General features: G+C 55.3%; 6 protein-coding genes across 6 annotated transcripts; 2 read left to right on the forward strand and 4 right to left on the reverse strand.

Moving 5' to 3' along the window:
* Positions 1-7,591: 7,591 nt before the first annotated feature.
* NKAIN1 (sodium/potassium transporting ATPase interacting 1) lies at positions 7,592-34,826 on the reverse strand. Its single transcript, XM_082777760.1, has 7 exons — positions 34,687-34,826; positions 14,337-14,474; positions 14,152-14,232; positions 12,637-12,834; positions 11,917-11,977; positions 9,588-9,669; positions 7,592-7,807 (listed from the first exon to the last, which is right to left on the reverse strand). The coding sequence occupies exons 1-7, from the start codon at positions 34,738-34,740 to the stop codon at positions 7,798-7,800; spliced, it is 624 nt and encodes a 207-aa protein (XP_082633886.1). The 5' UTR covers positions 34,741-34,826; the 3' UTR covers positions 7,592-7,797.
* A 9,148-nt stretch (positions 34,827-43,974) lies between these two features.
* SNRNP40 (small nuclear ribonucleoprotein U5 subunit 40) lies at positions 43,975-56,859 on the reverse strand. The gene is made up of 10 exons (XM_082777650.1): positions 56,629-56,859; positions 55,811-55,940; positions 54,662-54,755; positions 52,846-53,011; positions 52,228-52,350; positions 51,048-51,168; positions 50,217-50,299; positions 49,726-49,787; positions 46,340-46,443; positions 43,975-44,557 (listed from the first exon to the last, which is right to left on the reverse strand). The coding sequence occupies exons 1-10, from the start codon at positions 56,827-56,829 to the stop codon at positions 44,508-44,510; spliced, it is 1,134 nt and encodes a 377-aa protein (XP_082633776.1). The 5' UTR covers positions 56,830-56,859; the 3' UTR covers positions 43,975-44,507.
* Positions 56,860-57,120: 261 nt separating this feature from the next.
* ZCCHC17 (zinc finger CCHC-type containing 17) lies at positions 57,121-72,598 on the forward strand. The gene is made up of 8 exons (XM_082777491.1): positions 57,121-57,151; positions 57,256-57,341; positions 58,024-58,081; positions 59,126-59,226; positions 60,900-60,991; positions 61,404-61,504; positions 62,647-62,795; positions 71,699-72,598. Exons 2-8 carry the CDS (start codon positions 57,300-57,302, stop codon positions 71,873-71,875), a joined length of 720 nt encoding a protein of 239 aa, XP_082633617.1. The 5' UTR covers positions 57,121-57,151; positions 57,256-57,299; the 3' UTR covers positions 71,876-72,598.
* Positions 72,599-73,773: 1,175 nt separating this feature from the next.
* Positions 73,774-77,134, reverse strand: FABP3 (fatty acid binding protein 3). Its single transcript, XM_082777787.1, has 4 exons — positions 76,974-77,134; positions 76,089-76,261; positions 74,171-74,272; positions 73,774-74,069 (listed from the first exon to the last, which is right to left on the reverse strand). Exons 1-4 carry the CDS (start codon positions 77,044-77,046, stop codon positions 74,016-74,018), a joined length of 402 nt encoding a protein of 133 aa, XP_082633913.1. The 5' UTR covers positions 77,047-77,134; the 3' UTR covers positions 73,774-74,015.
* A 1,369-nt stretch (positions 77,135-78,503) lies between these two features.
* LOC309886419 (cAMP-dependent protein kinase inhibitor beta-like) lies at positions 78,504-88,063 on the reverse strand. The gene is made up of 5 exons (XM_082777276.1): positions 88,004-88,063; positions 81,119-81,209; positions 80,255-80,382; positions 79,857-80,008; positions 78,504-79,778 (listed from the first exon to the last, which is right to left on the reverse strand). Exons 4-5 carry the CDS (start codon positions 79,999-80,001, stop codon positions 79,696-79,698), a joined length of 228 nt encoding a protein of 75 aa, XP_082633402.1. The 5' UTR covers positions 80,002-80,008; positions 80,255-80,382; positions 81,119-81,209; positions 88,004-88,063; the 3' UTR covers positions 78,504-79,695.
* Positions 88,064-96,789: 8,726 nt separating this feature from the next.
* Positions 96,790-105,015, forward strand: SERINC2 (serine incorporator 2). The gene is made up of 10 exons (XM_082777512.1): positions 96,790-96,893; positions 101,089-101,250; positions 101,698-101,885; positions 102,345-102,424; positions 102,594-102,731; positions 102,854-103,023; positions 103,113-103,203; positions 103,296-103,431; positions 103,738-103,953; positions 104,369-105,015. Exons 1-10 carry the CDS (start codon positions 96,855-96,857, stop codon positions 104,505-104,507), a joined length of 1,359 nt encoding a protein of 452 aa, XP_082633638.1. The 5' UTR covers positions 96,790-96,854; the 3' UTR covers positions 104,508-105,015.
* Positions 105,016-138,268: the final 33,253 nt, after the last annotated feature.

Raw genomic sequence — 138,268 nt, forward strand, 5'->3', positions numbered from 1 at the left:
AAGGGCAATGGGGATTTGGGGCCCCCATCCCCACCACGGCACGGCTCTGCCTGCACCCAGCAGCGATGCGCTGCCAGGAGGGGGTGCCCCTGTGTCCCTGGGCACCCCGCGAGGTGCCACCCAGCTCATGCCTGGCAGAGTCCTTTGGACAACCACCCATCCCCCAAAGGGGGGAAAACAGCCCTGGGCTGTGTTTTTCCATCAATCTCCCCCCAGAACCAGGCAGGGAGGACGCTTCCCTCTGGGCACTGTTCCCATTGAGCCTCCTGGTCCTGGCTCCTTGCGTCTCCTTCTCCTTTTATCCCGGCACCCCTCGGGAAGCAGCCCCAGCACACCAGCCCCACGTGTGGGTCAGGGCTCGGCGCAGCCCTCATTCGGGGCGGATTTCCCCTCTGCACAGAGCCGAGGTTACGTGTGTGCGGCCGAGGAAGTGCGCGAAGGCTCCGCGGATGGGCTCGGGGCCCTGAAAAGAGGCTCTATGCCTTTGTTCGGCCCCGTGAAAGCAGCTTTTTTACTCCTTCACATCTGTGCCTCGCAGCGGCCCTGCGGCCGCGGGAGGGGAGCGGCGCCCCTGCGCGGGGTCAATCAGCCCTTTGTTGCTCCCCTCCGGTCCCTCGCCGGGGCTGGAAATGGAGAAAAACTGGAGAAAGCCCCCTCGCTTTTCTTCCTGCCCTTCCTGTTTACGGCGGCGCGCCGCTGCTGCACGTGATGGCTGCGGGAGATGCTCGGACTCCGTAATGACATCCGAGCACCGAGGGGATGGGGAATAAATTCCCTGCTCCCCCCGTGGCTGTGGGGAGTGGCACAGCACCCGCAGCCTCAGGCTTTTGGGGTGGTTTGGGGTGCTGAGAGCATTGGTGCTGGGGGTGCTGCAGCCGTGTCCCAGTGAGACACACGTGGGAGGAGGGGGGACACATCACTGGGGGAGCAAGAGGTACAGTGTGTGATGGCAGAAAGCTGAAATCGCCTTTTTTCTGGGCAAAAGCACTCATGGGGAGGGCCTGGCCGAGGGGACCAGCACCAGCACTCATATTGCCAACAAAGTGCTAATTTCAAAGATTTTTTCCCCACTGTTTCAGAATCAAATTACCTCCACAAACCTGCAGGAAGCTGACGGGGGTGCTAAACCCCCTGCTCCCCGATGTAGGGGAAACGCAACAGGTCCTGAGCTCAGGGGGAACGCGCTGGGAGAAGTCTCCTCTGCACCGCTGACCCACGGAGCCTGGACCAAGGGCTCTTCCTCTGTGTGCCACTGCTTTAAGGCAAACACGGGGCTGTTTGTTTGTTTGTTTGTTTTGTTTTGCTTTCTTGGGAAAGGCAGAAATAGGCTCGGTGTTTGACCATAAGTTTCACAAGGACAGTTGTTTGCAAACGCAGCACCCCCAGCAATGGGGTGGGTGCGCTGGTGGTGGCACCCGGGCGATCCCCAGCCTGGGGTGAGTCACAGGGGAATTGCTGGGATGGGGATTGCAGGAGGGGTTTTCGGGCCAGCATCTCCTCCCACACTGCCCAAGGACCACCGGTGCCAGGCCGGGGCTTGGGGGCCTGGCACCAGGTCTGGGTGCTGCAGGGCTGGGAACAGCAGGAATGATCCCGTTTGCTCAGCGTGGCTCTTTACTTGCAAAAAAATAATAAAATAATAAATGAAATGAAATGAAATGAAATGAAATGAAATAAAATAAAATAAAATAAAATAAAATAAAATAAAATAAAATAAAATAAAATAAAATAAAATAAAATAAAATAAAAAGGATTGGTTGGGAAATGCACCCCACTGCACTGAAATGCATGCAGAAAAGCAGTGATTCCCACCCATTTTGCACGGGATGCCCAGGGCTGGATTTGGCAGAGCAGGGATGAGGGTGGGGGACGGGAGCACAGGCTCTGCTTCCACACCTGACCACGGCCTCCCAGGTGCCTTTCAGCTCTGAGACGTTCAGGATCCCTCTCATTTCCCCACATTCCCCTTTCTCTTGAACCCTTCCCAGAGAGCCGATAGCTGCTCAGGGGCTGCGGCTCCCAGCGATGGATGCCAAACCCACTTGTTCCAGCTCCGAGCAGCCGCAATGCTCACCTGCACCCCGAGACAAAGCCTGAGCATCCCCAGGGACCCACACCAGGATCCCCGTCAGGGTTTCCCACCCTCCAAGGTCCATATCAACGGGATGTACCAGAAAATATCCAGATGCCTGCAGCAATGCTTGGATATCACACTCGGCTTGGAGCAACGCCCTCTTCAGTGCCAATTTTCCTGCACTTCAGCCTCTTTTATTTCCCCTGGAAATGCAATGGAGATGTGATTGAAAACCTTTCTGTGTTGGCTGAGCATTCCCAGCGAGCTGGGAGCTGTGCCAGCACCCCAGCTCAGCAGCTTGCTTGGCCCAGCACACAGCAGGGTGATGCGCACCTCAAACAGCGCTGGGGGAAAAGCACCTGCAAGGGGAACAGAAGGGCGTGAGCTGGCCAGGAATGGGTCCAGGGTGGAAATCAGGAAGGTTTTGGCACTGACAGGTGGCCAAGATCAGATCTGGCAGGGTGATAACATCCTCACCCTCTGAGGCTGGGGATGGGGACGGTACTGAACATCCCAGAGGGACCCCATGGAGCTGCTGTCACTGGCTGTGCCTCTGGGATGTGCTGCAGAGGGGCTGCAAGAAGAGAAACCAAATTTTTATTTTGTTTGTTTGTTTGTTTCAAAATTAGGGGAAAGGTGCCACGGGGGTCACCCCAATGCTGCTGCGCCAGCCTGGCTGCTGTTGTGCTGGGGGGAGCGGTGTGGATCCCTGTGTTGGCACCCAAGGTGCCCATCCCTGGACCCAAAATGCCCCTGCAGGTCCCAGCCCTTGCCCCATTGTGGGGGGATCAGTCGGTGCTGGTGGGGTTTGTGGTTTGTGGGGGATTCGTGTGGGATCACCCCGGCTTCCTGGGGACCCGTCACAGTGTCCGATGGGCCCTCGTGCTATGGGGAATTGGAGCCCTCGAATGCTGCAGCCCAGATGTCAAAGCACGGCTGAAGGTTTCCTATTGCTTTCCCTTTACATGAATTTTTGCAGATCAATATTAAGCTAAATCTTGTTTTCATGTCTCCATATCTCTTTGCCTCGGAGGCAGGCGGACAGACTTTCCTCCAAATTTCCAGCTGTGAACAAATGCAATTTATTACCTGTAAAGCAAATTTCACTCCTTGCTTCCCCCTGAAATGTCCTGCTGGCCAAAAGCAAGAAGCAAATGGCCCAAAGCTGCTTGCAAAACTCATTTTCCTGAGCACCCAGGTTGTGAAAATGTTTTAGAAGAGACCTTTCCTAGCTGGGAGTTTTATTTAAAAAGGCTTCTTTGTTAGCAGACATAAAATCTGACTTGTTATAACTCCTGAAAACCCCTTTGTCTACAGCCGCAGTTTTTCACTTTCCTCTTTATTACCTTATTTATTATTTTCCTCGCGGTGTCAATAATAACCCCCTAAGACAAAGCAGAGCCCAGGCTGGTGGAACCCTCCCTGTGGCCGTGGCACTGCCAAGAGCCCCCGGAGCTGCCAAAAAGCCGGCGCCTCGGTGCCACCACCATCGCCTCCTGCTCGCTGCCGAGCCAGCAAAACCATCATCATCCTCGCTTGGCAATGGGAGAATTTACCGAGGGGCAGTGCTCAGCCATCCCTGCCTCCGTATTTATTGCATGCTGGGGAGCGCCAGGCCCCAGAGATACAGCTCTGCCCCCAGCCAGCCTGGTCTGGGTGATTTTAAAGCAGCCTTCCAGGAATTTTATTTTTTCTTTTCTGCACCGCAGGGAGGGCTCAGAGCTGCCTGCAGGTGCCAGGAGGCATCTTCCCTGCTGGCCGTGGTGGCCTCCGGGGCTGGCGGCTGCTGTCAATAATCCCCTGCATGGCCCTGGGTCGTGTTAGGCTGCAATGAAATAACCCCCATCAAGGCTCCCCATGTTTCCCAGTCCCACCAGGGCCATTTGTTCTCCCCAGCTCCCAGCATGAGGTCCCAGCATGAGGCACCCATGTGGATAAAAGCACACGTGGCTGAGGGTGCCCAAACAAGTTCCTGCAGGAAAATGCACCTAAAGCTGTTCAATTGCAAAGAAATGGCTTGGCTGGGGGGGGACGGGGCTGGGGACGCTACTCCAGCCCAGGCCACCCCCAGGCTGCTGCTGCCAGCCAAGGGAAGGAGTCCCAGTTTTTAAAGGGCAAAGGGGACACTGAGGCTCTCAGAGTGGGTTTCGGAACCAATTCCCTCCCTTCTGCCCTGCACGGATGCTCAGGGACCCGAGGTTGTGGGACCAGGGAGTGCAGGGATGCTGACCCACAGCCACCAGGGCTGATGTCTGCTGTCAAATAGGCAGGTCTCATCTTTCTACCCCCTCCACCCCCCCCAAATACCTCCCTTCCCACCTTGCTATCTGCAAGCCTTGGCACAGCTCGTGTTTAATCAGGCTGCACCAAAACACGCATCGTTACCCTAATTATCCCCACCCCAGCCACCTGGTGCTGCATCATGCAGGTGCATTCCTCCACCCTCCTGGGTGACCCCAGAAACCACCTTTTGGGGACCATCATCCTCATCCCCATCCCTCCTTGCAGCCCTGCGTAGCACAGTCTGCTGCACTTCCCCATCCACCCCACCAGCAGCTTCCCCAAAACCCATCCATTCACAGCAGGGAGGACGAGGTGTCCCCTGGGCCCCCCAGGTCCCCCAAGGAACCCCATCTTTTTATCCCCTCCCAGGTTCAGGCTCAGTGTGTGCGTTCCCACTTCTCCACCGCTCAAACCATCCCACCGTGTCGGTCATCCTTGCTGGGAGAGCTGGTGCCTGAGTGTTCAGGTAGCACGGGCAGGAGATGCTCTTGGAGAAGCGTTGCCAAAAAGGAGTTATTTTTTCACAGGTTCAGCTTTGGATGCCCTAGCCAAAGCCCTCTGATAGCAGGACAAGTGGGTGACCCGGTGACACACCTGGAACAGGGACACCCAGGGCCATCGGGGACCAAACCACGGTGGTCCAGCCTGTCCCCACATCAGGGACAGGGCAGGACAAAGGGTCAGTGCCCAGCATTAATCAAATTGCTTTGCTCCCTTCCTTCTCCCATTTTATGGGAAGAGGTGGCAAAGGGGAGAAAATTCAAATGAAGTCTGAACAGAAAATGATAACGATGTCTTTGATTTAAAATTAAAAAAAAAAAAAAAAAGGCTTGGGATATTTTGCATGAAAACATGCTATGAAGGGAGCTGGCGGGAGAGCCGCCCGCTGCTTCTGGGTTTTGTCATTTGCTTCAAGCCTGGTATTTAATCAAGTTCAAATTGGTACTTCAGTGATGGAGAAGGGATATTCAAGCAAAGAGGAACTCTTCTCTTCTCCCAGGCTGTGATGGGGATGGGAGCTTGTTAAAGTTTCTTATTAACAGGAAGAGTAAATTCTTATTAAGTTCTAAGTATATAGAAAGGAGGAGAAGGAGAAGGAGAAGGAGAAGGAGAAGGAGAAGGAGAAGGAGAAGGAGAAGGAGAAGGAGAAGGAGAAGGAGAAGGAGAAGGAGAAGGAGAAGGAGAAGGAGAAGGAGAAGGAGAAGGAGAAGAAGGAAGAGACAACCCCTGGCCTCCCCACGCACAGGACCAGGTGGTGGTGCGCCACTGACACGTCCCATCGCTTGACAAGCAGCAGTGTCAGCACCAAGTGCTGTTTTGCTGCTGTTTTTCCACACTCAGGTGTTGGGCACCTAAAAGCTGGGGAAGAGAGCCCATGCTTAGCTCAGAAGCAAGCTGGCAGCATTTTCTAAAGGGGAGAAAAAAAATATGTGAAAACCCCACCGATTTTAATCAATTCAACTGCACAAAATGGAAACACAAAACCAGAGCAGCCTTCGGGTGAAACTCCTTCAACTTTTATAATTACAGAATAGAAAAGAAATCCTCAGTTCACGTTACAAAGACAGTCTTATAAAAAAACAAGCCAACGGAAAGAAGACCGTGGAGCACCGGTGGTGCTGGGTGGGGACCGTCCCCGCCGGGGCTGCTGCTGTCCCCTGGGGTCACCAGCGCTGGGACGTGGCTCTGGGGACAGGTGGCTGGGGCCAGAGGTGGGCTCCAATGCCTGGAAAGTGGTTTTTTTTGTCTTGGAGGTGGGGGAAAGGGCTCGGAGTTATTGCCTGTGGAGCTCCCACCCTGGCTGGGGCGAGGTGACGGGGATGGCCGGGATGCGCCCACCCTGAGGATTCGGGCTCAGGCAGCATTTCCCTTCTGCACTTCGTCCTTTGGCACTTTGTGGCTGTTTATATACTTTTTTTTTTGGAAAGGAAAAACTGCTCTGGGGCACAGAAAGAGCTCAGGCCTGTAGGAGAAGCCCTGGGGAGGAAGAAATGGCACAGTCCCATGGCCCCTGCTTGTACCCAAAGGTGCCCGGGCAGTTTGGGGAAAAACCCAGGGGATCTGGGACTGACCTTAACTCACCTCCATGTCACAGGGTAGGAAAAGGAGAGAGAAACCGGAGTGCATTGGTGACCCACAGCATCTTCTTCAACTGAATGTTGTTTGCAGGGTATGCCAGGATTTTTTATTCCCAGCTCTTCTTAATCCTCAATGGAGATGCAACTGCCCCCCTGGAGCCCACACCTTGCCTCCCCCCCAGATCATTCTCCCCCCTCCCAAATCATCTCTCCCCATTTTTTTGCTGCTAAAACAAAAGGTCCCTTTTGGGACAATGCCAGAAAGGACAGATTTGCCCCCAAAAGCCCAACCTGCCAGGGCGGGGGGCAAAGGAGCAGCCGAGGATCCGAGGGGGGCAGTGGGTGCTGCCAGCCTTCGCTGAAGGCACAACGTGGCCTCGGGCTGCGAGGAGGAGGAGGAGGAAGGCGTGAGTATGCTGGGACACGGGTGGTGCTCAACAAAAGTGTACTCAGGCACTTCAAATTAAAAAAAGAAAAAAAAAACATTCATTATATTCATTAAAACAGCCTGAAAGGGCCGTGTCGAGAGCAGCGTCGGTATTGCCAAATTCAAGCGTTCGAGTAGCGGGGGCAGGAACCCCAACACGTGGCAGTGTCCGGACGGGCAGGAGGTGGTGGCTGGTGGCAGGACACGATGTCCCCCCAGGTCCCAGGGGTGGTGGCACCGCGGGCAGCCCGGCCCCAGCCCCTTGGTGCAGCTACAGGTGCCTTTTGGGAACGAGACCCCAGGTCTGTGCCATCCCAACTCCAAATCCAGTGTTTTAGGAAGTTCTCCATGGGACAAGTGACGGAGCAGCCCCACTCGTGCCACGCTGCCACCACGCTGCAGTTATCCCCCGCAGGTCCGAGCTGCCCCAAACAGACTGGGTTTTGCCCCAAATCCCCTGTGCTTCGTTCCTGCCCAGCACGCAGGAAGAGGACGCGTTGCTCAAATTAAAAACCAGGTCTGAGAAACAGAAGAAAACGGTGTCCGCTGACCGAGCCCACATCCCCGCTGTGTCCCCATGTCCCCGCCACGTCCCCACCATGCTGGGCCCATCCAGGGGGCTCGGGCACAGCACGAGCCGGGTGCTGCAGCACCGGGGGCTTCCTCGGGTCTTTTGTGGGCGACCTGGAGATGTCGTGGCCTTGCAGACGTCTGCTTGGGGAGCCGACCCGGCGGTGGAGCCCTTGGACATGCTCAAGCCCCCGCTCGGCTCCAGTTTTGGGGTGCGGGGCCCCCCTGGCAGCAGGAGGAGGGCTGGGGGAAGCGGCTCAGTGTGGTCCCCGTCCTCCGGGGCGGTGGTGGTGGCATCGGGCTGGGGACAGGTGGCTCCCAGGGGTCCTGTCCCACGCCGGCCGGGGTGGATTCAGGGCATGGGGTTACCCAGATCTGGGGAGCAAAGGGGAGAGGCGGCGTGAGGGCTGGTGCTTGTGTGTCCCCACGCATCCCCGTATGGTACTGAGCGAGGGGACACGGAGTCACGGCCACCAGCACCCACCCGTTGCCCATTCCTGAGAACAGAGACCCGCTGGGGTGGCCGATGGCGGTCCTCACCCTTATTTCACCAGGACCCCCGGCTCCAGCGGTGCAGGGCAAGCACACGATGGGGACATGGTGCCACCGCTGCAGCTCCACAAGACCCGGGATGTGGTGTGGGACATGCACATGCACATCCTCCTTCTTCCTCTGGGTGGAAACCCTCCTACACGGCCGGCTTTAATCCAATTACAGCTAATTGGGAGCTGCCTGAGAGGCTTTAATTTCACAGGCTGTAGGCAGAATGGATTCATCCTGCCTCGAGTGCCCATGGGGACACAAGGGACAGCAGCCTGCAGGTATGGCTCCAGGCACGGGCTGACCCAGAAACAGCATGTTTGTCCCCAAAAAGAAGCACTGTGGGGTCAGATGGTGGAAACCCCCAAAATATCCAGCTCCTGTAGCAAACTTCCAGGCCCTGTGAGTGCTGGTGTCTCACTGGCATGAGCTGTAAGCAGCAGCCAAACATCCAAGCTGCCACCACAGCACTGGGGGCCCAGCTGTGCCCCCCCAGCCTCCCCTGCTCATCCCATTTAAAGCAAAGCCAGGAGGGTTTTGCAACCTTCATGCGAGCCCCTGTCCACGCCTGCAATGGATTTGGGATTCTCAGCCTCAACCCATGCTCATGTCCAGCAGGTCCAGGAGGAATTTGCTCCTTCCAGCTCACTTGTACATCCCTGGGAGGACTGACAGAGTGTGTGGCTGGTGCTGGGCAGGTGGGCACTGGGACCAAACCTTCCCAAACACCTTTCCAGAGCCCTGCCAGCTGCAGCACACTGGGATCATTGCCAGCACCTTCCCTTTTCCAGGGCCCTTCCCTGGTCCCAGCCCTTTCTTCTCCCCGAGTCCAGGTCACCCCAGCCCCGGTGTCAGTCTGCAGTGCTGAGGCCATCTTCTCTCCCCAGTTTCCCCCCAAACAAACCAGTCTGCAATGGAAACCCTATCAAGGTGCTATTTGCCCCACAAAGGCAGATCCAAAAGGTTCCTCCCATGGCAGTGACTGTCCAGGGGACACTGTGTCCCCAGGGGATGGGCTGACCAGGCCAGGGCACCCGAGGACACCCCGGGGTGGTGGGTGCTGGCACAGCTCCCGGTGAGAGCCCAGCGATATCCCAAATGCATTTGTTTCGCCGCAGTCCCCTCTTTGCATATATAATTGCCTGGCATGCCCTTGAATTTGCATATGAGACTTAAAATATAATTAATTGTTGGCAACCAGCAAAGCCCGAACGAGGCTAATCCCTGTAGATTTTGCAGCCTTATCTCATTTGAGCATTTATCTAGTTAAGCTTAATGGGCAGGGGAGAGGAAAGAAGTCGCTGAGTGCTTTGCCCCGGGGGGCCCAGCCTGGCAGAGCCTGCACCCGCTGTGCCCCCACCCCAGAGCTCCCATCTGCCACCCAGAGAGGGGCACAAATCCCCCCAAACCATCCAGCCCCCAGCTGTGGCCTGGGCTGATGGAGCTCCCTGTCCAACCCACGACGAAGCAAAGCGGGGCGTGAGCCTTCCAAAATCCACTTTCCATTGCCATGGAGCACACCGGTGGCCCCAAACCCTTTTTGGGTCACACAGGTGGCCCGAGGGGGCTCTCAGGTCCCCGAGCAGCCCCAAACCTGCCCCCGGTGCGCACTCACGTGTACAGCGGCTGTAGCTGTAGGTGCGACGTCTTCTGGGGCGCCTGGTAGCCGTAGGAGTCAAACCCGCCGATGAAGTCGACTGGGGAGAAGGGGGAGAGCAGCGGGGTGAGCCGGGCAGGGGGCGAGGGGCTCCCCACACCCCCTGGGGCCTCGCTGCACCCCGGGGATGCGCTGCGCCCCGGCCACGGTGCACAGAGACGAGACGGACCAACCCCAGCACAGCAGCCTCGTGCCAAGGGCTGGACAAAGCGGGTGAAATTACCCTGTCATTGTCTGCAGAGTGGGCATTTAAGGGGAATTATGGAGGAATTACGTCTCGTTTAAAGCATGTAATTTAGGAGGATCGCAGACACCAAGACAGCAGCTCTCGTGCCCGCTGTGGTTGCGTTGCCAGCCCGCTGATTTAATCCTCCTCCAGCGCTGCGAGTGCGGAGGGCAGAGCCCAGGGCCTCACCGGAGGAGATGTGGCACCAAACGCCAGCCCTGGCTGCACGCAGAGCACCTGGGGCCTTCCCCATCCTCACCCCCACTGCTACCCTGGAGATGTAAGGTCCTTGCTTCTACTGGATCCCACAGGATCATCGGGATCACCCCACAAGGCCGGGCACCGCGGGAGCTGTAGCACGGCCGCTCGCCCAGGAGCCACCCCACAAATGCCCCCGGAGCAGAAATTCGCGTGTGGGTTCGCCCTCGAGGGAGGCCGCTTGCCCCTTATTTGTCTTTCTGACTTAATATTCAGCCAGCTCTCAATTTTAACGGCACCCATCCATTTCCAAATCTAATAAGATATTCCATTAAAAAGATACATTTGAATCTCGGCTACAGCGGCATTAATATTAAAAGTGTATCGAACGCCTGAGTTTGTTTGAGTGTCGCGCAGCCGCCTGGAATGCAAACAGGCTTCAAAGACAGCGGCGGCAGATAAGCCCTGTGCCAGATCCCCGGATCCATAAGCGAGTTATTACAACAGGCAGAGTCCAATTTCACCCGGAGATTTTTTGCCTTTCTGCTACAGCGGTTACAGAGGCGGTGGCAGGGAGAGAGCACCCCGGGGATGCTGAGCCTCATCCTGGGGATGCTGAGCCTGGTCCCAGGCTTCCCACAGCTTCCCCAGGGTTTTTCCCAGTGCTATGATGGGACCCAGCACCAGCAAAGGACCTCGCACCTCCATGGCACCCACATGGACGCATTCTTGCTAGGACACAGGGGACGCCAGGTGCTTCTCGGTGGCTTTGCCGTGCTGGCAGCCGCAGCACACCGCTGCCTCCACCCGGCTGCTGGGGCTGCCAGCTGGCACAAATTAATTAATGGCAGATGAGCATTTAATGGGGCTGGATGGCCACGGCCGTAACTGCCTGTTTAATTGTTGTCGGGGTACTCAGCACTTCCGTACGGGTGGCTGCGGTGATTATTGTCGGAGCGAAATGCACAATGTAGATTATGGAAGAATTAGCCCACTTCTTGGCTTAAATTTCACTTTCTGCCCCACTCAGAAGCACAACATATCCCACGGGCATGGTGGGGATGATTTGCTCCTGTCTGGCAGCTCTGGCCGTGAGTCTGTCCATGGGGACGCTCACCAGGAGGACACAATGTGCCACATTTCCTGGTCCCTGTGTCCCACGGGGCTGTTGGAAGGAGGAGGCAGGGAGAGGCTGCAGCTGGGAGGTGTGAGGATGGCCTCGAACCCACTGCATCTGATGCTGATCTCCTGCACCCTGTGGTTTGGGCTGTGGCACGGTGACACCTTGGGGCGCCAGCGGCAGGATGCTGTGGGACCCCCTGGTGCCAAGTGCAAAGCAGCACCTCCCAAATGGGGCAGAAAACAGCAAAACGGGGATGCTGAAGACCTCTCATGGGGCTGGGCTCACTCTGAGGGGGGAGTTTTGCTGTGGATTTATCAGGGCTCAGAGGCTGCTGCGTGCAGCAGGGGCAACGGCTTGGTGATGCTCCCTGCTGCCATGCAGGTCTGGGGACCCTCGGGGGGATGCTCTGTCCCAGGGGGGTGGAACCCCACTCTGGGTGGCACTGGTCCCGTTCTGCACCCCAAGATGTGACCGCTGCCATCCCACAGCACCCACAGGAGATGCGGCAGCTCGGGGCTGTGACACAGAACTGGAAGGACTGCTGGCGTGAGGTGGTGGCATGGGTGGCACATCACACCCCAACACAGCACAGCTGACTCCTCAGAGGGGGAAAAAGGGGCAAAATCCCCTAAAACAATCCCTTCACCTGCCCTGAGCCAGAGCTGCCTGCCCCCCACACTATCGGGGATGTTTTTGCAGCACTGCAGCTCGCCCCTGTGACTAATAGCAAAGGCACTCACAGCTGTCTTCTTCCTCCAGAAACACTTTGCTGACGTAGCAGGCGTAGACGAAGCCAAAGAGCTGCAAAACAAGAGCGGGCAGGGAGAAGCCGGTTATCGGGGCGAGCGGCACCGCGACGAGGGGGATGGTGGGGGGATGGATGGAGCTGCTCCTGGCACTGTGATGATGCTGGGGAGCACCCAGCTGGATGCTGGTTCGGGGCATAGAGGTGGGATGGCTCCGGACCCCAATTTCCTTGCAACCCCCGGAGCTCCCCAGGAGCTTTGCACCCACATAGGACCCCCTCCCCTCTGCCCTTTTGTCCCCGAGGTGAGAGTGTCACCATTTCAGAAAGGGGGACCCTGTATTTCCAGCACACAGCACATCCCCATGGGCTCAGACTCCCAGCAACATTTTGTCACCGCTGTTCTCCAGCTCACAGCACCCGTGGGAGGCCAGGCGGGGAGAGGAGCAGCACCCTTGGTGCCCGCAGTGCCACCAACACATCCCCTGCCTGCTGGTGATGGTCCTGCAGCACCCAGCCCACACCGTGCCGTGTTTTGGGGAATGCAGGCATGGACAGGGACCTCGCATGGGCCCTGTTTGCTCCTCTCTTCCCAAATGCAGCTGAGCCAAAGCCACCCATGAACTATAACTGGGACCGAGGTGTGGCAAGGTGCTGGGACATCTCGCCAGAGCCCAGCAGCTCAGAGCAGAGGAAGGTGCCGGGGGGCCCTTACCGCCAGGAAGATCTGCGCGGCGCTGCTGACCACCTCGATGTACTGGTAGTCCAGCAGGCAGCCGCTGACCGTGATGACGTGGTGGTCCTCGGGGGCCAGCTTGGAGTTCAGCACCGGCGTCACCAGGCAGCCCGGCCCGTTCTCCATCCACCACGAGCGGTGCAGTGAGGTATTGAAGGTCATGATGAAGTCCCGGTCCTGCGGGAGGGGAGCAGAGGCACCACCTTGGACCCAGGGATCCCACCTGGGCTCACAGAGGGGTGGACAGAAAAAGGGCTTTTCCAACCCGAGGATGCTCCATGAGCAAAATCCCCGCTGTGAAGCTGCACGAAGCTCCTGCTGCTCGGAGCCCCCACCGAGGGCAGGTCAGCAGCAGCAGATCTTTTAATGAAGTGCACCCAATTAACCTACTCCTCTCCCCATCCCAAGGCTGTCACTCCCAAGGTTTGCTGCCCCTGCTCCGGGTGTGCATGGCACTGAGCTGAAATTCAGTACCAGCAGGGGCTTGGGCTTGCTCCCGGGCTTCAGCTTCTAAAGCCGTGTGCTGCGCGTTCCTTCCATGCAGCCACCTCCACTGCGATGTGTGACACCTCATCACGACATTAAGTTTTGCTCTTTTGATGTGAGAATTATACTTTAACATCCCAGACTCAGGCTCAGAGCATGCTGGTGGCTGCTGCCCTGCAGTATTTGCAGCAGCCCTGCAGTATTTTCCACCCTGTCCATCCATGTGCATCCCTGGAGGTCAGGCTCTCCCTCTGCCCTTGTTGCTGGAGCCATGTGCAGACCCCAGAAACCTTCCCAGAGCCCCAGGAAACCCTGGAAAAGTGGCACCATGCGGCGCAGTGTGCACAGCAGGATGGAGACCCTTCTCTGCTCTACCTCCTCAGCACCACGTTTGGAAGTGGCATCACCCAATATACACCGCCCACAAAGCCAGGCACTGCTCAGAGCGGGCAGGTGATTAATGAGCACTCTGAAGTTCCCAGCTCATCAGCCTCATTAACTCGATGCCCCCGAGGCCCCTCCTGCACCACGCCACCACGTTGCTCTCCCACTGCCCCATTGGTGTCCCCAGCTCGGCCAATCCATCCATCTGTCCGTCCGTCTGTCCCACCAAACCCCCACGGTCAGCGCTGCACCTGGCAGCACCCATCCCCGCGAGGCTCCCCCAGCACTGGGGGTGCTGTGCCAGGGGCAGGGGGCACCCCAGGGGCTGGTTCCAGCCGCCCCAAAAAGCAGAGCCAGAGGCATGGGGAGGGGGAGGTGGAAGGGGTGGGATGGGATGGGTTGGGGAGGGATGGGAAAATTGGGACAGAAGGGATGGGAAGGGAAGATTGGGATGGAAAGGATGGGACAGAAGGGATGGGATGGGAATGTAAGAGAAGGGACGGGATGGAAGGGATGGGAAGATTGGGACGGAAGGGATGGATTGGGACAGAAGGGAGGAGGAAGGTGAGAAGAGGAAGGCCGGGAGGCAGCAGCACCCGATACCACAGACGCCTTGGGGCTTACCTGCGACAAGTGCCCGACCTCCAGGTAGAAGCAGATGATGAAGGCGTTCCAGCCGACCCACAGCACCAGCCACACCGCGTACTGCCGGCACAGAGCGAGGCGGTCAGGGCACGATGCTGCGTGGCACCGCGAGCAGCCCCCGTGCCCTCCCGCTGCCCGGCTCCCCCCCGTTGAACGGCACCCACCATGATGAGGTATTTGGATCTGTACTGGATGGTCCCGAAGATGCCCAGGATGACAGCCATGATGTGTAAGAAATTGGCCAGGATGGGCGCCCACTGGTAGCCCAGGAAATCAAAGATCTGCCGCTCCAGCGCCGCTATCTGGGGAAGAACAAAGGAGGGGACAGCGCGGGGAATCAGTCACCGGCAGCAGCTCCGCGGACATTAAAGGCAAAGAGCATCGTGTAATTAATGAGAAATCCCATGGACAATTAGTTACAATAGACTGAAACGTCTGCATGATTCATTGGCCGGCGGCAGGCAAATACATCACGGCGGGCGAGGAGTTATTGGGAACGTTCCCCAGCGGGTGCTGGGGAAGGGGCAGGGGGGAGCCGTGAGCCTTCACCCCCCCTCCATAACACCCTGCGTGCCTCAGTTTCCCCACTGCTCAGCCTGTGCAGGGAGTAATTCCCATCCCATTTAGGGCACGGCCTCCCCTGATATTTTACAGGACATTTTTCTCCCTGTCCTCGCCGCGTGCCTGCCCCACGTGCGCCGCCCTCCCCACTCAACGCCGCTCCATTTTTATCCCTGTTATCTTCTGTAAGCCACGACCACGGAGCCAGAGCAGCTGTAAATACCACGCGGCTGGCAAAATTAAGGACAGGCACTGCTGTACCCGCCTGTGAGCCCCTTGTTTATTTATGGCTGCGTTTGCCACCAGCTCAGGGTCTGTTACTCCTAATTACAGAATTAGCTTCTGGAGAGGTGGTAACAGAGGTATGCTGGGAGCCCTGGGGCGTTTGCTGACTGTTTTAAGTTAAAAAGCAGAAATCTGAGCGGCGTGTTGCAGTGGGTTTTTAGGGGGCTTTGGGGTGCATACATCAGACACCCCCATCCTCCAGGAGACAGGGCCACAGCAACACATCTGCAGCAAGATGCATCTCCAGCAGCATTGCCAAAAAAAAACAAACACAAAACCTCTTTACATTTATCTTTCTGACAGCCTGGCCCCGGTTCTCTCAGAGATGCCCCAGATTTACCCAGCAAAGCCAGCGAGCTGCAGACCTGAGTCCTCCCTGCAGCAGCCGCCCTCCGCACCGCTCCGTGCCTCAGTTTCTCCACCGTGAACCTGATGGGTGTGGGGGGAAGACACCACGGAGGAAGATTATTGCTAAAAAGGAGCAATTTGGACAAAAATCAACACTTTGGCTTTGCTTGCAGCAGGGCTCTGGATGTTTGCTGGAGGCGCTGGGCTTTCCTGAAGTACCCCCAGGGGATTTACAGCTGGGGCTGCCCCAGGGCCACAGCACTCGCACCCCAAGAGACCCTGCCAGACCCTTCAGCCCCACTTAATAAGTCCTAATTACAGCAGAAATAGATGAGGTGGTGAAAATCCTTCCTGAAGTGCTTTGCCAGCATGAACCGCAGCGAACGCATCTCGTCCTGCCTGGCCGCCAAGGTGCCCTCAGCTGTGCCTCAGTTTCCCATCCACGAAGCATCCCTTGTGTTAGTGCTCATTGAGCTGGGTTAGTGAGAGCTCTAATTAAGGGACATCTCAGCCAGCAGAGGAAAGCCGTCCTGGCTCTGTCACACCCAACACAAAGCTACCACGGAGCCCCGCAGCCCCTGGGGCCGGGCTGTTTGCATTGAGGCTTAATTCACTCCTGCACTATTTAAACTCTCCGAGGAAACAGCCTTTGGAAATACTCACAACTGGGCTGTAAATCTTTTAAATCGAGGGATGTAAATAATAAATGATACAAGGAGCGCGGTGCTCGGTTTTATAGCCGTCCATCGATCTGGTGGCTGTTGATGGAGCTGCTTAGCGGGAGCGAGACCCAAAGCTGCAAGGTTTTGGGTACCAACAAGCCTCCTACCCAAGGGATGGGGCTGGGAAGAGCCCCCAGGAGCATCCTATGGAGCCAGGGGATGTCTCTGGTGCCAACGCAGCTCCCTAATCCCAGCCCATCAAGCTGGAACAGGCTGGAGGAGTGAGGATGAGCAGAGAAGAGCCTGATCGAGACACCCAGCCCAATCCTTCTTCATTACACGGAGAGGCAAAATTAGCAGCAGACACCGTGGTCTCCCCGTGGCTGAGCGAGGGCTGCTAATTGCACTGACAAACGATGCCAGAGCTGCCCCAGCAGGTAAACGCTGCTCTGCGTGCGCACTTGTTTGAGCTTATTCCCTCAGCACTAAGAGCAAATCCTGCATCTTTCAGCCCTGGTGAGTCCTGCTTAAAGCAGAGGAAAATAAGGAGACAAAGAGGAAACGTGGAGACGTTGCAGTGAGCACTCAACGGGCTGCTCCAGCACCCAGAGCATCCTCTCCCCATCCTTCAGGAGCAAACTCCAAGACACCCAGTGCCATATCTCCAGGCAAAGAGGAAGATGTGGTTACACAATTTTGGGCAATAATTCAAGAAAGGTGCCCCCAAGCAAGACGAGGGCAATCAGGAAGCCCATCTGCAGGGCTCTGCATTGCCTTAAAGGCAGGGAGCAGCTCTGCCAGCCCTTGGTGTGCCCTGCGAGAAGCCTCTAAGGAACCTGAGCAGCCTCCAACCCCCAAAACTCAGCACAGCTTCCCCATACTGTCCTCCTTGGGTCCCAGGTACCAATTTCCACGCTAATAACACCACATTAACCACCCACCCTCATTAGCACCCTGCTCCCCTCTTTATTTCTGCTCCCACATTGCAGGTGATGCTCTTGGGGCTGTGGGGCTGGGCAGCCCCGCACTGGCCCACTGCTAATTAAGATAATCCTGCAGCTGATCAATGCAACGAGTTTTAGGGCTCCCTCTTAATTAAACACTCTCTAGTTCATCGATCGGCCCAAAAGTTCCCTTTGCAGCAAATCATACCAATTAGCTGGGCACAGGCACACGCCAGAGTCCTGCTAATTGAAACGTGGTCCCCACAAAGATTTAATTGTAATCAAGGAGCCAAAGTGGCTGGGCTCGGTTAGAGCTTGGGGAGGTGCCCTGGGGACATTAGGGACAAGGCTTGGCCAGACACAGAGCCCAAGGAGGCAGGGCTGGAGCAAAATGTGATTTTTTAGTGGGCTGACACCAAATTCAAGAGGGAAGGAGCTTCCCATTGCTGCTGTCCCCACATTACCCCTTGGCTGTGGCACCATCACTCCGCGGTGCCCCGTGACGATACCTGGATGAGTTTTCCCAGCCCTTTGCTCGCAGCCTGCACTAAGTAAACCATGAGGCAAGGGCTCAGAGATGAGCTCTGCTCTGGCAGCATGGGCAGGGCTGCGCGGACCCAACTCACCAAACAATTTGTGTGCACCCGTGCCAGATTTCACAGCCTGGAGGTTTCACAGCTGCAAATCCCCAAATCCCTCCTGCATCCGAGACCTCCCAAACCAGAAACCTTCCTGCCCTGCAGCTGCAATTTTTGTTCTCTTATTGCTTCCACCCCTGTGGGTTTAAGATAAAATAATAATGGCCCTGGTGACAGTGGCCGGGGGGCTGCAGGACTTTGGTGGCTTTTGCAGGGCTGTGGCAGGAGACGTGGGGCTCTTTTCTGCCCGGTGGCACAAGGACCAGGGGCAAATGGAGACGAGCATCGCCCACACGTGGTCCTCTTTGAAACACCATGTCTACAGGGTGACAACAGAGCTGGGGGCTGCCCCTTGTCCTGGTGTCACCAGGAGCCACCACGGCCCCAACCCCCCTGCGCAGACCCTGCCTGGGGTTTACGGGGTGGAGGCAGCAGGACGCGGCAGCCGACCCTCCCATCACAACTGTCACAGCTAATGGCTCTCAGAGCCCTGTCCAAAACCACTTAATTACCACCGAGAGAGGCAGTGGCCAGGGGACTTGGCCGTGGGTGGACACAACGACCCCAGGACCCGCGAGTTGCGAGGACCCCGCAGCGCCTGCCTTATTTCCCCTCGTCCTCCCCCAGGGACGCTGCGTGGCTGCAGACCCCCCCGCGCTCCATCCTCTCGCCTCAGCTGCGATGGGGCTGACACGTTTGCTGACACAGATGCATAAATATATTATCGCAGCCCCCAAAGCCTCAATAATTAACCAGTGGAGAGAGATGGGAGCAAGCTCCCGTGATGGAAAAAAACACGCTGAGGCTGGGGGAGGCTCCCCTCCACCTCCCCATAGCCACAGGGGAGCTGGGGGGGGAACAGTCCCTCCAGTCCCTCCCTCCTGCTCGCTCCTGAGCATCCCCATGGGTCAGTGATAAGGATGAGGCCAGACACCCCAAAAATCACCGCAGTCGCTGCGTCTCCCTTGTCCCCCCACAAAGCTGTGGAGCTGTGTGTGGATGCTGGGCACACTGCGGGTGATGATTTCCCAGCCCCTTTTCCTGTGGTGGCTCCTCTGGGTCTGCACAGTGGGGACAGCCCTGACCAGGCCACCACACATCCTTCCCTGCCCTGGGCTCATCCTGCTCGCTCTTTCTTACGTGGGCAGTTTTGCTACAGAACAACAGTTTTAGGTGTTTTTCATAAGCAGAATGCTTTCGGGGGGGCGGGGGGGGGGGGGCGGGGGAAACGTCACCTTCTTGAACGAAAACTCTTTGTGTCTTTTCTTGCCCCCCTCTGGGAAATATCAGGAGGAAAACACTCCCTTCACCTGCCAGCATGGCTTTGTTGAAACCCTCTGAAGTGCGACGGGCAGGTTTCCTCCCGGCTCCAAATGTCAGCAGCAGAGCCCAGCAACTTCCCCAGGGAAGCAGCAGCAGGAAAATGGTGATTTTAGTGGTTGGGCAGGGGGAAATCCCCTTTTTTTCCCCGTTTTTCCCAGTCTCTACCTCCGGCTGCCTGAATTCCACCCTGGCCCCTTGCAGCAGAGCTGCCTAGTTCTTCTGGAGGCTCCAAATCCCCAAATCTGGAGCAGGACAATGTACACTCGTGCACAGTGCTTGGAGTGGGAGCAACACCTCCCCTGCTCCCTGGTCCCCAAATGTCCCCCGCGCCTCGGTGTCCGCGGTTCCCTTGTTGTGCCACAAATTTCTCATCAAAAGCTGAGCAAGCAGCAGGGGGAAAAGCAGCTGAGAAAGGCGGCCAGCACGGTCCTTCAGTGTGGGACAGGATGAGCTGCTGTGGCCTCTGCCTTCAGCCACCTGCTTTTGGGCTGAGCACAGACTGGGAAGCAGCTGGACATCCCAGCATGGCATCCCAGTATGGCACCCAGTACAGCATCCTGGTATGGCATCCCAGTGCAGCGTCCTACTATGGAACCCATTACAGCATCCCAGCTCAGCATCCCAGTATGGCATCCTGTGCCAGCCAGGCACAGTGGGAGACTGGGGAGGGACATCACTGGTGCCTGCTGCTGGCATTTGTCCCCTACAGCACGGCAGCAGTGTCACCAGCCAGGTGATGGGGGCTCCAGCCCCAGTGCTGGGACTGCCAAGGGATGCTGAGCCCCTCCCAGGTGCTGGGCTCCGTGCACTGGCGTTGGACCCCTGGGGACAGCCCATGGGGACCCTCCAGGAGGGCTCAGGTCTGGGTGCTGCCCACGTCCCAGCTCGCCATCCCCAGGGGTCCTGGAGACCCACACAGCCCAGAGCCCATGGGGAGAGATAGGGCAGACAGAGGATGAAACCCCAAACACGAGATGCTGCAGGGGGGATTTTTAACCCCAACTCAGCACCAAGGATCAACGATCCCAACACGATTCTTGGCAAGGCGACAACGTGCAGCTCAGCTGCCGGGGCTGCAGCGAGGTCAGGGCTGGCAGGGGAGCAGGATGCGGCCCCCGGGCCTCCTGCCGTGCTCAGCGGCACCGAGCTCGATGTCAGCAGCAGCATCTGGGCGCCGGGGCACAAATCCCTGCCGAAAGCCCCGCGCACAATGCAGCGAGCTTAAATCCACCCGTCCCGTCCCTGCGGCGTGGCAGGAGCCGAGCGCGGATTCATTGCCCCCCGACGGGCCATTATCCTTCAGCCGGGCTATTTCCTTCTGAACACCATATGCCGGGGGCTCACCAGGGATTTACTTTCATTTAGCTGCATTTGAATAGATTTTTTCCATCGCAGATTCCCTTCTGCCGCGGCCAAAGATGCGGCGAGCGCAGCTCCCTGCTGAGCCCGCGCCGGCCGCGGCTGCTCGCTGCCAGAAATGCCCCGTTTCTGGGAGGTTTTGCAAGAAATCCTGGGGCCCGGTGGGAACCCCTTTGGTCAGAGATGTGGGGCAGGATCCGACCTGGCAGTGGGGTGTCCTGCGGGAAGGGAGATTTGCTGGAGCCCCCGGGAAGGTGGTGGCACTGGGTGTCCCCAGGCGGGTGCTGAGCGGTGCTGGGGTGACCGGAGTGCGTGGGACCGACCCACGGATGGAGCCTGGGCCGGATCCTGCCCAGCACCCTGCGCTGGGCACCCCCAGCACCGCACCCACCCCCAGGAGCCGCACATCTCCACTTAGGGAAATTGGCTGCGATTTAAATTAATGGCAAGCGAGCGAATTGACTATTAACGAGGTGCAAACACCGCTGCGAACCCAGGGACTTCATTTAATGACTTGGAAACAAGTTCTTGACCTACTTCCAACTTGCAAAATCCTTCGTGAAATCGCAGGCGGCGGCGCAGATGAAAATAAATTAAAGGAGCCAGCGCCGGGCCCCCACGCAGCGGGCGGCGATGGGCTGGATGCGGCCCCAGGGCCGAGCTGCAGCCCCACCGCATCACGGGCACAAAGTGGGCACAAAGGGGGCGAAAAAGGTACAAATCGGGTCTTTTGCTGGTGGTTGTGCAGCGAGGTTGAAGAAAGTGGGGTTGTTTTTTTTTTTTTTTTTTTTTTTTCCAGACTCTGCAGGTGTTGTTACCCCAGCAAAGCCCCTGCTGGGACCTCTCTGCCCCTAAATCCCAGCACTGCTGGATTCGCATCCCCGATCAATGGGATGAGATAGTGGGGGGACAGGCAGAGCTTTGGGGTCCCCCCCGGGGCTCCCCATCACCTGCCGAGCCCCGGGCGGCCCTGGCTGTCTCTTGCCATTTTTTCCTCCCCGTTATTTCTTTAATTTTTCCGGCCGCCGCATCCGGCCGCGTTGCCATGGGAACGCAGCAGCAGCCCCGGCTGTCTAGACGCCGCGCCCCAGGAGCCCGGCACGTGGGCAGGATGCGACCCCGGCACCCATGGGTGCCCCCACCGCGAGCATCAGCCCCGTCCCAGGGCACCCCCTGGCCCAGGGCACCCCCGGCCCCTTCCCAAATCTGTCCCCAGCTCTAGCAGCCCGGGGGATGCAGCCCGGTGGCAGCTGGTGGTGCCAGCCCACGGGTGTCCCCCCAAAGTAGTCCAAAAGTCACCAAGTGCTGCACAAGGCAGCTTACAGCCAGCACCCTCCCATTTTTGAGGTTTGGCTCCAGTTTAGGGAAAGGAAACTGAGGCAGAGCATGGAGATGCCTGATGGGGGGACGAGCATCTCAAGCAGCTCACACCAGGGTCCCCAAATCCCTGCCCGGGCTGTGACACCACAGGCAATGGGCTTGGTTCCTCGGGGTAAGCCGAGGTGGGACCCACGGGGCAGGAGACACCCCCAAGTCCCCAGACCTCCGAGCCAGCAGCACCCCAACAGCCCTGTGCGCCCCCAGACCCACCAGGCTCCTGCTGCCTTCACGCTCGACGTGCGTCACCCCGCGTCCCCGCAGCGGTCCCTGCCGTCACCCTGCCCTGCGCTGCGAGGAGCCCCAGGCGCTCCAGCAAGGGACAAGCCAGCTGAGCATCCTCTCTGCAACCCAAAATCAGGGTGATGGGGTCCCATCGTGTACCAGGGCTCTTCCCAAGCAGCCCCATCCCACCCACGAGGAGCTGTTTGAGCTCTTCTGGAAACCTCCGCGCATCCGATGGTGGCAGCCAGCTCATACGGAGGCTCAGAGCACATTCAAATACTACTTATACTGCGCACAGGCTGGAGATACAATATTGCATCTATTATTTTTACTGTTATATAAATGCTGAACCGGAGCGATAAGGCTGAGATGAGACTTTGGTGTGTTTTTTTTTTTTTTTTTTTTTACTGCCGCTGACAGAAAGACAAGGAAGTCAAAGTGATTCATTCCCACACTTCCCCACCAGAAGTTGCCTCCCAGCTGACACCCTCCTGCAGACAGGCTCCATCTGACAAAGCATTTCATGGGCTGCTTTAATTGTCCCCACAAATGACTTCAGAATGGTCCCCAGGGTCCCTCCACTGAGGACGACAGGGGGGGTGGCCCCATGCCTTGGGTTGGCATCAGGGTCCTGGGGAAGGATGGGCACAGGGGATGGAGCAGGGACACAGGCAATGGGCCAGACCTGCCCCGGAGCTGCTGTGCCTCAGTTTACCCACCTGGGAAATGGGTTGAGTCCTGCTCTGCTCAGCATCACACTGAGAAGCGTTTGCAGAGGGTGGCTGGGCTTTGCCAAGGAGCACAGTGACAAATGACAATGCCACCATCTCCTTGGGGCAGGATGGATGTCCTCACAACCCCATGCCCTGGCCATGCCACTTTGCTCCGGTTGCTGTCCCTTTCTTGAGCTGTGGCAATTGAAGAGCTCCTTTCGTTAACATCCAGCTGATGGGAACACTGAGCGATTTTTGGTGACGGAGCCTTTGGTGGAGCTGAGCAGCCAGGGCCACCAGCACCGCCAGGAGGGGCTGATTCGTCTCATCCTCACTGCCAGGCTAATGGGGAAACTGAGGCATGGGATGGCAGATGACCAGAAGCCTGGAGAAAGGCAGATACCAGGCTGAGAGCAGCTCCTGGCTGCAAACCCACAGAAGCACCGGTGGGGATGGCTGGGTGGCCTGGGAAGGGACTTGGGCTGAACCTTTCTGAATTACTACTTGTAGCCTAAGTTAGACCAAGAGGAGAAATCAAGGGAAGAGAAGACCTGGGCAATGGCCATGGCCATGGCCATCCCACCCTACCCTACCCCGTCCCATCCCATCCCACAAACAAACCCCCCAGCCCCAGTCCAACACAGTTCCCCAGTCCCCAGCTCAGCCTTGGAGGTACCCACAGCTCCCCCAGCCCTGTAGAAGCCCCCAGGGAGATGTCCCCATGTCGCTGTCCCTGCCAGCAGGACACGTGGCAGTGACACCAGACCAAGGCACCGGCACCCAGCTGAGGGCGGCTGCTGGGCCAGGGCACGAAAACGTTGGCAAATGCCTTCCTGCCAATGCCAGCTCCAAACAAACACGCTTTCAGACAAATAAAACTGTGATTAATCAAGCACCTCAATTAGATACAATGAGCCACGGCTGATGATTAAACTGAAGACTCACAGCAGAAAGCACATTAGCAGCATGGACACTTGGAGGCTGAAAATTAATTAAAACGTAGCAACACCCCCTAAAAAAAATCCCTAGTAAATGGGGGAGTGCGTGGAGGAGGGGGCTTTCCCCGCGGGTCTGGGGATGCCGAGTGGAGCCGTGTCCCTGTCCCAGCCCAGCTCCTCCATGTCCCCAGCGGTGACACCAGGGACGTGGGCACCTCCGCCAGAGCACGGCTGTCCCAGGGCAGCCCGAGGGATGCACCCTGCACCTGAAGGGCACGGGGGAGCCTGGCAGACTGTTTGTAGAATCAAAATGCTAAATTATATTACAGAATATAGAAAGTTGTGTTCTTGCATTAATGCAATATAGGGGACACCCACGAGGAGGTGACAGCAAGGTGGCTCTGGCCAGAGGTGCTGGTGGCCTCGGGGAGCTCCCGCAGCTTAAATCTGGGGGATGCATGGGGACAGCAAGTGAGGTGGGAAGATAGGAGAGAGACAGGGAACCCAAATCCCTAAATATTAAATTCTGGGGTGAGACCAACCTCCAAAAACTTGCAACCCCCCCGCTCCTGCCCCGGCAGGGATGGGAGGGCTCAGGGTGACACAGCTTGAGAGCCAAGCCCGGGGCGAAGGCGAGATTTGCTGCTGGCTCCTGGCTCCCAATAAAAGGCACCGTTTGGACAAGGATTAAGCCGCAGGCAATTTCGATGCTAATTCTTCTGGTTAAGTTCTTTAGTCCAACATCTGCAAGAAGCAAGAGGTAATTTCCCCCGGATCTCGAACAGCGACTCAAAGACGCTGCTAATATAATCTGATAGAGGAGAGAGGGGCGAAAAGAGAAAGGGAAAAAAAATCCAATTTACTGACTTATTTAGTGACACCTTTCGTAATCAATTCTCCCAGGAAAGAAATACTGATTAAAGCCAACCGTATTGCTATGGAAACCGGCAGTCCCTCCTCCCACGACCTGCAGGCTGCAAAGAAAATCGGGCGAGGAATCTGCCTGGTAACAACCGCGCTAATGAACCGGGGAGCAAAAATAATCCCCCGGAGCATCGCCGCCGCCAAAGGAGCAGCCGGAGGCGGCCGCTGGGGAGGCGAAGCCGCGCGTGGCTCCCAAATATTGGTTTTAATGGCAGGGCAGAGCCGCCTGCCGGGGGGGATGCTCCCGGAGCCCTTTCCCACATCGGGGATGAGGGGCTGGAGGGGTGCGCGGAGATGGCACCCATGGGTGCGCTGGGTGGAGGGCCCACCCTGACCTAGAAACACTCCCCAAAACCCCATCCATCCTCACTGTCACATCACGGACGGCACACAGGCGTCCCCCCAGCCCTTCCATCCATCAGCCCCATCCTTCAGCACCCACCCCAGCACCTTTAGGAGCTGCCCTCCCTCTCCTCCCACCTGCTGGGTGCCCAGCCACCGCCTCGGCCGCTTGCCCTCGTTTTTCAAGCCTCTAATTCGAGCCACTTAGGACGGGGAGTGACAGCGGTTACGGGTTTCATATGCACATATTAAAGGCGAGTTATTGTCAGCCGGGGAGACGGATGGGCCCGGCAGGGAGACGCGGCGCTGGTGGCTCCATAAATCTTCCCAGGGGCGGAATGAGAAAGCAGCACGCGGTGGGAAGTGGCTGCGGACACGGCAGCACGAGGACCAGAGCCAGAGCTCGGCTGCTGGGGGCTCCCCCAAGCAGCCACAAGGCTCTTTTGGGGTGCTTTAAGGAGCAACGGGCTGTGCAGGACATCATTAGCGCTGCCGTTACTATTTAGGAATTTAATAGCAATCCCATTTATTGAAAACCCAACAGCCCAAAACCCATCTTCCCACGCCGGCAGGAATATCAGTGCTGGAGAGGCACAAAAGCTGGAAACAAATGGGCACGCATGTATGGATGTGCAGCCCTAATAGAACTGAAGCCCTTCATATTTCCAACAATTGCTGCACGTTAGCAAAATAACAATTGCAGTTAAGCATGCTGCCACCTTTCCCATTCATCACGGCGAGGATTTAATAAGGCGCCTTAGCAGAGCGCGCCGTGACCACCAGCACATTATTAAACACAGCGATTAGCAGCTGCAGTGGATGGGAGCTCATTAGAGACTTCTTAAACATCCATAAAAATTGCTTTTATTAATCGGTTATTCCTCTTTTCATGCCCACCGCATTAGGCTGGCACCGAGGTGCTGTGGGTGTTGGGGCTGAACCCGCCCCGAGCACCCCAAACAGCAAGACCTCAGCCACCCACGTCTGATGGGGATACGGGGCTGTCCTCCATGCCAGGCTGAATGCCACTTCAAGAGGCCACAGGGATGGCTTTTTTTTTTTCTCCAAAAAAAGAGTTTCTTCCCCCCGAAGCCACCTGGGATGGAGTTGCCAGCTGGGACGTGCATGCTGCCCCAACTTCTGCACCCAAAGCGTGCCTCTGCCCTAAGCCATCGCCCTTTTGGTGCTTCCCCATGAGGATTTCCACGTACAAATTCAGGGGAAAACCCATCAGGACAGCACAGATGGCCTGACAACAAGACTGGGGTCCCCACAAATGGGAAACGGGGCTGTCCCCGCTCAGCACCCAGCAGCACCCAGCTCCACCTCTTACTCCTTGGGGTCCCCAGCCCCATTAACGACAGCGCTAATTGCAGGGAGGATGCGGCCCATGGATAATTCATGGCGGGGAGGGGATGCGGGCGATGCCCATCGTTAGGGCTTGCTTTGCTTTGTCTGGCGAGTGCCGCCTCCCCAGGGTGCCCCAAGCTCGCCGCCTCTGCGCAGCCTTTTGTTCGGGTGCTCGAATTAAAAATAATTGGGGCCGGGAGCCAGCCAGGGCGGGTGCAAGAGACACAGCCCGAGGAGAGCCGACGGCCCTAGGGATGACGATGAGGGGACAAGGAGGGGATGGGGACGCGCTCCCCCAGGGCTGGAGGGGACCTCACCAGTGGTGAGCTTCAGGGGGAAAAAAAAGAAAAAAAAAAAAAAAGAAAAAAAAAAGCCTTTAATAATCAATTGGTATTTATTGAGCGGGCCGTAACAATAACAGCCTCCTGCTGCCAAATTAAATCCGTGTTTGGAGTCACCGAGTCAGGGACGTGCTGCGAATTCCCGGGCGGGTAAAAAGCCCCGGCGCTGATCCCAAACCAACCCCGCTGCTCCCAGGGTGCCCTCGGTCCCTGCCCCGGTGTGGGGGCTCGGTGCCATCCCCATCCCTGCAGATGCCCTGGGGATGTGCCGCCCGCAGCACTCCCACTGCCCCCCGCTGCTCTGGGGGGGGGAAATTGAGCCAGAAACTGCAAAAATGGGTCAGGATGGACAAAAATGGGCTGGTATGGATAAAAATGGGCCAGGATGGACAAAAATGGGATGGGAGGGATGGCATCACTGGGGGAGTCAGGTGGGCTGCTGGGGGGTTGGTAACTGCCCAGCAAGGGGCTGGGTGCAGTGGTTTTGGGGGGACAGGGGGGGACAGGAGGGGACAGGAGCAGAAGGGGGTATGGAGGCACAGATTGGATGCTGGTGAGCCCCCTCGGGCTGTGGGGAAGGGGTTGGGGCCAGGTTTTGGGCCTAAATGGGGAGAAAGGGAAGAAGGAAAAAGAAAAGGAAAAAAAAAAAAAAGGAAAAGGGAAGGACCTTGGTGTCCCCGTGGGACCACAGGAGCGTGCCCAGGGGACGAGGTATCAGGCAGTGCCCCAGCCCCAGGGTGACATGTCCACAGCTCCCTGCAGCCCCCAGCCACAAAAGGGGACGGGGAGACCATGCCCCAGCCCCATCACTTCCCAAATCCCTTCCCCCAAAGCTTTTTGTGTTTCCTTCCCCAGCAGGAGACCAAACCACGGCACCGGCTCCTTTCAGTGTCCCCAGGCTGTGCTCCTGGCTCTGCCCTGCGCACGTGCAGCGGGGAAGGGATGCACTATTGATCGAAGAGACCAGACTGGCCCAGAGCACTAATTAGCCCTAATCAAGGCAATTAGCCTTGAGAGCCAAACAGGAGGTCAGCACTCCGACCTTGGTCCTTGCCCTGCCTCGGGTTGTGTCCCTTGTGCATGACAGTGACCTGGGCCAGGCACAGCGGCTGTGTGCTCTGCTTGGATGAGACATGGGGTGGGCAGTGAGGATGAGGAGGGTGCTGGGACACCGCCCAGTGACAGGAGAAATGGTGACAGAAACTGCCTGGAACATCTCTGCACAGGGATGACCTTGTGTGGGGTCTCAACCTGACACCCCTCAAATACCCCTCTGGTTCCTCGGGGCATCAGAGCACCTCTGGCATTCACCCCTCAAAATCCACCCTCCTTCAGCCCTCTCCTGAAGCTCCTGTTTGCTAAAACCCCCTCGGCACCACCGGGATGTGCTGCCCCTGTGCTGGGCACCCCGACACAGCCCCGCATCCCTTGGGGCTCCCAGCATTGGGTCCCTGGTGGAGCACAGGGAAACCTCACCCCAGCAAGATTTGCTGTGCCTGCAGCACCATGCGCCCGCTGGGAAAATATAATAATCCTGAATAATAAGGCAAATCGTGTGGTGTGGGATCCCAAGGGCACCCACAATCACCTAAAGCCAGGGGGCTTTGGGTATCTCCACAGGGAGTGCTGCGTCCTGCACCGCAGCCTCTGCCCAGGTGCAGGCTGATGGGCAATTGGCCTTTTCTCCCCCAAATCTCCTTCTGCCACAGAGTGAAAAGTGAAAAATGTGTGAAATTTCCCAGCCAACCACATCCAAGTGGTTATTAATCTTATTAATAAAACACTTGGGGTTTAATGTCCTGTTTAAATATGATTGGGCTGCTCTGTGCCAACTTTTCCTTTCCATTTTTTCCAGGCTGTTACATACAGATTTTGAAAATTGAAATGAATAGTCACCTGCAGGACAGGGAGAGAAGATGCCAGCGGTCCCATCCCACACTGTCCTACCTCCAAGCATCCTGCCGGGTTGGGAGGTTTTGTCCCCACACAACTCAGCCTCTTCCCAGGAGACGCTAAACCCCCGACACATCCCCTCCAGCCAAAACCCACCCCCAGCTCCGTGCTGTGATGGGGACAAGGATGTCCCCGGCCACCCCAGGGGACAGGGGATGGGGATGCAGCCCATGTCACCAGGATGAGGCCATCCCCGGTGCCTGCAGCGCTGCCTGGCCGGGCGCCGCAGCGATCAATACGCAATAACCTGCATCTGCCGGCCGGCGCTGGAGGAGCTATCAGACGTGCGGCCGGCACTGATGGGAACGTCACGCTTTTGTGCCTCTTTCCTCTCTGCTGCCTGTTTCTGGTGTTTTTCTCCCCTTTCCATAAAGATGTACCCAGCGATGGCTGCAGCACCCATGTGTGCCCAGCCCTGCTCGCTGGAGGGAGGCGATGCTGGCAGGATCCTGCTCCCAGGGGTGGCACGCGGTGCCTGTGGGGTCACAGAGCCCTTTTCCAGCCCTATTTCCCACCATGGACCATTGGCACAAGGCTGGGAGGATGCTGGGTGCTGTTGCCCAAGCCCAGCATCCTCCCAGCGACCACAGCTCGCTGCTGTGCCAGCACTTGGTGAGGCGGGATGGCAGTGCCATGGGCTCAGCACTGGCTCTGGGTCCTAAATAGGGACCTGAGCCATGGAATGGCCCATGGATAGGATGTGAGTTCACTGGTGGCTGTCCCCTAATTTCCCACTAAGACCCCACAGGCTGTTTTTTACCAGTAGCTTTCCCATCCCATGGTTATGGAGTGCTGGAATTTCATGGCAATGAGTTTTGAAGCGTCTGATCCCCAAATCCTTCTCAATTATTGAGCCCCCACAGTTCCTCCTGTGCAGCAATCCTCTGCTCATCTGAGAAACCCATGCAGAGGAGCCCCTGCCTCCCTCCCAGGGGAAAACATTGGGGTGCAGCAGTGCCAGAGGGGCACAGGCTGGGGGAGGGAGTCCCCCCCTTCCCCACGGGGACATCGTCACCCCTGCCCCCTCACCACCCCGACACCAGCCCACCCCACCACCAGGAAGCTTCACTCTCCTGAAACACCTCACCTGGGCAGGGCGAGGCCCCTCTCTGGCACACCAGTGTCTGCTGGAAAATAGGATTTCTAGCCCAAATTACACCAAGTAGGCCCGGACTGAGGTATTACTTCCCCACACGGTGATTATCTCCCGGCCCGGAGCTCAGCCAGAGGCAGAGTTCAGAGCTTGCAAATAAACAAAGCAGCCAGGAGCCCGGCCAAGATGTTTATTGATCCGGGAGCCTCGGGCTCCCGCTTCGCTCCGTAGCCAGTGAAAGCCCCGGGCATGTGTCACCGCTTCCGCTTGTCACCGCGGGGACATCCCGGCCAAAGCCACCAGGACGGGTGCACGGAGCCAAGTCCAGAGCAGCCCAATGGAGAGGGGCAGAGTCGCTGCCTCCTCCAGCAGTGCTTTTGTGCCTTCTCCCATGGCACCGAAACGGGTGCTGAAGGGTCCCCAGCTCAGCACGCAGCCCCTCCAAGTCAAGCCCCAGCGCACGCTGATGCTTCCCCAGCTTCCATTCCCTGATCCCGGCTGCATTGATTTTTTATAGTGCTAATTTTTTTCTAACAGAAAGCCACGCGGGGCTAAATCAAATCGCTTATCGGCATCTAAGTACTATTATGTCAACGCCGTTACTTTTATCAGCCAAACTCATGAGCTCATTGAGAAACAAGAGCAAGTTTTGTTGGACAAGGCTCATTTTCCGAGACATCAATTACGCCACCGTCTTTTCGGCTTTGCTGATCACATCATGCATCAGCCTCTCCTTCCTGTGCTTTCGCAGGTCTTCACGTCAAGCCAGGCTGCCCACGGCTTTCTGGCTCACCCCAGTCATTTTTTCTCCACCCCAGCCCTCCAAGACATTTTTTTCCAGCCCTCTGAACGGTTCCCATTGCTCCCAGCTTTGTTGCGGATCAGCATTAATGATTTAGAGAGATCTTCCAGCGGTCCCTTTAATACTCTTGGGTGCACATTAGCTAGCCCTGCAAATTTAGACATACTGCGCTTTAATAGCGGTTTTAATTGAGAGCTGTAACACCATTCCTTCCCAAACGCATGCCAATAAACCTTTATAGCAGACTGTCAAGCACAGCACTTTGTATGAATAATGCAGGCACACGTGTGCACAACAGAGGATGTTCATGCACGCGGACATCTCGCCATGCTGGGAAGCTTCTCCGTGGCCACCCGCACCCATGCTCCCTACCTCGGCTCCCGGGGTGGCCGCACAGGTTGGTGACAAGTTGGGTTGGGGTTTCTGCACCTGCCCGGACACACGCGGACCTCTGACACACGCACATGTCATCGCCGGATCCCCTCGGTGCTGCCCACCCTGGAACATCCCCATCCCTCCCCTTCAGGTCCTGCTGCCCTGCAGCACCCCCGGCCCTCGCAGCATCCCCTGGGCACGCACCCACCATGCCCGGCCCGTGGTGAAGGGGCGCGGGGAGCCGTGGGGTCCTCTATCCGTGATGCCTCTGTCAGCCCCGAACCCAATTTCCATGGCAACCATGCAAATGTGAAAGCTTTCCATAATCATTAGGGAGCAGAGCTGAGCAGTATAAACAGTGACTGCAGTAGATTACATGCCTATTATGAACAGTCGCGGCTTCTGAGCACTGGTAATTATACCTAATTGTGCATTTAATTGTGTAATTGAAAACCCACATCCAGAGTTCAGCCCGGGCTCCGTTCCCCCCACCCCTGGTGGTGGGGGCAGCTCCAGTCCCGCTTCTCTCGCGCTGGCCCCAAGCACGGGCTCGGGCACGACGGCAACCACGCAAGGACAAAAGATGCCCATGGCCATCGGAGGCTCTCAGCGGCGATGGAGCTGGTGCCAGCAGTGGGTGTGTGCCTGTGGGGTGCGCGGTGCAGTGGGGACAAGTGGGGACGACCCCACTGAGGGTTGGCTGCGGTGTCCCAAAGGGATGGCACAAGGCAGAGCGGGGGACTGCAGCGGCTGGGACCATGAGCTGCCCTCACCCATCCTTCGTTAGGCCGACGCCCTGGGGTCACTCATTAGCTTCTCTCCCAGCTCCTCGTGCAGGCTCGGTTACTGTGGGTTGCATCCTGGAGGTTTGCACATAGGAAAACCCCTCAGTGGGATGGACAGGTGGGATGGGACAGACACGTCCCTGCTCTGCCTGCACCTCTGGCCCCAGGAGGCTGCAGGAGGAAGGAGGCCAGTGCTGGCATGGCACAGCACAGCACGGCATGGCACTGCATGGCACGGCACAGTATGGCACTGCTTGGCATGGCACGGCACGGCACACCATGGCACGGCGCGGCACAGCACCGTCTGGGCAAGCTCCGGCAGGCTCAGCCCGGCGGGAGGCATCAACCGAGCTTTGCTTTCCCAGCCAATTAAAGGAAAAGGAGAGGAACAAAGAACAGAACAAAACACTTCGGAGCGATGCTGAGGGGTGGTGGGAGTGGGGCAAACAACGAGGCATCCCCCTGCCTCCACACCCGCACCCAAGCAGCCCCGGGAGGAGGGCGACACAGCGGGGCTGCCACCTCCAGCCTCCACCGTTAGGCTTCGGAATGAACCAGAGGAGCAGCTCACAGCTCCCATGTGCTGGCGGTGGCGAAGGGCACGGCAGGTTTGTTTTTCATCTGGCCAGCTCAGCAGCTTTACTGCTCGCATAAAGAAAACATAAATTCCCCCGACAACATCGGGCGTCCCAGGGAACGGCTGGTTTCAGCAGCAGCCGAACCCCCAGCCCCCAGCCCAGCAGAGCCACTTCTGTGTGGCGAGCCGACCTGATGCTAGCAGCATTAAGTGGCCTCTTGTTCCTGGATAGTTGGCGTAAAAAGAGAGTTTTGATTTCATTTCATCTCATAATCATAAATATCTCCAGCCAGCCCCTCTTGAGGCTGTCGTTGCGTGTCTGGTAAATGACTCACTGGTTTCTTAGCCTTTTCCTTGGAAAATCGCAAATAGAGGCAAACTATGGCTGGCATTTCTTCTCTCCCAGGAGCGGAAACACCCGGCACTTGCAGCCCTGGCTCACCGCGTGCTTCGAGGCGGCGGTGAAGGAGCGTTTGCGCTATCTGGGTGATCACAGGGGCTGGGATGCACTGCCTGGGGTGCTGCAGCTCATGGCCACGGGGCTGGGCAGAAGCCTGTGGGCAGCAAACCAGCCCCCAGCCTGGTTCGGGTGCCACCACATGGGGCAGCCCACCCGGAGGAGCATCCTCTGCCGTGCGTGGCCTCCAGGCTCCTCTCCTCCCCAGGAGACCAGGACTTGTGCCACCGCTGCAAGCCCCAACCCCACATAAACGTGGCCCCACCTTGCTGCCACCCCTCAGCACTGGGTGCTCGGGGGCACCTCCCCATGCCCAGCAGGGCTCAAGCTGCTGCCTTCTGGTAGCCCAGAGCAAGCGACGAGGCTGGCTGGGTGCTGTGGTGGCCACCACCATCTCGGGGAGCTTCAGCTGGAGCATGCACGTGGTCCGCAGCCTGCCCAGAGCCCTGAGCAGCAGCACGCATCCTGCACTGGTGCTGGGATGAGGCAGGGTGGCCTAGTCCCACAGCAGGATGGCGTTTCTGCCCAGGCTCCCTCCTGGAGAGCATCGTGCAACCTGGGAGAGTTGGGGGTACCCAGGGGTGGAAGGGCCACCAAAAAGAGACAATTTTGGAGCCTGTCCTAGCCGCAGCAGCACTAGGACACACAGGGTGAGGATGGGGTGGAAAGCCCAGCCTCAGGCTGCATCACAAAGTTTCCCCGGTTGCGTGCGGGAGCTGCTCTCCCAGCCTAGGAGCTCGCACTGATTTGTTTCATTTCCGAAAATAAACGCATCAAAATCTCCTCTCTTTACAGAGCTGGAGTATTTCCCTGCAGAATAAATGCCAACAAGACTCTTGTTGAGTTGAGCAGTGAAGGAAAAAGTGACCGAAAGCCAGGAAACTCCCGCACACAAGGAAACACCCATCATTTTTATCCTGAATAAGCGGGAACAGAAGCGAGGCGCAAAGCAAGACTTCACCGACCAAACCGCAGCAGCGGGGAAGTTTCAGGGCACAGAAGGCAATTCCTGCAGCATGATGCTCTGCTCCCCCAGCACTAATTTGCTTTGAAGCATCCCTTAGCCCCAGGAAAAGCCGCTCCCCACCTTTTGCAAGGTCAGAACAACTCCACGGCCATGGCCTTCTGAAAGATAAAAAATGAATGGGAGCGACGCTGGGAAGAAACTGCCTGTCAGCAGGATGCCACCATCATCTCCAAAGCTCTCCGCAAGAGCAGACACCGAGCCCGTTTCCATCACACACATCACCGCCTCTATCCACAGCGCTCTGCCGCCTGGTCACCCCCCAGTCCATGGGGACATCGTGGGCTGGCCAGGCAACATTTCAGCAATTCCCTCCCTGTTTCCCTTGCAATGCTGAGCCCCCCAACAGTCGCTGAATGGTGACAATGTAATTCCACGGGTGCCACTTGACTACCAGGTTCAACAAACCACCTGCCTGGAAAAGCGCCTGGATAATTAATTGCAACCTCCGTGGTTGCTGGTTTTATCAGAAACCCCCCGAACGCCCCACATGCTCCCTTCGGCTGGCCCTCTGTCACCAGCCTGATGAAGATGGATTTGCGGGCGGTGGAAAGCACGACACACAATTATTGCAAATATCCCCGATCCCTTTCAAATGAACCCTGTCTGTCCTCTCTTCCCCCAACGTGCGAGTGTCCCCAGCCCGCGAGCAGACCGGTCCCACTCAAAAGCAGGAGTTTGCAAAGTGCCGGCTGTGGCTCCAAGTTTCACTATTGCCAAATCTCAGGCAAGGGACCCACACCCCAAGAACCATCCCTGGAGCTGCTGAGCACAGGATGGGAAGCCACCCGCAGCAGCTAACTCGGAGAGAAGAGATTGCAGCTGGAAACAAAGCTCACACCTGCTCAAGACACATCCCCAGGCACTGACAGCACTGGGAACTGTTTCAAATCCGTCTCCTCTTCTGCAACTCCAGCAAGCACTGGATTGAAGCAGGGGAGGAGGGTCACATTTCTTTTCTCTTTGCCTTTTTTTTTTTTTTTTGGGTCGCATTGAAGCATCCCCAAGCTGGTCCCACAGCAAGGTCACCGCCGAGACGGAGCGGGTAGCGGTGACAGCGAGCATTTCGCACAAAGCACAACCCGGCATGCTGATGAGCGCACGGCCCCTCGGCTTACCAGCTGCAGGCAGCAGAATCCAACCAGCGTACATCTCCCATTGCATCTCCCCATGGTTTCCCAGCCGGAGCCTCGGATTTCCCCCACCGTGGCTGCGCGTCGCCTTCCTCCAGCTTCTCACCAGCCTCCCCTTCGCCAGCAGAACCGCCACCCGGCGACCATCAGGGGGGCACCAGCAACATGTCCCGCTCTCCAGCCTCCGGCCAGCCCCGGCACTTTCTTCACAGCAGCCCTGCCGCCTCCCGCACCCTGCCAGGTTAGCACAGAGGCGGGCTGGGCTCAGCAAGGGGCATCGCCCCCCTTCCCCGCCTTCCTCCCCGGAGCCCCGCTCCCCGTTTCCCCGCTACAACCCCATCCCCCGGCGCAGGGGCCCGGGGGTCGCGCACACCTCGCCATCCATCCCCGGGGCGCGCAGTTTTGCGCGGAGCCCGCCCGGCCCCTCTATTGTCTCTCCCGCACAGCCGCGCTCCGCGCCCCGGGGGCGGGCGGGGAGGAGGCGGCGGCGGCGGCGGCGGGTGGGGTCGTGGGGGGGCGGGGGGGGGCGCGGCGGGCAGGGCTGGACGCGGCCACCGGAGCGAGGCCCCCCGCGCTCCCAGCGGGGCCCGGCGGGCGGCGCGGCCGGGCGGGGGGCGGTGCGGCCGGGCACGCCGCCCCCGCGCCGAGCCCTTCGCGGCTTCCGTGCGGCCGGGGGCGGTGGGAGCGCGGCCGCCTCCCCGCAGCCGGCGGCGGGCGCGGCTCCTGTTGGAGCCAGGCTGTCGTCAGCGGGCAGGAGTTTGGGGTTTTAATTGCGGGGTTTTGTTGTATTGGTTCCTCCGGGCGGAAGGTTGAGGTGTGTGTGTGGGGGGAGACCTGCAGGGTAAGATCCCGGTTTGGAAATGGAAAGGGATGGAGGATTGGTGATCCGCATCCCCCGGCTCTGCCTCAGCCTGTGTCCCTTGTGGTCTGCAGGGGGGTGGTGCCTGGACACGGAGCACAGGGACCCCACAGCCACCTCCTCTGGGGGCACGCTGGGGTGGCTGTGCCGGGGCAGCGCCTGGGCTTGCAGGGTTGACAGATGCGCAGCCCTGGGAGCAAAGCCCCCGTGAAACCCCCAGCAGAGCCTTGGTCACACATGGCTTCCCAGGGCTGGGAGCGACCTCTGCCTGGACAGACAGCAGCCATCTGGCTTTGTGCCTCTGCTCCCACAGGGCTCAAATCTGGAAGATTTGGGCAAGAAGGTGGGTGCAGGGAGAGCTTGCAGGGTATGGCCCCTAACAGCCATCCACCCTGCTCGTCTTTGTTCTTTCTCCACAGCACACCTTCTGGGGGAGCGGAGACTGCAAATCTGCTGAGAAAAAACTGGGATGGTGCTTTTCCAGCGTGTGAGAAACCTCCCCCAGACATGCCACCCAGCAGAAGGACTTAGGAACACTTCACTGCTTTTCAGTTCCATGCTTTTGTAAACCTCAGCCCCGATTTTTATAGCAAAGCATCTACTAAACCAGCCCTGAGCACGCTTAGACACCAGAGCAGCTCTGTGCTGGATCCGATGGGCCACAGCCTTGCAGGAGCATTTGTGTGTGTGTGTGTGTGTGTGTAGGTCTGGCCATGGTCTAACCCAACCCATCCAAAGTTTGGAAGGGCCCAGCCAGAGCACACATCCCCATGCACTGCTGCGACCAGCCTGCTTCTACTCCTGGAGCTTTTTTGTCATCCTCTGTGGTGTGAATTTCTCTCTGCCCTGGTGCAGTGTGCTGGCACGTGCTTTCAGGAGCATTCTGGGAGGCTCATTTATGGCCAAAGGATGGGGTTTGTAGAAAACACTTGGCTTCTGTGAATGTAAAATACATACTACAAAAATTCGGTGGGCTCACAAAGCAATGCCCTTAAGCAGGGGGCCCAGGAGGGATGTCTGAAAGCAATCTGAGCGGGTGGGTGTTTGAAACACAGGAACTGCTCCTGGATTTAAGCAAAGGAGGAACCTGGGCAGAGGGACCTGTTTCACCCTGTGGATCAAAAATGATGAGGCCCCAACCACCTCGTAGCATCTCGCTGGCAATTGCCAGTCCAGTGTGCTCAGCTCAACCCTCCCCGTCACTGCGAGGGTGCGAAGGCTCAAGTAAATAAGAGAGAAAGGCAAAACGCACTGATGTAAAATAATGAAAGCGATAAAACCAACACAATGGTGCTGAGATCCTGCCTGGCTCTCGACCAGGTGGAGTTTTGCGAAGAATCAATTTTAGATTAAAAAGGTCAATATACCATGTCAACCTGCTTCCTTAGAAGGCAAGCAGATAACTTAATTTGTGAGCGGGTGGGGAAGGGCTGAACATTTTGTCACTTGCTCTGCTCACAACCCGCCACCCTGCCTCTGGACCTGCAGCCCTTTGCTTTTTTTTTTTTTTTTTTTTTTTTTTTTTTTTTTTTTTTCATGGAAAGAAAGAAAACAGATGACACGCAAATTATGGAGGAAATATTAGGAGGAAATTAAATCAGGGTCACATTATTCATTCATGGAGATGGGAGGAAGCTGTGAAGATAAGTGCTTTGATGTACACAAGACACATTGTTCGTGGAAAGCCATTCTTTTTCAATATCGCTGGCTTTTTCAAATGGAAATGCGGCACTCGGGAGACGACAGCCTGCGCTCAGCTGCCCGCTCATTAGGGGCGCAGCAGCCCCACGCTAACGCAGCCCGGGTCTGCAGGCTCTTGGCTCTGCTGCAGGGGGTGCCCGGCCAGACCTGCACCGGCCGCTGGGTTTGCAGAAGGGCCTGGGAATGCACCCTTTGGGTTGCAAGGAGGGAATAAAGAGGTATTAGGAGGCTCTTGGGTAAACTTGGGCAGGACTGGGTGCTGGATTTGGGTTCCTGTTTACACCTGGAGGACACCAGGGTGCTTTAGCATCCCTGTGCCTGCTGGAGCCAGGCTTGCACTGATGCTGCCCGTGGCTCAGCCTGCAGCTCGTGCTGCTGCTTTTCTCCCTGTCCTTGCCCTCAAAGCTGGCTGCGGGGGTCCCAGCCCCACGTCACAGCCCTTTGGGATACCCAGTGCAGTGGTGGGGATCCAGCACGGGGGCTCCCTGCAGACTTCATGGGGTGCTCAGCTGCGGGATGCAATTGGGAACATGACTGAGAGGTGTGGAAATGGAAACCAGCAGCAGCAGCAGAACCACTACCCCAGGTGCTGTTTGTCTTTTCTTTATATTCTCCATTTATTATACAACCCCAACCTGCCTAAAGGACAGCTTATAACGCCAGTGCAGGGAAGAAAACATGAGCAGCTCTGCCCTGCCAGCACAGTCATTTCGAGGGTGACCAGGACCCCAAGACACCCGCAGGGTCGTTGTCTCCTTCGGTGCATCCCTGTTGCTGCAGGAGCTGGCTGCGGGGCAGAATCCAGCCTGGCCAAGTTCTCCCTCCCCAGGCTATGAGGAGCCAGGTGGGATGAAATCCCACATGAAATCATGAAATCTTCGCCGTCAACCAAAGTGGGATGTTTTCAGTAAAAACCACCTGTATCCTCCGCAGCCCTTCTGCTAGAGAGAGATATATCTGCTAGGGATCTAAGCAGAGCACACAGAAATGTTAGATATTTAACTGGTATTTTTACTAAAAATTTCTATTTTTAGTTCAAGAAAACCAACAGAGGACGTGTTGGTTTTCTTTCTCCCCAAAAAAATCTGGAACAGAGAGAAACCACAACACTGGCAGCTTTTGCTTTCCTATCCCAGCTGGGATGCCGGTGCTGCATCCAGGGCTGCTCGGTGGCTGCAGGAAATGCTGCGGGGAGCCTCAGGACCAGGATTTGAGGCAATCATGTCCAGCATGAGAGTTGTTCAATATTTCCAAGCTCAGCCAAAAAATAGCCCCTGGGAACAGAGGCAGCAGCACTTGTGGTCGAGCAGACCAGCAAATATTTAGGGGAAAAAAACATCAAATCCATGCCCAGGGCTTGGGATCGTCCCCAGGAGAGGGGCTGTGGCAGCCCCGAGGACCTGGCAGCTGAGCCAAAGGCGAGCGGTGCCCATGAGCATCTTTTAGCAACTTGGGCAGGAATTTACGGCGCCGAGCAGTCTCTGGGAACAAGCCGAAATGATCGTTTTGGTGTGTTTATTGGCAAACAAATCTTCCAAGAGGACCCATCTATCTGGGTTACGGTGACGGGGAGAGGATATTTATTTCCATCCATTATGCAAATCAGTGCAGGGTGAGCACGTGCAAATCTCCGTGCCGCTGCTGTGCAGGCAGAGGTCACACACAATTAAACAGGGTGGGTGATTGGGGCTCCCGTGGGCACCCCCCTGCCTGGCTGCTCCCGGCAGAGCTGGACTGCGGGTCGGGGTTGGAGCCAGCGTGGGCAGTGATGGAACACCCCAAAACCACAATCTGGTGCCTTTAACAGGGGCTGCGTTTGCCCTTGCCACTTCGCTCAGGCTAAATCCCTCCCATGGCTGGTGGGCAGCTCAAATTTGGTGGAGCAGCCATGATACATACACTCAAGGGCTGAAGGTCTCCTGGATCCATGCTAATCAGCCCCTAATTAACCAGAGGATGGAGAGGCAGAACAGCCCTGCAGGTGTGACACAGGTGGTGGCTTTGTGTGAAACTGGGTCCCAGATGGGTGCTGGGACAGAGCCAGGGATCGTGGATATTCCAGCCAAGGGGTCAGGGATGTTCCAGCCATGGGATTGGAGATGTTCCAGCCCCAGGATCAGGGATGTCCCAGTCGTGGGATGGATCAGGGATGCTCCAGCACCAGGGGCCGGGATGCTGCCTGTGATGGAGAGCCCAAATCTGGGCATCGAGCTCAGGATGCTGCACCTCCAGCACAGATACCAGCACAGCAGCTGGCGTAGACCCTGAACCACTCCCTCCTCGTTTCACCCTGCCCCAAATCCCGATGTGGCCCCCCAGGGGACACCGGGCATTGATGAAGAAGCACATCCCCCACCCTGCCTGGGGCAAAGGGAAGGGACACGATGGGGCAAACCTAAGGGAAGCTCAGCACACGGGGCAATGCAGCTTCCCCAGCCTCCTCCAGGAGTAAACGCACATCTATTTAACCACTGTTTCCCCAGTTTTAACATAATTACCCGTCAGCCTGCCAGTCAACATCAGCTCCTGCAGATCACCATTAACGGATCATTGTTCAGCCGGCTGTTATTGAATCGATATAGAAATTAAAATGCATTCTTCCCATTCTTTCTCAGTTGTCATCTTATCTCAGTGTCTAGCTAAAAGCACGGCAGATTACAGAATCCATCATCATTTAGCCTTTGTAGCTTGCAATATTCATAATTAACAAAAAAATTCTATTCAGTTTCTCATGTAATTTAATTAGTTTTCCATTAAATAGAGACTAAATATCATCTAATCCCCCAACAGAGCAAATAATTGTTTTCCATTCTTTTAGAAATTATCACTTGCGTATTGTAACTATCAAAATTCATTATGAGCCTCTGAGCAGCAATGGGAAAAGGTGTGAAAAGCACTGGTGGAAAGACAGGGCAGCAATTAGTGAGGCAGGTGGGGATGGAGAGGGGGCGGCAGGCTCGGGGCTGCCCGCGGCTCCATGCCACTGCTGCTCCAGGACCTGCTGGGGGTGCCCAGGTCGTGCCCAATGCAGGGCTCAGCAGCACCCGGTGCAGGATCCGGCCCCGTGTCCCAATCTGGGACATGTTGTGGTGCTCCAGATGCCCCATCTGTCTCTGTCCAGGAGTGCCTGTGCAGGAGGACACGGGATGGGGACAGGGTTGGGGAGAGCCGTGCCGTGCAAAGGCAGGCAGCAGGGCTCGCAGCCGTTTATCTGGATCATGGGACAGATTTAATTTATAGAGGAAATCTCTCAAGCAAATACGTCCCTTGGAGGAATAAACCTGTTTAAGAAAACAATTTTCTCCGTGCCCGGATTACGCCTTTAATGGCTTTCTGCTGTAGTGCCCCGCAGCTCATGATGCTCTGATGTGGAGAAACCATCTGCGAGTGCCCGTATGTGTGTGCACGGGTGTGCATGGCTGGGTGTGCACGCACATGTGTGCCTGCATGAGTGTGCATGCCTGCACACGCAGGGCTCAGCCAGCTGCAAGCCCTTTGCACGGGAGGGATTTGCCATGGTTGTGTCCCAGCCAGCCCCACGTGAAGTTCCAGCCCCATGGGTCCCCAGGGGCCAGCACCAAGGCTTGGGGCTGCACCTCCATGGAGGTGGTGCGGGGCTGTGGCCGTGCTCGCTGGTGCAGGGATTTGGCTCTGCAGAGTGTGAAAGCTGCTCGGCTCCAAGTGCCCCTCTGGGGGCTGTTAGCAGCGAGAACCCCCATTAACTCGCCACCCTTCCAACCCCCTCAGCAAATTAGATTAAATCCACAAATTGTTAGGACGGGGCCATAGTCATGGCTCGCTGAGCGCGTGTCCCATTACCAGCAGGTGGGTGCCGCTCCTAAATCAACTCTCGGCTCTCTCCGGGGGCCAGGGTATGGGCAAACGCTCCGATTCATCTCCCACCTCCCTGACGCAGGGAACTGGGCCCTAATTGCAGATGGTAATTGGCAGCAGTAATTCAGATCTGCGGCCGCCTGTGTCTCCCTCTTCACCCTCTGTTGGCGTCGGCTGTTTAGTTGACCAGCAAAGCCCCCAGCACTGCACAGATTTATCTTGCAGCACTCGGATGGGCACAGGGACCCCCCAGGGGTTGCAGGAGAGGGGCACTCACTTATGCAGTGAATTTGCTCGTGCTCAGGTGGCACCACTGGGCTCTCCCGGTCTGCTTTTAGGAAAACAGATGCCCTAAGAGCAAACCGGCCCCACTGCAGAGCTTGCTCTGCCCTGGCTGCCCCCTTGGGGCAGGGGGATTAGTGTTAATCCAGATCATTTCCCTGATCTGGGTCACGGCTGCAGAGTGGATCCGTCCACCATCAGCTGCTTTCCTCTTCCCTTTCCTCTCCTCAGGCAGAGCTGGAGCCAGCAGCGAGCCTTGGCAGCGTCGCTCATCCTGGAGGCCGAGGTGGGTGGAAGCAGCCGGCCGCATCCAGGCACGAGGTGGGCACGAGGCGGGGATGCGGGAGGAGGCGGCAGGGCTCCCCCTCCCAGCACAGCGTCACTGGGAGGCCCCACCAACACAACAAAACCAGGGACTTGGGGCAGGGGGAAAGAGATGCCCCCTCCTTGGCTTCACTGCAGGTTCCTGGGTTGCTAATTAGGAAAAAAAAAAAAAAACAAAAAAAACCCACAGCACTCCACTCTTCCTTTATTTTTTTTAAACAAACACGAGCCAGGAAAAAAGCAGTTATTATCTTGTCACCACCAGCTAAGCCCCAAGAGTCTCTCTTCCCTCTGACACTTGGGCATACATTCAAATAAAGCAAGAAACCCTCTGAGGATTGTAATAAGGTCTATTAAGCACTAACTGCCAGTGCCTGCACGTCCTGCCTGGGCAGCCCCAGCCAGGGGACGGAGGCGCGGTGTCGCTGCGGTGTCGCTGCCCGGGTGGCTCCGGGAAGGGCTGGCCTGAGCCCCCGCGCTCCCAGCTCGATCCCCAGCTCTCATTTACATGCGTTTCAGGGCATGTTATTTAATACTCCGCAGAGTTAAAAATAAATCTTCCCCTGCCTCCAGCTCTCTCCGCCTGGCTCTTCAGCTGGAGGGTGATTTGTTCGTGTTCACACGCAGTCACTCACCACCACCGGCGACAGGTCCTCCCCTGGCTGCACCGTCCCCTCCCCAGCCCTGGCCTCTGTCGGGTCCCCCCGCGGGGACAGACCGCGGTCGGGGCAGCAGCAGCTTTGCAAGGACACCCACAGGGTCCTGGGGTGCAGCAGAGCCGGGTCCAGACCCGGGTCCTGTGGCCAGCAAGGTTTGGCCGGGCTGTCGTCCCTGCTGGGAGTCAGGGGAGCGTTGGGAGGTGGAGGCTGAAAACAGAGCAGGATCAGACCAATTCGGTCTTGGGAGGTGATGGGAAGTGAACCTGGAGCTCTGCTGAGTCCGGACCTGATGCTTGAATCCTTCAACCCATCTGCAGAGAGGGCCACTGAAGGGGACACAGTCACAGATGGTTTCCTGTGTTCCCGAGGGCTGTGGGCAGCCGGCAGCAGCCAGCTGAAGGACACAACACCAGGACAGGAACTGCTCCAGGTGGTGGGGCTAGGGGAGCATCACACACCCAAACACCCCACAGCACGGGACAGGCTCACCTTGCCTTCTGGGAGCTGCAGCCACGTTTCCAATCCTCCTTAAAAGTTGCTCCGTCCGTTCTGGCCCCAAGCATGCCAACCTCCAGCCTTTCTCCTCTCCCCACAGTGGGGAGAGCAGGGGCAAGAAATGCTCAGAACGTGTTTGCGGTTCTTCCCTTTTTGCTGTGCAAAACACACCAATTTTCCTCCTCCGAAATATCTGGTGGCTGCAAAAAAGGCCTCCTCCTGATCACACTGAGACTGCAGGGGCCAGTCCTACAGCTGGCATGGAAGCAGCATGTGTTCGCTCTTCCTCATCCCACCCGAACTGCAGCCCTCCCCTGGGACAAGGCAGAAAGCCAGTGAGATGTGAGCAACATCTGAGCCACGGCAGCACAAGGAGGAAAAATGAAGGGGGAAAAGGATGAGAAGTCTAACAGCTGGAAGCTGAGATGGACACGTGCAGAACAGGACGGCAGCGTGTACTCAAGGCCAGTTAATTAACATCAGAAAACCCCCTGCAGCACGGGGAACCTCTCCCTGCTGGGAGTGCTCACAGAGACCCTGCGGCTGTGTTCAGTGGCACGCAGGGCAAGATGCGGCAGAGGCAGCCCCAAAAGCTCCTCCTGAGCTGATGCAAGCTGTGCTCAGCCCACATTGTCCCAGCAATCAGCCACGGGTATCAAGGCTGGAGATGTTTGTGCCTGTTATTGTGTGCCTGATATTGTGCAGGCCCTGCAGGTCCCTTCCAGGGAGGCTGAGCCTTTGGAAACGTGCAGACTACATGGGACACCCAGCTGACCACTGAAGGATGGGGACAAACCAGTGGGGAATGGACTTAAATTTCTGGAAGGGAAATTGTCTTCTCCCATAGCAAGTCCTGATGTCCACCATGGTAAATACGTAACATACATCAAACCTGCCTGAGGGCCTGCTACCGTCCCTGCTGCTCAGCCAGGGCAAAGAGAAAGGCGACCAGGCTGGTTCCTCCACTGCTGAGCCCTGAATACACGGTGCGTGCCATAGAACTCCCTCCTTTTACGTTTATTTATAGCAGAAGGCTGGTTCTGCTCAAAACAAGAAAATAGGATTCAGCAGTAGCCTGATAATTATTTCCAGTGTGGTCATTTTTATTGCCATGAATAAAAAATAAAGCTGCTCTTCTGAAGTTAAAGTATATGGCTTCCCTGGGTTATATATGAGTGTGGGCCTTGATTTAGCACTGTACAATAGAAAAGTAAAACAGAACAATAAATACCATCCACACAGTTCTTGTAAAATCTGTCTATTTCAGTTTTGACCATATAAAAACAACCAAGAGAAACTGGACAGGGAATATACAAGCCACAGATGGAATTTAAACAAATCGTACAAATTTCAGGTGATCTGAGTAAGGTTTAGTAGTCTGTTGTACAGCCAAAATCAAAATCTCTTCAATTCTAAATTTTCCTGCTTCCCAAAGAAGGGAAAAAAAAAAAAAAAAAAAAAAAACAACAAGCTGTACAGCAGGACCACGCAGACATCGCAGCCTGCAGAGAGGGCTGCTTGGCTCATCAAGCTGCTTCAACATTTTCCCATTACCGCAAGTGTGAGAGGGGGCTGGCACCGGTGAGAAGCAAGTCAATCCTACTTCTGTAAACCAAAGACTTCAAGGGCACGAATCACACCATTTCTCAGCTTCACTGGATCTCCCCCATATACAGCCGTTTGTCACTGGATGCAGAGAGTACTGCGAGAGAGAGGAGGAAGGGAAGAGACGAATACAAAAATTAAACAGAACAGCCTGAGAACTGCACTAATGGCACACCATTTGGATTTAACTACTCATTTCTCTCACTGTGAGCTATCTGTAAAGCCAAATTTCATTTGCTCCCCAAAAATGCTTCATTGGATTACTACTCTGACACCTAACCACACGCTGCACGTTCTGGCTGCCGTTCCCCTCTCCCAAGACAGACATAAAGGCATGCCGCCTGTAATGTCTACGCATTAAAACAGTAAAGAGAGGCACATCAACACACTGTTAATGCTCTCAAATATCTTGCAGTGTTATTTTCTCTGCAAGGAGCGTTCAGATTGCGACTCAGGCACGGCCAGCAGGACCACACGCCACTAGAGGGCACAGGCTGGCTGGGAAAGCTCGGTCGGGTTGCTATTATTTATCAGAAGGGCGGCAAACTGCAGTTGGCTCTCTGCTGTAACGAGACACTGAGCAGCCCTAATTCAGAAAAGGCTGTTCAGCAGATTCAACACCCAAGCGTCGAGGTAATGACAACGCCATCAGAGAAGTGCTGTTCTCGACACTGACAACTGTTTCATTCAAGTCCATGCAAGACCTGGGGGGGTTTGCGTGAAGCTCGCAGACTGGTGTCTGTAATCGTGCTCTCTGGGCGTCCTTCCATGCAGTTGAGTGTTGTGGGGTGGGTGGAGCGACTTCCAGGATTAATGGCCCCAGATGTTAACAGGAATCAGCCGCTGAACTCGCGTGCAATGAGTGGATGGGTTTTTAATTTTTTACTTTAAGATGAGTGATTGATTCACAAAAAGGAGCTCAGTGGAATACAATTACAAACAATCCGCTCCAAACTGAAGAGCAGAGATTGCTCTGCTCTTCCAGCACCGTCTCTGATCTGAAGACAGAGCAATGAATAACCAAGGAACAAGCCCATAATTCACTGCCCTGAATCCCCACCCCCAGGCTGCTGCAGAGACTGTCATCCTCGGCACCACTGAGCTCTTGGCTTCGCTTCAGGGCTGACTTGTGTCAATTTTTGGCCGAAGCAGTGTGGTGACCTGGCGGATGGTGCAAGTGTTTCTATAGAAACAAACAGTGCCCCACGGTCCTGCCCAGGCCACAAACTGTGCTGAGGAACTGGTACCAAGGCTGGTCTCAGCTAATGCTTCGTGATTGAAAGAGCTCCGAAAATGCCACTGAGAGCATCTCCCCATCCACCCGTGGTACGTAGTGCCACACCTTCACCCTGGAGCAGGATGTTTATGGAATGGCGATAAAAAGGGCTGCACAAAGAGCCTTGTTTGCTTCTTACACCTTCTGTGAAAGTTAGAGACCCTGGGCTGAACACATACTTCCAGGTTTCTATAACTGTCATGATGAGATCAGTAGATTTATGGTTATAACAAACCCTAGTACCAAAAGTATTTTTCCATGGCCTCTGTGAAGTCCTGGACTGTGGCAGTAGCTGATGTCACCCTCAGCTCATGAACAGGCCATACCACCACAGGCCAGAGCTGCACTGCTGCTCACCCAGGTCTCCATGTGGGCAGGACACACGGGTAGAGCCTCCTCACCCAGCCGAGGTCCCCAGGGCCCAGCTCCAATGGATGCCTGCAATGGATTCCCTTTGTAGCCCTAAGCTACAGATAACACCTTCCCCCAGGTCTGTCTCTGATACTCAGGGCTCTCGGCCAGTTTTTGAGCTGTTTTCTGGAGGACCAGTTCAGCCAGCCCTGGAACTATTTCCCCAGGTGACTTGATTTGGGAACGACTTACTGATAGGCTCCTCTGGATGGAAAGCCAGTTCGTTCACCGACCCAGCGTGGCCTGGCAGCTTGTACAAAATCCTCCTGGATGTGGTGTCCCACACGTAGACGAACCTACAAGAGAGTCATTATGAGAGCAGGCATTCGTAAAGGGAGAGCAGCCGCCTCCCACACCAACGGCTGCTTCCTGTAACGGTTCACCACCCAGGCTGTAATAACCACAGCTGTTAGCGTGGATAAACAAGGAGCCTGTCAGGAGCAAAACGCTGCACTGCTGAATTCAGAAGAGCAAAGGTCTGAGCAGGTAGGAGCTAACATGCCAGCTCTGTGCTAAAAGCCTCTGCTGTCACAGCACTGCGGCACCATCTCATCCATTGCGGCACGGAGATGGATGAGGCCACAGAGACCCTCGGCACCGCAGCCATAGAGCGGGCTAAGGGACAAAAAGAAGCATCAGGAGAGGGGAGGACACCTCTTACTCTTGCAAATACCTGCCTGCAAGCCCAGGGGTGCTCCCAGTTCAGGCAGACAAGTGCTTAGGAGGAGCCTGGGTGCTCCCCCCCAGTCCCCACTACAATGCGACCCCTCCCAGCCAACAACCTGTATATATGGATTTCTTCCTGCTGGGCCATTAAAGTCATAATTCACTTCCCAGCATTTATTAGGGGGCTGATCAGATTGCATCGAGCCCTTTGATTGATCTCCTCCGGGTCCCTGTGCCGCACCGCAGCCGGGTGCTGCCCGTGTGCCTCACCTTGGCTGAAGGACAGCGCCGAGACACCGGCGCTCCTCACGCAGCGGGTCAGAAATAAACTGCTGGCACCAGGCACCACGCAGCTCTCAGACTGTTCTTATCAGTGGTCTCCGAGGGGGGAAAACAGCACCTTTCTGCTAGCCACAGAACACAGCCTGTCCCCCGTGGGTGTCCGTCACTGCCTGCATGGTGCGGCGGCCACCTGGCAGCCAGCACTCGTTCCACCAGGGAACAAAGCGATGCTCTGACCCATTATGGAGAGCTTCCGTAGGAGTGAGAGGCTTTTTTTATAAATCAGAATGGAAAGAGCTCTGAGAAATGCACTACAGCCAGGCGAGGTGACGCTGTATTCCACCCGCACAGCCTCCTTTCCAAACTTAACAGCTTCACCACACGAAATGTCATTTGTTACAAGGTTCACAGCTCTTCAGAAAAATCAGCGGCTTGGGAAAGCTGCCAGTGCGGGATTACACTCATACTGCCTTCTCGCTTTGCTCTTTAGGTAGGTGACTGGCATCTAAAACAAAACCTGTCAGGGGGCAGAAGAAGAGAGGGGCAGAGCAGTAATTGGCCGGCTCAGTGCGGTGAGCAGCTCTGCTGCCCTCATGCTCCAGAGGCATCGCTGTCCTCGCTTACAGGGGACGCTGCAGAGGGTGAGGGCACAAGGGACAACCAGGCGAGAGTAAAACGTGTAAAAGCAATCTGTAACGTTACATTTCCTCCAAAGGCAGGTTGCTGCAAACGCCACTGTGCATCACCACGCCTCTGCCGCTTGGATTCAAACGTGCTTGGGATCAGCGGCCCTCTACCGGCCCCGCACGTAACCCAAGCTCTGAGTGCCAAGCTGGGACCAGTGCCACCAGCAGGGAGTGCCTCCACTTCACCTCTCCCGCTCCTTCGCTTTGACAGGGCGTTGCAGATCTTACGAAGGACAAGATTTGTTTTTACAATTAGGCCTCTCTTCTGGTTGGAACAAAAGTCTGCTTCATCGCTGCCCAAAAAAAGCACTGAATCCCTCACAGCACTTGCTGGTAAGGCAGAGAGGACACCGACAGCAACACAGAGCAGAGCCGCTTTGTTAGAGGCTTTCATTTTCAGGCCGGTGCTATTCTTTGGATTTTCTTGAAACATGTGAAAAGGAAAAATGAAACCATCCCACTTATGTCATGAACATCATTTAAAGCAGCATTTCTGCAAGCACAACTATTTAATCTAGCAGGTAAGAGCTGTACTTGATGCCTTCTCAAAGCATTCTGCTCTAAGGTATTTTCTATGGTATGGCAGAGCAGGAAAGCACTTGAAGTAGCTGATTTTACAATAAACCTTCTGAATGGCTCAGAGAAAAAAAAAAATCAGATAATTGTCCCTCCAACACAAACACACGCACTCTGCAGAGAAACAGAGTAACTATTGGGGAATTACTTTTTACCCGGACACATGAAATGTTTAATCTTGCTTTGCCTTTCCAGCAGATGCTCCTCCAAGAAAAACTAAAAACTCAGAGATAGCAGAAAGATTTGGAGTGGCCTCATCTAACCTGCCCTGGGACCTGCCTGTGTGCTCTTCACAATGAAATTTCACAACAAAGTTGCTGTCAGACCACAGAGCTACAGCAGCATCTGCAGGACTAACCTAATGGCCCAATATTTCATGCCGCACTTCAGCGTGTCAGGTTGCCCGCCCTGGGACCTGCCACAGCACCGGCGCATTAACAAGCAGGTATTCATCACCACGTGCACTGCTGCTGCAGCCCAGCAGGACTGGAAAGAAGGGTCACGTCTCAGCCACCCGCTGTGACAGCCGGCCCCACTATATCTGGACAGTAAGAACTCAAGTTCTTCCTATCCTCCATCAGAAACTCATTAATTTGCTGATTACTGCTGCTCCATGCCTTGGACTCTGGCCTGCAGGAATTCCTGTCTCGATGTCACGGAGAGTGCATCTGGATTTGCTCCAGTGGGGGTTGTATCCTTCACTGCGACCTTCAGTGTCTGGCACAGCCCCTGTTGGCTTCCTCCCTCTACCCAGTTTAATCCTTGGTAACCTCAGTTTACAGAATCTCTGATTTAAAAGTCCAATACGTGCTAATTTAGTCAGATCTATTTCCTCGCGCTTGTTAATTAAAGTAAGGATTACAAATGATCCTCGGAACACCACCGGTGCTCCCTGCTAGCTGCCACACAGCACTCAGACTGGTATTTGCGGTCAGCACAACCCCAACACCACACACCACGTCTCTACACTCCTGCTTCTAGAAGAGTCTCACACGAGTCGGGTGGTACGACTGCAAGAGACCCCGTCTCCTGCCAGCTCTGCTCCTGTCAGCTGCTTGTCCATCTGTTGGACGCAGAGACTGAACATAAGCAGTACTGGAGCTCTCTAGAAGGCTTCTGACAATAATAAGAAGGATTTTACAACCATATAGCGCTCCTCCACTGACGCAAAGGCAGTACAAACACATCAGTACTACAATCGCTGCAGATAATGCTCGCATAAGACTGCAGGGAGTTGTTTGGGTCTTCACACCTCTCTGCGCAGTTCTGGCTCTTCATAGTAATTTTAGAGATGATCCAGCTCATTTCAGGTGTGATTGCAGAACAGTTTGGGACTGATGGTAACAGAGAAACACAGCGATAACTCACCTGTCAGCAGATCCCCCTGCTATTTTACTTCCATCTGGGGACCACGAGCACCTCAGAAGATTCTAAAATAAAAAAAATGTGCACAGATCCATTTCCAAAAGAAGGTTTAGCTTTTCCCTTCTGCTTGAAATAAAATCACCAAGAGACTTTAAATATCACGAGCACCTCTATAATGATCTCCCTTTGGAAGATAAGAAGGTAATTACAGATTTTATTTTATTGCTGGAAACATCCAGTGTCTTGTTATTTTACACAATGTAGATAGTAAAATGTAGAAAATACTTAATTTACAGCTAATTATAGCTGAACTGAGCTAAGAAATTGTGTTACTACGGCTTTAATTAGAATCCAACTTTGTGCATTAATCTTTCTTTGAATCCCTATTAAGGTCTTTCTGGTTTAAACTTGAATTTAAAAACAATTTACAGAAAACTTAATAGGCAGGGGCAGCATTTTATAAACAATACTCTCTCAATCCATAGTACACTCACCTTTTCAAAATTATGCACGTTCCCCTGGAAAATCTTCACACATCTCTCTTTAGGGGCAAATGGTCGCACATCCCAGATGCGAACTGCAACAGAGAGCTCACAGTAATTAGCTGGATGGCAGAGGGATGGGGGCAAGGTCAGCTTCTAATGATCAAAGACCCGGTCACATTCCTTGCTCTCTTCATAAATAGGTTTCCCCAGAAGCAAAAGGAAGGTAGCAGCTTTCCTCTTGCAGGAAGCTTTGATATGAGAGGTAAAATGCAGAAGTTTATAATGATATCAAGACCATTGCCAACGAGAAGGGAAAAATCCCCAACAACTATTACACAAATGAACCATCGTCTCCTTACACGAGCATTTGCTTTATGATAATATGCTTTGTGATCACAGTTCTAAGAGATCTGCTTCGCTGAGCAGCCATACACAGGAGACAGTTTGGAAACAGCACCGCCATTCCCTGCTGCGAGGAAGCAGCCGAACCAACCTGACAAAAGCAAGACCAAAATTACATTCAACTGCCTGTGCAAATAATTTGTGCCACAGCTCAAATCCTTCTTGCCCGTTGGAAGACATGACAAACCTCTGATACAGCTGCTCCCTCTCTGCAAAGGATGTAACTGTCATCACTGCAACAACAGGAATTCAAACTTCATCTGCGGAGCTCATCTCCCCTGAGCCATCCCCATGTCTGACTCTTTTATTCTTCTACACTGAACAATTCAAGCTGTTCCTTCCAGAATGCCATAAATCCGGCTATCCAAAGGCTAGCAGGAGAGGGCAGGGGCTGTCAGCTGTCTGCACAGCTGTGCTGTCACAGTCAGTAGGATGTACCTGTGTTGTCCATTGCGTTAGAGAGCAGGTAAGAGCCTTCTGAACTCAGACTGAGGCCTGTCACCGAGTCTGCGTGTCCTCTCATCGTGTACGTGAGCTTGTTCTGGCGAAGGTCCCACACCTTTCAGACAGCAGACACAAAATGTCAGCTCAAAAGGATAGCCAAGACCATCAGAAATACCGTTTCCAAACCATTTCATACGGTTTCCAAACCATTTCATACAAGTACTGATCAGTCATCTGATGAAATCACCTCTCAATTTCAGTTGGGTGGGGTCTCACTGGCTAAAATATACGGCTATAATTTTATGTGTTGTAGGAAAAAAAAGGATTTGCCCTTTAGAAGGCTTTTTACTTAACATGTCCAACTGCGTTAGCAGCAAGGAGCTAAATTACAGCTGCCCCATGCACGCAGGAATCCCTTTCAATCTGGCTACAGCTCTCCCAGCTCCCAAATTTCACTGACCATGGCACAGCGCAGCAGTTGTCAAACCCCCAAAATTTCACGCTGTTCTTTCCCCAAGAGTTACTGCCGTTCATGGGGCAGTCAGAACAGATGTCCTTTCAGTGCTACACTTAGCGATGGCCCTCTGACAAGAACATGCTCCCCATGCCTAGGTAAGACTGGAGCCTGAGGCTAAGAAGACAGCAAGACTGACTGAGCTGTGCAGCTATCAGGAGAATCTCAGCTACCAAATGAATGAAACACTGAGCGTGCTCTTAAATAAGAACTTTCCACAGTAGCAGGTGACAAAGTAAATTACAACAGCATACTGGAGCAGAGGGCAGGGAGTTGGATGTGTCACCAGATTTTCTTTAGCCTACCTCATATATGGCTCTAGAGCTTCTGGGAGAGGCACCGACTGCCAGAAGAGCTCACATACCACGTCAGCTCCAGTGTGACAGCAGTGCTAAGATGTGTGGCCAGGAATGCCAGGGCTGCCCAGCCAGTCACGTGGCAAACAGCCCTGGAACAACTCCCTTAGAGTTTCTTGGCCTTAGATCAAGAGAGGTTGGACACAGGAGGCTGGCACAGTTCTTGCGACTGTAAAATCAACCAACGGCCTTCCACATTTGTCCTTGACCACCACGACATTTTGCACGCTGCTGCAAGCGATTTCTGATGGGATGGAAAAGGTGAGCACGGCTGGAAAGGCACAGGAGGACGCAAACATCATACCTTAATGTCGTTGTCAATGCCCCCTGATATGATCTGATCGCTGGTGTCATTGAAGGTTACAGCCAAGACCTGGTACGTGTTCTGAAACGTCTGGACGGCTGCTTTTTTCCTGATATCCCACAGCTAAAGAGACACGGTGGTTGTAAAAATTATGTACAGATATTTAACAATAAAATTACAGAAAGTTGCACATATATGTATTTCGCAGAGACTCAAACCACTCTGCTAAAATTCACTTTTAGATCTCAAAAGATCTCTATAAAAAAACACAGTAGAAGGCTGGTGTGATTAAAGCACATGACTTTCTTGATTTGAAGCAAGAATAGGAGGAAAGAAGGCGGTTGAATAAAAGATTTCAGTAACTGCTTGCCTTTCTCATGCTTTGTTAACATGATTTAGTAGAAAAAGTACCATTGAGTAGATCAATCTTACTAATCCCCATCCAAAAAAATTACAGAAGGAACAAGCAAATTTCATTTTTAAATCAAAGTTTTTCAATCACAAAACTGTAAGAGCAACCAACGTGTGAATTTAGCCAACTTAAATGGGAAGAAGATGAACAACTCTTTCAGAGATCCCACCTAATTTTCACTCTATCTCCACGTACAACACACTGACCTTCACTGTCCCATCGTCACTGCCCGTACAGACAAGCTGGGGTCCTCGCCTTGCTGGGTAGCAGGAGTTAACGAACGAGGTATGGCCCTTCAGCCTCTTCACTCTCTCTCCAGTCTCGCTGTCCCACACAGCCACCGTCTTGTCTGTGGATGCTGAGAAGAGCATGCTGTGGAGAAGAATCCCCGTGAGCTTCAGTTTCAGAAGTATTTCTCCCATCCCAACTTTGTTACTCTCTAGTCCTGAGATCAAAGCTTGAGATACCAAGTGGGAATGCGTCGTTGAATTATAGAAACACTTAGGTTGGAAAAGATTTAAGATCAGCAAGTCCAACCATCACCTGACCAAGTCCATCACCAAACCACGTCCCTTAGTGCACACCCACACGTCTCAAATACCTCCAAGGATGGGGACTCTGCCACCTCCCTGGGCAGCCTGTCCCAGTGCCTAACCACTCTTTCTGTGTAGAAATTCTTTCTGATATCCAAGCTAAAACTCTCCTGGAGCAACTTTAGACTGTTTCCTCATGTCCTAATACTTTCCACCTGAGAAAAGAGACCAACACCCTCCTTACAGCGACCTCCTTGATAGTTGTAGAGTGATGAAGTCTCCACTCCACTTCCTTCTCTCCAGCCTAACCCCCCCCAATTCTCTCAGCTGCTCCTTGCACGTCTTTTCTAGTCCCTTCACCAGCTTCACTGCTCATCTCTGCAGTGAGGGACCACAACTGAACACGTTGCTTGAGGTGTGCTCCTACCAGCACCAAGGACAGAGGGACAATCACTTCCCTGGTCCTGCTGGCCCCGGGACTATTTCTGATGTGGGTCAGGGTGGTGTTGGCCTTTTTGGCCGCCTGGGCATGATGCTGGCACCCCCAGGTCCTTTTTGGATGGAAAACTTCCCAGCCACTCTTCTCTAAGCTTATACTGCTGCTGCGTGGGGTTCTGGTGACCCAAGTGCAGCACCTGGCACTTGGCCTTGTTGGACATGAGATCAGACTCCACCCATCAGCCCAGCCCATCCAGCTCACTCTGCAGAGCCTTCCCACCCCAAAACAGACCAACACTGCCACCCAACTGCTGTCTGCAAACTCACTGAGGGTGCACCTTATCCCCTCACCAAGACTGGTGACACAAACATTAAACGAAACTGGTCCCAAGACTACTGAAAAGTTCTAAGGAAGTAAAAGGAAAAGTTCTCAAAGTAAAAGGAAAGCTTGGCCATCTCTTTCTTCAGACGCAGTAGCAGAAGAGCCTTCCAAAGGACAAAACTGCCTTAAGCTGAGGCAGGGGAGGTTTAGGCTGGGCATCAGGAAGAGGTTCTTCACCGAGAGGGTGGTTGCACACTGGAACAAGCTCCCCAGGGACGTAGTCACTGCACTGAGCCTGTCTGAATTTAAGAAGCGTTTGGACTGTGCACTTAGTCACATGGTCTAAACTTTTGGGCAGACCTGTGCGGTGCCAGGAGTTGGACTTGATGATCCTTCTGGGTCCCTTCCAGCTCGGGATAATCGATGATTCTGAATTACTCAGATGTTTTCCTTCCCTCCCCAAAGCACCGCTGTTTCCCACACAGCCAACACAAATATTCAAGTTTCTATGGACTGAGATCAATGGCACTCGTGTGTTGAAGGTGGTTCCAGGGCCTCTGCTCAGCCTCGAGCAGACACCACTCCTAACCCCGCAAAGCCACAGCACGAGCGTTTGCTGTGAGGGCAGTGGCTGAGCAGAGGGGCTGTGAAGGGCTGCGGCCAGCAGAGAAAAACCTTCCCTCAGAAACAGTGGGGGCTGAGGCAGGAACGTGCCGGTGAGCCACCCACCTGCCGTCCGTGTTGTAGTGCAGCTCCATGACCGCCCCGCTGTGCCCCTTCAGGGTGGCGTAGTTATCGCAGTCCCCGTAGACGTTCCACAGCACTACGAGAAAAAGGAGAGGGCTCAGGGGGTTGGAACCGGATGGTCTTTAAGGCCTTTTCCAACCAAACCATTCTATGAAAGTGCATGACACGTGTAGACATGCACAGAGGGATTCTCCAGAGCTCCCACATGACCACAGCTGCCACCACTTCAGAACCAGGGTGATGCACAGCAGTAAAGAAGCACCACTTGAGCCCCAGAAGAAGAGACTCCGCTTTGAGCTGACTTACAACTTTAGATCAACTTGACTTTACTAATAAGTCACCGGATCTTCACCTCAGCAAGTCAAAGCATCAATAACTGCGCCTGCAGGGTGCTGCTGTCCAGCACAGACCCACGGCGACCTCTGCGAGGGCCTTGGGAGGACTGCGGTGAGCTGGGCAGGTGAGGGATGCGATGAGTTCAGCAGGGTCTGCAGCACTGCCCCTGCACCCTTCATGCTCAGGACCCCAGCTGCTGCCTGAAAGGAAGCCACCCGCAGGGCTGGAGAGGCCAGCCCCCCCACAAGCTGAAAGCCCCCGGGGCCTGGTCCAGTATCACAATCCCAGCACGGCCGAGGTTGGCAGGGACCTCTGGAGATCAGCCAGTCCAGCCCCTCTGCTGAGCAGGATCACCCCGAGCACCTTGCACAGGATGGCATCCAGGTGGGCTTCGGGTATCTCCTGAGAAGGAGACTCCACAACCTCTCTGGGCAGCCTGTCCCAGGGCTCTGTCACCTCCCAGTAAAGAAATGTCCCCTCGCATTGAGCCAGAACCTCCTGGGCTTCAGTTCGTGCCTCTTATCCTGTCGTTAGGCACAACTGAAAGGAGTTCAGTTCATTCAGTTCGGCTCCATCCCTTCCACACCTCCCCTCAGACATTTACACACACTGATGAGCTCTCCCCTCCGCCTTCTCTTTCCCAGGCCAACCAGGCCCAGCTCCCAGCCACAACAGGAGCCCCAGTCCTCCCATCATCTCCGCAGCTCTCCTCTGGCCTGGCTCCAGCAGCCCCACATCCCTCTTGTCCCTGGGAGCCCCGGGCTGAGCACCGCACCCCGGACCTGCCGTACTCACGGATGAGCCTGTCGAAGCCGGCGGAGGCCAGGGTGTTGCCACCGGGGTGGAACTTGCAGCAGTACACCTCCCCCTCGTGCCCCGACAGCAGCATGATGGGCGCCTGCAGCGAGGAGCAGCGCGGCGGGCCCTGCGGGGGGACAACAGCAATGCCTGAGGGGACAGCTCTGAGGAACAAGAGGCCCAGCACCCCCTGACCCCCCAATGCCCCCTGAGCTCCCCCGACCCCTCTAAGCCCCCCCAGCCCCCTTCTCTGACCCTGCTGAGCATCCCAGCCCTCCTTCCCCCTGTCCCCCCCGACCCCCTGGGCACCTCCAGCTGCTCCGATCCCTTCCCCAGTCCCCACCACCACCCCGAGCCCCCCAGACCGCCCCGGCTGCGTTTCCTCCAGCCCTCCCAAGCCCCCTCAGCCCCTTTGATCCCCTCCCACTCCCCCTTCCCCTTCCCCCCGATCCCCCCAGCTCCCCTGATCCCTCCCATCCCCCTGTGCCCCCCTTCCCCTTGCTCCCCCCATTCCCCCTGACCTCCTGAGCACCCCCAGCTCCCCCCAACCCCTTCCCCAGCCCCCCCACCACCCCGATTCCCCCCAGCCCCCCTTCCCCTGTACCCCCAGATCCCTCCAGCTCCCCTGATCCCCCCCAGCCCCCCAACCCTCCCAACCCCTCCAGCTACCCCTGAACCCCCCCCATCCCCTTGAAACCCCTTCCCCCAGCCCCCCCAGCCCCCGATCTCCCTTCCTCCCCCCCCCCAGCCCCCCTCAGACTCCCCTCAGACCCCCCCAGGCCCCCCTCATCCCCTCCCCCCCCCCCAGCCCGTACCGCCTGCAGCAGCGCCCCAGGGGCCGCCTGCCCGCCCCCCCCAGCGCCCCCCCCGGCGGCGGGCGCCTCATGGCGGGGCCGCTTGGCGGGGGCGGGGCCGGGCACGAGCGGGAGGTCGGGGCCGGGGCCGGGCCCGGGGCCGGGAGCGGGGCCCGGAGCGGGGCCTGGCACGGGGCCCTTCCGCTTCTGCTGCTCCAGCATCGCCGCCCGCCGCGCGCGCCCGCCCGGCCCCCCATTGGCCAGCCCCGCCGCCTCCCGCGGCGCCCATTGGCCGAGAGCCGCGGGAAGGCCCGCCCTCCTCCTCCTGACGTCTCCTCCGGCGCGCGGCGGTGACGCCAAAGCGGCGCCAGGCCGCCCGGCGCTGTTTCTTTTTCGCGGATTGGTGGCGCTGCGGAAGACGGGTGGATCCCGTTGGGCAGCGCTCGGCGCCTGCTAGTATGGAGCTCAGCGATTGGCTGGGCGGAAGGGAGGGCCTGCGGGTGAGGGCGGAGCGGGGGCAGCGAAATGGCGGCGGGCGGGGGCGGTGAGCGGGGGGGGGGGGGGGGGGGCGATCTCGCTCCTTAATTAATTAACGAGCCAGCTAATGAACTAACGAGCTCGTTAACTCATCACCTGCTTCTCTTCAAGGTGCTGCTGGCGTGCGGTGAGGCGAGGCTGCAGCGGGCGGAGGGATGGAGGCGCTGCCCGAGCTGTACGCTGTGCTGCAGGGAGAGGTGAGGGGCCCTGAGGGGGCTCTGAGGGTGCCTTGGGGGGGGCCCGGGGTTAGGGGGAGCCTCGGGGGGCGGTTTGCATAACGCTTTATATCATTCTATTATAACCATTACAACGACCTTAAAGCTTAAAGGCAGGAAGGTAACAGAGCTTTTGTAAGTCAGTTTATTGTTGATGGAGGTTAAGTTATGCGTTACTGGGTTCAGGGCCGCTTTGCGGTTCCCGCTGTCTCGTATTTTGGCTTTATCAGCCTGAGCTGATGGTTGGGCAGTCACAGGGAGGTGTGGAGCTGGTGCCCAGCTCTTTGTTCGCTCCAGGAGGCTGCGTTACCTTGCCTGTAAAATTGTGAATTGTGCAAAAAATTGTGTAAATTGGGTCGCAGAGAAAATGTAAGTAGTGCTAAATTTTCTCTGAAATATTTCCTGCTTCTGTAGCTCACCTAACATCACTAAGGTTAAAGAAAAGCAACCCTCTTGTTTTAAAATGTATGTTCCTGTGTGTTTACACACACATAAAACACCTGCTGTGCTTTCCTGCCCTGGAGCTCCCAAGCGCTGCTCTCTAACCTCTGATGATTCAACCGAAGGAAGACTGGGAACCACTTGGGGTTTTTGTGCATGTGCTCTGAAAGGAGGTGTTTTGGGAAGGGCTTTCCTTTAAATGGGGTGTTGCTTTTCTCCACAGGTGGCGTCTGTGACAGAATATGGGGCATTCATAAAAATTCCAGGCTGCAGGAGGCAAGGTTTGTTTCTTTTATTCACACTTGGTTTCACATTGATGTGTAGAAGCCAGTCAGCTTCAGAATTAAGACTTCTCACTTTCTAAAAAGCTCAGAAAAAGCGTATTTAAATAAGGAAGAAATGGAGGTTCTCAGAACTTGAGAATTTAGGTGGTATCCTTGCATGAAGAAGGAAACAACTCAGTGCTCTTTAAATGTGTTTTTTTTGGTAACTTTGGTATACTTCAGAGAATCATTTCAAGGTCTTGGGATAGGCACTAGAGAATTTCTACAGCTTCATGGTTCGTACCACTTGTTTCCTTAATTGCCAATTTGAATGAGTTTAATGAAAACTAAAACAAAGCTCAAATGAGGCAGCTGTTCTGATTTATGTTTTAAAGCTCTGCTCATGCTTGTGGGAAACTTGCAGAGTAAAAGAAATTCCTTTTACAGAAGGAGCAGCTTAAGCTTGGTGTTCTGTTATTTGCTGGAGGCCCACAAGTAGCCCCTTCCCTGCTGTCATCCTGACATGCCCAGTTACTTTTAGTGCCAGTTCTAATAAAAGGTTTTAGACAGAAGTGTGGCTGCTGGGGGAAGTTGCTTTGAGGTGCAGACAGGCCTTGAATTATGAGCCAAAGCAGCAAGGTGCTTCCATATTTATCAATTTTTTGGTAACCCTGTGGCCCACGTGGGTTATTTGTGCAGATCAGAAATGAAGTGTTCTGGCTGCGTGACCTCGCAAGCACGACAGAAGATCAGGGCAGCCATGGTTTTTAATGCTTCTGACACTGCCAGCAGCGTTGTGTCGCTGGGGCGTGAAATGTCCTCTTTGTTCTGTTGATCATGCACATCTAGCCATAAAAAAAAAATTCTTGAGCGTGCACCCTCAACATACGTATGTTGACTTATAAATGATGTGTGTTGTATTACTCCTGTACATCATAAAATGTGAACAAAAGTAGAAATTCAGAGAGGATGAGCTGAAGATGAAATAAACACTGTTACATTTTTATTTGTTAATGGTGCAAAAATTCATTCTCTTTTTTTTCCCTCCCAAATTCTGCCCAGGCCTAGTTCATAAGACTCACATGTCTTCCTGCCGGGTGGATAAGCCCTCGGAGATGGTGGATGTCGGAGACAAAGTGTGGGTAAAGGTTATTGGAAAAGAGGTAACATTAATTCCTGCTTCTTTGGTGCTGTGTAGATAAAATGCATTGTGATAAAGTTTACTGCAAGAACAATAAACTATGAATGTCTGCGTGCAGTGGCCATGTGTTCTCGTCACTTTGTCGGGGTACAACGTACTGATTTTTACCAGGGGCTGAGTTCTGCCTTCGTGTGTGGCTTTGGGAACTGGGTTTCTGTGACTCACAATAATGGAGTTCAGGAAGAGGGACTTCATAAAAGCTTTTGACTTGCAAGCAACAAAATTCTTCCCTTTCTGTCTCCATTCACCCATTCTCAGCCATCGCTGTGTGATTTGGTAGCTAAATGAGCAATTAGGGAGAATCCCAAGATAAAAGCTGGTAAACAGGGTTCAATAACTTCTGAGAGACAGGCCTGTTCTTAGAAGCTGCGACTCTTTTGTTGTTGTTCTTTTCAGGAGGGCATCACTGGCAATGGATTAGGCCCGAGAGGAGGGGATTTTATCTTTTTTGAGAGACATTATTAAATATCTGTATGTGAATTTATTTCCTACAACCTTCACTGCATTTTATTACATAGATGTGACAATAGGCACGTCCTTTCTATTTAGAGCTTTCTATTTAGAGATTACTTGGAACAAAGACTAAAGTCTCTTGCTTTGGTGAGCTGTGAAAGCAAAGGAAGATGACTATTTAGGAGCATGGTGGAAGCATTCAGTTCAGAGCCACACAGCTCTTTGTGTCTTTGGAGTTTGTGTTTTTTTTTTTTTTTGAAAGATGATGATGGGGTTGATGTACAAAACCAGTACCTAATTTTGTGTGAGGTAAGGGAAGAGCATTGAGAACATTTTAGTCTCCTTTACAGTAAAGAAGGGATGCATGAAAGGCTTTACAGATCCTTTGTAGCCATCTGCAGTGTACATTTCTTTTTAATGCTGTTTGTATAAATTTCTATCAAACAGCTGTTTTCTGTCTGAAACAGTTGTTGGGTTCCTGGCCTCTTTGTTGTAGAGGAAGAAGCATGTTGGAGAGGTGAACAACAGAAGAGTTTGTTGTTTGATTGCCTGCAAATAACTGCATAGAACTCACACATGAACAAAACAAAAACCTTTAATTGCAGTGTTGGTAAAAATGCAGGAAGTTGTGAGAGAAGCTTAAAATGTACACTTTGCACTTGCTTCTAAAGCAGTGCTGTAGTGATCAAGGGCATATTAAGATTCAGAAGATGCTAGCTTCTAAAACAGGTACTTAGAATGTTTCCCATCTCATAGATATGGGAAAAGGGATGGATATATGTGTACACATATATAGCTTCACATATATAGCTTCATTTTTCAGGATGTGAGTCAGCCAGACTGCCAGATCCCTTGCAGCTGATTTATTTGAGAATTGTAGCAAAGCTTCCAAACTTGCACAGGTTTGGTTGTATGGAAAGCAGAATGTTAATCTGAAGGGATTTATAATTTGATTTTATCCCATTTATGAGGCTGTTAATGAGACTACTCTGATGTTAATGTATCTATAGCATGAAAGAACAAAATCACTTTCATATAGTATCCTTTTTATATCCTAAAGAAATGTTATATATCTAGATGTCTTTCTATATCTGACAACTTCATTCCTTCTCTATAGGCCTCCAGATGGATTGTATTAATGAACATCATTGTCACTAACTCTTCTTGTTCCGTATCTTCCAGATGAAGGATGACAAACTGAAGCTTTCCCTCTCCATGAAGGTTGTTAACCAAGGCACAGGAAAAGACCTTGATCCGAACAATGTTGCCCTTGAGTAGGTAAATCTACTGAGTACGGGGTGGTGGGTCAGGCAGGTTGCTGCTACCTGCTTTCCCTGGCCTTCATTCCCGGCCCTCCTGCCATACTGAACTGCGTCCTCCCTTCCTGGGAGGGTGAGGGGGGTTGCTCCTGAGCCCCTGGGGGATGCCCTGGCTGGGAGGAGGGCTGTGTAAAGGAACCCCCTTGGTTGTGCTGCTTAGAGGCTGGCAGAGCTGCAGCAGATGACACTAACGTGCTCTTAATGATGTGGTTTATTCTAATGTATAGTTGGTTGGCTTCATGCTTTGATTTAGCTCAGAGGTGCTCTTACAGCAACATTGGGAGGGGGAAAAAGTCTTTAGAGTGTCTACATAAACACAGGACCAGGTGAGGATGGATTGCAATTGGAACTTTCCTTCTCTCTCCAGTCAGGATGAGAGGAAAAAACGCATGTTTAGAGACTACACTAGCCAGAAGATCACACTTGAAGCTGTCTTGAACACTGTGTGTAAGAAATGCGGCTGCAAAGGTATGTTTTTGTAGGGTTTTGTTCTTTTGTCTTGCCACATAAGGACTGAATTTTGCTTTGCAGTGCCTTTCTTAGAGAGCTACATTTTCCATCACTTGTTATGCAAAGGAAAGAGCTAAAACTCCTTAAAGACTAATGTTTCTTGAAGTTGTGTCCCTGGCATTTCTATAAGGAACAGTTCTGAGTACAGGCTGTTCTTCCTGTGTTAAAGCCTCTCGTCGCTGAGGCTCCATTCCAGTTGTGCATGTTAAGAAATACACGTATGCCTTCACCAGGCCATTTAACGATGGTAAAAAAAGGTCAGTGGAAACAACTTTACATCGCGTTCCCAACTAACCAGCAAGCTTGTGAGCAGCTGTCTTAGGGCTCAAATTAAGCATTTTTACCAGATAAGTTCTGTATTTTGCCTCGTACAGGAATGAGAAGTTGACTTATGTGGTACTTCTACAAGTTGCTGAGGTGTAAGGCAGTCTTTTATACGTGGAGTTCTTGCTGCACCATACTTCTTATCATAAAGTGGTGGAGCTGGAGCTGATGCTATTTTGGTGGAGGTTTATAAGGGTGGTTGTTAAACACCAGTGTGGGTCTGTGCAGTGGTAGATAACTGTCTTTGAAGTACCATTTTAAAGAAACCCCAACACTTTAAGCTAGATTCTGCATATTTCTAGTTTGCTTTTTAATGATGTCTGCTCCGAACAGGCAGGCAGATACTGGCTATCTACATTTTCTGCCACCACTATTTCAGCTTTGAAGTCTTGAGTAAAAAGTCCAGAACTAGAATGAGCTGACTTCTTTGGTGTTTGTGGCTTTCATCTCACCTGCTGGATGTCTGTCCCAGCAGCTGACTCCATTCCCCGTGTGCTTTAGTGCTCTGCTTAAGCCCTCACCCAGATTTCCCTGTTAAGACAAGTGCCTTAGCTTTGCCTGGTGAATCTCTCCAGAATTGTGTGTTGTACTTGCTCTCTTGTCTTGTTTAATTAGGGCATGTTAAAGTAGTAGAAACACTTGGACAAAAGCTGTACAGTGTGGATTTCTTTAAGGTGACCAGTAATAAGGTGGTTGTTGGCACTTCAGGTGTCTGAAATGCAGCTGCACAAAAAAAGCATGTGGGAGGGGTTGCAGCTTCAAACGCTGTTTTGCAGGTCACTTTGCCAAGGAGTGTTTCATGCAGCCTGGAGGAACCAAATATAGCCTGATTCCAGAAGAGGAGGAAGAGGAGGTGACAGCTGCAGCAGGTGAAAGACACAAAAAGAGCAGCTTGACTGATGATTCTTCAAAGAAAAGGAAAAAGGTACGAGGTGCCCTGCTGCTGACCTGCAACAGTGAGCTGGATTGTTCTGTTGAGATTCGCTGTGGTAAATCACACATGTCATGGTTAGGAGCAGGCAGTTCTGGGCCGAGAAAGTGGCTCAGGTCTGTGCATGTGCAGTAGCAAAACAGGAACCTCTTCTACAGGCTCTAGTAGTAATTCTTACACATCCTCCTTTTATTCTTGTTAAACCGTCCCTAAGATGGCTTTGTGCTATTATACATGTGTAATAATGCACAGCTTTCAAGAGTTTCTTTATAATGAGGGGATTTTTTTTTCCTTGTGTTTGTGAGGCTCAGTAGAACTTCTGTGAGTTTCCTGAATTTCTGTGATTCTTGTCAATAGCCCTCTCCTGTCTCTTTGCTCTTGTCCTGTCAACTTCCTTGAGTCTGAACCAAGCACCCACTGCTGCCTTGCTGCAGCACGTTCTGACCCAGGCCGTGTGCCATGAACTGGGCATGTGTGCGTGTGCTGGGCTAAAATCAGGGTTTGTGTTTGCCCAGGGAGCGTGCTCCATTTCCAGGCCATAAAGCTATAAAGTTCCAGGGTAAGAGAACTTTTCTGTTTTGCTTCTCTGAGGGTGTTTGAATTCTGGCTTCAGAGTGTGTTGGTTTTAATGTTTAAAAAAAGAAAGTAGGGGAGCCCTGACTCCCAAACAGGAGTGCCTGGTCTCTGTCTCATTATACAGAGGCGAGCATTCCAATTACAGACTCTGAGCCCCTTTCACAGCTGGAGTCCCGCTCTCAATTACACTTCCAGAGCTTTTCGATTTTCTTTCCTTCCTCAGCTCTGTGGCCTGTCCCCTTCTCTGGAGAGGGGCAGCAGCCAGGAAAGGTGGTGGGATTTCCAACATTTAGAAACAGGTTAGGCTGAAGAAGGGGAAAATGGCAGAGGTAATGAAGTGTGGAGCTGAGCTTGCATGTGTTCTACCAACAGAAGCAGTAGCTCCCTTTTCACAAGAGAGGCACAAGGACTGTGCCAGCAATTCCCTGGCAAGAATGAACTTCTGAGGGCTTATTTCTTACAGGCTTACTGTACTGGTGGGGGAGACTGCAAATGCTGCCTACAGGGAAAGGAGTTGTCAGTGTATTTTGATGGCAGCACTCAGATCGTGACTTCCAGTCATGTTTTTCACTGACCATTTGGTTTCTGGCACTTTAGTACACCCTTGAGAGAGGAGTAACTGGTACTGCTTGTGGGACTGTAAGTTGTGACCGCACCAGAACAGGAGCTGGGTGTGTGGTGGCTTTCCTTGCCTTAGCCTCTGGCCTTTGGCACACCTGCTTGTCCTAGAGTCAGTGCAAAACGAAGTTGGTGTTAATCTGGTGCTTACTCTGCAGCTCTTGTTTGCCCAGTAGTGCTCTGAAGAGCTGATCTGGTCATGAGTGGGGTCTCACTTGGTCGTGGCACCTGGTTCAATCCTGAGATGTTCTTTGTGTCCCCGGTGCGTAGGCTTTTATTCAGGAATGTCTCGGGCTTGTCTGTGGAGTGTTGTTGCTCTGCAATATAGAGTACGCGTTTTCCTTTCTGTTCTGATCTCAGAAGCAGGCAATTGAACTGAGCTGGCTCTCAGACCCCAACCTAACCGTGACCTTTCGGGACTCCGGGGGTTGGTTCTGTCCTGCCATGGTGTGGTGTAAGAGCAGGGTGCTGGTAACACCTCTGCAGGGCTGGCTTCTTCTGCCTCGGGTTCTCCTCCATCTAGGAATAATGATGGTTTATCTGGTATTGGCTCACTTTGCCTTGCAGTGTAACTGCTACTTAAATGGTACAGGGAAAAGCTGTACTGGGAGGTGCACAAATAGTGCTTGATTGTATCAGTGTCTGTCCACCGGGGCCGGGATTCCCTGTGGATTCTTGCCCTACTGACACTACAGGATATGTGGGTCACTGTCCTAAACTTGTTACTAGTTTTTTTTGTCTGTGGATTAACAGCCTTCCCTTAAATGTTGCTTCTTCCTTTGATCTTCTCCCTTCTCAAGGAGGAGATCAAACATCTTCAGATGTTTTCCAGCACTGGAAAACAAAACTTGTGAGCTTTCTGGAGGCAGGATGTGGGATCCTTGAAATGAATAGCTCCCTTGTTGTCTCGGCTGCCTGCTGTGATCTTGTCTGGGAGCCACCGTGTGCTTCCCTGCTTGTCTGGAGCACCGGGAGGGTTTGCACAGGACAGGAGTAGCTGAATCTACCTAGTGACAGCTGCCTTGCTGACCCCATCCCATCTGAGGTTGGTAACACAGATGTAGAAATTATATCTTTAAATGAGGAAACCACTATCTCCTATCTAACAAGGATCTGTTTAGTGTCATAATAACAGTACCAACACTTCTGGTAGTTCATTATCAGCATTTTCTGTGTCCTTGCGGTTCCTGGGTGCCCTCCCCTCTCCCCAGAGATCCCTCTCCTCATGGAGATGCTCTGTGGTCCTGGCTCTCCCTGTTCTGTCTGCTTGCCATCCCCGTGGTCACCATCATTGGTAGCTTAAGCCTGGTCACTGTGTGGCTGCCCAGTGCTGGCATTGGACCAGTCCTGTTTGGAGACATCTGGCTTGCTGCTATGAACAGAGTTTGTAAGACTCCCAGGGAAATAATCTTTAAGACCCAAAGAGTTTTCGTACCAGTGGAATCTCTTCCACGCCACGATGGAGATGCAAAGTTCTTCAGTTCCCTGCTTTTCTCCTCTCTGGGCCTCTAAGGGACAGCTGGAACAGGCGCCTGGCACGACAGTGGGTGCAAATCTTTCTCCTTACAGGTGACCACGTTAGTGCTGGGCACGTGGGAGCGCTGTCCTGCCTCCAGTAGTCAGTGAGAAGGCAGGGGCTGGCAGCAGAAGCCGAGCTGCCGCTGTGACAGCGCTGTGCGGAAGTACAGAGAGCATCTGAGGAGCCTTTGACAGCTGTGCAGGCACGTTGCTGCGTCCCTTCCGCTTTTACTCCGTGGGTCACTGGGTGAAGGAGCTCCTATGGGAACGCGGCGGTGTGCCTGTGCTGGGCTTGCGTAGGAGGGAGGCGTGCTGAGAGAAAATAAATCCTTCGGATCCTGCTCTCCTGTCTTCTGAGAACAGGGCTGCTGCTTCAGCACCAGGAGTAGCGCCTTTTACTTGCCCCTTGCAGAAAGTGCCCTGTCTGCTCAGTGATTAAGCTGGCCCCGCTGTAGCTCTGGGATGGTCGTTGGAGTTGTGTAGTAAATGTGACCTGTGACAGCTTGTCTGCAGCCTCTGCTGCTCTTTCTCCCATGTGAAAGATTTCCATGAAATCTTGCACGTGTTTTTTTCCCCACTTAAAGCCACACCTTGTGGAGTGTTTGTTCAGTGACCTGTGGCTCATCCAGTCTTAATCCATCCTCCCCTGCAGCTAGTACTCGTTTTACTAGTTCTTCAGTGGCACTGGCTTAGGGCACGGCAGAGTCATGCTCACGCTCTTCACACAATATGCTGTTCCCTTTAATGTCCTTATCTGTCTCTGACCTTTGCTGCATTTATTTAATGGCCATAGCCTGGATTCTTCTCATCAGATTAATTCAAACTCAAATGGAATAATACAGTTGGGTTTACATAATTAATCTTTTTTGTTATTAAGCTGAGAGGTGGATTTTTTTGTTGCTGCTTTTGTTGCTTGTTTTTTGAATGAACCTAGAAGGAACGCTGGCATCTCTGTGGAGATGCAGGTGGACATATATCTGGAAATTTATTCTCTTTTTTTTTTTTTTTTTTTTACAAGGACAGACGTAAAGCCTCTAAATAAAACCATAACCCTGCGAAGTGCTAGTGGAAAATACTTCTTGGAGAGTTCTGGACACTCCCCTCTTATCTCAAAATCAAACACTTCTAGCAGGAATGAGCTGTTGTAACATTCTTAGAATGCAGCCCTGAGCAACTTTCCTTACAAAGGGCAGGAAACAGCCTGCTGGGCTGATGTGGGCCCTCTTGGTAGGGGCTGCTTCAAAATACCTACAGCAGTAGGCAAGCGTTATCGGGCTGTAGCTCAGCTCTCAGCACAGCTCTGGTATCTGAGGGATCTCGGAACAGCTGGTACTCTGTTTTGGTAGAATTGTAGTTGTTAACCACACTGAGCAGGACCTGCAAAGAACTGTGATTGTCTTCGTGCTCGGTTTGTCCCCCTCTGAGTGTCACTTTTTTTTTTTTTCTTTCCACTTGGAGTCTGCCTGGGCAGAACTCTCTCAGGATGTTCACACAGATGCAGTGTTTGCAGTGCTGGGGGAGTGGCTGGGTGTGCCTGAGAACTGAGCTGAGCCTGGCTCCGTCCCTCAGCACCAATCCCTCCTGGAGACCTGGCCCCAGCTCTGGGTGTGGGGAGGCTTTGCTGGTGCTGAAGGCAGAATTTGGGCTTGAACTTTGGCACTGAGGTAGAACCCAGAGAAGGGCTCCCACCTCCACGCCAGTGTTTCCTGGAGAGCTGTGGCCGCCCAGCAGGTGCAGGAAGGCAGCTGATGCCTGCCCGGCGGTGCTGGGATGCCAGCACTTAGAGAAGCCTGTAGCCTAAGGTCTTTTCCTGTGTTGGTGGGAGTGTTTTGGCTGAAAAGCATCCCCAAAACATCCACGTGTGCACTGCTCCCTGTAGTCCTGAAGGGCCTGATGTGACATCCTGTCTTATCTTCAGCCTTCACATGCTGAGAAAGTTTCCCAAGCTCTGGAATGATGCTCTCTTAGCCTGAGGTCTGCTCAGACTTTCTCACCATGTGCACAGACTGCAAAAGCTTGAGAAAATTCTCCTTGCTGCATCCTTTTCCCTGGAAGGTTTAACTCTTCACAGTCTTTAGGAGATGATAGCAGTGCTTTGCTTCTAACCTTGCTGCATGGGCAGGGAACTTTGCAGTGAGCTTGCTTTTGTCCCACAGAAAAACTTCGTTGTTGTAACACTGTTGTGGGGCTGCAGAAACTGACACCTGCCCGAAGGCTGCCAGGTGTGTAGGCAGCTCAGCCTCTGCTCTCTTCCCTGGGCCCCAGAGGCTCAGTGCCCAGCTCCACGCCGTGCCTTGTCTTTGCTAGTCTGTCTCCCTGAAAGAGTCATTCTGCTCGATATTAAATAAGCCACCAGCTCTCCTCCTTCTTTGTCCTCGACTGGCAGCGTGTAGCTGGTGCTGCGCCACGCAGCCCATGTGAAATTGATGTCTTCAGCTGGGCTGCTTGTGTCCCGCTGTAATAGGAGAGCGTGTGGGTTTTAAATGAAACACATACAGACTTCTGTCTTCCTGTAAGCCAGTAAATTAATCTTCATATGGAAACTGCTCTTGCCTGGAAGTGGCTGAAGCTAATGGAAGAAATGTCTCATGGGGAGGAGGGGGAGAACCCTGCTTTCTCTGCGCTCTCTGCGTTGGGGCACTTTTTTCCCCAAGCAGCCATAAGATGACTTGTGTGTTGTGGTGTGGCACTGGAGGGCTACCAGCAACCGAGAGAAATACCCCATAAAAGCACCCCTAAATGCAGCATGGGCTTGGCTCTGACCTCACCTGCCTCGGTGAGCTGCCCGAGCACCTTCAAGCCAGCAGCAGCTGCAGCAGGGTTGGGATGCAGAAATCACAGGGGATTTGCTCCCCATCTTTGCCTCACTTTTTGTGCTGTGCTCAGCAGCTGCTCCTGGCAGCTGTTTCTGACGGGTGAGTGCTGGTTTGAGCTCGCAGCATGTGGGTGAGTGAGCACTCAGCGCATTTCCCAGGCTTCCTCCTGTGAAGCAAGTTGTCTTTAGGTGAATGGTTTCCAGTTTTCAGCTGAGGTGGGTGTTTTCCCCTGGGTGGGGTGGGTATGTAGCAAGCCTTGGGCAGTGCTGCAGGCACCCGAGGGAGGTGCAGTGACTCAGGACGAGCACAGGACCGGTGTCAGTGCTGGGTTCAGCCCTTCAGTGCCCAGCTGGGTGCCTGGTTCTGTTGGAGCAGGTGGAAATGCCCGCCCATGTGAGTCGCTCTGGCTTTGTACAAGTACCTGGGGCTGATTGCTGCTGTTCCCTTCACCTCACCGTGAATTCCTGCTCTCTCCCTTGGCTTTCTGCTGGGTTGGCTGGGGCTGTACAGCGCTGCTGGCTGAGGGGGAGGCCTCCCAGAGGACTCATTCTGCCTGTTGTCCTGGGGCTTGCACAACTGTGCCTTTGGGCTTGCTGCTGCTTTTGGTTTCCTCATGGAATGGCACAATCGGCCCTGCCAAGGCGGGGTGACTTACAGCAAGCCTCTTCCAGTAAAACTCTGCAAGCCCGAGGATGACCTTGAAGTCACTGGGAACACTTGGCAAAGAACAGCAGCAGAGCTGGTGGCTTGGGGGCTCCAGGCTTCTCCTGTTACCCTCCTTTCCCCAGCGGAATGTAAAACATGTTCTATGTGACAAAGGCTGAGTGTGTTGTGTTTGGGGCTGTCTGACAGCTGTCCATCTCCCCAAAGCCTGGGCAGTGCTGTGCTCCCAGAACGGCATCGTGCAGTCTCTTTAAATTAGAGGTGGTGAGGGGGGAACGCAGCTTATTGTCTGGCTCACCAAGGCTCCTTTTTCTGGTCCAGAAGCGAGGTGAGTGCCCTGGGCTTTTCCCACCTGCTGGCAGAGGCTCAGCACACTCGCTGCTGACAGCTCAGCCTTCCGGAGGCAGTGCCCAGCTCTGGCAGTGGCTCCTTGCTCACGCTCCGTGGTGAGGCTGTTTCCATGAGCTCACTTTCACTCCAGCTGTGTTTATACAAACCCACGCTGCAGCTCGGTACTTCCAGGGGAGGCCGTTCCTCAGGGGCCCAAGCATGGAGAATACAGGACTTGTTAAATGAGGCAGTGACAGGAGTCTAAATAGCGTTCAGGGAGTAAAGGTAAAGTGTGAGTATAGAGACAGGAGCCAGAAAACATCCCGTACAGCTACGTGTGTCACTTGGACCTGGCTGCACAGCTATTGTAGCAGAGAACAGGGTGCTGGTTTGCAGCATGTTTGGGAAAACAGGGCCCAGACCTATGTGTGCAGGTCCAGAGCAGTTAGTGCACACATGTAGCTCACTGCAAGCAAAGCACCAGTGCACGGCGCAGAGCAGGAGCTTTGCTTGCTGGGCTGTGTTCCTTGCTGGTGTTGTCTAAGCCCATCGCAGCCTCTTGTAGTGCTGTGGGTTGCTGCACTGGCCCTTCCCAGCTCCATGAAACCCTAGGTTGCTTTCTTCGTGTCCTTTTTACGTCCTCAAACTATAATAATAATTCATTGTACCCATCTGCTGGGGAAGGCTTCTATTCATTGCTGATGTGGCTGTGGAAGAAATGAGTGGGTCCTTGTTGGAGGCCAGTATTGCTGGAACCTTTATGGCTCTTGGCAGACTCGCTGCACTTCCCAAAATGTTACATCATGGGCACGCTCCTCTGCGTGCTGCTTTAGTTTATTTCTCAGAATCAAGGGATGTTAGAGAAAACACCTTTATTTTTCAAGATGATCATGTATTTTTCAAACCATCTTCCTAAAATATGCCTGAAGACAACTTGCATCTTGCTCCAGGAGCTGGTTTACGTGCCAGTGTTGTGGCTATTCAGGGAAACAGAACGGTGAGTTGACCTGTGCTCAGCTCTGGATATTTGCTGGTCGATGCCTGAAGGCAGACTGTGCCAGCTGCTGCCTTCTGAGCAATTTGTTTCCCCATTTAATGCAACCTCCTGGAAATGGGTGTCCCTCCCTGTGCCAGGATGGGAGAGCTGATGTCTCCTGCTCAGGCCTGGTGTCACGCAGCACTCACAGCGGTGCCCCTGTGCTTCTCTGCTCCCCGCTGGTGCCGGGACCGTTTGGTTTCTGCTGGTGCCTGGGCTGTGTGTGTGCTCTGTGCAGCTGGATCAGGTCCCTCCCCTCAGTACTGCTGTCTAATTACACGGATATAAATTGCCATCCTGTGCTGTTAAAGTCTGTCTGCCTTGGTGAGATTTCAGGAGATGGCTGCAATACTGATTTCAGAGCAATCTGTGCCTGGTGGCATTGCAAGGTGCCTCAAAATTGAGAGTTGGGATCTGGATCCCTTTCAAAGCTCCGTACAAGGTTTATTCCAGCGCCACGTGTTCTTTTTGCACACACGAGTAGGTCTCTCCAGCTCTGTGCAGCTTTTGCTTCAGGGTTTCACAGAAACACAGCCTGGGCGTTTGGTGATGCCCCGACCCCTGCCCGCACGTGGATGCGTGCAACTTGTTTTGAGATTGTGCAAAGGGGCTGCTTGCTAAAGGGCACTTTCCTCATCCCAGCCTTCCTCTAGGGAGGGCTGAGGGAAACTGGGTGTTGGAAAAAGCAGTTTCATGCCCTGGGGGCGGGAGGGCTGGTGTCCATGGCTGCTCTCAGGCTGAGGGGCCCTGTGGAGCTGTCCCTGCCCTCTCTCAGAGGATCCCAGGTGTGACTGGTGTGGTTTAAGGTTTCCAGACCATTCCTCTTGGGTTTTCTGCTGTGCTTGGTCTTTGCAGTGAGAAGGCCGTGCTGTTAGTGCTCCAGAGCATTAGCACTGCACTTCCTGGCAGTCTGTGGGCCGCTGCCGCTGTGGGGAAGCGGGGACAGCGCTCGCTTCCAGCTGGCTGGGTTAGAAACCTGGCAAAGGGCCTCACCCTGCCAGCCTCTATAAAAAGGAGCAGCCTTAAATAATGGAGGACGCCCTGACTCTGGAGGTAGAGTCAGACTGAAGGGCGCTCTCCTTGTGACTTGACCCTGCTGTGCTCAGGTTGGGGTTTGCATTTTGGGACCCCCACCCCTGCCGTGCGGTGCCTGCTGCAGCTGGGGGCTCCCACAGGAGCTTATGTCCAGGCCAGCCGGGGCAGAGGCTGCGGGCGTTGTCCTGTGTCAGAACAGGCTCAGCTCTGCCACAGCTTTTCAGGCTCTCATGACGGCACGTGGCTCGGCGAGCACAAGTGATGGTTTTCCCACGTGTAAGGCTTTGTTCTGCTTCGTTCCGTAGGAGAAGAAGAAGAAAAAGAAGCACAAGAGCAAGCAGTCCTCCGAGTCTGACTCGGACAGCTCTGACTCGGACAGCGATGGGGCTCAGCCAGCCAGCAAGAGGGCCAAGCACTCGGGGAAGACCAGCAAGGCTCAGAAGAAGAAGAAAAAGAAGCATAAGAAGAAGGCCAAGGAGTGACCGGGCAGACGGTCACTGGTATTATGAATCCCTGGAACACGCTGTTGGGAGCAAGCGGGACTGAATCGGTGTGCTCCTCACACCAAGTCAAGGAGATTCCTTCTTCCCAAAGTCACTCAGCCTGTGCTGCTGAAGTTGTTGATGTTGCTGTAAGTTTTTCTGTTACCTTAGACGTGGGCTGCCACTTCGCCCATCAAGGCCAGCGGCCATGCCTGCCCCAGGAGGCTGATTGCACCCCTCCATCAGCAGCTCTCCTGTCCTGTAGCCTCCTGTCCAGCTGGGTGAGCTCCTCACACAGCGTCAGGTGGCTGCCCCGAGCCCGTGTGCCATCAGCCCTGATCCTGCTGCCTGTACGAGGTGGAGCTGCGCTGCCTGGCTGTGCTCCCAGCCCTGCTGCACACGCGCTGCTGGCTCAGAGCAGTGCAGGGACCGATGGCAGCCCTGACCAACACCGTCCCTGCAGAGCAGCTCTGAGAAAGGGCCCTGCTATCTCTGCACTTGCCCCTTTCCCAGCTCGAGGTGTTGTTAACCCTGCTTGGAGGGGGTTGATTCATGATTTGGTTTTGGTACACAAACCCTCCCCCCGCCGCGTTCATTTTGTCTGTAAATATTGAGAGTGGGAGAGTAAGGAGCAAATTGGTGAGTGGAGATATTTTAAGTAAACATTAACTGTGGGGTATTTGCTGCCTTTGTAAAAGATGGAAAATAAATCTCTCAAATCTCCAGTTGTACTTTGTACTGTTTTTTTTTTCTCTTTTGTACACCCCACACTTCATCTTGAGCAGTAGATGAAAGGGCAGGCTCCAAGCTGAATGCTGCCTGCATCAGAGGGGACATGACTTGTGTTAAGAGGAGGTTAAGAGCCTGCAGAGGTTCCCTGGGGGTGCTGTGAGGATGTGATTTCCCCCCCCAGGAAGCCTCATAGAGAGGTGCTGGGGCTCATGGTGCCTTTTGGCTATGACCTGGAGGCGTGACCACGGTGTCAGCCTCGTAACTGGAGCTGCGGGTCAGGGGAAGGCAGCCCGGAGGGCTGGGCAGCCCTGCTGTGCTCTGCAGCCCCTCACTCCAGCCTGGTGACCTCAGAGGGAGCCCGGAGGGTGCAATTCATCCCTTCCTGGGGCGGGTGCTTGAAATTGAGAAGGGGGGTGGCTGAATCACTGGCCTCTGGCTCTGAGGGAAGTGAGAGTGGCACTGGGAGTGTGCCCTCGCACTCCTTAGCAGCAGCTAACGCAGTGCTAAGACAGCAGGAGGGCTCAGCCACACCACGTCCCTGTGCTCTGCTAAAACCAGGCCACTTCCAGTGCTGCTCGCCCAAATCCCCACGTGTCAGGACTGGGCTGGGTGTGGTGGTTTGGCCCCTGAACCCCCCCAGCCCAGCCTGCCTTGGGGCTGCTCCCGTCCCACACCAGGACCCGGTGTGCTCTTGACCTTGACTCCCTGGCTGCCCTGCGGTCGGGCACGGCACGTCAGCTGATGCTTTGGCAGACAGCACCCGGCCGGGTGAGTGCTGGAAAGATCACTCCTGTTGGCATGGCGTGTGCTCGTATCCTGAATGATTTATAGCAGAGCTGCCACGGGAGTTACCTAATGTTCCCCCAAAAAAGCCAGGCTGTGTGTCCATCTGGCACTGCTGCCGTGGTGGCAGAGACCCCAGGTGTGTAGCACAGCGGGGGCTGCAGTTCTCATCCCAAAGTGGGCTCGTGTGGGTCCTGTCTGTTGGGCAGTGGCTGACGCTGGGCTTTTCCCCCACGATGGTTGAGCTGTGGGTGAGGTGTTTGCAAGACCGATGGATGCCCTGGGAGAAGGCAGCACATGCTGCACAGGGGTAAAGGGGACAGCGATACGGGTTTGTGTGCCAAAAAGCCTTTTTTTTTTTTTCCCCACATACACAGTCACAGTGCTGTAACAACGTTGTTTTTATTTTTCCACGTGTATTCTTCCATTAAAAAAAAAAAAAAAAATCCAAGAAACACAACACCCCAACCCCAACCAGCCCCGAGACCGCAGCATCGGGGCGACGCGGCCCCGAGGGGTTCGGAGGGCTCCGGCCCCGCGGCGAGCCGTGCGCCGCGTGGGGGGACAGAGGCAATTCGGTGATGGATCCGGCACCGGGTGACGGGCAGGGAGCTGGGCTCGGCGCCTATGTCGCCTTCTCGTAGGTGCGGGTGGAGACGACGCTGCCCATGGTGAGAGTCTGGGGGCAAAGACGGAGCGGGGAGATGAGCACCGGGGGCTGCACCACGTGCAGGGGGGGCTTGTGCAGCCCCGGGTCTAAAATCCTTTCTATTTCCTTACCAGAATCAACTTCCCGTCCTTCAGCTCCCGCACTAGCGATGTCTCCTTCCCCTCCCACTTCTGCACGTGGACCAGTTTGCCTCCATCCAGCGTGACCACAGACTGCGGAGAGAGAGCAAAACCGCCGTGACCCTCGTGTCCGTGGCTCTGCCGCTCCCAGCTGCCCCATCCCTGCAGCCGGAGGAGTGCTGGGGTGCCTCTGGGCGCTGGCTGATAGCTCGGGGTCCTGATAGCCCTGGGTCCTGCCCTGGTGCTGGCACCCACCTGGTTTTGACAGCGCGGGCCGCATCCTGCCCTGGCCTCCAGCTGGGTCGTGGCCCCGGCTGCCCCCGGCGCAGCGGAGGGCACCAAGAGCCCCAGCACGGGCACCGAGCGGTGACCCTGCCCTCCCTGCCCTCCCTGCCCTCCCTGCCCTCCCTGCCCAGGGCCACATCCTGCTCTGGATCTGGGGCACCAGGACCTGTTCCCAGCCACTCCCGCGCTGGTTCCGCTGCCGGAGGCGATCAAAGGGGCGGCGCAGGGACCCGCGCGGCTGTGGGTGCTTTGAACCGGAGCCCTGCCTCCCCCCCAGGCTGGCGAGGGCTTTTGGGGGGGGCCGAGCTGGCGAACAAGCCCCTGCTCATCCGGGCTGCTGTTTGCACAGCCGCTGCTGTTGACTCAGCCCCAAGAGCCCGGCCGGTGCCAAGGTTAGCGTGACAGCGGGCTCGGCTGTGCCACGGGGCAGCTCGGCACGCGCGGTGGCAGCGGCTGCCTGGCCCCGTCCCACCCTGTCCCCCTTCCCCGCGGTGCTGCCCCGGTGCTCGGTGGCACTGCGGGGCTTCTGGTGGCATTTCCCAGCTCCAGCCCAGGGGACTGCACGTCCCCAGCTGCCCCAGCCCCTGCAGCCTCTCGTTCCCTTGCGAACGCTATTGGGCGCCCAGGGACTGAGCTTGGCTTGTCCCATGGCTCGTGTCCCCATGCTGCAAGGGGCCCCCTACACCTCGCTGTCCCCCATGGCTCGGGTCCCTGCAGCCCATGGCGTGGATTCTTCCGTGGGTTGGGGCCCCAAGTACCTTGGGTATCCCCATGGTTCATCTCCCCGTGGTTTGGGTGCCCCCACTGCATAGATGTTCCAGTAGCTCGGGTGCCCCACAGCCCAGGTGTGCCCCACAGCCCCGCAGCCCACACCTCTTGGGACCCCCCCAGCTTGGTTGCTCCTGGCCTCAGGGCACCCCACGGCACATCAGCTCCCTGCTCAGCTGCCCGGGGGCTGCCAGCCCCAGCCCCCCCCGCTATTGTTTGCCCTCTGGCCGCCGGCCGAGGGGCATCTGAAGGGCACGTCCCTGGCTGCTACACCCGTCCCTGCCACACAGCAGCAGCCAAAGTGCTTTTAGCATAGTTTCCACCAGCCCAAGCACAGCGGCCGTACGCTCGCTGCGGAGCCGTCACGAGACGGAGCAGGTAGGGCGGTTGTAAACAGTCGAAGCCGTGCGTGGAAACAGCTCCCAGGGGCCAGACCTGCACTCTGCTGCTGCCCTGGTCCCCCCCCAGGAGGGGCAGCCCTGGGGGGGCTGAGCGGAGCAGCAAGGCGGAGGGCAGGGGCGTGCAGCCGGCTGTCTGCCCGGCACTACCGCCTTGCTCGCACTCGCCCCATTTCACCCCGTCCTCCCCCTGCACCCAGCCCTCGCGCCTTCCTCCCCGCGGCCCCCGGCTCAGGAAGGCGTTCTGCATCCAACGAGCCCCACGGGGGCCCCTGAATCTCTTTCGCAACACCGCCACCCGTCTTGGCAGCTTTGGGTGCCGGTTGCGGCATCGCCTTCCGCAAAAACCCTGCTGCACGTGGGGGCGAGGGCAGGGCCCTGGGGGCCACGGCTCCAACGGGGAAAAAAAAGAGGGAGGGAAGGAGACCCCCGGGCTGGAGGCAGCGCGCAGCCCTCACCTTGACGTGCCTGTCGTCGGCTGTGGTCTCGTCGAACTCCTCGCCCAGCTTGAAGCTGATCTCCGTGTTCTTGAAGGTGCTCTGGGTCTTCACCGTCACCTTGTCGCCCGCCACCTCGATGATGGTGGTGGGTTTGGTCAGCCCGGCCATCTGCCTGGTGGCGAAGCCCACGCCTGGGGGGGGACAACGATGCAAAAGGGGGGGGTGAGGCGTTGGGGCAGGGTGCGGCCGTGCGAGCCCCAGAGCCTCTCTGGGCTGCTCGCTCCTGGGAGGGGGCACGGGGCTGCTGCCCACCGCACCCCCAGGGGGACCTGCTGGAGGGGAGGACAGGAGGGGGGGTTCTGGGGGTGCTGGCATCGCTCGGGGCCTCATCCTGCACCAGGAGCTGGCAATGCTGGTGCTGAGCAGGGCGGGGGGCAGCTGCTGTGTCCCCCCCCCCGGACCGCTCCGGGGCTGCGGGCTCACCCTGCCCGGGGCTGGGGGCACCCCCTGCGCCCCCCGGGGACACCCCCTGCACCCCCGCCGGAGGATGGGGGCTGCCCGGGGGGGTCCTCACCCGCTCCCATCCCCCCTGCCCCGCACGGCACCGGGCTGGGCTCTCCCATTTATGTTTTGATTTATTTTGATTTTATTTTTTTATTTCCCCCCATTACAGCCCCGCAGAAGGCAGCGAGCCCCTCGGCCACACCCCGGTGGGGAGGCTGGTGCAAGCGAGCAAAAAAATCGATAATAAAAAAAAATAAAATAAAATAAAAAAGTGGGGAAAAAAAAAAATGAAAAAAAAGGGGGAAAAAAAAAGGAAAAAAAAAAAGGAAAAAAGGGGGGGAAAAAAAAAAAAAAAAAGAGCGATTTCCGGGCTGCCGAGCCGCGCAGCCCCCCACTCACCCAGCGCCTTCATGTACTCATCGAAATTGGCCGTGTCCACCAGCTTCCAGGTGCCCACGAAAGCCTCCACCATGGCGAGGTCGCGCGTGTCCCCGTGTCCCCGTGTCCCTGGCCCTGGCCCCGGCCCCGTCCGCGCCGCCGCGCCCGCAGCTGCCGCCCAGCGCCGCCGGCTCCTTAAATACCGTCCCCATCACATGATGGGGAAGAGGCCACGGGCTCCAGAAATACCCCGGCGGGGAAGGGCACCGCTGCCAGCCGCCACCCCTCGCACCCCCCCGGCACCCCCCGGCCCCCCCCGGGCACGGCGCCCCCCTGCACGCTGCGGTCGCGAACGCGCGTGGGGCTGCGGGGGGCGCCGGGGTGCTGAGGGTGCTGGGAGCCCCCAGTGGGGAAACTGAGGCACGGGGACTGGGGCCGGGTGTCCGTGGGGGCACCGTGCCCCCGGCCCTGCTCTGTGCCCGCATGGGGAGCTTGCGGGTGATCGCAGCGGGGCTCTGTGGGGGGACACTGGGGATGAGAAGAGCCACATCGCTTCCCCCCCACCTCCTATTTAACGCCTTTTGGACCCCCAAATCTGCCCCAGCCCCGATGGGGTCATGCCTATATTTCTACAGCCCCGTGGGTGCTGCCCCCCAGGACAGGGTCCCCACTCGTGCCTCGCTGTTCCCACGGGGCCGGTGACATCCGTGGCACGCCCCACCGCACCCCCCTGCCTCAGGCTCCAGTTGCAGCGTGCCAGGGATCGCTGTGGCAGTGGGATTTTGTGTCCCCTGCCCCACTGGGCGCCCGGCCGGGCTCAGCTGTCACAGCTCACGGGGGGACGAGCCTCCTGTGCCACCCTGTCCCTGCCAGCGGTGCCCTGAGGTGACAGCCCCGGGGGTCCTGGGGTCAAAGTGTCCCCAGCCCAGAGCCAAACCCCTGCTGGATCTCCCCACGTGGGGGTGGCTGACACCTCGGGGACACATCCAGGGTGAAGGCAGAGCCTGGGGGGGTCAGGCACCTCCTGCCCAATTTCTGCCCACGGGGTTTGGGGTCTGGGTGGGAGATGCTGGGTGTCCCCAAGCCCCTGCACTGCGCAGCGATGGGCATCAGGGGCAAAGCGACCAGGTCTGGGTGAGACCCAGGGACACTTGGTCCCTTTCCCCGGCCCCAAGGTGTCACTGCAGACACCCAAAAATAGCCGGGGGCTCAAGTTCAGCCTCCTCCCAAGGGCCCCGGGGAGGGCTGTGAACGGGAGCCCCTGCCCTCGGGAGCCCCTGTCCCCTGGGGAGGACAGACAGCAGCCCCCGTGGGGAGGGAGAACACACAGCACGTGGCTACAAGGGATAATGCGCACAGTTTATTACCCAAACCAGTCCTCGGGGAGTCGACCAGCCGCCCCCCATGGGGCTCAGCGCTCTCTGAACACCCCGCTCCTGGTGCCACAGGATGGGGACAGGCCTGGAGGGGACAAACAGAGCAGGGGGCCGTCCCTGCTCCACCCCTCCCAGTGCTGTCCCTGGGCACCAGTGTGCCAAATCCGCACTGCCCTGGGCTCCTCATGTGCACCCAGCCTTCCCTCGAGGCAGTGGGATCGTGAGACGTGGATGTGCACACACGGGCAGCCACCCAGAGAGGCCCCCATGCCTTATTGCACACTGACACCCACGCCCATGCCCACACCCACACATGGGTGCACAAAGGTGCCCGCACACACTGGTGCCCGTGCCCCCAGGCACCCACCCATGCCCACAGACACCCAAGGTGGCTCTGGGTGCCACCCACCCCGCACAGCCCTCGCCCACCCTGGCTCTGGGCAGATCTGGGCTTTGGGTTTTATTTGCTGGTCCCACAGCAACAGCTTTGGGTGCCTGTCCCGGCCGTGCCACCAGCCCTGGGGCCAGGCTGCATGGCCCCTGTGCTGCGGGTGGCCCTGGTAGGAGGGACAGGGCGATGAGCGGGGCCGGGGATGCCCAAAACAGCATCACTGTGCTCACACCCTCCAAAATCACCCACAGCCCATGGCAGGGGTGTCACCTTCCCAGAGCATGGCTTTGCGAGGAGCTCCCAGTGCCCAGGACTTGCAGAAGCAGCTGAGGAACCGAGGTCCCATCTCCCCCTGGGCAAGGAGCACCCTGGGGTGCCCAGCTCCATGGGGGACCCCTTGGCGAGGTGCTGGCTGCTGGGGGGCTGTGTTCTCCAGCCCATTGATGCCCCCCCTCTGTATCCTCAATTAAAAAAAGTAAAAAAACAAAAACAAAACAAAACAAACAAACAAACAAAAAAAAAACAAACAAAAAAACAGATCTTGGATCACTGGAAAAAGGACAGGACATGGACGTGGTACCCAAAACATCACAGTGAACAACACACTCAGACAAACCCCCCCGGGCTGCTTGTCACGCTCCTGGCGTAGCCCCCCTGGCACGGCTGCTGCCGAGAGGAGGAGAAAATCCCCCCCAGCGCAACCCCTCCGCGTGCTTCAGCATGTGCCATGGCAGAAAACTGTCCTCCCGCAGGGCAAACGTCCCCGTCCTCGCCCGGCATGGGTGTGAAGCTTCCCTTGGTCCCCACAGGTCCCCACGCGGCTCCTCTCCCGCGGGGCTCGGGCGATGCAGTGGCCGCATGGTGCCCAGGGAGGGCCACCAGGCTCCGGCCGTGCCAGGAAAGCTGGGCTGGTGCTCCAGGTGGTGCTCCACGGCCTCCCTTCTCCTGGCGGTCAGAAACGCGGCCCCGTACGGGGTTAGGACGTGTCCTTCAGCTCAGGGCTTTGGGGCTGCGGCGGGGGCACCTCCGTGGAAGGTGACTGCATCTCCTGGGAGCTGCCTGCGGTGGGTGGAAGGAGGGCGGTGAGCGGCTCCGCTGCATCCCCCCCACATCACCCCCGGCCCTGCCGGCACCCACCTGCGCTCAGGGACATCTCGGCCAGCTTGAGGGGCAGGTCGGAGGGGCTGACGCCTGCCGGCGAGCCCAGGATGTCGGGCAGGGCATTGCGCCGCCCGGTCCTCCCGGAGGATGCGAAGTCCAGCACTGGCTCCACCTCGGTCATGCTAGCCCTGGAGAGACACCGTCCCCTCCGCTCAGCATCCCCGTGGGGTGGTGGGGACCCAGCGAGCCCTTCCCCATGGGGCTGCCCCATCCCCAGCGCCCAGCTGGCAGATTTGGGCACGGGAAGCCCCCCTGGTTGCAGCATCACGGGGGAAGGGGATGCTCAGGGGTCCGGGACCCTCCACCCCACCACGTCCCCATCCAGCATCCTCACCGGGCGCCCTCCCCACCACGTCCCCATCCAGCATCCTCACCGGGCGCCCTCCAGCCTGGCCCGGCTGCGTCTCTGCGGTGCCCTGGGTGCTGCTCCAAGCCCCGGCCTGCGGCTCCCAGGGGCTGCACAGGGATGGGGGCTGCGGGCTGGGTCCCCCCCTGCTCCAACCTGTGGGAGGCAGAGGAAAGGGTGAGCGAGAGCCCCTGGCTCGGGGGGGGGAGGCTGTGTGGCACCCAGCACCCTCCTCCTGCATGTCTCACAGGGACCAAAGCAAGATGGGGAGTAAAGGGCAGGGAGACCTCGGTGGCAGGCAGAAGGGGGTGGCAGAGAGGGAGGGAGGGAGGGAGGGAGGGAGGGAGGGATGGGGAACAGAGCTGGGGACAGGGAGGTGGCACCTGGCTGGGAGGTGCAACCACAATGGAGGCAGAGAGGGCACCGAGGGACCAGCTGCTCAGCCAGGAGTGAAGGGCGCGCTGTCCCCAGCCTGGTCACGCACAAAGCGAACCCCCCAGTGTTCCCCGGGGAGCAGCTCTTGCTGCAGACAGCCCCTCTGAACCCCCCCGAGGTGGCTAGCTGGGGGACATCAGCTCTGGCCGGCCTGGCACACATCGCTGCCAGGCCCTCTGGGGAGGTTTGCTCAGCACTGAGGAGTATTTGGGGCTTTTGCACAAGGGTTTCTGCAGGCTGGGGCTGCAGACGAGCACTGGGGACAGGAGGTGACCTTGTGGGCATGGTCCCCCTCCCTGCAGCTCCTCCACCAGTCCATGTTCCCCTTGGGTGTTGCATCATGGGGTGAGTTCAGGATTTCCCTCCCCCTGGAATCGGTGTTGTGCCAGGGGGGAGCAGGCGATGCCCAGGAGCCCTGCTGCTGTCCCCCAGCCCTGCTGCCCCGAGGAAAACTCACCGCTGTGCCCCTCGGAGCGGCTCTGGGGCGGGCGGCGAGTCACAGTCCCCTCGTCCGTGGGAGCAAGCGGGATGAGTGACCCCAGCTCGGGCTGCGGGTGAGGAGAAGGTGAATGATTAACCCGGGCTGTGAGTCACGGGGCAGGATCCAGCCCTGCACTGCCTCAGGGCCAGACGAGAAACCCCGGGCCCTTTCAAATGGGGAAACCGAGGCACGGGAGCAAGGTGCACGTGTGATAAAGGCAGGGGCTGGGGCTGCAAATGGGCACGACCGATGGCACCTTGTGGCTGCGTGTGTGTGAGTGTGTGTGTGTGTGTGTGTGTGTGTGTGTGTGTGTGTGTGCTCAGGCTGTGCTGCTGGATGTGAGTGCATGTATGTGTGCATACACACGGATGTACACGTCCATATGGATCTGAGCTGGATCTCTGTACACATGGAACCCTCTGGCACATAAATGTGCATGCACGGAGCACTGTGCCACATGTATGTGCATGCTTGGCACACGTGTGTGCACGAGTGGTGCCCCATGGACCACGTATGTACATGCATGGTGCACCCTGGCACCCCTGTGCACCCCTCCATCAGCACCAAGGCTGCTGCCAGAAGCTGTTAGCACCAGAGAAGTGTCACCTCTGGCTCACAGCACTTCTCATCCCACCACACGTGGCCAAATTCCCCTCTTTCACCCCACACCAAGCATCCCACAGCTCCGTGCCCTGCCTGGCAGGAGCCGCCAGCCCAGCAGCGCCCTGCTCCAGCCCCGGCACACGGCTGCAGCATCCGAGCTGGTGCAGGAGCATCCCTGGCAGTGCGGGAGCACCCGCTGTGTCGCCCTGGCAACCATTTGGGAACAGGGCCTGGCTGCTCACGTCCCGGCCAGCGGGGCGGTGTGAGCGTGAGGGTGTGCACAAGCATGCACACGCACGCACAAACGCATGCACACAAACGCAGTGCACACACGGAGATGTATGCACACCTGCACACCCATGCAGAGATGCATGCAGGCATGCACACCATGCAGAAATGCATGCACACACACGAGTGCACGTGCCCTCACGCTGCTCACACACACACACACACACACACACACATGCACACGCAGCAGCTCTCTCTGCCCAGCCAGGCACATCCCATCAGACAGGAGCCCTGCAGGGCTGGATCAAAGCTGCTTCCCGGCAGCCCCCGCGGCTCTCGCTGGCTCCAGCGCTGCAGAAACGTGCCGTGACATCCCTCAGGACCCGGCTGGATCCTGCCCGGCCCTGTGCTGTGTCTCCTGCAGGAGCAAGGTCCAAGGTGCCAACGGCTGCCCCGTGCCCAAAGCTTCCCCCAGCCCCACAGGAAGGGAATTAACCCCACTGCAGGGCAAATAACGTTGCATAAACCCCAGCCACCGCCCTGCAGTGGGATTTCCCCTCTGAGCAGGGATGTTTCTGTGAGGCTTAGTGTGGCCTCTATTTTAAAAGGCTTCGGGAGTCACATGGGAGGTCCTGGGGCTGCTGGTTCACGCTGTAATGCCCCTAATGGGATAGAGGAGGGTGGTGCAGAAATAGGTTTTAATCCCCCTGAGAGATGGGCTGCAACTGAGGATGCTTGGGTGGGGTGGAGGGAGGACATGGCACGGGGACACAGCACCTTGAGCATCCCTGGCAGTGCTGGAGTTTTATGAGAAGCACCAAGGATCATAAAACTCACAGGGAAACAGAAAGGATGGGCAAATCCTATCCAGGCTGTGTCGCTGCCAAACACAACTCCCCCCCTCAGGGCACATAAAATAAATGATCCGGGGTGTCCAGGGCATCACAGCCTCGGCTGTGGAGTTTTGCCCTTAAGAGGGATTCATTTAATCACAGGCATAAGGATTTTCCTTTTTAAGTTCTAAGTGGTTAACGGATCATTTACTAAGCTGGAAGTGTGGGTTTGGGCCATGTAAGGTTTTTGGGTTGCCTTTTGAGGAGTTTTTTTCACACTCTTTAGCTCCAAAGGAAAGGGTCAGCGTTGTGTCCTCTGGTGGACGGAAGGCTGGAAAAGCTGCAGCCCACCAGGAGCCTCCAAAAATCCACCACAACCCCACGATGTTGAGATTATTAGGAGATGATGAGCACAATTAAAAATGGGAAGGGTTCATTAACCATAACATTGAACACCAGTGAGGGCTGCAAGATGGGAAGCACAGAGCTGCCCCGTATCAGAAGAGAACGGGAGCATCGGCCAGGAAAATCAGTGGGAGGCAAAACCCAACGGGGCTGATCTGAGCCCACCCAGCAGCCCCTGGAGCCTGGAACAGCAGCTGGCCATAATTAAACACTGGAGGCAATTTGGAGAGCTGGAGATCTCCCACAGCAAGTTGGTCCCGGGGTTCTGGGGAGGTGATCTGGTGCCTTTGCCCCAGTGTGGTCCCAAAGCATCAAGCCACGGCCCCGTGAGCTTACCCCAACTGCTGCCCAGCCTGAGAATTAGAAAAATGAGAGAAATAGCTGCCCGGCTATTTTACACCCATTCTTGCAGCGTGACCCGTTCTCCTTTATCTCCAGGGCTCCTGCTTGTGCTTGAATTTGGGGGATTTGCCTCCCCCACCAGTTCTGGGCACGCCAAAGTGTCTCTGCTTCACCTGGAGGAACCCTCTCCTTCCTTCCCCCTCCCTTCCCGCAGGCAGGCAGGACCACATCTAGGGGATCTTCCTCTCCAGACCCCTTGCATGCTCCCTCCCATCCCTGCTAATTCAGCAGTCCTGAATTACTCCACCCCAACCACACTCTGGTTACGTGGGCATCTTCCACCTTCCTCCGCGTGCACCTGCCGGCTGGAGGCTGCTGGAGTATTGGCACCTGGAACCGGTACGGGGCCATCAGGGAGAATGAGGGGCCCCGAGATGGGAGGCTGATTATCCTGATCCTCTGCCACCCCTGGGTGCCACCCCGGAGGTGAGCACAGGCGGTGATGTGCTGCCGAAATCCACCGGGTCCCGCGGAGCAGCGAGTGCTGTGGTGCTGCTCTGTGGCTCCGTCCCAGGATCTGTGCTCGGGGCTGACAGCGAAGCTCGGCTCTATTTAATGCCCTCATTAAAGCCAGGAAAAATCCAACCTGAGTCTCTCCAGACAGGATTCCAGGCTGTTTGCATAAACTGTCACTTTTGCTTATAATGCTGAAAACACAAATCAGAGCAAGTCCTGCTCGAGGGGAACAGTGAGACCAGCTCGTGCGCTCGCCGACATCCCAACTCAAAGCTTCCCTGAGCATCTGAAGGGCAAACCCAGATGCTGCCAACATGAATCTGGATGCTTTCATGAGACAGAGGCATCCCCCAGCCCTGCAGACCCCGATACGTTCATGTCTGTGCCCTACACTATGGGGCAGTACCACCCCCAAAGGCTGCAGAAATTCCCTGCAGACCCGGGCTGGACCAGGCTGGGGCAGGAAAAGTGCCTGGGGGGAACTCAGCAGCTTAATCCCAACAGAGCCCTGCTGAGCACCTGTGAGACAGGATTTCCTAGAAGTTCATAAATTGATAAAATTGAGTCATCTCCTGCGGGAGCAGCAGCTCCTGCGAGATGAAGGGTGCCTGCGCTGGCCTGGAAACACCGGGGATCCCGAATGAGAGATGCTCCCTGGTTCCTCCTCAGAAGTGCTCTTCTTAATAATTTCTAACTATTGATAGGACAGGGCACGGCTCTGTCTGGGTGTGTCCCAGTCGGGCACCCAGGGATGCAGTCACAGAGGACGCACACACACACCCCAGCACGTGAGCCCCCGGCCCCGTGGCACAAAGCAGAGCCCAGGACTCTGAGTGCCGTCCCCCACCAAGCCCCATCTCTCGGGAGCTGGGGATGGGGACCTCAAAAGGTTTTTGGCTCAGTGGGCTCATGCTGGCTGAAATCATTGCCCCCAGACTCCAGGCATGATGCTGACCCCATCCCTTATCAGGACTGGCACCACATCCCTGCATCGATGAATTCTGATGGTGCCAAGTGGCCTCCTTGCCCCTGGGCATCGTGTTTATTCATCAGACTGCAGCACCCCTGGTTCCCCCTGTCCTCTGTGGGTTCCCCCCCACCTGCACAAAAGCAGCAGGGCCAGGAGCGGCCATTCCCAAAGCTCCCGGGCTCTGAAAGCATCTGGGGATGTCCTCACCCCAGGGAAGGATGGATGCTGCTCCCGGGACACCCTGGGCTTTGCCAGCCCCTGACGTCTTTCAGGGCTTGAGACCAGCCCTGCCTACACCCCCACCAGCTAATGACCTCTAATTGCTGGCACAGCCGTGTGTCTGGAGGAGGACAGAGCGTGAGGACAGGAATTTCTTCCTGTAGCTTCCCTTCCACCACGTCTCAGTTGCAAAGAAGGTGATCTAATGGGAGGTAATTACATTGATTGAGCCCTCAGTAATACAGCTCCCACTGTAACCTTTAGTTAGCTGCTCTGACGACGGTACAAACTGTAATTTTACATAATAAACGTGTCACCCACATCTAAATTGGTTTCATTCTTTAGCAGTTTCAGGCTCCCTCCTTGGCAAATGGCTCTTCAGCAGCTGCTCCTGCCAGAGCCAATGGACCCGATCCAAGGGGATGGGGACACACGGAGCCTCTCCCAGTGCAAACCCCCTTTCTCCATCCCCACTCCTGCAGCCCGATGCTGCTTTCACTCACAGCCTCTCCTCCTGGTTCCCATGCTCATTGTAACCCAGATGTTGGGTGCTTTGCAGCCTGGTTTTGTTCCCTGCCAGCACCCACTGGGCTGGCAGCTGCTGGGTCCTCCCCAGGGAGCTGTGCTGGACACCTCTGGCCACGGGCTGTGGTCACCAGGAGGGGACTGTGCTCCCAGTCCCGGAGCTGGGGACCATTCCCTGCTCCCTGCAGCCAGGTTGGGGTGAGCACACCCAGCAGTGATGCACCGTGCCTCCATCCCCAAGCACCACGCTGACACTTGCACCACATCCAGGGAGCAGGTGGGGCTCCCCGCCTTGCTGCCTCCATCCCAGCCCCACACAGGTCTCCCCGCCCCGCAGGATCCCCTTCCTTCAGATCCCCAGATCTGCTGAATCCAGAGACACTTTTGGGGACCCTGCTTCCAAAAACACTCCAGCTCCTGGCCCAACCGGGCTGATCACCCCATGGGGAGCCCCGCTCAGCCCACGGGTGCTGCTGCTCAGCTGGGTGCTTTGGGAACTGGGAGCGGGCTCTTTGGCTGTGACAAAGCAGCAGAGCACGTGCAGGAGCCTGGATTTGGGGCACTTTGGGAAGCACAGCCAGCTGACGGCTTGTGGGGCCGCGGGCTGCAGCTGGGACCTGTGGCTTCCTGGGGACCCCATTGTGCGTGCCAGCCCTGTGGCTGTGCGCCCACCCGCTCTCTGGTAGCTGGCAGGATTTCTCCTTCCCAACACAACTCACCCAAGAAGGAAGGTAGAAACCATCCCAGGGGTCCTATGTGTCACGTTCCTGGGCAGCATCCCCTCGGGGGGACGGATTTGGCTTCTTTTGGGTGGGAACGGAGAGGGAGACATCACACGGAGGTGGGCTGAGCCTGCGGATGCTTCCCCCTACGTGGGTGCAGGGAGCATCTCTGGGATTCCCCGCTGCATGAGCCATCCCCAGTGCTGCCTGCCCGGCCCCGGGAGCTGGCAGGGAAGGGATTGAAAGCCAGGGAGGGGAGAGATCTGGGATCAAAGGCATGGTTTGAAATCCTCAGCCCCGTGCTGTCAGCGGTGATGGAGCGGAGCCGGAGCAGCTGTGACTTGGCTGAGCCCGAGCCACCTGCCTGAGGGACACGGGCTCCAGGAGCCAAGGTCAGAGCGGGTGGTGGACCCCGTCCCCATCCCGGTGACACCATGGGGCGTCCTTCACCGTGTGTGTGGAGGCAGGGCAGCACCGAGGGCAGCACCCCACAGCCCAAAGCGCCCTATCCTGCAGTGGTGGCTGTGACCATGGGCACCAGGACGTTGTGCTCCTTCAGCAGGGGATGTGCTGCCACCTCCCACCGCTCCCCTGAGCATCCCCATGTCCCCGCCACCTCCCGAGGACCCCAAATTGGGGCAGGGAGGGCACCCCTGTGACAGCAAGGGCTGAGGTGTCGCTCAGCGGACAGCCCCAAGGTCACAGGCTGTGAGTCCTTGGGGGGGCAGGGGACAGCCGAAGCAGCCATCCTGCCCCTGCCTCCCCCTCGGTGGCACTGCCACCAGCCAAGGGACAGGAGCCAGCTCCAGGGGCCAAAGGGACCCGATCCAAGCAGTCACGGGAGCAACCTGCCAAAGTGCTGCCCTGAAGGCAGCAAGGAGGGGTTGTCCCTGGGGAAACCCCTCGGTCCCGAGGGGATGCCTTGATGCCCAGGGGAAGGTGTGGGATGAGCAGGGGAGCGGTGCTCAGCCCGTGCCTGCTGTCCCAGCACTCCCGCTGCCTGCGCTCCCCCAGCTCCCCGTCCCCGAGGGGGGAACCTGCTCTCAGCCTGGGTGCAGGGGTGCTTGGAAGGGGCTTGGAGGTACCAGAGGTGAGGATGGAGCGGGGTGGAGGGGATGGCAGTGAGCCCGGGACCTGCCAAGGAGGAGGGAGCTGGGGGTGATGGGGCCAGGATGGGCCCGAGGTGCTGCCCCGGGATGGATGAACCGTGCTCAGCACCTGACCGTGGCTCACCCAGAGCCACCCCGGAGCCACCAGCCTCCGGGCAGGATGGGGGACACCACCGGACCCCTGAGTGACACCACCAAGCCCTGTTCAGCACCACAGCCTGCTGCCCACTTTCACCCCCCATTCCCCAGAGCACCACCATGCCCTGAGCACCCCCCTCTCCTTCCTCTCAGGGCCCTGCTCTGCTGCCACGGAGGGGCCAGCACCCAGCCTGGGCTCGGGGCCTCCTTGCACCCACAGCACCCGCACCCAGCACCCAGCTGCTGCTCACCTGGGCCGTGCAGGATCCGGCGGCGGTGTCGGTACTGGCGTTGGGGTTGATACTGGTGGTGATGGTGATGCTGGTGCAGGTGGTGATACTGATGCAGGTGGTGATACTGGTGCTGATGGTGATACGGGTGCTGATGCTGGTGCTGCCGGTGCTGCCGGTGTTAATACTGATGCAGATGGTGATGCCGGTGCTGATCTAGGTGCTGACGCCGGTGTCGATGCTGATGCTGATACCGGTGTGGCTACTGGTGCCGGTGCTGATGCTGCTGTCAGGACTGGTTCCGATGGCGGTGCCGGTACCGGTGTGGGTCCTGCTGCTTGGAGCTGCTCCCGGTGCTGCTCCCGGTGCTGGACACCGCTGCCGGTGCTGCTGCCGGTGCCGGTGCCGGTGCCGAGGGGCCGCCCCAGCCCCCCCGGGGCGCAGGGCGCGGAGCCGCCCGCACAATGCCGCGGGTCCCCGCCGCCGCCGCCGCCTCCCGCACGGCCCACGCGCGGCACGGGGGGGCCGCCACGCACCGGGCCCCCCCCGCCGCCCCGCCCTCCCCCCGCCGCCCCCCTCCCGCCTCCTCCCCGCGGCTGCCGCGGCCCCGCCGGGACCCCCCCGGCCTCGGGCAGGCTCGGAGGAGGGGTTGGAGGGGACGGGCCCCCCCCCCCCGAGCCGGGGCCCCCCCGAAGCCCACCCCCGGCTGGCCCCGCGCTTGGTCGCTGCCCTCCCGGGGATGCCGGCGCCGGGGCTGGGCGCATCCTGCTCTGCCCCCCCGGTAAGGGAAGGGGTCGGGTGCCAGCCCCCCCTTGTCCCCCCCGGGCACCCCGCTGGGAAAAAAGGGGTGAAAGCCCCATTATGCCTGAAGCGGGTGCTTGGCGGCAGCCCTGGGGACAAAAGAGGTCGCCTCGACCCCGGGTCAAGGCGGGGGGGGGGGGGGCAAGGAAGGCGCTGATGCCCCCATCCTCTGCCTCTCGGTGCTTTCCTTTCAGCCCAGACCCGTTTCCAGGAGCAGAACCTTTGTGAGGACGGGCAGTGAGGTGGCTGCACCTCCCTGGGGTGTGGGGCCAGGGACAGTGGGTGAGGGGACAGTGGGTCCAGCCGCTGAACCCTCCTGGGGCACCCGCGTGGAGCTGGGGAGCAGCAGGGCTGCGGGGGGGGGCGGCGATGTGAGCTCCCCACCCGGCCCCCCCATCTGGGCCAGAGGGGTGAGGGAGGAGAGAGGGTTCAAAGAAATCCACATTTGCAGGCAGGAGCAGCAAAACGCCTCCCCGGGCCCCAAATGTCCCCTCCTGGCTTTTGGGGAGCCCCCAGGGCTGGGGAGCTCAGTCCTGAGCGGGGCTCGCAAGCCCTGGGGCTCAGCAGGGCCCAGGGCACAGGGTGCTCACCAGCGATGCTTTCCCAGGCTCTGCAGCCACCAGCAAGGCAAATTTGCTGTGCCCCGTGGTGCTGGGGTCGCCCAGGGACATCCTGCCCTGCCACTCGGGCACGGTGACGGGCGACGCACGGCTCCCGCGCTGCCAGCAGGGAGGGAGCCTTCGCCAGCCGCTGTTTTTAGCTATTTTTAGCTGCTCACGCTCTGCTTTCTCCTTGACTGTCTCCCCTCGCTGGAACAGTCTCGGGCCAGGCATCGGCGGGAGGCGATGTTTATCCTGGCACCTGATGGCTGTGACAGCGGCTGTCGCAGGGAGAGGGGGGCGGCTGCCACCCCCCTGCCCTGGGAAACCAGTCGGAGGGGGGAGGGGGCACTGGGGGGACTGGGAGGGGACACTGGGGGAAGCCTCCTATCTGGGGAGGGCTGGAAGGGAGCCGTGCTGGGGCGTGAGCAGGGGGATGTGGTCCTGTCCCCACTCCAGCTCTCTGCATGCTCAGGAACTCCTGTTTTGGAGAGGTTCGCAGGCCCCACTGGAGCACCCAAGGGTGGCTTTCCCTTCTGGGTGCCCCCAAGGGATGCTCTGCCCTGGAGCTGGGGGAGAGCTACAGCGCTGCCCCCATTTCCACCCCCCTGCCACTGCAGGCCCCTGAGGATGGCCAGGCCAAGGGATCTGGGTAAACTGAAGCAGTGCAGAGGTGAAGGGACAGCAGGGACAGAAACACCCAGACCAGTTGGGTCCTGTGGTGAGCAGCAAGACCTCCAGCTCAGAGCCCTGTGGGCAGGGTGAGCATCACTGGTGGGGGTACCCGAAACAGAATACTGATGCCCCTGAGAGACCCTTCTTTATCCATCAGGGGAGCGAAGCCAGTGAGGACGGGGTCAGGCAGCTCCCCATCTGCCACCCACTTTAAATTATATTTGCTCCTAAGGAGAAAGGCCCAGAAGAGGGTGGAAATGGGCTCAGGAGTGTTTGATCTGAGCCACCACCCCTCTGCTGGTCCCCCCTGGGGAGGGATGGAGGTAACAAGGCAGAGGCAGGCAGGGAAGCAGCGGGTTTGTTTTCCTGCAGGTCTGATCTGGGCCAAAAGTCACCTCGGAGGGAGAGCAGCACTTTGCTATTCCTCTGTCAGACCTCTCCTCGTATTTTCCAGCCCTGTTTAGGCCCTGATTTCTTGCAGGGTACATGGGCGATGTGGAGGAAAGGTTATTCCTGAGCTGAGCTCACCCCTGGGCTGAGTCAGTCGCTCCGCTGAGGCTGCCCAGGTTTCGCTCTAGGAGGGCAGCCCAGGGCAGCAAGGAGAGTCTGGGGAAAAAAAAAAAAAAAAAAAAAGGTGTGCATGAGTTAACAGAGCATAAATGAAGCATCTGAAAAGATGTCTTAATGGGCAAAAAGAGCTAAAGTCTGTTGTTCGTGCTCTAGTAACTTCCAGTTACTGGAACTGCCAGGTCAGCAAACCGGCCGAAATCACCGGAATTGCCGAGCATGGGGACAGCGAGTGGCCATCGCGGAGTGCCACCTGTGTGGGGCATGGTGCTTCCTCCTCCTCTTCTTCCTCTTCCTCTCCTCCTCCTCCTCCTCTTCCCGCTGCGGCAGGGATTTGTGCAAAGCTCCCAGAGCCCGGCTTGGGCTTTTTTTATCCCTGGCTGCTCTTCCATTGACATTCCTAGCTGTGCCACCGGCTTCAGCGCTGCTCGCTAACCCCTTTTACAGGGAGCTAAATATAGCCCAGGCAGCAAGGAAAATCTGCTCGGCTGGGCACGTGGGGCTCGGCAGCGCTTCTGCAGCCTCAGCTGGTGCCGGGAGTGTGCGGGGTCTGGGTGGTGGCAGTGCTCACCTTGTCTTCTTGTCCCCTGTCCCCATAAATGGTGAGCATCATGGCACTGCTTGCTTTGATGGACGTTGTGGGGTCTCACAGCTCTCCTTGTCCCAGCATCACCATTTCTGTCCTGCTCGGTGTCTCCTGGGGTACACCCATCAACACTGGGGCATTTTAGGATGGGGAGTGGCTGGAGTTTGTCATCAGCCCTGCTCCTGCCAGCAGAACCACAGCACAAAGCCCCAGCTCGCTGCTGTGCTTAGAAAAAAAACCCATGTGGCTCTGGGCATGCATGTGGGTGCTGTGCAAAACGCACGGTGCAGGCAGTGAAGCCAAGCTCTGTGGCACCCATGGGTTCGCTGCTGTCCTGTGCCATGGAAAGATGTGGGGATGTTGTGGGGCCTGCAGAGGGGTGGATGTGGGGTGGAGCAGCCCCTCAGCACCCTTGTGCGTGGGTGCAGCCTGGTTTCTGCCTCTGCTGCCAGCCAGCTGCTTCCACTGGAGCCACGGACTCGTTAAGAAGACACTGATCTAATTGTCTCCACGTTGGTGCTGCTGCTTTTTTTTTTTTTTCTTTTTTCTTTTTCCTTTTTCTTCCTTTAAACAGAAAGGAATGAGGCAAAATGCTGACTAGAGAAATCTAATTGGATCCCCATGGCTCATTAGACATTTCTCCAAAAGGAATAATCATTAAATCTGAAAATGAGCAGGGTAGGAAATAGCTCATGGCGTGCACAGCTTTCCACAGGCTTCTGCACACCCCCTGCATGCCCTGTCTGGGCCACGTTTGCTGGGACTCCTGGTGGCACTGGGGACACCCCATTGCCTGTGGGACCAGCCTGTCGTGGTGCACACAGCCCCATGTGCTGGGGTGGGAAATGCACATGGAGAGCTGGGGGGATCTGTTCCAGATTTTGGGAAGACATCCTGGGAAAGCAATGCTCGGACCTGGATGTGGGGTGAGCTGGGGCTGGCAGGAGCTGAAAATGTCTCAAAAATGGAGTTATAGCTGCAAAAAAAGAACCACGTCCTCCTGCCAGGTGGAGCACGGGCACCTCCAGGTTGTGCCCTCACCCCACTGCCTGCTCCCCCACCTCCCTGCCCCTCTACCTCTATCGATTTGGATCCTGGGGCCTTGGAGATGCAATTTAGCTGATTGTGGAGCATAACTTCCCAAAATTTTCCACCCCATGGGAGAGCCAGCAGTCGCTGTGACGGTGCAGAAGCTCCTACACGATGCTCCCATCCATCACCGGCCCCGCATCTGGCCACCGCAGTGAGGACAAACGGCCTCCGTCCCGACTTGGCAGGGAAATGCGAAGGCAGCTGGGAGCCCTGCCTGCGAGCACGAGCTGAATCAAGCCTCAAGGGCAGAGGGTGGCCAGAAACTCTTGGTTCTTTGCTTTCCTGGCTGGGAGAAGCTTTGGGGAGAGGATCGCAGCCCGTTGGATGATGAGCACTAGGCTTGGTGGTGGTCTGGGGCTTTTCTTATGGAAAGCAGCAGCCGTGGCAGCCCTGCTGGCCCTTACGGCATCCCAAATTGGCAGAAGGGCCTCAAGGAGGGTCCAGGCTGCTGAAGGTGTGCTTGGCTGCAGGTTTCTGTTGAGGGCTGTGGGCTGCAGGATGGGAGAGTCATGGTCAACACAAGAGAGAAAGCAGGAGCTCAGGTGCAGAAGGCTTTGCAGCTTGGCGGTGGCCACCCCAAAATCATTCCTGATGAGAGCCATCTCCCAGCAAACAGCCCCGCTGCCCAACCCTTCCTTTTTTATCCACTGGGTTTGAATCCCTGCTCCCGTGACGCTGAGCACGCTGCCTCTGCCCGTAATTAAGGGCCCTGCAATCACCCATCCCCAGTCCCGTGTCTGTTCATTACAGAAGAGCTTAGCACAAAACTAATTCCCTGACTCAACGGTGTCCTTAGGCAAGGGGGGAGATGCTTCAATCTCAGGACTTTGGCATTTATCCTTTCCCATCCCAGGCTGGCTCTGTGCTTGTCCCCTCCTGGAAGCCACCAAGAGGGGCAGCAGGAACGAGACACCTCACTGGGGGGGCAGGGGGCAGTCTTGTTCTTCTCCTCCTTGCCTGGCCCCAGGAAGGGCAGGGGGGATCCGGGGACCCCTTCACCTCCCCTTGTGGATGAGCAGCACCCTGAGGTCTCGAGCACTCCCCTGAAACACCCAAACTATGAGGCTGTGATGTGCTTGGTGGTGACCTGGGGCAGACCTGAGGGGTCTGGGGAAGGGTTCTGGGTGCCCCAAAACCTCATCAAGGAGTGGGGCCAGCTCCCAGGGAGCCCCAGGGACATGGGCATCAGCCCCCATCTCCCCAAAATGACCCTGCTTGTGTAACACCTCTGCTAGACAATGCTCTGGAGGGAAGGTGTTTGATGGGTTGAGCTTTTTGTTCCAAATACGGACTCGATTATTAATTATTATTAATTACTGTAATGTAGGTTTATCCGTGAATAGCATCGCTCAGGCTCAGCAGGAACCCTTCTGGCTGCGCCCAGGGCTAAGCTGGTATTGTCCCAGTTACTGTCACATGAGGACATTTGTTTTCCACCCCCCCCCCCCCCCGGAGGATATCCCTGGAGCAGAGCCCGGTCCCTCCACGGCCGCTCTGGTGCCACCCCCACCCCCTAAATCCCCCCGTGCAGGTGGAAAATCACCCCCTGAGCCTGGTGGCTCTGGTGCTGGGGAGGAAGGAGGGGAATTTGTTTGGGGCCAGGCTGCTCCCAGCCCTGCTGAGCGCCGGGGGTGGTCTGGGGGTTTCTGGCACAGGGGGGCTGGCAGCACCCCAAGCATCCCTGGCAGCATCCCTGTCCCGTGGGACAAGAAGCAAGGGGGCCCTTTGGGGATGGGGACAGCAAGAGGCAGGTGGCACCGGGCTGGTGGCGGTGCCATGGGGAGCCCCCTCGGTGCTGTGACACGCGTGGGGAGCGCTGCCTGTCCACGCAGCCGGGGGCTGGGACCTCCTGGTGCTGGGGGTGGTGGCAGGGACATGGGGACACTGGGGACATCCCCTCGGGGCCGGCGGGGCCGGGAGCTGAGCGCACCCAGCTCATCTCGGCACTGCCATCTGGCGGCACCGGCCGAGGGGACGGAGGGGACGGAGGGGACACTGGGGACAGTGGGGACAGTGAGGACAGGGACAGGGCACGGGTGGGATTTCTGCTGCACGCCGGCATCGCGCTGGCAGCTCCTGGGGACCCCGGGGGGCTCGGGCAAGCTCCGGCTGCGGGCAGAGGCCGAGCCCGAGCCCCGCAGCGCTGCCCGCAGGCTCCCGACGCCCTCCTCTTCCTCAAGGACACCGAGGGCACGGCGGGTGCCTGGCCCTGATCCTGCTGCAGGGAGGATCCTACCTCCGGCACTGCCTGAATTTGGGGCCTGGAAGTGGGCTGGTGCAGCCAGCTTGGTCCCAGCCTCTGAATTACGGATGCCAGGAGCAGCTCCCAAAGGGCATTGGCATCGCCCCGGCTGCTGCTCCTGGTGTCCCGGCTCTGCCAAGCCCCTCACACCTCACCCCCAGCCCTTTGAGAAGCTCCTGCTCAGGTCACAGCCCTTTTTACAATGAATTTCGCCTTGAAAATTGAATTTCACCCCCCAGCCCTGTTGGCACGTCCACGTTTCCCAGCTCCCCGCACCTGGGCGCTGTTTCTGTCCCACTGAAGCTGGGAGGCAGGGGGAGAAGAGGGAGATGGGGAGTGGACGGCTCCGGCAGGATGGATTAGCGAGCCTGCAGACTGATCCTCCTCTGAGCAGGGAGAGCAGGGAAAAGTGTGCTGGAGCTGGGGGCTGTGCTGGGGCTGGGACGTGTGATGGAGCAGCAGTTGCCGACCCCATGTCTTCCATTGGCAGCTCGTGGCAGGGGCACATCTCACTGCACAGGAGACACCCCACAGTTAAAAATCACGGGGTGTCATTAATTTCCCTCCTGAAGCCATACATCAGGAAACCCCAGGCGCTCCCCAGCAGCACCAGCTGTTCCAGAGACAAGACGTGGGTGGGACCTGACTTGGAGCTTCCAGTGTGCCCCAATTCACAGCAAATAAACTCAAAATACCTCCTGGTTAGGGTATGCGTGGAGGAAAAGCTCCTGGTTCAGAGCTGTGTCTGAGGACCTGAGCCCTTCCCCATGAGCTGCATTACCCTGGGCCCTGGGGTGAGCACCATGATGTAAAAAGGATTTTAAGTTACCTGACTGTGTTCAGAGGAGGGCAACAGTAGGTCTGGTTTGGAGAGCTGGAGGTTGAGGGGTGCCCTCACTGCTCCCTACAGAGGGGAAGCAGCGAGGGGAGGCGCTCACCTTCCCCGGGGGATGCTCGGACCAGGCGGCAGTGTGGTGGTTTTACTGTGGTAGGCAGCTGAACGCCACCACTACTGCACTCACTGCCCCTCCTCAGGAGAGGAGGGGAAGAAGAAAAGGAAAGAAACAACTCACGGGTTGAGATAAGGACAATTTAATTAAAGTAAAAATAATTATCAAGGGAAAAATATTATTAATTAAATAATTTAACGAAAGGGAAAAGGAAAGTGGAAAAAGGGGAAAAAAAGAAAGAAAAACAAAGGCCATGTGGAAACACAGAGGAAAGAAATTTCTCTGTTTCCCACCAACGACTGATGCTTGACCACATCCTCGAAGCAGGGCCCCAAGGCACGTAGCCGTTGTTCGGGAGGACAGATGTTTTCACAAGAGCCCTCCCCTCCCCTCTGCTTCCTTTTCCACCTCTTACTGCTGAGTGTGACCCCACATGGTATGGAACATCCCTTTGGTGGGTTTAGGGCAGCTGTCCTGCTGATGTTCCTTCCTCCCCTCTTGCCCACCCCCAGCCTGCTGCCTCTGGGGGGTCGCAGGGCGTCCTGCTGCAGTGCCAGCACTGCTCAGCAGCTGGCACAACACTGCTGTGAAACCAGCGCTGCTCCAGCACAGCACAGCGCTGGGGGGGCTGCTGCAGGGAAAGGTGACTGCATCCCAGCCAGACCCAGCACAGCTGGGGAAAACTTTCCTGGCTGTCAGACACGGGAACAGGCCTCCTAGAGAGGGGGCTGTGCTTCAGCTTCGGCAGTAGGCTGGCAGTGGGACTTGATCCCTTCCAACCAGAACTATTCTATTCTATTCTATTCTATTCTATTCTATTCTATTCTATTCTATTCTATTCTATTCTATTCTATTCTATTCTATTCTATTCTCCTATCCTATCCTATCCTATCCTATCCTATCCTATCCTATCCTATCCTATCCTATCCTCTATTCTAATTCTACCCTACCCCACCCCATCCCACCCCACCCATCCCACCCCACCCCACCCAACCCACCCCATCCCACCCCACCCATCCCATCCCACCCATCCCATCCCATCCCATCCCATCCCATCCCATCCCATCCCATCCCATCCCCACACTCCCCCCTCCACACCCCCATTCCCATCCCACCCCCGGGGCCGGGACCTCCTCCAGCAGCCCCATCTCCCCCACCCCTTACTCTCCAGCTCCCCCCCCGCACCTCCCACCCTACCGACCCGGGTTCCTCGTCCCTCGCCGTGCCGGGGGGACCCTCCCGTTCCCCCCCCCGTACCCTTGCCCCCCCCCCGGGCCCGCCCCGCCGCTGCCCCCGCCCCGCAGCCTCGGGCCCGCCCCGGGGAGGTGCCGCGCCGGGCCCGGGGAGCCGGGGGCGCACGATGGGGGCCTGCCTGGGGGTCTGCTCCCTGCTGAGCTGCGTGAGTGCCGGGGCAGCGGGTGGGCACCGCGGGGGGAACCGGAGCCGAACCGGTTCCGAGCCGCAGCAGCACCGGGTTCGGCTCCGGGACGGGACCGGAGGGGGCTCTGGGCGCACCCAGGGTGGGTCTGGGGGCACCCGGGGGAATCGCCCCGGTGCGGTTCTGGGGGGGACAGGGGCGAGCCGGGCCCGCTGCAGCCGGGGGGGGCGCAGGAGGCACCGGACGGGGGAGGGGAAGCGGGGGGGTGCGGCCCGGTGAAGCCGGGGGGGCGCAGGGGACCCCCGGGGGAATGCGCGGGACCCCCCCAGAGGGTGCCCCCCTCTGTACCCGGGGGGTCATAGGGGACCCCCGCGGGCTTGTAGGAGACACCCGCCTGGTGCGCCCCTCTGTACCCCGGGGGAGTCAGGGGACACCCATGGCAGGGGGGCTCACTGCACCCGGGGGTGTCCAAGGGAGCCCCATGGGGTTCGCCCAAGGGAGATGTGGAGCTCATGAATGTCGTGCTCAGGGGGATCCCATAGCATCAGGGCACCCCCCGGGGGTGTGTCCCATGCACCTGGGGGGGCTGTGGGGAGCTGGGGCACTCTTCCTACAGCACTGAGGGAAAGCAGGGTCCTGCCTCCACCCAGCTCTGGGGAGGGCTTGGGGTATCCTGGGCTCCCAGGGCATCCCAGGAGGGGGGCTCACCCCCTGCCCCGATACACCGGGGGTGGAAGCAGGGGCTGACACCCCCCTGTGCCATCCCAGCATCCTGGCTGTGAACGAGGGGCTGGGAGGGGGGCTCTGTGCGGGTGCCATGCCCGGTGCTGTGCCCGGTGACACAGATGGGTGCTGCCGGTGCCGTGCCCCATGACACGCACCCAGCGCTGCCTTCCTGGGCATGGGCTGGGGCAGGTCCCCGAAACCTCCCCACCTGGCTGGGAACGGGGACGGGAACAGGGATGGGGACGGGGCTGCTTTCGCAACTCAGCCTCAAAGTTCTGAGAGTTTCACTTGGACCCGTTGGCAGTATCGGAAATGCCAGGAGTTACTCCAGTGCGGGGCTGTGGAGGGTGTTGACACAATTCTGGATGGTTTCCCCCCCAGAAAACATTTTGGCCCATGATAGAGTCACTCACTTGTAGGTTCTGTGTAGGGTCAGGCCCCTGCATTTCACCTGGCTGTGGGGCGATGCTGGGACCTGGTGCCCAGGGGTTCCCACCTCCCCAGCCTGCGCTGACCTCGTTGCCTTTGGTACTGATTAATTTGCCAGCTCATTAGATGATGACTGGCTGCTTGGCATTGCTTTTGGTTGACTCAGTCTCTGCATCCTCGGGGGTGTGGGGGCGAGGGCAGCCAGGAGGGGGTGGTGCTGGGTTTGGGCTGTGTAAACGGTGCCCGTCCTGCACCGACTGCTCCCCCAGCTGCAGTTCTGGCAGTGAGCTGTGTTTTGTGAGGATGTTGATAGTGAAACTGGCGGGATTAATCTTTAATCTGCGGCAGCTGAAACCTGACGCTTCCTCGTCAGTCCACCACGTTTGTGGGTCACTTCCCTTCGTTTGTTTTTTCTGTCCTGCTGGATCCACCTTTGTACTCGTGGGCATTCTTGAAAGCCCGCTGGGGAGGTGCAATGGGGCACTTCCAGTGCTGTATTCCTACAGAAGGCTTCTTTAGCCTTTTTTCCACTCACTTGTTCAAGAGAAACAAAGGAAAAAGCTGAAATCAAGAGCTGCCTCTTCCCTTGCAAAGGTGTTTGAGAAGGGCAGTTTGTAGGCAGGTTCCCAGTGACAAAAGGCCTGCTGGTGACGTGGGACTCTCAGGTTACCGCCCTACCCCGTTATGCTGGGTGGTGCCTCCCTGTGCTTGCAGGAGGCCATAAAAACTGAAATGAGGCCACAGAGCTTGTCCTCTAAGAGCCTACCCTAAAGTCCAGCTCTGGTTGGACCTGATGATCTTAGAGGTCTTTTCCAAGTTCAATGGTTCTACAATTATGGAAAGCTCCAGGGGGACGTGGGCTCCCCAAAACCTTGTACCTGCAGCATGGTGATGTACCTATCCCAGGGAAAATGGGGTGCCCGGGGTTGTGTCTCCTGCAGGGTTTTGCAGATGCTCAAGCGTGGGGTGCCGTGCAGGAGCATTCCCAAGTATAAGCACATCTCCTGGCCATGCTCAGCCCGTGCCTCTCTCCCTTTTGTCTGACTCTAACCAAGCCCTTGTTGCTTCATTTCTCTTTTAAACAGAAAGCTGTGGGTGCTGGGGACGAGGTTCTGCTCAGGCTGTGGGTTGTGCTGTGATGCCTTTGCACATCTTGCCGTGCGTGTCGTGGTCACCCTGCAACCACAAAGCCTGAGCAGCCTCAACGGTGGGATGTGACAGCAGCAGAGGGCTGAACCCCCAAATTCAGCCACAAATGACAAACCTCACGATTTTTCAGGCTGTTTTCAGTGCCTCTTTTCTTTTCTTTTCTTTTCTTTTCTTTTCTTTTCTTTTCTTTTCTTTTCTTTTCTTTTCTTTTCTTTTCTTTTCTTTTCTTTTCTCTTCTTTTCTCTTCTTTTCTCTTCTTTTCTCTTCTTTTCTCTTCTTTTCTCTTCTTTTCTCTTCTTTTCTCTTCTTTTCTCTTCTTTTCTCTTTTCTTTTCTTTTCTTTTCTTTTCTTTTCTTTTCTTTTCTTTTCTTTTCTTTTCTTTTCTTTTCTTTTCTTTTCTTTTCTTTTCTTTTCTTTTCTTTTCTTTTCTTTTCTCTTTTCTTTTCTTTTCTTTTCTTTTCTTTTCTTTTGAAGGTTACATATGGTAACACCAACACATTTTAAATGCATTCTTGTGCAAACAGTGCACTTAATGAGGAAGTAATCTTGAACTGAAGGCTGCTTTTTCATGTTCTCAAGTCAAAAGCATGAAGTGATGTCTCTTGAGTAGCTCCTTCATGGTCCCTGAGGAAAGGTGTGCTCCTCTTGCCTGCTCAGCACAGCTTCTGGCTGGGCTGGATGCTGTATACATCAGGGAGGAGCTGATTTTGCTTGAGCAGTGATGTGCTGAGGTTTCCAAAATAACTTCAAAGCTTCCTCTAGTGATTTTGGGGAGTCACAGTGAGTGCTGTGAACCTCCACACTCCTGCATCTGAGGAGGAAGCTGCACGTTTGATGTCCCTTCACAGCCACCTGAAAAGCTGCATTTCTTTTCTGCCATCTCCATTTCCCCCCCACTAATTTTAGGATAGAGGAATGTGCATTTTAGTTGATATGGACAGATATTTAATTACCATCGATTGCTGGGCATAATTAAGGAAGTGTGTAGCCTTTTCTGGGTAATAATGAACACACAACGTGCACATCCCCATTATGGGAGAGAGCTGAGCCCTTCCAGTGTCTGTGGGCCTGTGGCTGGCTGAGGCCCCTCAAGTGCAGGGCAGAAAAAGCTGCTTGAGGGGAAGAAGAAAAGCGTCAGAAGCAAAATAAATTGATGAAGTTACCTGCAGATAGAGGGAGAGCAGTTTGGTGAGGACCAGCGAGTGGGACACATATTTAACACGGGACCTTTTGCTCATATGACCTACGAGTGAGTTAAAAGTTCAGAAATGTTTCTTGAACCGTTTCTAACGTTGTTTATTCTCTAACTCTATGCCCTTCTGGGAAATGGGGGTTTTGGATGTGGCCCCGTAGATGTGTGGGTCCATGGAGGTGATGAAGAGGCTGTAAATTGTCCCTGTCCTGCTCAGTCACATCCAGATCAGGACGTGGTGGCCAGGGCTGGCTGCTGGCTGTATGCTGCCCTCCTGCCCCCTAGCCAGCATTAAACCCAATTTCATGCAAAACCCCTCGGTTGTGCTTCCTTGAAGGGCAATGATTGTTGCTCAGGGTAATCCAAAACCTTGTAGGCGTTAAATAAGCAGGTGAATATCCAGTGGGAACAACATTTCAAGGAGCAGCAAAGTCAAACTTGTTGAAGGCCAACTGCAGGGATGTGAACAGCATCTCCCAAATGTTTCTGTCACCACGGTTTGTTGGAGCTGGGGATTTGGACCACCAGAAACCACCGTGGACTTCTGAGGATGCTGCGCCTCGGTTTTCCCACCTATAAAATGGGTTTAGCAGCACGGCCTGCAGGGAGAGCTGGCAGAACTAGCTGGCTTCCCCATGGTGCTGGTATGGGTTTTTTCCCCATCCCCTATTAGGTCGAAAAGGTGATCCCCTTCCCACGCTCCCCCTGCTCTCATTGCAGGTGTCCTGCCTGTGCGGCCCCGCATCATGCCTGCTCTGCGGCTGCTGCCCCTCAGCCAGGAACTCCACCGTGTCCCGCCTCCTCTTCACCTTCTTCCTCTTCCTCTGCACCCTCGTCTCCATCATCATGATCATCCCCGGTGTGGAGAAGGAGCTGTACAAGGTGACTCCTGCTGCCCTCGCGGAGGTTGCCGGACTCGATCACGCTGGGGAAGGGGTTTAGCTTGGGATGGGTACATGAGGCTGTATTAAAAACATGATTTTTTGGGGGTGTGATGTTGCTTCTGGTGCTTTTTTTCAAGCATCTCGCCAGGAGAGGGTGTCATTGACCCTGGCTTTCCATGGAGACGACAATGCAGTGGGATACATTCCTGCAATATCAGATACCAGTTTTTCCCAGCTGTCTATCCAAAAGGTTTCCTACATCCCATTTTGGGACCTTTTGGGAAATGCTGGTTTCACCCCAGCTACCCGGTGCCCCGCAGGGTGGCTTTGGCTGTGTCAACCCACCAGTGTCCCCAGTTGTGCCACCCTCTTGCTGGCCGGCTGAGAGTGCGGGGTGCTCGGGGAGCAGCCGGGGCACTCACTCCCCATCTTCTCACCCCTGCAGCTCCCTGGCTTCTGCAAGGGCAGCGGCTCGGTGCTGGGGGTCCAAGTCCATGCTGACTGCAGCGGCTTCCTGGGCCACAAAGCCGTGTACCGCATGGGCTTCGCCGCGGCCTCCTTCTTCTTCCTCTTCGCCGTGATCATGGTGTGCGTGCGCAGCAGCAAGGACCCGCGAGCGGCTGTGCAGAACGGGTGAGCAAGACCCCACGCTTAGCTTGAAGCATGTTTGGGGGGAGCCCGTTTCCTTTTTTTTTTTTTTTTTTTTTTTTTCTTCCCTTTTTGTCCCCATTCTGTTCACGGGGAACTGGAGGATAAAGCAGAAGAGCAGTTTGAGCCCACTCTCAAGTTTTGGGTCGAATGCAACACTTCTGGGGATGTCCAGCTTGTTTTACCCCCCAGTGCTGCACGTACTGGCTGGTGCAACATGCTGGGAAATCTGGGATTCCCCCAGCACCACTCCTGTCTGGGGAATGCCTGGACCCTGGCTCCTGAACAAGGAGCCGAGTAGCCCCTGAGCATGTTTCCCTGGGGACACTGGTTTGGGAGGGGGACAGCAGAGCCCCTGCCCCAGTGTTTTGGGATCCTTCGGGGGTTCACTCCAAGCAGCGATGGTTCACGTTTACTGACCCTGCCTCCTCTTCCCTCCTGCAGCTTCTGGTTCTTGAAGTTCTTGGTGCTGGTGGGGCTCACGGTGGGGGCCTTCTACATCCCTGACGGCTCCTTCACCTCAGGTGAGGGGCTGCAGGCGGGCAGTGGGGTGGCCACAGGGTTTGCAGCACACCAGGGGCACCATCCTGCCCTCCGTGTCCATGTGTCCTGGCGCTGGGTGCTGCCCCGATGCACCCAGCACTGTCACATTCCCATGGCTAACGGCTTCTTCTCTTCCTCCCACCACCCAAGTCTGGTTCTACTTCGGCGTGGTCGGCTCCTTCCTCTTCATCCTCATCCAGCTCATCCTCCTCATCGACTTTGCCCACTCCTGGAGCCAGCTGTGGCTGCGCAACGCGGGCGAGGGCAGTGCCAAGGGCTGGTACGCAGGTTGGTGTGGCTGTGCCTTGCGCCCTGCTGCCCCAGGAACCTCGTCCTGGGGCCGGGCACTGCCCTGCAGTGGTGCCCGGGGCTCTGCTCCAGCCCCCTTCCTTTTTTCCTTCCTCTCCCAGCCCTTTGCGCTGTCACCTTCATCTTCTACGCTGCCTCCATTGTGGCCATCGTGCTGCTCTATGTTTACTACACCAAGCCCCAGGGCTGCACGGAGGGCAAGGTCCTCATCAGCATCAACCTCATCCTCTGCGTCATCGTCTCGACCATGTCCATCCTGCCCAAAATCCAGGTGAGGTGGCGGGGGGACCGGGAGGCTGATGGCCCTGCCACCTCCCCCTGTGCCGGGATGAGCCCTGAGTGTCCCCGTTGTGTTTGCAGGATGCCCAGCCGCACTCGGGGCTGCTGCAGGCCTCCCTCATCACCCTCTACACTGTCTTCATCACCTGGTCCGCCCTGGCCAACGTCCCCAGTAAGCACAGCACATCCTCAGGCTTGCTGCCTGCTGCTCGGGGGGGGCGTGAGGCTGGGGACAGATGCTGACCCCACTATGTGCCCCCCCAGACCAGGACTGTAACCCCACGCTGCTGCTCAGGAACAGCACGGGCTCAGCAGAGGCTGCCCAGCCGCTGACAACGTGGTGGGATGCCCCGAGCATCGTGGGGCTGGTGATCTTCATCCTCTGCACCCTCTTCATCAGGTGAGGATGTGGCGCGTGGCCCCTGGGACCGCATGGTCCCTCTGCTTGCCCAGAGGCACCAGGAGGATTTTAGGGGAATCGGTGCAGCAGCTTGTTCTGGGGTGTTGGCACCAAGTGCTGCCTGCAGAGCCATCCCGTCCCCAGGTCTGGGCACCCCGCGGGGTTCTGCTCACAGCTTTTAGAGTGTCAGGGGGTTTCAGCATGAGCCATGTCCCCCAGACTGCCCTGCCACCCTAGGGACACCCCTGTGGGGTGTCCCCATGCTGAGGCACAGTCATCCTGATCTGTCTGTCCGTCTGTCTGCAGCATCCGCTCCTCGGACCACGCGCAGGTCAACAAGATGATGCTGACAGAGGAGAGCGGGGCCGGGGCAAGCGCTGGGGATGCAGCGGCGGCAGAGAGCGGAGTGCACCATGCCTATGACAACGAGCAGGACAGCGTCACCTACAGCTACAGCTTCTTCCACCTCTGCCTCGTCCTCGCTGCCCTCTACATCATGATGACGCTCACCAACTGGTACAGGTGGGCAGCAACCCCGGGGGCATCCCCCTTCTCTGCTCCCCCTTCTGTGGGGTCCTCCTTGTACTTGGGCTGGGCACGGCTGCTGGGGATGGATCCACGTGTGAGCAAACTTCACGGGCATCCCAATTAGGGTTAATTATTTGGGGGTGGCTGAGCGCCCTATGGATGTGCTCTGGGTGTGAGTTTGTTGGGTACCCACTTGCAGCACCCCCTCCCGGTCCTTGCAACATCCCCCCTATCCTTTCAGCATCCTCCCCGTCCTTGCAGCATCCTCCCCTGCACCCTGGGAACGTGGGGGAGCAGGGACCCAGCACCGGGGCTGCATCCCCCAGCACGTGGCTGGGGACCTCGGGGCTGCAGGGTGCCACCGTGCCAGCATGGCGTGGTGACAAGTGCCCCCTTCGTGCCCTTTCAGGCCCGACGAGAGCCTTCGGGTGCTGAGCAGCCCCTGGACAGCCGTGTGGGTGAAGATCTGCTCCAGCTGGGCCGGGCTCCTGCTCTACGCCTGGACGCTGGTGGCTCCGCTGGTGCTGCCAGACCGGGACTTCAGCTGAGGTGGCCGCGGGCATCCCCCCATCAGGGGCAGCCCCAGCTCTGCCTTGGCCCCAGCCTCAAGTTTTGCACGTGGGTTGTGCCTTCTAGCAGGCTTTCAGTCTTAATTTACAAGGGATAAAGTGCCAAGCAGGGACAGTCAGCGAGAGGGCTGGGACTTCCCTAAGGACGTCTGTACCGCAGTTAACACTGCCCGTGCTTGCCTCGTGCCTTCAGTGGTGCCTCCAGCTGCCCTCCTCTTGGCCTTTGGAGGGTTGCATTTGCCCGAGTCGCTCTCCTCTTGCTTAGTGCCCCGGGACCGCGGTGCCTTCTGCAGGGCCTTTGGGGACCAGCTGTGACAAGGAGACAGGACCCGGCCGCCAGTCTCTGCTGCTTCCCCAGCCAGCCTGGAGGGAAGCCAAGCTGGGGGCTGTGTGTCGCCTGTGACCCCTTCCAGCCTTGGAGGGTCGGCTGACTCCCCCAGGGCTCTCCCTTCCTCCTCAATAAAGTCTTGTTTGGAAAAAAAAAAAGAAAAAAAGAAAAAGGCATCTTTGTCCTTCTGGGTTCTTCTGTGGGGCTTTCTGGGGCATGTATGGTATGGACCTAGTGCTGGGGTGAGGGCACAGTGTGCGTGCAAGCAGGGGAGCAGCGTTTTGGGGCACGGTGACTTGTGGTAGTGACTTGTGGCCCAGCGAGCCCTGATCAGAGCACCTGACAGTGGGGGCACCCTGGGATGGGGTGGGCATGCTGCATGGTGTGGGGAACAGCAGGGTGCAGCCTGTGTTGTGCTTCTATGTGCTATAGCCTTCATCCTGCACCCTGCACCCCGTGTCCTTCATCCTGCACCCTGCATCCTCTGGGAGACTGGGGCTTGGGGGATGCGAGCAGATTTGGGGTGCACAGCAGGAGGGGGTTGCACCACGGTGGGGTGCACGCCGTGCCGGGGTTGCAGCACGATGGGGACCCTCGGTTCAGGGGTGCACCCCGGGGGGGGCCGTGCCCCGCGGTGAGCGCACACTGCGCAGGGGGGCCCTGGGGACGGGGGGTGGGGACCTGTGCCCCGGGGCCGCTCCCGGCTTCTTCCCTCGTCAGCTCCGGGGCCGAACCGGGCCGGGGGGGGGGCAGAGGGAGCGGTAGGGACCGGGGGGCTTTTGGGGAGGCGGGGCGGGGCCGGGCCGTGCGGCTCAGGCGGGCCCCGACGGCAGCCACGAGGTGGTGCTGGCGGCACGCGCTGCAGGGCGCGTCCTGCACAGCGCATCATGGCCTGGTGTGTGAGTCCTGCATCGTGTGTCCTCCTCCACCCTGCGTGCTGTGTCCCGAATCCTCTGTCCTGTGTGGTGTTGGTGTGTCCTGTCCTCTCCTGTCCTGTGTCCTGTGCCCTTCGTGGTGCATCCTGCATCGAGTGTCCTGTCCTGCGTGCTGTGTCCTGCATGGCGTATCCTGTCCTACACCGTGTGTCCTGCCTGGTGTGTCCTGCCCTGTGAGCTTTGCCCTGCTCCTTACACCCTGCGCCTCACAACCTGAGTCCTGTGCCTGCTCCTTTCACCCTGCATGCTGCAACCTAAGTCCTGCACGCTGCACCCTTCATTTTACATCCTGCATCGTGCACCCCGTACCATCCGTCTTACATCTTCATTCATCCTGCAACGTGCATCCTATACTCTTTATCCCATGTCCTTTAACCTGCATCATGTCTTGTGCATGCTGCACCTTGCATCCTGCACCTTGCACCATGCACCCTGCACCCTTCAATCTGCATCCTGCATCCTGCACACCTCAGTCTGCATCATGTACCCTGCACCCTACATCATCCATCCTCCTTGTCGTGCAGCCTTCACCCTCCACCACCATTCACTTTGCACCCTGTACCTTGCAGTCTGGACCCTGCAACCTTCCTGCAGCCCCCTCTGGGAGAGCTGGTGTGTGTCTGTGAACAGAGGAGCTCTGCAGCTGCAGCCAGGCTGTGCAGCACTGTGACTTGCCTTGGAGTGGCCAGCACCTGCCTAGGTCCCCAACACACCATAGGCAAGTGACACTTGCCCACACAACATGGTCCCCATGGCCTGCAGGGCCCTTCTCAGCCCTTTCCCATATGGGTTTGCTGCCTGCATCTCCCATCGTGCAGGAGAGCCAAACCCGCTGCAGCTGGAGGTGATGCAGGGACAGGCTGCCTGTGCCAGCCCCCGGCCAGCAGCACGTCTCCAGCTACAGCCAGAATGCCTCGTCCCTGGGATTTTCTCTGAAACAAGAAATCCTTGTTCTTTCTTTCTTTCTTTATTTATTTATTTTCCCAGCTCTCCAACTGGATCCAAACAGCTCTAGTGTAAAGCTGCGGGAATAACCCGATGGTTTGTTGGTCATTCCCATGAATCTTCTTAGAAAGGTCTGAACTGCACGAGGTGCTGCTGCGAGATTTGTTTCATTTCACCCCTATCCAGTATTGATCAGAATATGGATGGTTTCAGCTCCTTGATTTCTTTATGGGGTATTTCAGACCTGTAGCAAATGCTCCCCAGTGCAATTATCATTGCACACCCAAAACATCTGAGGACACTGGGGCAGGTGAGTAGGGGGCACATGGGCACGAGCCCCAGCAGCACTGCAGGCTGCCTCCAGCATCCCAGCATCCTTCTCATTTATCATCTGGCTACAGGGCACCTTCAGAGGAAGGTCAGTCCATGGGGGAGCCTGGCTGTATAAGTTAATACAATACACACACACACACACACACAAAAGACCCTGTAGCTCAGGACAGCCCAAATTATGCTTTGCTTCATGGCTCTGATGGAAAAGGGGTGCCCAGAGGAGAGCTTGCACACATGCAGTATGCACAGCCATGGTACAGAGGCAGCGATCTTCTAAAAAAGACTTTTTGTGGTGACTGTCACTTCCAAAGGGAAAGGTCCCAGCGCTGTGCACGTGCCCTGCATGCACTCCACGAGCAGAGTGGCCCTTTGGCTCTTTACATTCAAATTTTCTGGGTGAATATTTTGAACAAACATCTGCATCAACATATTTTTGAACAAACACCTGCCACCCTTCGCTCAGCAGAAAGTGCCCAGGTCAGGCCCCCCCATCCTACCCTGCTCTTGAGCCCCATGCTGAGCAGGATCAGGCCCTGCATCAGCCCATTGGGCTGGGACCGTCCCCAGCCCCCCAGCTGTTATTGCTCCAATTCACTCTCCTTGGGGGGGAATCGGGAGGGGGGGGGGAAGGCGGGGAGAACTCAGAATTATGGATCTCGGGAGGAATTAGAGCAAAGTAGGAAATTGAGGAAAAGCTCAGCAGCTTGCTTTACAAAATGTAATTGTGGTGGCTGCCTTCCCAAATAAAATGGAATTAAATAAAACAGAGGTGGGTGTAGGCTAAATCCCACAGGGGATGTCACCCTTCTGGAGCCCTGTGGGACACTGAGGGGTCCAGGATCTTGGTGGCATCTCCTGCAGTCCTCAGGTGGCTGGCAGAGGGGAACACCAGGCCCAGGGCTGGGGGTCCCAAGCAGAGCCCCCCCACATCAGTTTATTCTCTTTAATGCACGCTCTCTCCTGTTTTTATTTTATTCATGGGATTAACACATCAGGCAGCAGCCGGACTGGCTTTTGCTCAGAAGAGGAGGGGAAAGCGTTTACATAATTCATTTAAATGAGGCACCCGGGGAAATCCAAATTGGACTTCCAGCGTGTTTACAGTGCCACGCAGAGCCCCATGATCCGCATCTGGAGCCATTAATGCCTCCCAGACGGACCACAGAGCATGTATAATTAATTGTGGAGCAGAGCCATTGCCCAGCCTCCTAACAAACGCTCTCCCTCCCACTCAGAGGCAGCTTCATCAGCCCTGCACCCCCAGGATGGGGATTTATTTCAGGGCATCTTTCCTGTCTCCCAAGGACCCCAACCAAACTGACCCAACCGAGCAGCCAGGGAAGTGTGGGGTGAAGGCAGCAGGAGGAGGGACCCAGGGAGTTGTTAAATCACAGCTCCTTTGGTGGCCTTGGGGATGAGAAGTGGTGGTGAGGATGATGGGGTTTGCATTCCATAGCAGAGCCCATTTTTCCTATGGCATCAGATTTTTTTTCCATGCAGAAAGCAGAGAGTTTGGACCCAACAGCAGCCCACGTGCTTCTGGGGCTGCTCAGGTTGCATTTGCCCCCAGACATCCCCGTGCTGCTGTCTCCACCTTCAGCACTGCTGAAGAGCGGAGGAGGGATGAGAAGGAAGACAGAGAGGGAAAAAAAAATTGCGCTTGAACCCTGCTGCTAGAGAAACATCTATACCTATAAATACCCATGATGTGAGCGGGAGCAGGCTGTGTCTCCTGCAGCTCCCTAAGGCAGCAGAGCCACCTTGCCCCAGCTAACCTTGTTCCAGCACAGGCTCCTGTAATGCACACAAGTTGCTGCAGCTTTGCAGGTGATTTTGGAGGAAAAAGGGAAAAACAAAACAAAACAAACAAAAAACACCCCCCCCAAAAAATATCCCAAGCAACCAGAAAAGAAAAGAAATCATCAGGAGCCCCAAGGGACCCACTGGCATGTCCTGGCCACTTGCTGTTTCCAGCTCATGGTTTTCCAAAAGCTCCCAGGCTGGTGACACTGGGACACGATGTCCCTCTGCAGGCCCGCAGCCCATAGCCACCCCTTTCAGTGAGGCTGGGCTGAGCTTCTCCATCCCAGCAGCCTGTCTCACTGGTGCCTGGACAATCCCACACCAAGTGCTGTGCTTACACCCTGCTGGTGCCTTTGCTGGTGCTGGGGCTGCACTGGTGCAGACAATGCCAGGGTGAGGCTTTCCAGATCCCAAACTCAAATTAACTCCAGGTCTAGAGACATGCGGTCAGCCCTGGACGAACTCAAATCCCTTCTCAGACAGCACAGAAGCAGCAAGGGGGTGATGATCTTGCTGGGACTCTGCAGCTCCTCATTGCCCATGCAGCAGTTGGGTGGGGGGGCACATATGGGACACCCTCCAGGCAGCACCCTGGAGTCACCCCACATTGCTCATCACACAGCACTCATCCTTCATCCCTTCTTGGTGGCAGGAGGCAGCAGAAACTAGCACTGCAAGAGCTAATAGGACATTTGCTTTCCCTGTCCCGGGGCTCCCTGTCTCTCTCCGATGCTCCTTTTGGGATTTCTTTCCTCCAAGCTGCACAGCACCACTGTTGTTCTTTTCTTTCTAGTATGATCTATGTTATCTGTGTTTGGATGGGGGCCACGAGCATCCCCTCCAGCCCGGGGCTGAGCACAGCATCATTTGGCTCGAGCAAGAGGGGCTGAGGCCCCCGGGCTCCAAAGATTCCAGTGGGGCCGAGCAATGAGTGGAAACATTTGCTCTGATAGACGCTTGCACCTTTGCCTCTATCTTTCAGCTGGGTCCCATTTGCAGGTTTTTTTTTTTTCCTTCTTTCTTTTTGGCTTCCTGCCACCTAAAATGCCGTTGAGGCAAGGCGTCACGTCCCAGCCTAGCAAAGCCTGGGCTGGTTCCAGGCCCCGGAGAAAGCCCAGCCCTGGGAGCATCCCCTGCCGCCCGGCACGTAGGGTTACTCCAGATGTCCATGCTGGGAGCCCTGGGTGCTGCTGCACGTGTCCATGCTGACGGGAGCTGGGGAAGGACAGACAGACAGCCGACGTCACCCTCCTCCATGGGGTTTTCTTGGGTGCACTGGGGGAAGATTTGGGGCTTTTTTTTTTTTTTTTTTTTTTTTAACTCCTTGTTACAAGCAGGGTTTTTTGGAAGCCATCTCCCTTCTCTTTTGCTCTCTGACTCATCCCCTTCTTCTCCTGTGCAGCTCCCCACATCCGCAGGGGCTCAACAGCCTCCCCAGGGCCACCCCCCAGTAACGCTGCAATCTCAGGGCCATTGGTGCTGTGGAGACAATGCCACAAAGCGAACGCTTTCCTCTCTTCTGCACTACTTATAGCAGTGAATTCTAATGTAAGACACAAGTTGTTCACCATGGTATTGAGCAAGCAACACTGCCCCCCCCCCCCCCCGGCTGCTGAGGGGTCTCTAACAGCACCTTGGTGCAGCCGGGCGATGCGTCAGCACGAGCACCAGGAACCCTGCCCTGGGCTGCAGATTTTCTGCTCCACACTCCCTGGGAATTATCCCGTGACACCTGTAGCATCCCTACCGGGGTCCCACTGAAGGCTGGGGTAGGTGTTGGTTGCATTTTGGGGAGCCCAGCAGTCCCTGGGCTGTCGGTACCCACACGATGGAGATGCCATTTAGTGGGCGCAGCGGTGGGGATGCATTGAGCTGGCTCCCTGCTTCGAACACCCATGAGACCATCCCAGCACTTCAGCCTCATCCAGGCTTCCAAATGCAGGTGGGCCGCTAATAATCAGCACGATTTGGGTCAGTAATAAATAACCACCCAGCAGGGCTCTCGCTGGAGCACCCGCGGCCAACAGGCAGCACGCGGCGCGCTGGGAGAACATCTGCAGAGCCACTTCTGTGTGCTGCTGCAAACAGCTTTTGTGCTGGAAATCAGAGTCAAAGGGAATTGTTGCAGTTTCGCTGACTTGGAGGAAATCTGATTAAAACACAAACAAGCTGAAGGGAATTGCACTGTACACAGAGCTGCCTGCCAGCCCAGCCTCCCTCTGTCCTCGTGGATGGAGAGAAGGGACCGAGCGCAGGCTGGTCCCACCCCATCCCTCTGCTCTCCACCACCACATGGAGCAGGAGCCCCCCAGGCTGCTCGGTGCTGCTCACACTTGCAGTCAGACACAACCTGAGCACACACTTCTTTGGCACAATTCCCTGCTTGTGCTGAGCAAGGCAATGCTGCTAAGCCACGAGAAGGAGCAGCTGGGCACACACAGCCGCTTGCATCCGCCTTCTCCCAAAGCTCTCTGTGTCACCTGCAGGGCAAAACCCCAGGGATTTTGCAGTGGGGCTGCTCAAACAGAGGGAGATAGGCAGCTGGCAGAGAGCTGCTGTGTGCTGGGGCTACTGGTGTGTGGTGGAGCTGGGTGGCTGCTGTGCGACAGCAGCATGCTAGGATCACGAGGAAGGGATGCCCAGAGGTGGGAACCAGTTTTTGCTCAGCTTTGTGTATTTTCTATAATTTGTGCAGTTTTCAGGAGGCTGGACAGGGGAACGTGCAGGAGTCAAAAGGGAGGAATTGAAATAAGTCGGTTTGGAGGCTTGCATAAAAGCATGGAGGTGTCCTAGTGCCAGGCAGTGACACTAAATGTGCTTTGGAGCTAACGTAGTAGGGTATTGCAGGAACCTTGTAGCTCAGTCCCTGCACATTTGTGCTAATAAATGGCTTAGTATGCACTGAAAAGTCTCTGCTGGTGCTCCGGAGAGGAGAAGCTTCAGGCTGTACTCTGGGGTCTGCAGTGGGGTCTGGCACACGGCAGTGCCCGCTTCTACAAGTCTGCAGCCTGGATTTGCAGAAGGATTTAAGGGCTTAGCTCCTGCTGCTCAGGCACCCAAGTGCCTTTGAGGGTCTGGGCAGGAGGATTTACGTGCAATTTGGCAGTGTCATTTTGTTGCTTCCAGTGGAAACAGCTGGGACGTGAGGACAGAGGAGGGTTCCCCTTGCAGCCATGCCCTGAGCTCTGCTGTCCAAACGTGCGCTGCAGCTGCAGTGATGCCTGTGGTCCTTCTGGATGCCGCAAGAGGACTCCAGACCTGACTGCTGGTGGCTTTGCATTGCTCTTTCTTGGTGCCAGGTAGCTTTGACTTCTCTCTATATTCTTGGGGTGAGAGCAAAGTCCCTAAAGTCCAATAAACATACATTTGGGTTCTGGAGACCACAAAAGCCCCCAGATCTCTGCTGCAGGTGCCCAGCTGGCAGCACGGGGCTCTTCCTGGAGCTGTTGCCTGAGGAAATGATCAGCCAGGCTTGGGACAGCCCTGGGGACCTGAGCAGGGAAATCTGCAGAAAGAGCCTCCCCGCCGTGCCCCGGTGCCTGTCCCCACGTCTCCCCAGGGACAGCAGCTGCTTGGGCTGCCTCTCCCTTTCTCACAGTCTTGTGCCGTGCTCGTCACGAAGATATCAAAAATAAACGAGCGGCTCTGGCCCTTGCCTGGGGAGTTGTAGCCTCCAGGGCTGGATGCGGCTGCAGAGCTCAGGGCTGTATCTGTAAACCTGCATGAGACCATGAAAACCCTAAATACATCATTCCCAACAGATGTTTCTCGATCTGTGCCTTAAATCCTTGGAGAAAAGTTAAATCCCTGTGGGACGCATCCTGCTGCATCCCCTCCATGCAAACCCCCTGGGGCTGCCCGGGCTGGAGCCGTTCCCAACCCTCTGCTTGCTGCTCCTGTTCCCTCATCCCCACGCTGTTTTGGGGTGAAGCTGACTCATGCTGGGCTTGTGACAGGCTCTAAGCCCCGCTTACCTCCTTGCCCAGCTCCCACCAGCTGCTCGTCCCATCCTGCAGTTGTTTTGTGGAGCAGCTCAGCTTGCAGGGGCTTGTGCTTGCTCCTCTGGAAGGGATTTTTCACATCAGCCACGCTGAAGGTCTCACTGGCCTTCTGCTAGCAGGATGGTTTAGGTGCAAGTTGGAAAATGATGATTTTTGTTCTCCTCTCAGAGCCCGGCCTCACACAGGGATGCTGAGTGGCACCGCCAGGATCAGGTCCTGATGGCTTCAGAACCTGGCCTCTGTGCCTTGCTCATGACAGCAGCAACGTAGCCAGTGCCAAAAGCTTTGCTTAGCAGAGATATTGGACTTCTGCTGTATTTCCCTTGCCATTATTTACAGATGGAGATGCTGGGGCTCGATGAATTTCTGAAAGACATCAAGGAGGCCCATTTAGAGCAGAAAATAGGATTTTTGGCACCAGATTGCTGCTCTTCCCCTCTCGCGTGAGAGAGGTCCAGGGTGTGTGTTAGTTTTCATGAATTGAACAGCTTGATCTGTGCCGAATGGGAGCTTCTGGTTTTCCTAAGCAGGGCTCCTTGAAGAAAGGGTTTCACTGCCAATGTCAGGGAAAAAGACCATGAAGATCCCACTTAGAAAAACTTTGTGAAGGCCAAGTGCTGTTAAATGAGCTGAGGTGATGTAACAATCATCGCTTCTTACAAAAATAAAGGGGGTTTCCATCACCAGGGTGCAACTGAATGTACCAGGTTTCTTATTGGCAATTGAGAGGTCTAGCTCAGGTTTCAATTAAAAAAAAATCACTTTTTTTTTTTTTTTTTTAAATTCCTAGGAAATCTGTCTCAAAGTTCTCCTTTGTTCACCAAGTATTTTCATGTTCTAAAGCACTTTGAATGTAAAATTTGAGGGTGAATCATATTTTCGCTTTAAATAAAACTCCTTCCATACTTAAGAATGTGTTTGTCATCGATTGTGTGACTTGTGTGATTGAGCGGTGGTTAGAAGAAATAAGGCAGCCAATAATTATCCCGAGGCTTCACCAAGGTGTGCTTTATTGAGGAAGACATGATGAAAGAGGCAATGTTTGTGGGAAGAAAACAGATTTTTTTATTATGATATAGCTGGAAGATAAGGACCAGCTTTTAACCACGGACAAGACAATGTCCATGGATAACAGCAAGTGTGTCCTTTTTTCCCTCCACATGCTATTTACCCTGCTGATGGCAGTGACTCACCCTGCAGACTTGCCCTGCTTCCATCCTCGCACAGGCAGAGCTGTCACCGCGCTGTTACACCAGGACAATAAAAGTCATGTTCTTATCTGCCAGGTGGATGAATTCGTTAAGGGATTTTTTGGAGCAGGTCTAGACACAAGGAAATGTTACATTTCCGTGCTGCAGGTCCCACCTTGCTCTGGTGGTTTTTCTGCTAACTGAGGAGCCCAGGGAGGTGCCGCTGGTCCTGGCAGCCAGCAGCTGCCTCGCACTTTGGTGGCCTTTCCTCTACTAAATGTCACAATACTTTTTTAAGTGACAAAGGCCACTTTGGAGAGCTGGCCATAGAAGTTGGACAGCCTCCTGCAGCGTTTGCCTGTCGGATGCAAGCTCAGCATTGCTCAGCCCAGTGAGAAGCAGCCACTGAGGACCACGTGCACAGGGGCCCCATCCACACAGTGCTGTGATGGGCAGAGCCCCGTTTTCTGTTCATCTTCCCATTTTATCTTATGTGCTCCCTTTTTTGAGGTGACCCACCTGCACTGGGGCCATGCCTGCCCTTTCTGCTCCATGGGTCTGTGGAGGAGGAGGAAAGCAGGCAGGGAAGGAGGGTTTTGGTGACACGGCTTGTGAGCAGTTTTGGGACATCCTCCTAGATGGGGGGGGGGGAGGGGAGGGGGTCATGGTCCTCAGCAAAACCTGAGTCAGAAAGGGTTTAAAGCACTTTATAACCATGAAAGCCAATGTCTCTGCTCCTGACTCCCTGGCACCACGCACACTGGATCCACGGTTACTTCAGGCTCTGTGCTGGAAAGGAGAAAAGTGGAAAAAAAAAAAAAAAAGAAAATATGGAGAAATGGCCAAATGTGCCTTGCCATCCAGGGATGTTCCAACCCTAAGCTTCACGTCTCTCCCTGACTTCCATCTTCCACTGGCTGTTTCTGGGGCCATGGGTGCTGTGGGCAGCTGGGGACGTGCTGGGGACACGCAGCACCTGGCTCTCCTCCCAGCACTCGTTGCTGGCTGATGTGAGCCCTCCCAGGAGCATGGATGCATCCTGCATCCCCTGCAAGCAGTTGGTCATGCAGAGCCCCATTGAGCCCAGGCACATCCGTGGTGCTCCACTTTGGGAAACTGAGGCACGCTCATGGGCATCCATTGCACCCTCATGCACCCAAACTGCACCCTGCAGACCTTGGCATCAGCCGGGTGGCTGGTGGGGCAAATATTGCAGCCCACCACAGCCTGAAGAGCTCTAAGACCTGGAGTAATTGAATAACTACGATGTCCTTTCCCTTACATCCTACAACACACCCCTAGTTTGCCCCTGCTGTGTTGAAGCTCAAGCCCAGAGGACGCACAGCCACGGATGTTTAGCAGAGCCAAGAAAATGACTGAAGTGTCTTTGAAAACTGACTGCAATATGAACCGAAATTGCAGCAACGTACGAGGTGTAAGCCTGGTGGTCAGCAGCCTTCAGAGAGCAGGGATTTACCATGGACACCTGCTGGGGAGCAGGGAAGGAGCAGCCCAGAGATCTCCCAGCATCTCGGATGGACGGACAGACAGAAGATGCTCTGCATGGGCCAGGCCCCCTTTGCATGACTGCCACTTGGGACAAGTTAAAAACAACCCCAAAGAAATCTGGGCTTGCAAAGTGAGGGAACACAGAGTTTGTATTGGAAACATCTGGAGCAGCAAACAATGTCTGCGCTCCCCAGGGGCAGGGGGTGGCAGACCAAATCCGTGCAAGTCTGTGCTATGTTCCTCAGGAGGAGAGGTCATGGGGACCCTCTGGAGTCAGAGATCATCCCTGAAAAAAGAGAGCGACAGCAAACATTTGGGAGCCTGCTGAGGTTTGGCAGCTCCCCATTGTAGCTTATTTTGCCTCATGAAGAGAAGGTCAAGGCAGGACCTAACAGCAGCCTCCAGCTCTTTGCAGGGCACATGGATGGATGGTGGGGCAGATGGGTCGTGGTGATGGCAGATGGGAAAACAAGGAGCAGGGGACACAGGCTGAGGTTTGGGAGGTCCTTCACAGGGATGCTGCAGCCCTGGGATGGACTGGTAGGAACAGCTCCATCCCTGGAGGTTTTCAAGGCTTGCCTTGGCAAAGCCATGGGAAACCTGCTCTAATGATGGTGACTGTGCTGCTCCACAGGGAGAAGGGGCTGGGGGGTCTCCAAAGTCCCTCTCAACCAAGAATTGTGTGATGCTACTGGAGGGAAATGCAAGGACCTGAACATTACCAGCAGCAGTGCTGAAGAGACACTCTGGTGCCTCCTTCTGCGAGGCTTGGACACAAACTAGGGCAGAAGTTGCTTGAGTCATCCAATGTGAGCTAAGCCCATTAGAAGTGGGACACCTGGACCCAGGAGTAGGGGAGGACACTGACGCCTGGCACAGCAGGGGACGCCAGAGGGGCTGCAGGGACTGAGAAGGGCTGGAGGGGGCTGGAGGGAACACCCCAGGGATAAAGCTGTGCATGAGCCTTCCTCTGCTCTCCTGGAATGAGCTGCTCTGAGCTTTTCAAAGCAAAGATCGTAGGCTTGCATTTAAAGAAAAAAAAAGTTTTTTTTTTTTTTTTTTTTTTTTTTGGCAAGTTTAAAAGCCTTTCAGTCACTTTGGGGAGCTCTTGATAGGAAATGGTCTAGACAGTTCCCTTGTGAAGACTTCCCCTTCCCACTGTGGAGGAAGGGCTGGAAGGAGAGGGAAGGAAACGGCTCCCACCTGGGGGTGTCGCTGGGTGGCCGCAGGTCCCCAGCCTGGCTCCTGGCTTTCCTCTGGTCGTGTGTGTTCAACGAGTGAGGGCTGCGCAAAGAAGGAAGTGTGAAGAGGGCTCTTTGGGCCACAGCCACCAAAAGCAGGGGGGAAGGAGGTGCAGGACCTCTGGGTACCCCATACCCTGGGGAGATGTTTGCTCCACCAGAGCTGGTGGAGCACAGGGAACTGCACAGCCCTGCGTTGTCTTCTGGGTGGGCAATGTCCATTTGAACCTTCTAAGATGTGGGCAGATCTTTTCCGGGCAGAAGGACGAGGAGCTGTGCCATGGGGAGCTGTGCAGCCACTGTACAAACACATTCCCCAAAACACATACACACAGCCCTTTATGTGAGCATACACATAGATGGGTATGTGTAGAGATGGATGCAAAGCAAATGGCACACTCAGCACATGCTTCATCAGGAGCTTTCTTCAGGCAGCCTCAAACCTGGAAACCCTCTGGGGCTGAGTGACCTGTCCCCATGTCCCCTCTCCAGCGGGGGTGATGGACTTTGGGAAGGACATGCAGGCAGGGAGGGGGCACGAGAAGATCTCCTTTTCACCCACCCCCCAATCCTCATGGCCCCCAGGTTCTCCGGACACCCCAGATCTCATGATTCCCTCGGCAGCTCGCCAGCTTTCTGGCCAGGGTGACACCCGGGTTGTTCCAGCCGTGGCACAGCTGGATCTGAGGACAGGACGAACAAACCCAGTGCTTGTCTACAAACCAGCAAAAATGAACCCATTGTTTCTCAAACAATTTTGGGAAGCAGTTCTGGAGTCGCCGCGGCTCTTCAGTGGTGGGAAAAGGCTTGGGATGCTCAGGGAAGGTGGGGGGCACAAGGCTGGAGATCGCCTGCAACCAGATGGAGAAGTCTTCTCTTCCCTGCTTGTCTCCAGGCTTGGGGAGAGAGCTTTTCCTGAGCAAAATCTTCCTGACCACAGAGGGGAGGTGTCCCCACTGCTGGTCCTGCTGGCTGTGCCTCCCATCGCAGCGTGACGCAGGTGTCCCCCCCGTGCCTCCCAGGAGGCTGCCGTGCCCCACGCGGTGCCTAATTACTCCCTGCAAATGGCATCCTAATTTCCCTCCAGTTTGCTCTGTTTTTTGTCACTGACATGTTTTCGAGCTATTAATGACTCCCATTTGGGGTTATTCTTGGCTCTTCTGGAGGAAGCTGGGCTGCCAGCGAGCGGCCAGACCTCAGAGGCGGCTGTGCCAGCACCACGCCATCGCCAGGGAGGAAATCAAGCAGAACCCACTGGTTTTAACAAGTTATTTGAAAAGCAGTTGCTTTTGCCCATAATACTCTTCTTCCTGCTTTTCCTGCCCTGTAAGACACCATTCTGTCTAGCTGTAGGGCAGCTGCCAGCCTGGGGAAGGCAGCGGCAGGACTGGGGACAGCCCAAGTCCCTCACCTCCCTGGCCATACCTGGGAACAACCACCTCACCCAGAAAAACCCTTTTTGCAGCAAGTTTTAAGTTACAGAGCCACCCAGCACCTCTGTAAGCACTTCATTTTTGCACCCCAAGGCAGGGAAAATCCTTCTAATTACGTATCGTTCTCCTGAGGTCAGCAGGAGAGCGTGGGTGGGTGGGAATGGCTCCTGCTGCTACGGCTCCAAGCTAAGAGCTCTCTGCCAGGCACTGCTTCTGGGGAGAAATAATGCATTTGAGTGACTTTCTAGACCTCTGCATTCCCTGTTACCAGCCCTACAATAGCAGCTTTCCATGTGGCAGAAAACACCCCGGGGTATGCATGGAACAGGAGGGGACTTTATATATATATAGATATAGATACAGTTCCTATGACATGATTTTGCTCTGGCACCTGTCACTCTGGTCTGAATTTACCCTTGAAGGGGACAGTGAAGAACATGCACAGCTGTTTTGCCAAAAGATGAACCAAAAGCAGGATGCATCCATCTCCACACATATCTTTTTCTCCCAAGACAGATCTACCCACATGCAATCTGCCACTCTGCAAGTTCTCTAGTCTTCCATGAAGTCCCCAGGGTGTTGGTGAGGAGCTGCTCTAGTTTATGAGCATGCCTAGAGTCTTTTCTATAGCTGGGTTAAAATCTTTGTTCTTTTTCCCTTCCCCATTCCCCACATTCTCCAGGGAGATTGGGGAACATTTCCAGCCAGTGAGGAATTTTCCACCTAAACACTTTTCTGACCTAAAATTACTTATCATTTCTGCAGAAAACACTTAGAAAACAACTGCTCACTCAACAAACAAAAACCGTGGTTTTGCAGCTTCCAAAGAAAAGGAACTTTATCCTGCTCGGTGGGCACCAATAAATATTTTTTAATCAAAAGCCTTTGCTGCAAATAAGCATCCCCATTATCTGTCCTGAGGGGCCCATCCCCAGAGTTTCCAGCCCCCCCCAGATGAGGGCTGTGAGCCAGCAGCACATCAGCTTCCTGCAGAGCTGCTCAACTTCTTAAAACCACCAACACTCGGAAGGAAAGCCAAGGAACCCATCAGGCCCAGCCAGCAGGACTTGGCTGCCAGAGATGGTTGAATGCTGAACGCACTTCTGACGATGCTGTTGGCAGCTGTGCTTCCCTGGGCTTTGTGGACCCATCCTTGGAAGTGCTGCTGCTGCTTAATAGCAAACACGTGGGCATCTCGGCCCCTTCCCCTTCCAGCACCAGGGTGTGGAGCGGAGGTAGAGGGCAGTGATGCTTCATCTCTCCCCCTGGTGCAGCAGCTCATCCCAGCAGGCAGGACCTGCCTGAGCTCAGGGCTTGGCTGCAAATCCTGGGCTGGCCTCGGTGCTGAGCTGGCAGCTAAATGGGCTCCTCCAGGCCAGATGAAGGGAGGGTCAGCGTCTTGCTGCAGGGCTGAGGGCTGCCACCAGTGAGGGGATGAACCTCCTCAGCCTTCCGTTTGCTTTTTGTCCCCTGATTTACCCTCTTCAGATGCCTCCTGAGTTCTCGGCCACCTGGGGTCTCCTGGGGCTGGGAGCATCTGGAGGGGGTTCCCTGACAGCTGGACTTCTGCTCCTTCAGTGCTTGCATTGCTTCAGTGCTGCCCACAGTCACAAGGACTGGAAGATTTCCAGGAAGACTGCTCCCACCCCAAGTGGTTTCCATCAGGAACCTGATGAGCTGCAGTAGGGCTCACATGGTACCTGGAGCCATACAAGGCATGAAACCTGCCCACAGGTTTCACCACACAGGTTCTGGCTGCGTTCACAGGCTCCTTTTCTTGGGTGAGTCAGGGAAGTCCCCGTCACCAAAACTTTCTGTCGGGGCATGACAGCAAGGGTAGTTCCGAACACCTTTTGCCCTGTCCTTTCCCCTGCCTGTCCCCCACCTTAGCTGCTAAACCCCAGCACAGGCACAGCAATGCTGAGGCTGCACATTTCTGGGAGCCTTTTCAGGTCCTCCAGACCCAAACCCTGATGAGGTCTGTGACCTGCTGCCACCATCAGGGACAGCACGGGGATTTCTGCTCACTCTGGCAGGTTCTTCAAAGGTAATCTGAGCCCTCAGCCCTACATCCTTCCACACAAACCTTGCCATCTGTGGTTGTTCAGACTTCAGAAGTGCCTGCTCAGTTTCCTTCTCACCCGGGCAGCCTTCCTGTCCTAGCATACCACCTGCACTGCATGTACGTGATGGATGCATTTACCAGCAGTGTTTGAGGGAGCAAAGCTGTGGCCAAGTCCCAGAGATGAATTTGCAAAGAAGATTCTTAATTCAGGAATGGGGGAGACAAGTGCACCCCACAGATGGGTGTCTGGGTACATGGGTATCTGGGTATAAGGATATCTGGGTATAGGGGTATAAGGGTATGTGGGTACTTGGGTATATGGGTACATGGGTACATGGACACAAGCATGTCTCTGAGATGCGTGCCAGCACATTGAGTCAGTCAGGAGAGGGACGTGGTGGCCGTGCTCCCTCTGTCAGTGTTGGCCTATCCCTGCCTCTGCCACGCTGGGGTGGGCTCAGCATGGAGACAAGGAGCTGCAGTCCCACTTCTGGAGAGGGACCTGAGCTTTCTCCAGTTCAGTTTTTACTCAGAAAGAAGCTTGGGCAAAAAGCAGAGGTGTCCCAAGCTCAGCTGGGAGCTGTAGTGGAGCAGGGAGTGCAGATCTTAGCCTTGCTGGCCAGCCAGCCTGTGCACCAGCTGCTCCTTGTGCCTTAGCTCTGCTCTGTGCAGGGCAAGGAGCTGGCAGAGGCTTTTCCAAGACAGAAATCCACATCTGAGAGCATTTGGAAAAAATGCCTGCTCTTAACTGCCCCATTCCATAGGAATTGAGCTCAGTTTCCACAGTATCACAACACTCAAATTCCTGGGTTATCCGTTTTCCCCAGGTAGTGCCTGGGAGGGGAATAAATCTGGGCTGGGAGTGCAGAACGACTGGGGCTTGGTGAAACACACAGAGTATGTAGCTTTGCTCCTGCAGGATGCAAAGAGGATGGGAAATTGCCAGCAGGCAGGCAGCAGGACAAAGCGCTACAGGGGGATGCGTCCCTGGGGTGCTGGGGAGGGGAGATGGACGGTGACCATCAGCAGGGCGAGCATGGGCGTGGGGTTACAGGGACCTGAACAATGCCTGCGTGGAAGCACGAGGCTTCCCCCAAGCAGGAGGCTTTGGTGGCTTCCCTTTGTACACACAAACCACAGAAGGCCTTTTGGAGCACAATGAAGAATGTTGTTTCACAATAATTTATCTCCACTGAGATACAAGGATTCTTGAGAGGGGTCTCAGCTCTCCTCTGAGCACTTGCAGGCACCTGGGGGGAGTCCCCTACCCACATCAGGGCGCATACCCTCATTCAGTGGCCCTGCAAAAAGAGCACCAGAAACCCCTCCTAGGACCACATCAGGTGCCTGAGGGCTCTTTGTCATTTCATCCTTAAAAACTTCCAGTGCAATGCATGAATGCGCTGCAGTCCTGGCATCCCAAGCTTGAATCACACCCTGGGACATGGGACAACAGTAATCCTATGATCACAGCAGTCTATATGTTAGCAAAGACAGCTATGCTCATGTTCAGAAACAGCTGTAGAACATGCTGACTATGCCTTATAGGAATATAATGTGGGATTGATTATTTGATTGGACGCATAGAGATAATATATTTAAAGGGTTGTAAAATCCAACCCGAATTGCTTTTTGATTATTATTGTAAGCGGATTTAAGCTTGGAGTTGCTGATATAAAAACATAAGTAACATAATTAGCAACAAACATCCGTGTGGTGAGGTTTCTTTTATTACTTCATAATTTGAAACAGAAACTGTTTGTGGTATCTTCTGGGAAAAAAAAATGTACAGAACGTCTGCTCCAGACAGTTTGAGACGAATATGCTGGATTCGATGAAAATGAAGGAACAGACTCCAAGGCCTGAAATCTGTTGATTTCTCTGCTGCTGTTATTTCCAGTTAAAGTGTCATCTCACTTGAATTTTCTATCAAAACTTTTTAAGACAGATTTGGAAATGTGTGAACCTCAGTCCCATCAGGATGTGTCTCGCACAGCATGTTCCATGTAAGGTAGCAAAACCCAGCAGTGTGAGAGCTTGTCTCACAGCTTTTCCTGAGACAGCTGTTGGTGGTGGGGGTTTTTCACCATCTTTTTTACTGAGAAAGAGCCCACCAGCAACGCCACACCGTCCCAAACCCAATACTTGCTCCTCCAGATGACCCCCACCGTCTGCTGATCACATCTGGCTGGTCACTGCGCTGGGATTCATTTGAAACAATCCCAAATCCTTAAAGGAAGAACAGGGATTCCCATATGCCATGACATCTGCAGGGAGAGTCATTTGCCTGAATGCAGCATCTAAAAATTAGACTACCAAAGGTTAACCAGTCCCCTTGGCTTCCCTGAAGGCAGCGGAGCATCTCTTAAGGGCAATTCATCTCCTCGTGATGGGCTTCGCAGGCAGGGCAGATGACTCCCCATCTGGAGGTGCCTCTTGGTGTCTGCAGGCTACCAGGGAGCTTGAGGTGCCATTTAAAGCTTCAAGCTATGTCAGATAGCTCTTACTCCTAGAATTTATAAGTTACAGGTTTTAGAACAAGAGTTCTGTGTTATCCAGCCTCTGTTGTATCAGTGACCCAACAGAGGGGAGGAGGAGCAGGGAGCAGTCACTCGCCTGTCCTTGCCAGAGTGTCCTGAGAAACATCCATATCGGGGAGCAAAAACGTCTCTAAAGAAGATACTGAAGCTGATGAGCTAATTGTTGGCTCTGTCAAAGGATATAGAAAATTTAGTGCCAGTGCCTCCACCACGGACAGATGTGGGGAGGATGTGAACAGTGGTTTCTTGGAGGACTTTTTTAAGGAGAGGCACAGGGGCTGTAAAGCTCACTGGGACCAGCCTGGCAGATGCATCTGGAGAGCCAAGGGAATAAGGGCCTGTAATAGATATATAAAGATATATATCTATACCTATATATGTAATAGATATATAAAAAGTTCTCAGCCAGGCTGAATGTGTCTGGGATACTTCCCAGGGGTCAAACCAGTGAAGGAATTCATACCTGCACAAAGCCTGTGCAGCAGGAGGTAGCAGGGAGCTAACAGAGGGTGCAGCACAAGGGGGAGCCAGTGTTGGACAGAGTCATCAGAGCAAAACTCACCTGTGAAATTCCAGGAAATGAGTGTATTCCAGTAGTGAGAGCTGAAGATAGTCCCCATGAAGATGTGAAAGACCTTGGCCAACTGCTACAGGCAAAAGCTCCAAGAATTGGAGGTGGTGGGGACTGGATGCTGGAAACGGTCACCAGCAGGAGGAAACCTTTGTGGAGTTTTGAGCTCTGAACAGTTCTGCAACTTAGCAAAAGTACTCGGTATCTGCGAGTCACATCAGGACAGCAGCGAGGATTACAGATACAGATGTATCTGCAGGTCTAACAGGGCACTTTCACTTCGGTGATGTTGATTTCTCTGCTGCTCACCAGCACCCAGAGGACATAATGTGTCAAACTGGAGGTGTTTGCAGATGAGAGATAACAACTGTTGAAAAATTAAATTAAGTGTCTTTAGAAAGTGTGAGCTGAGGTGCAGAAAAAAAACAGCTGTAGCTGCAGCACCTGGGAAGCGGAGTGAGAGCTCGGGGAATGCAGGAGGGTGATAACATCTCGCTGTTTCACCCAGCAACAGGTCCTAGAGGTAAATTGTCACCGGGCCAGGGAGAGGGAAGCGGCCCTTGGAGCCATGAGAAAGCATGCGGGCAGGTTTCAAGAGGCGCATGTGGTCCTGCCAGTCCTTTTATCTGTGCTTTCAGTGCATGTGCTAACATTTATGTTCCCAGGGCCAGTTATGGCTTCATTTAACCCTTCTGTTTGACTCACGTGCTGGCAGCCTATCTGCCCGCTCAGGCAGGGAGAACACAATGGGGTGCTGGGGGGGGAAATCCTCTGTGCTTGGAGCAGCACTGCTGGCATCCCCTGGTCAGGGTGGGGGAAGCTGCCCTTCATACACAAGCAAACGTTTGCAAAAAATGCATATCATTTCCCTGGAGTGCCTGGAGAACCGCAGGACACTCTGCTCTTACTTCTGAGCTCACAGCTGCCTGGAGGAAAGGAGGTGCAGTTTGGTGGCAGGGGATGCTGTGGTTGGCAAGTGCTGTGACTCAGGTCATGCTGTGTCCACACAGGGCCCAGACACAGGGGACAATGGGACATCTCTTGGTTACAGTGCCTCTGAGGACGTCCCAGGCCATAAAGCAAACACGTGGCTTGAACTGGGGCTGTGGCAGTGACTGGAGGGACAAACAGGTCAAGTGAGCAGAGCTCCTTCAGCAGTCCAGGGTTTACCCTCCCCAGTCACACTGCAGGTCTGCCCTCCTGCTGAAAACACCAGCAAATTTTCACCTCTCTGGTGCCAAATTCCTGCCTGTCCAAAGGCAACTGACACAGCAGACCCAGACAGGGTCATTTACCTTTTTCTCTCAAATGGAAGCAGAAGGACAAATGTTCTTTCACTTTTTCCAGGCAGCCCAAATCAGGCTGCTACAGCAATTTCAAGACAGCTTTCCTCCCAAGTGGTTCTCAGTCTCAGTCCTGGCCAAAGGGCCATAGCAACCTCTACCAACAGCAGATAAGGGTGCTGTTGAGGGAACTCGCACAAGCACAAAGTGCTGGTAGACAGAAAAACTAACAGCAGTTTTTAAATCTGTGTTAAACCTTCAGCTCCACAAGGAAACCTTATGGACTGCTTTGATAAACAGCAAAGAACAAACCTGCAAATATGGCATGTGAGGTCTGTGATGAAACCTCATGAGCAATACAAGGGTTTGCATGGATGAGAGAGCAGTGGTGGATCCTGTCTATAACTAGAGTCTTTCAAGCAATGTGAAGCTAGCCTTAGCTGAAATTCCAAAGCCTGCTATTGCTGGAGAAGTGGAGGCCCATGATGTCCCGGCTTGGGATGTCTAGTCCCAGCTTGCTCAAGTGTTATGAGATTGATGTAATAAATGTGAGTGTTGTTTGCAGAGCACAGAATTGGAAAGGAAATCTTGGAAAAGCTAAATCCAAGACTGTCAAGAGAGATGTGGTTTCCTTTCCCTTTTTCTATCCATCACACCTGCCAAACACTAAGGGCAACCCCAGGAGAACATCCCACTTTCACTAATGGAAAAAAGAGTTTCAGGTTTGTAAGGGCTCACCACTTGCTGCCAGAGGAAACAAAGCAAGAGAGCTTTCTACTTCACAGATGTACAAAAGGTAGGGCATGCTGCACCTTAAATCTGGCCAGGTCAGAGAGCTGTAACCAAAGGATATCTCAGGCTTCTACCGTGCAGGTGCTGAGCGCTGCGGGAAGCAGCCTGCTTCAGCCGCTGGACACTTCGAGAGCCAGCCCTGAGCTCTTGGAGATGGATGGACTGCAACTGGGCTGTGTCTCATGTGGTCCATGCAAAGAGCAGAAAACCAGCAGAGTCCCAGTCTTCCATACCTCTGAGCATGCCCTGGCCCATTCCCAACTTCACACCTTTGTGCAGCTGTGCCCGTGTCTGCTTCTGTCGGTGGGCTGCCCTTGGTCTGTGCTTTGCTGTGCTGTGGCTTTCAGGGAAGTGAATTTCTCTTTTCCTCCTTCCACCCTTTGACTCTTGCCCACAGAGCCTGCAGGTCCACCAGGAGGGAGCACCTCTCACTGTGCCCACTGTACCCCATCAGGATGGAGCTGGGGCCTCAGGATGTTCTGGGGACTCGAGCAGCTCTTAAAACCAGGGAGCAGCGTGTGTTGGTGCCACGGCGCAGCGCTCCTGTGGGAGAGATATTTTATGGACAGTGTTTTCTGTCTGAGGCCACAAGAGATGAGCTTATGGTCCTCGCTGGCCCTGAATTCCCACCTCCAGGGTGGTGCCACGCACAGCATACAGCCCTGAACAAGTCTGGATGTGATCGTCCCGTGTTATGCATCTGGAGAAAAATGTTGCCTTTTCCTTAGCGTATAATCAGAGTGGGTAACATTGGACATTGCCTTGGCCAGCCCCTTCTAAATCAGTGGTGTTTCCACTGGTTTAAATCCCTGGTTTCCCCTGACAATGAATTTCAGAGGCTGAATCCATGCTGGGTGCAGAATTATTTCTGGAAATTTACTCAAACCCCACTGCCTGCCATTGCCAGAGAAGGGGATAAGGGAAGTAGGGAAGAGCTCTTCAAGGAAGATCCCTTTGCACTTAGTGTATAAATGCCCAAGCAGAGACCCCCCAGTGGACATCTGCCCCCAGGGTGGACACACAGAGCACCACTGCTCTCCAGACCCTGCCACCTGGCTTTATCTCTAAGAACCCAAATCAGCCCTACCAAAATCACCATTTTTGTGGGGTCACACTACGGTGAGGAAGGCATGGACCAGGTCCTGCATCAGCAGAAGTCAGTTCTTTACCTTTGCAACTCTACCCCTGCCATTCCCTCCTCCCTCCTTCCTCCTCCTCCCAGTTTACTCCTGGGACAACCCCACTGGCATCTTTCCCCCAGCAGCTCCTCTTGCCGAGGAGCAGAATCACCCCAAATGAATCAACCCTTGTGGCCCTACCACCAGCTCCCTGCCTCCACCATAAAACAGGCTGGGACGCTGGCACTTTCCATCTCATGAGCAAGAGGGAGAAACGAGCCCTTAGGTTTTGTAAACATGAATTTAACAGAAATATGTCTTTCCTTCAAATGTTTATTTGCATGACCTGGTCGGTCAATCGGCCTGCAAGTACAGAGATGTTTTCTCAGTAGGCTTCGATACGAAGCAGTCCAAGAATGCCGGGAATCTTCCACGGTGTCAAGTTCGATGTCTCGGGCCCGGGCTAACAATGCAGGACGCAGCCGAAGATCTGCGTGAAACATCCACCCTCCACATCTGTTTGGTTTTAATCGGAGATTTATTATGAACAAAGGCAGCTCTTGGAAGAGATACTCTTCTCTGACATGCCTGCCTGGCCTGCTGGACCAGATGGACAGAAATAGTTTTGCATATTAGTCAAATTCTGGATGGCTATTCACCATAAACTACAGGCAGGCATGAGCAGAATGGACATTATATTGTCATTGATTTATAGAAGACCACAGAAAATAAATTCTAGCCTTGTATGGGGATGTTAGCCACTTAAGTTTTGGTATTGATCTCAAAGCCAAGAGGCTGCAACTCCAGGTTTTTGTAGCCCCAAAGCCAGTAGCAGTAAAAGTTTATATTATCCCTGGTGAATTTGTTCTGCACATTGAATTGGAAAACTGATCTGAGAAGCAGAATAGCAAATTAAATTGTTACACTGAAAACCTGGGGACGTATTTCCTAGGCTGCAGTTCCAGAACCTTGCTTCTTACTACCTGCCTTGGAAAAATAAATATTTAACAAGGCGAACGTATCCTCCTGCACTTGTAATTAAGGGGAGATAAATTGCATTCCTAATTATTCCCAACAAAAGGAAAAGCAATTTCCTCCAAGATCAGTGAGAATTCCCATATCTCCTCGGTGAAATAAGAGTGTAATGAATTGGGTGAGGAGCTGATCGAAACCAAGAAAGGACGTTTCGCATCTGATGGGGAATGAAAGGCAGCGCACATCCCTGCTGCGTGGCCCTGGGTCCAAGGAAGGGCTCTCTGGGCTCTTGCTAATGGATATGGGAAAGTCCCTGTCCTGGGCCTCAGTCTCCCATTTCTAATGTGGGGGTAATATTGGCTAGCGCTCACAGGGATTTGGTTGCTGGAACATTTTTTTTCTTAATGCCAAGATACAAATTGCAACATCTCATGGAAAAATGCTTTTAAAGCATATTTGTTGTTGGAAAATATTCCTATTTGAGCTTAGAATTTTCAAATATTGCTTCATATTTTATGAGAATGTTTTCCCATGGTTATTTTTATTAATTTCAAGGGTTTTTCTTAACATGTCCCAACTGTTAACAAAGTGATTTATCATCATGCCATAGCTCATATCAAATAAAATAAAATGCAGCCTAAGAGATACACAGTCCCAGAGCCCCAGAAGGAGTGTTCAGAGGATGAATCCCAACAGCCCCATGATGGAGGAGCCCAGCACAAGGGAGGTGGGCAGGGACACACAGCCAGGAAAAGGTCTCCCTCTGCCACAGCATCTCACCCATTCATTTTATTAAACAAAACCACACCAAGCTGCTTTGCTGAACCAAGCCCTTGCTGCATTTTTTTTTTCTTCACACTGTTATAACCTGGACTTTCTAGGTAGCAACAAATTGCACAGTCTTAACCCCAAATGCACCCTGCGGCCACCTATTGCAACACTTGGGGAAGTCACTACTTTCTGAACAAAAAGTGGCCAGAATTAGCAGGCTGGGGAAAACAATGTTTTACTTTTGTTGTTGTTGTTTGTTTTTTTTTTTTTTTTTTTTTTTTTTGCTTTCCTCCCTCTAACTTTGCTCTTAGAAACTGCTGAATTGTTTTGGCTGAAGTTCACTCCCTTCCCTCCCCTTGCCCCTTAAAAAGAAAATCAGCCTGAGGTGGATGCTCCATTACAGAAAATTTCAGCACAAATGATTTAAATTAAAATTATAACTCCAAGCAGAGTCTTACAAGGGGAGTTTCAGACAGCCTTAATAGGCAATGATGCTATAGATGGGGCTAGTGAATCACTCCTTTTAACTGGATAATATTAATAGTCTCTTTGCACAATTATATCCAGAAACAGCAATTAAAATAAAAATCAGAGAGGGTATAAACTCTGGGCCAGATCCTCAGCCAGTGCTAATTGGTGCAGCACACAGAAACCAACTGACCTCAGCAGATTTGCACCGGTTTAGAACCCGCTCGCAGGAACTGGAGGTTTCCTGCCTCCCTCCTTGTACATGGATCTTTTTTTTCTCTATTACAGCCAAAGGCATGATTAATTTAACCCTAACACTGGAAAGAAAAGGAACCTCTTCCCAAAGAAAATGAAAAATAAGGCTGCTTAGGAATAATTGTTGATTACTTCCAGTCCGATAGGCTTTTTCGTCTTTTTTTTTTTTTTTTTAATTGTATGTATATATATTTTAATTGTGAGGGTTAAATATAGCATCCTCCAGGACTTTTCTCTCCATTATATCATTTGATGAAGAGAAAGAGGGTAATATGGGACAGTTCTTTGTTTCAGCCTAAACGCAGGTGCAGTATCTGTTGCTCTGGGAACCAAAGGACTTAATTGGCTTTACCTGTAGAGAGAGGATTAATGCATGTGAGAAGTGTCCTGTTGAAAAAACAAGATTTCACTGTGTATTAGGGATGGTACCTGCTTATCTCCAAACCCTGAACACATACAAGCAGAGAGAAGAGAAAATCAAGCAGGTATGGATGGGTTTTCTCCTATTTTGCTTCCTCTTAGTTCAAAATCTACATCTGTATTTAATCTGTTTCCAGCAGACAAACAATTTGGGAATTTCACTTCTCTATCAAGGTTTTTTTTCTTATTTTATGCCACTTTTATAGAAGGTGGTAGATAACATCATGTCATTGGCAAATTTATATAGCATTCTTGGCAACTGAGAAGCTAAATGGCCCCCAAAGTACCTTAATATTTTTTTTTCTATAAAAAATGGGATTACATAAAAAGAGCTTTTTTTTTTTTTTTTTTTTTTTTTTCCCATCCTTTCAAAAAGGTAACAAACAGGAACTAGGGAAATGAAAAGGAAGGAAGTTTTAAAATACGTATGTTGAAGTCAACATCTGGATTTGGAGATCCAGGAGATGTCATCTTCGTCTAGCTACAGACCCCTGAGGAAAGCCTGTCTCACCCTGCACATGAAGACCAGCACCAGGAACAGCCCTGCTACATCTCAGAATCCAGGACAAGGCGCAGGAGGCATAGAAATGATGCTGAGATGCCTGGTGGGGTTTTCCTGCCTGCACTGCCTTGTAGCAGAGCTCATCACGTCCCTGTCTCCATTTGCAAATGGAGGGCTGGCCTCCCGAGGAGCCACCCGAGCTCACATGCTTTACCAAATTGTGAAACAGGCAGGAGGACACCATGGGGCCAAGGACCTGGATCCTCGTGGGACAGCTCTGGCTTGATGTTCCAGCCCAAATGGATCCTCTGCCCCTGCTCAGCGGGATGGCAGGGTGGGGAGATGTCAGAGCTCACGGGCCTGAAAATTGAGTTGAGCGGCAGGGAAGGTTGCCCTGGTGTCACCATCACTTGGGATATCTGCTCGTGCTGGTCAGTGTGAGGGATTTTGGGTCTTCTCTGTAAAAGGCTGCTTTGTACCCAGGGTCCTGCCTCCTCTCTGCTCTAGCAAGGACTAAAGCAGCCCCTGCAAGAAGCCGTCAGGGAGGGAAGAAATCCACACGAGCCTCCTCATCAAAGGAAAGGCAGTGAGAGACCCCCATCCACGCAGCCCCAGCCTTGACTATCCCCAGCTCATGCAGTGACGGTGCTGCCATCACCCAAGAAGCCACAGCCTGTGCCCCTGCTCCTCCTCACCCTGTGCAGGCTCTGCTGGGTCGATCCAACAGGCACAAGGCTGGGAGCAGAGCCCCGTGGGTGACAGATCCAGTTTGATCCCCCGGGCCCAATTAACGGGTGACCCATGATCACCGTGCCACAGAGGTGCCCAGGCACTGCCGCCTCCAGCCAGCACCAGTCGCGCCTGCCTGCTGGATGTCCGGATCCTCATTCAATGCACAGCTGGAAAGAAATGCCATGGAGAGGGATGGGCTTCATGGCTTTTATTTCCTTGTTGTATAAATGATTAAATACAAATTGAGACAGGGTTTCCACCTCCATTGCACTAGTTCCCAGCATGGAAAGGGACAACTGTGATGGGCAGGAGTGAGGATAACCACAAACCTTGCTGCTTTCTGCTAAGAGCAAGAGGTGAAAACAGCACAGGCTTCAAATCAGATGGAGAAAAGATTCAATCTCAGATTTTCCAGTCCCGCTGGGTTTGCTTTCCACAGGGGGTGAACAGCTCAGCTCCGTCTACGCAGATGTTTTTTAGAAGGAATGCTCTGGTTTGGAAAGGGGCCATGTTTTCTGGACCAGCTGGGAGGACAGCATGGGTATGCCCCATTGCAGGACTTCTGCATGCATTTAGGACAGTGAGATGAGCTCCCCAGGAGCTGCTGATACCCATGTGGCCTGAAGGCACCCAAACTGGTGCTTTGTGAGCAGCAGCAGTGCCAATTACTGCATTTGATGCCCTCCAAGGTGCTGAAGTGCGTTGCTTGGAGCAGCCTTAGAGGAGTCACAAACGTGTGCAGGGTGCAATGAGCACAGTAAGGGCTCTGGGAAGTGGGCAGGCAATAGCAGCCTCCAGATCACTGCAGCCATCCTTAAACCAGTGCCTGGAAAAAGTACTTGGGCAAGCCCCAGGGTGCCTTTTCCTGCCCACACCATCTGGGTTTCAGGGTGTACTTTGATGGCCAACCTCCAGAGATGTGTGTGATCCAGGAAGCCTGCGGCCACCCAAGGCTGGGGGTGGCATCTCTGGTGTCCTGAAGACACCCATAAAAGCAGTGCAACAGGACAACAAGCCCTGCAGGGTGGGGTTGCTACAGGACAGCAGGGCCAGGGTCTGCTCCATGGCAAGGCTGGCAATCGCAAGCTGGGCATCATCACCTCCTTTTCCTCCCAGCACATGACATCCTCATGAAATACAATGCTTGGCTCTCCTGCTGTCTTTCTTAATGTCCTCTTCAAAGCTTCAAAGTATTTAACCCTGTAGTAAATTCGCACCAGGAGAGAAGCTATGAATATTATCTTCTTGCCTGTTTGAGGCAGAAGGAAGCAAAAAATCATTATTTTTTTATAATGCCAAAAATTCAGCAGTAATGAACGAGGCACCCCTTCCTCCCTAAATATAGTAGGATCAAATTAAAAGTCAAGATCTTTGTTGCTGTTAAAAATAGCTAATGAAGTGACAGCATTTGCTCAGGAGCTGGCTCTCCCATGTGAGCACGCTGCCAGCCTCTGCCAAGCCGCAGATCATCAGCAAGTTTAGAAGTGACATGCACAATGGCAGCAACCAAGTTTTGTAAGCACAGTCTGGGGAGAAAACAGTGATTATGCAAGAAAATATGGCAAAAACAACCATCTGCTTTATTTTCTCCATTTGTTTGCCCATTGGGTTTTGAGTCTGTAGGGCTCAAGTTTTTTCTACGTTTTCTCCAAAACAAATAATTGGCTTTTTTTTTTTTTTTTTCCAAGGAAGCCTGAGATTATCACATAATCACCTGCTGCCCAGAGGCGAGGTGGGGAGGCAATGCCATGATCCCCAGCAGGGCCAGAAAGCCCAGCATGACTTGGGAGCGAGGTGTGCCTGGACACACGGACGGGAAGCAACGCTCCGGCCTCCCGCTTCCAGAAGTGTGTGAGAACCAGTGAACCCTTCCCCTCTCCCCCGAGACTCGTGATTGCAGAGACTTGCCATATAGGCTTGTAATTAATGTAGCGGATCCAGAGAAATAAAAAGCCTCTGGAAAAAAAATAATAAAAAAATAAAAAAAATAGTGTTTTCCCTTTGCATGCCAAAACATATGCCTTTCATTACACCTCTGGCTTGTGCGTCTCCCATGTGCTGCGGGAGGGGAAACAAACTCCAGTGATTTCACTGCTGCTCCCTGGTCATGCTCCTGTTCATATTTGAGGAGTTATCTCCCAACAGATAATGCTGGCTTGGAAAGCATCATCTATGCCTGAAAGCCGCATGGTGAGAAAGGGGGAAAAACCCCGGCCTTGCTGTTCGCTGGTAGTAAATCCTCCTTTCTGGGAGATGCCGGCATTCCTGGGTGCTGTCTGCCTTCGAGGCGAGGGTTTTGCTCCTTTCATCGCAGAGGTGCTGGGAGCAGCAAGCAGCAGGAGTCCCCTTTATCAGGCACAGCTGCAGGGAGATTCCTCGGCTTCATTTTCCTATAACTCATATTTAAAGACCAACAAATCATCCCGCACACATAAACACACACAGAGCGAATCAGAGAGTGGAAAAAGGAGCTGCATTAAGAAACACGCAGCTTGGGGCAGCTTTTGGAGATTCACCATTAAACAGATCCTGAGGACCCCAAAGATGGTTTTTTTACCCACTCCACAGAAGGGCAGTGAGCTGATGTGTGCCCAGAAATGTGGGTGTCCTTCTAGTGACACATCAGGCTATTCAGTCAAGTCTTCAGTGCTACAGGGCCGAAGCTTTCACCCAGCTATTTTTATTATGAGCCTAGTAAACTGCATTTAAAAGGGTCACCTTCGTGTAAGCCTGTTCTGAGGGAAGGGGTGGCACTGCACATCAGCCCCTGTCCTTGCATCAGCAGAGCAGGGGCTTGCCAGTAACTGAGTGCCCACATTGAAGCTGACCATGGGGCAGCTTCTTACTGGCATCCTTCCCCTGCAGGTGAGGGTGTGAGGAGGGGAGTCACAGGTGGTGACTGACCCCGAGTGAGCCATGTTTTAGCTACAAACCCAGCCCAACCTCTTCAGGTTGCTGCTGGCAGCCTGGGAGCCAGGGATGGTGGGGAATAGAGGTCTTGCGGATGAACCGATCCCATCCCTGCCCACTGCAGAGCCCCAAGCCTGTCAGCAGCCACTGAAAAGCAGAAGCAAGAGTCAAGATGTCAAGGAGATGACTAAATAAAGATTTAGCCTCACGTCTGCTACTGGTGTGAATCAGCCCAAGTCCATGGACGTCAGCAGAGCTGAGCCCACCTGGGTGCCCAGCCTTCCCTGTCCTCACTGCCACCACTCCTCCGTGCCCTCTGCGTCATGTTTCTGTGCTCACAAAGCTGATGTGTCATGGTTGCAGATTAAATCAAGGGATGGAGCACGCGAGACAATGGCTGCATGCTCATGAGCACCAGTACCACGAGCGTGTTGATGTAATTAGCCCTGTGAAGCATGGCTAGGCCACCTGTGTCAGTGTCCCTCCCACCAGACAGTCGTGCTGTGATGGGACGTGAATGGTGACAGTGGAGGGTCTGCAGGCTGGTGGTCCCCAGCAGGACACCTCAGTGTCTGAGGTCCATTTCTGCAGAAGATGGGGGTGAGATCTGAGCACTGCCCACACCACCCCAGGTGGGTGCAACATGTCCCAAAGATGATGCAACATGTCCCAAAGATCTACAGCTGTGGGACCAGGGGCGTTGTGCAGAACACGGCACGTGCCAAAGTTCAGCAGGTGCAGCCTGGCTCTACCCAGGGCCAGCCTCGAGCATGCGTGAAGGTGTAAGAAGGGGCAATGGCATGGGAGGAAATCTGGGATGGGGACCAGGAGAGCCAAAGCTGTGACTGCTGCCCACTTCACTCCTTCAAAAGTGCATTTTCCAGCACGAAGAGCACCTGTGCGAGAGCTGTGACCCAGTCTGAGCCCCTCCACAATTGTCTGCATGGTGGAGACAGGGGAGAGAGACCCCAGGTTTTGGCACATTCACAGCCCTAGGGGTGCTGGGTGGAGGTGGGGAGGTGACAGTAGCAAGGCTCATGTCCAAGCATTGTCCCATCTCTTTATTCAAGGAATGAAAAGGAGTTTAGGAGGCTACTCTAATTATTCCCCCCTCCCCCCCCCTAATTAAAATGTAGACTTTATTCCTTCTTCCACTGAGCCTCATGCAGAGAATTAAACACAAGATTAACGAGGTGTCTAATGGTTTGTGTGGTCCCACTCAGAAGTAAAGCAACTGTTTGCTCCATGTGCAACTGGGTGTCTGGGAGCAGCCAGTTTCCCTCCCGATGAAGTGCACTGCTACCAATGACAACAGCAGATGAATGTTGATGCTGCGTGCCAAGCTGTTGGGAAAAGCACTGTCACAGATCTGAAAGCAAAGCACTCAAACTTGCTGCTTCGGATCAGGGATCTGAGGACAACAGCTCTGGGAAGGAGCAATACTCAGGGTTTGGGAGCACGGCGTGGCTGCACTCAGGACTGCTCGAGGTTGCTGTAATGGCAGGGTCACTGCCATCCTGCTGGGACACCAGCTCTTGTCCAGAGGTGGCACAAAGCTGCTGGTGGCTCAGCACATGGTGTCATCCAGAGCCACAGCCCCGTGGGTGGCCGTGAGAAGCAGCGTGAGCCCCGTGCAGGTCGGCCTGCATCCCTGGTGGGCCATGCAAGTGTCAGCTCTACACCCATGGCGTGTGCTGGAGGCCTTATCTCTTACTCGTCCTCCTTCTTTTCTCAAGGACCACCCAGCTGAAATTCTCACTTCCAAAATACTTGGCCTCTGTGCCAAAACCACATGGGCTCTGCTCTCCTGCTCCAGACACCCGGGCTTCTCCCTGCCATGACTGGGACCGAGAACAGCAGGCAGGGATCTGAAATGCCTCCTGTTCCAAGAGGCGCAGACTCGTGCCTCTACATCCACACGGAGCAGGAGCTCAGGGATCCAGGGTGGCCTGGTGTGTGCAGGCATCACTGCTGGGTTCACCACCCAGCTCTACCTTTGGAACCACAGGTTGAAGGGTTTTCCTTCCAGACCACAGAGCAGGAGGGACCCCAGGAGGCTGCGTGAGCCATCCCCTGCCAGATAGTGCCACCCCATGTCCCGGGTGGGCACCTGCCTGGCCAGACACCTAAACCACTGCTGAGACCCCAAACCTCTTCCACAGCCAAACCAAGGACTTCTTCACTCTCCCATCAGGATGACATTCCCAAATCTCTCTTCCCTGGCACCAAGCAGCCCCCCGGCTGCCTGCCCTGCTCCCAGCAGCGGGGCGAGCATCGATTCCCTTCTATTTGCAGCAACCTCTCGCATAGCTGAGAGCTGTTATCACATCTCCCCTCCTTCTAGACTAAACAAGCGCTGTTCTCGCAGCCTCTCCCTGTAGGTCGTGTTTTCAGGACCACTGATCACGTCCGCTGATCACTTCTGGACGCTGTCCTACTGGTCATCGTCCCTCTTTAAATGCGGTGCCCAATCTGGATGCGCTTCCCCGGCTCCATCCTTCCCAGTCACTGGCGGAGAACGAGGATTATCTCTCATTTCTTGTGGACAGCATTTGGATTTATACCTCCCAGGGGAGTGGAGAGGGGAGAAAGCCAACCCCTCCTTAACATCTCCACTAATCACCAATTTGTAACGCTGCCTCCCACTCAGGCTCTCGCTATCTAAATCACAACTCATGGTGCTTCAGGAACCCCTGACCTGACCCATCCTCATGTTCCCTGCACCTGGAAAGGGTGGAAGCTCATGATCTGCCCCAACACACCGTGCTGAGAGGTTACGAATGGGTAGACAATAGAGCTAGTCAGAAAAAAAATCCAGCTCCCAGCCCCAAGAGGAGGATCAGGAGAAGCTTAATGTTTTTCTCATAGAAAATCAAAATTCTGAGAATTCTGGGCTGAAAACCAATATTTGCTTTTGTTTTTTCCTTTTTTTCCTTTTTTATTCCAGAAATGTCCTGCATTGTCTCGTGCATCTCTCTGGACCTTGGACTTAGTTCTCTGGCCAAGTCTCATCCCCCAGGACACTCCACTGCCTGCTTACCACTCAGTTACACTGTGGAGGAGTCTCCATCTACTCTGAGCCATCAGAGATGTCATTCTTTGGCAAAAGTCATCCTGTTTTAGATAGACAAAGCAATTAGTGCAATCCAAAAAACCCACAGTGTCCCAAAGGTGTCAACAAACCCAACGCAGAAGATGTCAGCACCAAATCGCCGGATGCGATGAGAACTTGCAGTAGGTCTCGCAACGTTTTGCTGAGGGAAGGACATGCTGATCTCCTCGCTGAAAGCACCAGGAGGTCCTGGTTTTGCAAAGTGGGGAGCAGGGTGCTGCTCTCCAGCATCCCCATCCAGGCCCTTGTCCTCAGCAAACAGCGTGAGCTGGATGAGCTGCTGCTTGGCCCCAGGCTTGGGAACTTCAGATGATGCAAGAACTGGGGGGGCTCAGCTTTGGCTTTTGTAGAAAGAGATTTGGGAAAGGTAGGCAGGGCAGGACTGGGCACAAGCTTAGATGGAAACACATCTCCCAGTATGAACCAGCTTCCCGTCTGGTCCCTCCTCCCAAAGTACAGCCGAACAGGACACGGGCTGGCCGAGCTCATGCTGTAAATCCACGAGACGCTGCATTTCCTAACCGAGGGGCTTTTACAGCCCTTACAGTAAGTAATAAAACTTCAGGAGGATTTTCCTGTGGTTAAACACTGAGGCCTGTTTTGGCCAGGCAAAGAGGGCTCTGCTCTGTCCTCCGGATGGAGTGGAGCAGGATTTATTGTTATTTATGTTTCAGTTTAAGCATTACTCAGAAGGTAGCATTAGTCATAAAGCTGATTCCCCGTGCGGCTACCCTTGTTTTCCTTGTGTTTCTCTTCCTGCCTTTAGCTGAATTCCCTTTGACACCAGCCATCAAACATTAAACTGGACATAGATCACATATTGTCAGGGGCTGGCAGGGTTTGGGGTTTGGCCTGTCTCCGCTCTACAGCTGTTTGGAGAGCTTGCTTTGCTGGAAGGAGGGTGGTCTGTGTCTTCTGCTCTTTGAAGTACAAGGAGCCCCCAGACACGTGCTCAGGCTCTGATGAGATCTCAGCTCTTCCACATTCAAATGTCAGCTGCAGAACCATCTCAGACCTCCTGGGCTTGGGCGTCTAAAACCAAGAGCACACCGTGCTCCTCGCCACGTGTCTCCATCTCCTACACCCCCCCATCGTCCTGCCCATGGCTCCTACATGCGGACAACTGCACCTGGAATTGATGCAGTGCCGGGTTGTTCCTCTCCTGTTGTCGGCCTTGCTAACCTTCACCCTCCAATTCACTCTCTCACCACCGCCACACTCCCAGGTCCCCCCGTGTGAGTGTGACATCTCTCTTCTGGCACTGCCACCATCTCTCCTGGTGGATATGGCTTTGTCTCTTCATCAGCCACGGGTTTGCTCCTGTGTGAAGGACAAGGCAGCATTGGTGGAGGAGATCCTGAGCTTTGCTCTGCAGGCCAAAAACGCTCCAACTGCTCTGCCCATCACTGCTCCCATCAGACACAGCCCCTGGGCAGGTCCATGAGGGCTGCAATCCACAGACAGGGGATCCCATGGGGCCACCCAAGGTCTCCATCCCCAGCAATTCC

This window comes from Aythya marila (genome assembly GCF_965140915.1).
Source record: "Aythya marila genome assembly, chromosome: 22".
Classification (NCBI taxonomy): domain Eukaryota; kingdom Metazoa; phylum Chordata; class Aves; order Anseriformes; family Anatidae; genus Aythya; species Aythya marila.

Bases quoted from the DNA above. Each gene is read 5' to 3' on its own strand.
- NKAIN1 (XM_082777760.1), bottom strand. From the start codon at position 34,740: ATGGGGAGATGCAATGGGAGATGTACGCTGGTTGGATTCTGCTGCCTG. The intron at 14,475-34,686 runs GTAAGCCGAGGG...GTTCTTCCCCAG, and splicing joins GATTCTGCTGCCTGCAGCTG to ATAGCGGCGCTGGAGCGGCA. The intron at 9,670-11,916 runs GTGAGTGCCTTT...CCTTCTCCCCAG, and splicing joins TCTGGAGGAAGAAGACAGCT to TCGACTTCATCGGCGGGTTT.
- ZCCHC17 (XM_082777491.1), top strand. From the start codon at position 57,300: ATGGAGGCGCTGCCCGAGCTGTACGCTGTGCTGCAGGGAGAG. The intron at 60,992-61,403 runs GTAGGTAAATCT...TTCTCTCTCCAG, and splicing joins CCGAACAATGTTGCCCTTGA to TCAGGATGAGAGGAAAAAAC. The intron at 61,505-62,646 runs GTATGTTTTTGT...GCTGTTTTGCAG, and splicing joins TAAGAAATGCGGCTGCAAAG to GTCACTTTGCCAAGGAGTGT.
- SNRNP40 (XM_082777650.1), bottom strand. From the start codon at position 56,829: ATGCTGGAGCAGCAGAAGCGGAAGGGCCCCGTGCCAGGCCCCGCTCCG. The intron at 55,941-56,628 runs GTACGGGCTGGG...GTCCCCCCGCAG, and splicing joins CTGGGGCGCTGCTGCAGGCG to GGCCCGCCGCGCTGCTCCTC. The intron at 46,444-49,725 runs GTGAGTTATCGC...ACTCTCTTGTAG, and splicing joins GCAGGGGGATCTGCTGACAG to GTTCGTCTACGTGTGGGACA.
- FABP3 (XM_082777787.1), bottom strand. From the start codon at position 77,046: ATGGTGGAGGCTTTCGTGGGCACCTGGAAGCTGGTGGACACGGCCAAT. The intron at 76,262-76,973 runs GTGAGTGGGGGG...GTCCCCCCCCAG, and splicing joins TGAGTACATGAAGGCGCTGG to GCGTGGGCTTCGCCACCAGG. The intron at 74,273-76,088 runs GTGAGGGCTGCG...CTCTCTCCGCAG, and splicing joins CCGACGACAGGCACGTCAAG to TCTGTGGTCACGCTGGATGG.
- LOC309886419 (XM_082777276.1), bottom strand. From the start codon at position 80,001: ATGACCGAGGTGGAGCCAGTGCTGGACTTCGCATCCTCCGGGAGGACC. The intron at 79,779-79,856 runs GTGGGTGCCGGC...CACCCACCGCAG, and splicing joins CGAGATGTCCCTGAGCGCAG to GCAGCTCCCAGGAGATGCAG.
- SERINC2 (XM_082777512.1), top strand. From the start codon at position 96,855: ATGGGGGCCTGCCTGGGGGTCTGCTCCCTGCTGAGCTGC. The intron at 102,425-102,593 runs GTGAGGGGCTGC...CCACCACCCAAG, and splicing joins TGACGGCTCCTTCACCTCAG to TCTGGTTCTACTTCGGCGTG. The intron at 103,204-103,295 runs GTAAGCACAGCA...GTGCCCCCCCAG, and splicing joins CGCCCTGGCCAACGTCCCCA to ACCAGGACTGTAACCCCACG.